Source organism: Ascaphus truei, unplaced genomic scaffold, assembly GCF_040206685.1.
Source record: "Ascaphus truei isolate aAscTru1 unplaced genomic scaffold, aAscTru1.hap1 HAP1_SCAFFOLD_449, whole genome shotgun sequence".
NCBI classification, from domain to species: Eukaryota; Metazoa; Chordata; class Amphibia; order Anura; family Ascaphidae; genus Ascaphus; species Ascaphus truei.
In genome coordinates, this window is record NW_027456780.1 from 189,877 (window position 1) to 331,070 (window position 141,194).

Consider the following 141,194-nt stretch of genomic DNA (forward strand, 5'->3'; position numbering starts at 1 on the left):
GCATTGTGTTTGTGTCGCACACTACGGCCGGCCCGATAGAGCTGCTGCATTGTGTTTGTGTCGCACACTACGGCCGGCCCGATAGAGCTGCTGCATTGTGTTTGTGTCTCACACTACGGCCGGCCCGATAGAGCTGCTGCATTGTGTTTGTGTCGCACACACTACGGCCGGCCCGATAGCGCTGCTGCATTGTGTTTGTGTCGCGCACACTACGGCCGGCCCGATAGCGCTGCTGCATTGTGTTTGTGTCGCGCACACTACGGCCGGCCCGATAGAGCTGCTGCATTGTGTTTGCATCGCACACACTACGGCCGGCCCGATAGAGCTGCTGCATTGTGTTTGTGTCGCACACTACGGCCGGCCCGATAGAGCTGCTGCATTGTGTTTGTGTCGCGCACACTACGGCCGGCCCGATAGAGCTGCTGCATTGTGTTTGTGTCGCGCGCACTACGGCCGGCCCGATAGAGCTGCTGCATTGTGTTTGTGTCGCGCACACTACGGCCGGCCCGATAGAGCTGCTGCATTGTGTTTGTGTCGCACACTACGGCCGGCCCGATAGGGCTGCTGCATTGTGTTTGTGTCGCACACTACGGCCGGCCCGATAGAGCTGCTGCATTGTGTTTGCATCGCGCACACTATGGCCGGCCCGATAGCGCTGCTGCATTGTGTTTGTGTCGCACACTACGGCCGGCCCGATAGAGCTGCTGCATTGTGTTTGTGTCGCACACTACGGCCGGCCCGATAGAGCTGCTGCATTGTGTTTGTGTCGCGCACACTACGGCCGGCCCGATAGAGCTGCTGCATTGTGTTTGTGTCGCACACTACGGCCGGCCCGATAGAGCTGCTGCATTGTGTTTCTGTCGCACACTACGGCCGGCCCGATAGAGCTGCTGCATTGTGTTTGTGTCGCACACACTACGGCCGGCCCGATAGAGCTGCTGCATTGTGTTTGTGTCGCACACTACGGCCGGCCCGATAGAGCTGCTGCATTGTGTTTGTGTCGCGCGCACTACGGCCGGCCCGATAGAGCTGCTGCATTGTGTTTGTGTCGCGCACACTACGGCCGGCCCGATACAGCTGCTGCATTGTGTTTGTGTCGCACACTACGGCCGGCCCGATAGAGCTGCTGCATTGTGTTTGTGTCGCACACTACGGCCGGCGCGATAGAGCTGCTGCATTGTGTTTGTGTCGCGCACACTACGGCCGGCGCGATAGAGCTGCTGCATTGTGTTTGTGTCGCACACTACGGCCGGCCCGATAGAGCTGCTGCATTGTGTTTGTGTCGCGCACACTACGGCCGGCCCGATAGAGCTGCTGCATTGTGTTTGTGTCGCACACTACGGCCGGCCCGATAGAGCTGCTGCATTGTGTTTGCGTCGCGCACACTACGGCCGGCCCGATAGAGCTGCTGCATTGTGTTTGTGTCGCACACTACGGCCGGCCCGATAGAGCTGCTGCATTGTGTTTGTGTCGCGCACACTACGGCCGGCCCGATAGAGCTGCTGCATTGTGTTTGTGTCGCACACTACGGCCGGCCCGATAGAGCTGCTGCATTGTGTTTGTGTCGCACACTACGGCCGGCCCGATAGAGCTGCTGCATTGTGTTTGCGTCGCGCACACTACGGCCGGCCCGATAGAGCTGCTGCATTGTGTTTGTGTCGCACACTACGGCCGGCCCGATAGAGCTGCTGCATTGTGTTTGTGTCGCGCACACTACGGCCGGCCCGATAGAGCTGCTGCATTGTGTTTGTGTCGCACACTACGGCCGGCCCGATAGAGCTGCTGCATTGTGTTTGTGTCGCACACTACGGCCGGCCCGATAGAGCTGCTGCATTGTGTTTGCATCGCGCACACTACGGCCGGCCCGATAGAGCTGCTGCATTGTGTTTGTGTCGCGCACACTACGGCCGGCCCGATAGAGCTGCTGCATTGTGTTTGTGTTGCGCACACTACGGCCGGCCCGATAGAGCTGCTGCATTGTGTTTGTGTCGCACACTACGGCCGGCCCGATAGAGCTGCTGCATTGTGTTTGTGTTGCGCACACTACGGCCGGCCTGATAGAGCTGCTGCATTGTGTTTGTGTCGCGCACACTACGGCCGGCCCGATAGAGCTGCTGCATTGTGTTTGTGTCGCACACTACGGCCGGCCCGATAGAGCTGCTGCATTATGTTTGTGTCGCACACTACGGCCGGCCCGATAGAGCTGCTGCATTGTGTTTGCATCGCGCACACTACGGCCGGCCCGATAGAGCTGCTGCATTATGTTTGTGTCGCACACTACGGCCGGCCCGATAGAGCTGCTGCATTGTGTTTGTGTCGCACACTACGGCCGGCCCGATAGAGCTGCTGCATTGTGTTTGTGTCGCGCGCACTACGGCCGGCCCGATAGAGCTGCTGCATTGTGTTTGTGTCGCGCACACTACGGCCGGCCCGATAGAGCTGCTGCATTGTGTTTGTGTCTCACACTACGGCCGGCCCGATAGAGCTGCTGCATTGTGTTTGTGTCTCACACTACGGCCGGCCCGATAGAGCTGCTGCATTGTGTTTGTGTCGCGCACACTACGGCCGGCCCGATAGAGCTGCTGCATTGTGTTTGTGTCGCGCACACTACGGCCGGCCCGATACAGCTGCTGCATTGTGTTTGTGTCGCGCACACTACGGCCGGCCCGATAGAGCTGCTGCATTGTGTTTGTGTCGCACACTACGGCCGGCCCGATAGAGCTGCTGCATTGTGTTTGTGTCGCGCACACTACGGCCGGCCCGATAGAGCTGCTGCATTGTGTTTGTGTCGCGCACACTACGGCCGGCCCGATAGAGCTGCTGCATTGTGTTTGTGTCGCGCACACTACGGCCGGCCCGATAGAGCTGCTGCATTGTGTTTGTGTCGCGCACACTACGGCCGGCCCGATAGAGCTGCTGCATTGTGTTTGTGTCGCACACTACGGCCGGCCCGATAGAGCTGCTGCATTGTGTTTGTGTCGCACACTACGGCCGGCCCGATAGCGCTGCTGCATTGTGTTTGTGTCGCACACTACGGCCGGCCCGATAGAGCTGCTGCATTGTGTTTGTGTCGCGCACACTACGGCCGGCCCGATAGAGCTGCTGCATTGTGTTTGCATCGCGCACACTACGGCCGGCCCGATAGAGCTGCTGCATTGTGTTTGTGTCGCACACTACGGCCGGCCCGATAGAGCTGCTGCATTGTGTTTGTGTCGCGCACACTACGGCCGGCCCGATAGAGCTGCTGCATTGTGTTTGTGTCGCACACTACGGCCGGCCCGATAGAGCTGCTGCATTGTGTTTGTGTCGCACACTACGGCCGGCCCGATAGAGCTGCTGCATTGTGTTTGTGTCGCACACTACGGCCGGCCCGATAGAGCTGCTGCATTGTGTTTGTGTCGCACACACTACGGCCGGCCCGATAGAGCTGCTGCATTGTGTTTGTGTCGCACACTACGGCCGGCCCGATAGAGCTGCTGCATTGTGTTTGTGTCTCACACTACGGCCGGCCCGATAGAGCTGCTGCATTGTGTTTGCATCGCACACACTACGGCCGGCCCGATAGAGCTGCTGCATTGTGTTTGTGTCTCACACACTACGGCCGGCCCGATAGAGCTGCTGCATTGTGTTTGTGTCTCACACACTACGGCCGGCCCGATAGAGCTGCTGCATTGTGTTTGCATCGCGCACACTACGGCCGGCCCGATAGAGCTGCTGCATTGTGTTTGTGTCGCACACTACGGCCGGCCCGATAGAGCTGCTGCATTGTGTTTGCATCGCGCACACTACGGCCGGCCCGATAGAGCTGCTGCATTGTGTTTGTGTCGCACACTACGGCCGGCCCGATAGGGCTGCTGCATTGTGTTTGTGTCGCACACTACGGCCGGCCCGATAGAGCTGCTGCATTGTGTTTGTGTCGCGCACACTACGGCCGGCCCGATAGAGCTGCTGCATTGTGTTTGTGTCGCACACTACGGCCGGCCCGATAGAGCTGCTGCATTGTGTTTGTGTCGCGCACACTACTGCCGGCCCGATAGAGCTGCTGCATTGTGTTTGCGTTGCGCACACTACGGCCGGCCCGATAGAGCTGCTGCATTGTGTTTGTGTCGCGCACACTACGGCCGGCCCGATAGGGCTGCTGCATTGTGTTTGCGTCGCACACACTACGGCCGGCCCGATAGAGCTGCTGCATTGTGTTTGTGTCGCACGCACTACGGCCGGCCCGATAGAGCTGCTGCATTGTGTTTGTGTCGCACACACTACGGCCGGCCCGATAGCGCTGCTGCATTGTGTTTGTGTCGCACACTACGGCCGGCCCGATAGAGCTGCTGCATTGTGTTTGTGTCGCACACTACGGCCGGCCCGATAGAGCTGCTGCATTGTGTTTGTGTCGCGCACACTACGGCCGGCCCGATAGAGCTGCTGCATTGTGTCTGTGTCGCACACACTACGGCCGGCCCGATAGAGCTGCTGCATTGTGTTTGTGTCGCACACTACGGCCGGCCCGATAGAGCTGCTGCATTGTGTTTGTGTCGCGCACACTACGGCCGGCCCGATAGCGTTGCTGCATTGTGTTTGTGTCGCACACACTACGGCCGGCCCGATAGAGCTGCTGCATTGTGTTTGTGTCGCACACACTACGGCCGGCCCGATAGAGCTGCTGCATTGTGTTTGTGTCGCGCACACTACGGCCGGCCCGATAGAGCTGCTGCATTGTGTTTGTGTCGCACACACTACGGCCGGCCCGATAGAGCTGCTGCATTGTGTTTGTGTCGCACACACTACGGCCGGCCCGATAGCGCTGCTGCATTGTGTTTGTGTCGCACACACTACGGCCGGCCCGATAGAGCTGCTGCATTGTGTTTGCGTCGCACACTACGGCCGGCCCGATAGAGCTGCTGCATTGTGTTTGTGTCGCACACTACGGCCGGCCCGATAGAGCTGCTGCATTGTGTTTGTGTCGCACACACTACGGCCGGCCCGATAGAGCTGCTGCATTGTGTTTGTGTCGCGCACACTACGGCTGGCCCGATAGAGCTGCTGCATTGTGTTTGTGTCGCGCACACTACGGCCGGCCCGATAGAGCTGCTGCATTGTGTTTGTGTCGCGCGCACTACGGCCGGCCCGATAGCGCTGCTGCATTGTGTCTGTGTCGCACACACTACGGCCGGCCCGATAGAGCTGCTGCATTGTGTTTGTGTCGCGCACACTACGGCCGGCCCGATAGAGCTGCTGCATTGTGTTTGCGTCGCACACTACGGCCGGCCCGATAGAGCTGCTGCATTGTGTTTGTGTCGCACACTACGGCCGGCCCGATAGAGCTGCTGCATTGTGTTTGTGTCGCACACTACGGCCGGCCCGATAGAGCTGCTGCATTGTGTTTGCATCGCACACTACGGCCGGCCCGATAGAGCTGCTGCATTGTGTTTGTGTCGCACACTACGGCCGGCCCGATAGAGCTGCTGCATTGTGTTTGTGTCGTGCACACTACGGCCGGCCCGATAGAGCTGCTGCATTGTGTTTGTGTCGCGCACACTACGGCCGGCCCGATAGAGCTGCTGCATTGTGTTTGTGTCGCACACACTACGGCCGGCCCGATAGCGCTGCTGCATTGTGTTTGTGTCTCACACTACGGCCGGCCCGATAGAGCTGCTGCATTGTGTTTGTGTCGCGCGCACTACGGCCGGCCCGATAGCGCTGCTGCATTGTGTTTGTGTCGCGCACACTACGGCCGGCCCGATAGAGCTGCTGCATTGTGTTTGTGTCGCACACTACGGCCGGCCCGATAGAGCTGCTGCATTGTGTTTGTGTCGCACACACTACGGCCGGCCCGATAGAGCTGCTGCATTGTGTTTGTGTCGCACACACTACGGCCGGCCCGATAGAGCTGCTGCATTGTGTTTGTGTCGCGCACACTACGGCCGGCCCGATAGAGCTGCTGCATTGTGTTTGTGTCGCACACTACGGCCGGCCCGATAGAGCTGCTGCATTGTGTTTGTGTCGCACACTACGGCCGGCCCGATAGAGCTGCTGCATTGTGTTTGTGTCGCGCACACTACGGCCGGCCCGATAGCGCTGCTGCATTGTGTTTGCGTCGCGCACACTACGGCCGGCCCGATAGAGCTGCTGCATTGTGTTTGTGTCGCGCACACTACGGCCGGCCCGATAGCGCTGCTGCATTGTGTTTGTGTCGCGCACACTACGGCCGGCCCGATAGAGCTGCTGCATTGTGTTTGTGTCGCACACACTACGGCCGGCCCGATAGAGCTGCTGCATTGTGTTTGTGTCGCACACTACGGCCGGCCCGATAGAGCTGCTGCATTGTGTTTGTGTCGCACACTACGGCCGGCCCGATAGCGCTGCTGCATTGTGTTTGTGTCGCACACTACGGCCGGCCCGATAGAGCTGCTGCATTGTGTTTGTGTCGCACACTACGGCCGGCCCGATAGAGCTGCTGCATTGTGTTTGTGTCGCACACTACGGCCGGCCCGATAGCGCTGCTGCATTGTGTTTGTGTCGCACACTACGGCCGGCCCGATAGAGCTGCTGCATTGTGTTTGTGTCGCACACTACGGCCGGCCCGATAGAGCTGCTGCATTGTGTTTGTGTCACACACTACGGCCGGCCCGATAGAGCTGCTGCATTGTGTTTGTGTCGCACACACTACGGCCGGCCCGATAGAGCTGCTGCATTGTGTTTGCATCGCGCACACTACGGCCGGCCCGATAGCGCTGCTGCATTGTGTTTGTGTCGCACACTACGGCCGGCCCGATAGAGCTGCTGCATTGTGTTTGTGTCGCGCGCACACTACGGCCGGCCCGATAGAGCTGCTGCATTGTGTTTGTGTCGCACACTACGGCCGGCCCGATAGAGCTGCTGCATTGTGTTTGTGTCGCGCACACTACGGCCGGCCCGATAGAGCTGCTGCATTGTGTTTGTGTCGCACACTACGGCCGGCCCGATAGAGCTGCTGCATTGTGTTTGTGTCGCGCACACTACGGCCGGCCCGATAGAGCTGCTGCATTGTGTTTGTGTCGCACACACTACGGCCGGCCCGATAGCGCTGCTGCATTGTGTTTGTGTCGCGCACACTACGGCCGGCCCGATAGAGCTGCTGCATTGTGTTTGTGTCGCGCACACTACGGCCGGCCCGATAGAGCTGCTGCATTGTGTTTGTGTCGCACACACTACGGCCGGCCCGATAGAGCTGCTGCATTGTGTTTGCATCGCGCACACTACGGCCGGCCCGATAGAGCTGCTGCATTGTGTTTGTGTCGCGCACACTACGGCCGGCCCGATAGAGCTGCTGCATTGTGTTTGTGTCACACACTACGGCCGGCCCGATAGAGCTGCTGCATTGTGTTTGTGTCGCACACTACGGCCGGCCCGATAGAGCTGCTGCATTGTGTTTGTGTCGCGCACACTACGGCCGGCCCGATAGCGCTGCTGCATTGTGTTTGTGTCGCACACTACGGCCGGCCCGATAGAGCTGCTGCATTGTGTTTGTGTCGCACACTACGGCCGGCCCGATAGCGCTGCTGCATTGTGTTTGTGTCGCGCACTACGGCCGGCCCGATAGAGCTGCTGCATTGTGTTTGTGTCGCACACTACGGCCGGCCCGATAGAGCTGCTGCATTGTGTTTGTGTCGCACACTACGGCCGGCCCGATAGCGCTGCTGCATTGTGTTTGTGTCGCACACTACGGCCGGCCCGATAGAGCTGCTGCATTGTGTTTGTGTCGCACACTACGGCCGGCCCGATAGAGCTGCTGCATTGTGTTTGTGTCGCACACACTACGGCCGGCCCGATAGAGCTGCTGCATTGTGTTTGTGTCGCGCGCACTACGGCCGGCCCGATAGAGCTGCTGCATTGTGTTTGTGTCGCGCACACTACGGCCGGCCCGGTAGAGCTGCTGCATTGTGTTTGTGTCGCACACTACGGCCGGCCCGATAGAGCTGCTGCATTGTGTTTGTGTCGCACACTACGGCCGGCCCGATAGTGCTGCTGCATTGTGTTTGTGTCGCACACACTACGGCCGGCCCGATAGAGCTGCTGCATTGTGTTTGTGTCGCGCACACTACGGCCGGCCCGATAGAGCTGCTGCATTGTGTTTGTGTTGCGCACACTACGGCCGGCCTGATAGAGCTGCTGCATTGTGTTCGTGTCGCGCACACTACGGCCGGCCCGATAGAGCTGCTGCATTGTGTTTGTGTCGCGCACACTACGGCCGGCCCGATAGAGCTGCTGCATTGTGTTTGCGTCGCGCACACTACAGCCGGCCCGATAGAGCTGCTGCATTGTGTTTGTGTCGCACACTACGGCCGGCCCGATAGAGCTGCTGCATTGTGTTTGTGTCGCACACTACGGCCGGCCCGATAGGGCTGCTGCATTGTGTTTGTGTCGCACACTACGGCCGGCCCGATAGCGCTGCTGCATTGTGTTTGTGTCGCACACTACGGCCGGCCCGATAGAGCTGCTGCATTGTGTTTGCATCGCGCACACTACGGCCGGCCCGATAGAGCTGCTGCATTGTGTTTGTGTCGCACACTACGGCCGGCCCGATACAGCTGCTGCATTGTGTTTGCGTCGCGCACACTACGGCCGGCCCGATAGAGCTGCTGCATTGTGTTTGTGTCGCGCACACTACGGCCGGCCCGATAGAGCTGCTGCATTGTGTTTGTGTCGCGCACACTACGGCCGGCCCGATAGAGCTGCTGCATTGTGTTTGTGTCGCACACTACGGCCGGCCCGATAGAGCTGCTGCATTGTGTTTGTGTCGCGCACACTACGGCCGGCCCGATAGAGCTGCTGCATTGTGTTTGTGTCGCACACTACGGCCGGCCCGATAGAGCTGCTGCATTGTGTTTGTGTCGCGCACACTACGGCCGGCCCGATAGAGCTGCTGCATTGTGTTTGTGTCGCGCACACTACGGCCGGCCCGATAGAGCTGCTGCATTGTGTTTGTGTCGCACACTACGGCCGGCCCGATAGAGCTGCTGCATTGTGTTTGTGTCTCACACTACGGCCGGCCCGATACAGCTGCTGCATTGTGTTTGTGTCGCGCACACTACGGCCGGCCCGATAGAGCTGCTGCATTGTGTTTGCGTCGCGCACACTACGGCCGGCCCGATAGAGCTGCTGCATTGTGTTTGTGTCGCGCACACTACGGCCGGCCCGATAGCGCTGCTGCATTGTGTTTGTGTCGCACACTACGGCCGGCCCGATAGAGCTGCTGCATTGTGTTTGTGTCGCGCACACTACGGCCGGCCCGATAGAGCTGCTGCATTGTGTTTGTGTCGCACACACTACGGCCGGCCCGATAGAGCTGCTGCATTGTGTTTGTGTCGCGCACACTACGGCCGGCCCGATAGAGCTGCTGCATTGTGTTTGTGTCGCGCACACTACGGCCGGCCCGATAGAGCTGCTGCATTGTGTTTGTGTCGCGCACACTACGGCCGGCCCGATAGAGCTGCTGCATTGTGTTTGCATCGCGCACACTACGGCCGGCCCGATAGCGCTGCTGCATTGTGTTTGTGTCGCGCACACTACGGCCGGCCCGATAGAGCTGCTGCATTGTGTTTGTGTCGCACACTACGGCCGGCCCGATAGAGCTGCTGCATTGTGTTTGTGTCGCGCACACTACGGCCGGCCCGATAGCGCTGCTGCATTGTGTTTGTGTCGCACACTACGGCCGGCCCGATAGAGCTGCTGCATTGTGTTTGTGTCGCACACTACGGCCGGCCCGATAGCGCTGCTGCATTGTGTTTGTGTCGCGCACTACGGCCGGCCCGATAGAGCTGCTGCATTGTGTTTGTGTCGCACACTACGGCCGGCCCGATAGAGCTGCTGCATTGTGTTTGTGTCGCACACTACGGCCGGCCCGATAGAGCTGCTGCATTGTGTTTGTGTCGCGCGCACTACGGCCGGCCCGATAGAGCTGCTGCATTGTGTTTGTGTCGCGCACACTACGGCCGGCCCGGTAGAGCTGCTGCATTGTGTTTGTGTCGCACACTACGGCCGGCCCGATAGAGCTGCTGCATTGTGTTTGTGTCGCACACTACGGCCGGCCCGATAGTGCTGCTGCATTGTGTTTGTGTCGCACACACTACGGCCGGCCCGATAGAGCTGCTGCATTGTGTTTGTGTCGCGCACACTACGGCCGGCCCGATAGAGCTGCTGCATTGTGTTTGTGTTGCGCACACTACGGCCGGCCTGATAGAGCTGCTGCATTGTGTTTGTGTCGCGCACACTACGGCCGGCCTGATAGAGCTGCTGCATTGTGTTTGTGTTGCGCACACTACGGCCGGCCTGATAGAGCTGCTGCATTGTGTTTGTGTCGCGCGCACTACGGCCGGCCCGATAGAGCTGCTGCATTGTGTTTGTGTCGCACACTACGGCCGGCCCGATAGAGCTGCTGCATTGTGTTTGTGTCGCGCACACTACGGCCGGCCCGATAGAGCTGCTGCATTGTGTTTGTGTCGCACACTACGGCCGGCCTGATAGAGCTGCTGCATTGTGTTTGTGTCGCGCACACTACGGCCGGCCCGATAGAGCTGCTGCATTGTGTTTGCGTCGCGCACACTACAGCCGGCCCGATAGAGCTGCTGCATTGTGTTTGTGTCGCACACTACGGCCGGCCCGATAGAGCTGCTGCATTGTGTTTGTGTCGCACACTACGGCCGGCCCGATAGGGCTGCTGCATTGTGTTTGTGTCGCACACTACGGCCGGCCCGATAGCGCTGCTGCATTGTGTTTGTGTCGCACACTACGGCCGGCCCGATAGAGCTGCTGCATTGTGTTTGCATCGCGCACACTACGGCCGGCCCGATAGAGCTGCTGCATTGTGTTTGTGTCGCACACTACGGCCGGCCCGATACAGCTGCTGCATTGTGTTTGCGTCGCGCACACTACGGCCGGCCCGATAGAGCTGCTGCATTGTGTTTGTGTCGCGCACACTACGGCCGGCCCGATAGAGCTGCTGCATTGTGTTTGTGTCGCGCACACTACGGCCGGCCCGATAGAGCTGCTGCATTGTGTTTGTGTCGCACACTACGGCCGGCCCGATAGAGCTGCTGCATTGTGTTTGTGTCGCGCACACTACGGCCGGCCCGATAGAGCTGCTGCATTGTGTTTGTGTCGCGCACACTACGGCCGGCCCGATAGAGCTGCTGCATTGTGTTTGTGTCGCACACTACGGCCGGCCCGATAGAGCTGCTGCATTGTGTTTGTGTCTCACACTACGGCCGGCACGATAGAGCTGCTGCATTGTGTTTGTGTCGCGCACACTACGGCCGGCCCGATACAGCTGCTGCATTGTGTTTGTGTCGCGCACACTACGGCCGGCCCGATAGAGCTGCTGCATTGTGTTTGCGTCGCGCACACTACGGCCGGCCCGATAGAGCTGCTGCATTGTGTTTGTGTCGCGCACACTACGGCCGGCCCGATAGCGCTGCTGCATTGTGTTTGTGTCGCACACACTACGGCCGGCCCGATAGCGCTGCTGCATTGTGTTTGTGTCGCGCACACTACGGCCGGCCCGATAGAGCTGCTGCATTGTGTTTGCGTCGCGCACACTACGGCCGGCCCGATAGAGCTGCTGCATTGTGTTTGTGTCGCACACTACGGCCGGCCCGATAGAGCTGCTGCATTGTGTTTGTGTCGCGCACACTACGGCCGGCCCGATAGAGCTGCTGCATTGTGTTTGCATCGCACACACTACGGCCGGCCCGATAGAGCTGCTGCATTGTGTTTGTGTCGCACACACTACGGCCGGCCCGATAGAGCTGCTGCATTGTGTTTGTGTCGCACACACTACGGCCGGCCCGATAGAGCTGCTGCATTGTGTTTGCGTCGCGCACACTACGGCCGGCCCGATAGAGCTGCTGCATTGTGTTTGTGTCGCACACACTACGGCCGGCCCGATAGAGCTGCTGCATTGTGTTTGTGTCGCACACACTACGGCCGGCCCGATAGAGCTGCTGCATTGTGTTTGTGTCGCACACTACGGCCGGCCCGATAGAGCTGCTGCATTGTGTTTGTGTCGCGCACACTACGGCCGGCCCGATAGAGCTGCTGCATTGTGTTTGTGTCGCGCACACTACGGCCGGCCCGATAGAGCTGCTGCATTGTGTTTGTGTCGCACACTACGGCCGGCCCGATAGAGCTGCTGCATTGTGTTTGTGTCGCGCACACTACGGCCGGCCCGATAGAGCTGCTGCATTGTGTTTGTGTCGCACACACTACGGCCGGCCCGATAGAGCTGCTGCATTGTGTTTGTGTCGCGCGCACTACAGCCGGCCCGATAGAGCTGCTGCATTGTGTTTGTGTCGCACACTACGGCCGGCCCGATAGAGCTGCTGCATTGTGTTTGTGTCGCGCACACTACGGCCGGCCCGATAGAGCTGCTGCATTGTGTTTGTGTCGCGCACACTACGGCCGGCCCGATAGAGCTGCTGCATTGTGTTTGTGTCGCGCGCACTACGGCCGGCCCGATAGCGCTGCTGCATTGTGTTTGTGTCGCACACACTACGGCCGGCCCGATAGAGCTGCTGCATTGTGTTTGTGTCGCACACTATGGCCGGCCCGATAGAGCTGCTGCATTGTGTTTGTGTCGCACACACTACGGCCGGCCCGATAGAGCTGCTGCATTGTGTTTGTGTCGCACACTACGGCCGGCCCGATAGAGCTGCTGCATTGTGTTTGTGTCGCACACTACGGCCGGCCCGATACAGCTGCTGCATTGTGTTTGTGTCGCGCACACTACGGCCGGCCCGATAGAGCTGCTGCATTGTGTTTGTGTCGCACACTACGGCCGGCCCGATAGAGCTGCTGCATTGTGTTTGTGTCGCGCACACTACGGCCGGCCCGATAGAGCTGCTGCATTGTGTTTGCGTCTCGCGCACTACGGCCGGCCCGATAGAGCTGCTGCATTGTGTTTGTGTCGCACACTACGGCCGGCCCGATAGAGCTGCTGCATTGTGTTTGTGTGTCACACTACGGCCGGCCCGATAAAGCTGCTGCATTTTGTTTGCGTCGCACACTACGGCCGGCCCGATAGAGCTGCTGCATTGTGTTTGTGTCGCACACTACGGCCGGCCCGATAGAGCTGCTGCATTGTGTGTGTGTCGCGCACACTACGGCCGGCCCGATAGAGCTGCTGCATTGTGTTTGTGTCGCGCGCACTACGGCCGGCCCGATAGAGCTGCTGCATTGTGTTTGTGTCTCACACTACGGCCGGCCCGATAGAGCTGCTGCATTGTGTTTGTGTCGCGCGCACTACGGCCGGCCCGATAGAGCTGCTGCATTGTGTTTGTGTCGCACACACTACAGCCGGCCCGATAGAGCTGCTGCATTGTGTTTGTGTCGCACACTACGGCCGGCCCGATAGAGCTGCTGCATTGTGTTTGTGTCGCGCACACTACGGCCGGCCCGATAGAGCTGCTGCATTGTGTTTGTGTCGCACACTACGGCCGGCCCGATAGAGCTGCTGCATTGTGTTTGTGTCTCACACTACGGCCGGCCCGATAGAGCTGCTGCATTGTGTTTGTGTCGCACACTACGGCCGGCCCAATAGAGCTGCTGCATTGTGTTTGTGTCGCGCACACTACGGCCGGCCCGATAGAGCTGCTGCATTGTGTTTGTGTCGCACACACTACGGCCGGCCCGATAGAGCTGCTGCATTGTGTTTGTGTGTCACACTACGGCCGGCCCGATAGGGCTGCTGCATTGTGTTTGTGTCGCGCACACTACGGCCGGCCCGATAGAGCTGCTGCATTGTGTTTGTGTCGCACACACTACGGCCGGCCCGATAGAGCTGCTGCATTGTGTTTGTGTCGCACACTACGGCCGGCCCGATAGAGCTGCTGCATTGTGTTTGTGTCGCGCACACTACGGCCGGCCCGATAGAGCTGCTGCATTGTGTTTGTGTCGCACACTACGGCCGGCCCGATAGAGCTGCTGCATTGTGTTTGTGTCGCGCACACTACGGCCGGCCCGATAGAGCTGCTGCATTGTGTTTGTGTCGCACACACTACGGCCGGCCCGATAGAGCTGCTGCATTGTGTTTGTGTCGCACACTACGGCCGGCCCGATAGAGCTGCTGCATTGTGTTTGTGTCGCGCACACTACGGCCGGCCCGATAGAGCTGCTGCATTGTGTTTGTGTCGCACACTACGGCCGGCCCGATAGAGCTGCTGCATTGTGTTTGTGTCGCACACTACGGCCGGCCCGATAGCGCTGCTGCATTGTGTTTGTGTTGCGCACACTACGGCCGGCCCGATAGAGCTGCTGCATTGTGTTTGTGTCTCACACTACGGCCGGCCCGATAGAGCTGCTGCATTGTGTTTGTGTCGCACACTACGGCCGGCCCGATAGAGCTGCTGCATTGTGTTTGTGTCGCGCGCACTACGGCCGGCCCGATAGAGCTGCTGCATTGTGTTTGTGTCGCACACTACGGCCGGCCCGATAGAGCTGCTGCATTGTGTTTGTGTCGCGCACACTACGGCCGGCCCGATACAGCTGCTGCATTGTGTTTGTGTCGCGCACACTACGGCCGGCCCGATAGAGCTGCTGCATTGTGTTTGTGTCGCACACTACGGCCGGCCCGATAGAGCTGCTGCATTGTGTTTGTGTCGCACACACTACGGCCGGCCCGATAGCGCTGCTGCATTGTGTTTGTGTCGCACACTACGGCCGGCCCGATAGAGCTGCTGCATTGTGTTTGTGTCGCGCGCACTACGGCCGGCCCGATAGAGCTGCTGCATTGTGTTTGTGTCGCACACTACGGCCGGCCCGATAGCGCTGCTGCATTGTGTTTGTGTCGCGCACACTACGGCCGGCCCGATAGAGCTGCTGCATTATGTTTGTGTCGCACACTACGGCCGGCCCGATAGAGCTGCTGCATTGTGTTTGTGTCGTGCACACTACGGCCGGCCCGATAGAGCTGCTGCATTGTGTTTGTGTCGCACACTACGGCCGGCCCGATAGCGCTGCTGCATTGTGTTTGTGTCGCGCACACTACGGCCGGCCCGATAGAGCTGCTGCATTGTGTTTGTGTCGCACACTACGGCCGGCCCGATAGCGCTGCTGCATTGTGTTTGTGTCGCACACTACGGCCGGCCCGATAGAGCTGCTGCATTGTGTTTGTGTCTCACACTACGGCCGGCCCGATAGAGCTGCTGCATTGTGTTTGCATCGCGCACACTACGGCCGGCCCGATAGAGCTGCTGCATTGTGTTTGTGTCGCGCACACTACGGCCGGCCCGATAGCGCTGCTGCATTGTGTTTGTGTCGCGCACACTACGGCCGGCCCGATAGAGCTGCTGCATTGTGTTTGTGTCGCACACTACGGCCGGCCCGATAGCGCTGCTGCATTGTGTTTGTGTCGCGCACACTACGGCCGGCCCGATAGAGCTGCTGCATTGTGTTTGTGTCGCACACACTACGGCCGGCCCGATAGAGCTGCTGCATTGTGTTTGTGTCGCGCACACTACGGCCGGCCCGATAGAGCTGCTGCATTGTGTTTGTGTCGCGCGCACTACGGCCGGCCCGATAGAGCTGCTGCATTGTGTTTGTGTCGCACACTACGGCCGGCCCGATAGAGCTGCTGCATTGTGTTTGTGTCGCACACTACGGCCGGCCCGATAGAGCTGCTGCATTGTGTTTGTGTCGCACACACTACGGCCGGCCCGATAGAGCTGCTGCATTGTGTTTGTGTCGCGCGCACTACGGCCGGCCCGATAGAGCTGCTGCATTGTGTTTGTGTCGCGCACACTACGGCCGGCCCGATAGAGCTGCTGCATTGTGTTTGCGTCGCACACTACGGCCGGCCCGATAGAGCTGCTGCATTGTGTTTGTGTCGCACACTACGGCCGGCCCGATAGAGCTGCTGCATTGTGTTTGTGTCGCGCACACTACGGCCGGCCCGATAGAGCTGCTGCATTGTGTTTGTGTCGCACACTACGGCCGGCCCGATAGAGCTGCTGCATTGTGTTTGCATCGCGCACACTACGGCCGGCCCGATAGAGCTGCTGCATTGTGTTTGTGTCGCGCACACTACGGCCGGCCCGATAGTGCTGCTGCATTGTGTTTGCGTCGCGCACACTACGGCCGGCCCGATAGAGCTGCTGCATTGTGTTTGTGTCGCACACACTACGGCCGGCCCGATAGAGCTGCTGCATTGTGTTTGTGTCGCGCACTACGGCCGGCCCGATAGAGCTGCTGCATTGTGTTTGTGTCGCACACACTACGGCCGGCCCGATAGAGCTGCTGCAATGTGTTTGTGTCGCGCACACTACGGCCGGCCCGATAGAGCTGCTGCATTGTGTTTGTGTCGCGCACACTACGGCCGGCCCGATAGAGCTGCTGCATTGTGTTTGTGTCGCGCACACTACGGCCGGCCCGATAGAGCTGCTGCATTGTGTGTGCGTCGCACACTACGGCCGGCCCGATAGAGCTACTGCATTGTGTTTGTGTCGCGCACTACGGCCGGCCCGATAGAGCTGCTGCATTGTGTTTGCGTCGCACACTACGGCCGGCCCGATAGAGCTGCTGCATTGTGTTTGTGTCGCACACTACGGCCGGCCCGATAGAGCTGCTGCATTGTGTTTGTGTCGCACACACTACGGCCGGCCCGATAGAGCTGCTGCATTGTGTTTGCGTCGCGCACACTACGGCCGGCCCGATAGAGCTGCTACATTGTGTTTGTGTCGCGCACACTACGGCCGGCCCGATAGAGCTGCTGCATTGTTTTTGTGTCTCACACTACGGCCGGCCCGATAGAGCTGCTGCATTGTGTTTGTGTCTCACACTACGGCCGGCCCGATAGAGCTGCTGCATTGTGTTTGTGTCGCACACTACGGCCGGCCCGATAGAGCTGCTGCATTGTGTTTGTGTCGCGCACACTACGGCCGGCCCGATACAGCTGCTGCATTGTGTTTGTGTCGCACACACTACGGCCGGCCCGATAGAGCTGCTGCATTGTGTTTGTGTCTCACACTACGGCCGGCCCGATAGAGCTGCTGCATTGTGTTTGTGTCTCACACTACGGCCGGCCCGATAGAGCTGCTGCATTGTGTTTGTGTCGCGCACACTACGGCCGGCCCGATAGCGCTGCTGCATTGTGTTTGTGTCGCACACTACGGCCGGCCCGATAGAGCTGCTGCATTGTGTTTGTGTCGCACACACTACGGCCGGCCCGATAGAGCTGCTGCATTGTGTTTGTGTCGCACACTACGGCCGGCCCGATAGAGCTGCTGCATTGTGTTTGTGTCGCGCACACTACGGCCGGCCCGATAGAGCTGCTGCATTGTGTTTGTGTCGCACACACTACGGCCGGCCCGATAGAGCTGCTGCATTGTGTTTGTGTCGCACACTACGGCCGGCCTGATAGAGCTGCTGCATAGTGTTTGTGTCGCGCACTACGGCCGGCCCGATAGCGCTGCTGCATTGTGTTTGTGTCGCACACACTACGGCCGGCCCGATAGAGCTGCTGCATTGTGTTTGTGTCGCGCACACTACGGCCGGCCCGATAGAGCTGCTGCATTGTGTTTGTGTCGCGCACACTACGGCCGGCCTGATAGAGCTGCTGCATTGTGTTTGTGTCGCACACTACGGCCGGCCCGATAGAGCTGCTGCATTGTGTTTGCGTCGCGCACACTACGGCCGGCCCGATAGAGCTGCTGCATTGTGTTTGCGTCGCGCACACTACGGCCGGCCCGATAGAGCTGCTGCATTGTGTTTGTGTCGCACACTACGGCCGGCCCGATAGAGCTGCTGCATTGTGTTTGTGTCGCACACTACGGCCGGCCCGATACAGCTGCTGCATTGTGTTTGTGTCTCACACTACGGCCGGCCCGATAGAGCTGCTGCATTGTGTTTGTGTCGCACACTACGGCCGGCCCGATAGAGCTGCTGCATTGTGTTTGTGTCGCGCACACTACGGCCGGCCCGATAGAGCTGCTGCATTGTGTTTGTGTCGCGCACACTACGGCCGGCCCGATAGAGCTGCTGCATTGTGTTTGTGTCGCACACACTACGGCCGGCCCGATAGCGCTGCTGCATTGTGTTTGTGTCTCACACTACGGCCGGCCCGATAGAGCTGCTGCATTGTGTTTGTGTCGCGCGCACTACGGCCGGCCCGATAGCGCTGCTGCATTGTGTTTGTGTCGCGCACACTACGGCCGGCCCGATAGAGCTGCTGCATTGTGTTTGTGTCGCACACTACGGCCGGCCCGATAGAGCTGCTGCATTGTGTTTGTGTCGCACACACTACGGCCGGCCCGATAGAGCTGCTGCATTGTGTTTGTGTCGCACACACTACGGCCGGCCCGATAGAGCTGCTGCATTGTGTTTGTGTCGCGCACACTACGGCCGGCCCGATAGAGCTGCTGCATTGTGTTTGTGTCGCACACTACGGCCGGCCCGATAGAGCTGCTGCATTGTGTTTGTGTCGCACACTACGGCCGGCCCGATAGAGCTGCTGCATTGTGTTTGTGTCTCACACTACGGCCGGCCCGATAGAGCTGCTGCATTGTGTTTGTGTCGCGCACACTACGGCCGGCCCGATAGCGCTGCTGCATTGTGTTTGTGTCGCGCACACTACGGCCGGCCCGATAGAGCTGCTGCATTGTGTTTGCGTCGCACACACTACGGCCGGCCCGATAGAGCTGCTGCATTGTGTTTGTGTCGCGCACACTACGGCCGGCCCGATAGAGCTGCTGCATTGTGTTTGTGTCGCACACACTACGGCCGGCCCGATAGAGCTGCTGCATTGTGTTTGCGTCGCGCACACTACGGCCGGCCCGATAGAGCTGCTGCATTGTGTTTGTGTCGCGCACACTACGGCCGGCCCGATAGAGCTGCTGCATTGTGTTTGTGTCGCGCACACTACGGCCGGCCCGATAGAGCTGCTGCATTGTGTTTGTGTCGCGCACACTACGGCCGGCCCGATAGAGCTGCTGCATTGTGTTTGCGTCGCGCACACTACGGCCGGCCCGATAGAGCTGCTGCATTGTGTTTGTGTCGCGCACACTACGGCCGGCCCGATAGAGCTGCTGCATTGTGTGTGCGTCGCGCACACTACGGCCGGCCCGATAGCGCTGCTGCATTGTGTTTGTGTCGCACACACTACGGCCGGCCCGATAGAGCTGCTGCATTGTGTTTGCATCGCGCACACTACGGCCGGCCCGATAGAGCTGCTGCATTGTGTTTGTGTCGCGCACACTACGGCCGGCCCGATAGAGCTGCTGCATTGTGTTTGTGTCGCACACTACGGCCGGCCCGATAGGGCTGCTGCATTGTGTTTGTGTCGCGCACACTACGGCCGGCCCGATAGAGCTGCTGCATTGTGTTTGTGTCGCGCACACTACGGCCGGCCCGATAGAGCTGCTGCATTGTGTTTGTGTCGCACACTACGGCCGGCCCGATAGGGCTGCTGCATTGTGTTTGTGTCGCGCACACTACGGCCGGCCCGATAGAGCTGCTGCATTGTGTTTGTGTCGCACACTGCGGCCGGCCCGATAGAGCTGCTGCATTGTGTTTGTGTCGCACACTACGGCCGGCCCGATAGAGCTGCTGCATTGTGTTTGTGTCGCACACTACGGCCGGCCCGATAGAGCTGCTGCATTGTGTTTGCATCGCACACTACGGCCGGCCCGATAGAGCTGCTGCATTGTGTTTGCATCGCACACTACGGCCGGCCCGATAGAGCTGCTGCATTGTGTTTGTGTCGCACACTACGGCCGGCCCGATAGAGCTGCTGCATTGTGTTTGCGTCGCGCACACTACGGCCGGCCCGATAGAGCTGCTGCATTGTGTTTGTGTCGCGCACACTACGGCCGGCCCGATACAGCTGCTGCATTGTGTTTGTGTCGCACACTACGGCCGGCCCGATAGAGCTGCTGCATTGTGTTTGTGTCGCACACTACGGCCGGCCCGATAGAGCTGCTGCATTGTGTTTGTGTCGCGCACACTACGGCCGGCCCGATAGAGCTGCTGCATTGTGTTTGTGTCGCACACTACGGCCGGCCCGATAGAGCTGCTGCATTGTGTTTGTGTCGCGCGCACTACGGCCGGCCCGATAGAGCTGCTGCATTGTGTTTGTGTCGCACACTACGGCCGGCCCGATAGAGCTGCTGCATTGTGTTTGTGTCGCGCACACTACGGCCGGCCCGATAGGGCTGCTGCATTGTGTTTGTGTCGCACACTACGGCCGGCCCGATAGAGCTGCTGCATTGTGTTTGTGTCGCGCACACTACGGCCGGCCCGATAGGGCTGCTGCATTGTGTTTGTGTCGCACACTACGGCCGGCCCGATAGAGCTGCTGCATTGTGTTTGTGTCGCACACACTACGGCCGGCCCGATAGAGCTGCTGCATTGTGTTTGTGTCGCGTGCACTACGGCCGGCCCGATAGAGCTGCTGCATTGTGTTTGTGTCGCACACTACGGCCGGCCCGATAGAGCTGCTGCATTGTGTTTGTGTCGCACACTACGGCCGGCCCGATAGAGCTGCTGCATTGTGTTTGTGTCGCACACACTACGGCCGGCCCGATAGAGCTGCTGCATTGTGTTTGTGTCGCACACACTACGGCCGGCCCGATAGCGCTGCTGCATTGTGTTTGTGTCGCGCACACTACGGCCGGCCCGATAGAGCTGCTGCATTGTGTTTGTGTCGCACACACTACGGCCGGCCCGATAGAGCTGCTGCATTGTGTTTGTGTCGCACACACTACGGCCGGCCCGATAGAGCTGCTGCATTGTGTTTGTGTCGCACACACTACGGCCGGCCTGATAGAGCTGCTGCATTGTGTTTGTGTCGCACACACTACGGCCGGCCCGATAGAGCTGCTGCATTGTGTTTGTGTCGCACACACTACGGCCGGCCCGATAGAGCTGCTGCATTGTGTTTGCATCGCGCACACTACGGCCGGCCCGATAGAGCTGCTGCATTGTGTTTTCATCGCGCACACTACGGCCGGCCCGATAGAGCTGCTGCATTGTGTTTGTGTCGTACACTACGGCCGGCCCGATAGAGCTGCTGCATTGTGTTTGTGTCGCACACTACGGCCGGCCCGATAGAGCTGCTGCATTGTGTTTGTGTCGCACACACTACGGCCGGCCCGATAGAGCTGCTGCATTGTGTTTGTGTCGCGCACACTACGGCCGGCCCGATAGAGCTGCTGCATTGTGTTTGTGTCGCACACACTACGGCCGGCCCGATAGAGCTGCTGCATTGTGTTTGTGTCGCACACACTACGGCCGGCCCGATAGAGCTGCTGCATTGTGTTTGTGTCGCACACACTACGGCCGGCCCGATAGAGCTGCTGCATTGTGTTTGTGTCGCGCGCACTACGGCCGGCCCGATAGAGCTGCTGCATTGTGTTTGTGTCGCACACTACGGCCGGCCCGATAGAGCTGCTGCATTGTGTTTGTGTCGCGCGCACTACGGCCGGCCCGATAGAGCTGCTGCATTGTGTTTGTGTCGCACACTACGGCCGGCCCGATAGAGCTGCTGCATTGTGTTTGTGTCGCACACACTACGGCCGGCCCGATAGCGCTGCTGCATTGTGTTTGTGTCGCGCACACTACGGCCGGCCCGATAGCGCTGCTGCATTGTGTTTGCGTCGCGCACACTACGGCCGGCCCGATAGAGCTGCTGCATTGTGTTTGTGTCGCGCACACTACGGCCGGCCCGATAGAGCTGCTGCATTGTGTTTGTGTCGCACACACTACGGCCGGCCCGATAGAGCTGCTGCATTGTGTTTGTGTCGCACACTACGGCCGGCCCGATAGAGCTGCTGCATTGTGTTTGTGTCGCGCGCACTACGGCCGGCCCGATAGAGCTGCTGCATTGTGTTTGTGTCGCGCACTACGGCCGGCCCGATAGAGATGCTGCATTGTGTTTGTGTCGCGCGCACTACGGCCGGCCCGATAGAGCTGCTGCATTGTGTTTGTGTCGCGCACACTACGGCCGGCCCGATAGAGCTGCTGCATTGTGTTTGCATCGCGCACACTACGGCCGGCCCGATAGCGCTGCTGCATTGTGTTTGTGTCGCGCACACTACGGCCGGCCCGATAGAGCTGCTGCATTGTGTTTGTGTCGCACACTACGGCCGGCCCGATAGAGCTGCTGCATTGTGTTTGTGTCGCACACACTACGGCCGGCCCGATAGAGCTGCTGCAGTGTGTTTGTGTCGCGCACACTACGGCCGGCCCGATAGAGCTGCTGCATTGTGTTTGTGTCGCGCACACTACGGCCGGCCCGATAGAGCTGCTGCATTGTGTTTGTGTCGCGCACACTACGGCCGGCCCGATAGAGCTGCTGCATTGTGTTTGTGTCGCACACTACGGCCGGCCCGATAGAGCTGCTGCATTGTGTTTGTGTCGCACACTACGGCCGGCCCGATAGAGCTGCTGCATTGTGTTTGTGTCGCACACACTACGGCCGGCCCGATAGAGCTGCTGCATTGTGTTTGTGTCGCACACTACGGCCGGCCCGATAGAGCTGCTGCATTGTGTTTGTGTCGCACACACTACGGCCGGCCCGATAGAGCTGCTGCATTGTGTTTGTGTCGCACACACTACGGCCGGCCCGATAGAGCTGCTGCATTGTGTTTGTGTCGCACACTACGGCCGGCCCGATAGAGCTGCTGCATTGTGTTTGTGTCGCACACACTACGGCCGGCCCGATAGAGCTGCTGCATTGTGTTTGTGTCGCACACACTACGGCCGGCCCGATAGAGCTGCTGCATTGTGTTTGTGTCGCACACTACGGCCGGCCCGATAGAGCTGCTGCATTGTGTTTGTGTCGCACACACTACGGCCGGCCCGATAGAGCTGCTGCATTGTGTTTGTGTCGCACACACTACGGCCGGCCCGATAGAGCTGCTGCATTGTGTTTGTGTCGCGCACACTACGGCCGGCCCGATAGAGCTGCTGCATTGTGTTTGTGTCGCACACTACGGCCGGCCCGATAGAGCTGCTGCATTGTGTTTGTGTCGCACACTACGGCCGGCCCGATAGAGCTGCTGCATTGTGTTTGCATCGCGCACACTACGGCCGGCCCGATAGAGCTGCTGCATTGTGTTTGTGTCTCACACTACGGCCGGCCCGATAGAGCTGCTGCATTGTGTTTGTGTCGCACACTACGGCCGGCCCGATAGAGCTGCTGCATTGTGTTTGTGTCGCACACACTACGGCCGGCCCGATAGAGCTGCTGCATTGTGTTTGTGTCGCGCGCACTACGGCCGGCCCGATAGAGCTGCTGCATTGTGTTTGTGTCGCACACTACGGCCGGCCCGATAGAGCTGCTGCATTGTGTTTGTGTCGCACACACTACGGCCGGCCCGATAGAGCTGCTGCATTGTGTTTGTGTCGCGCACACTACGGCCGGCCCGATAGCGCTGCTGCATTGTGTTTGTGTCGCACACTACGGCCGGCCCGATAGAGCTGCTGCATTGTGTTTGTGTCGCACACTACGGCCGGCCCGATAGCGCTGCTGCATTGTGTTTGTGTCGCACACTACGGCCGGCCCGATAGAGCTGCTGCATTGTGTTTGTGTCGCACACTACGGCCGGCCCGATAGAGCTGCTGCATTGTGTTTGTGTCGCACACTACGGCCGGCCCGATAGAGCTGCTGCATTGTGTTTGTGTCTCACACTACGGCCGGCCCGATAGAGCTGCTGCATTGTGTTTGTGTCGCGCACACTACGGCCGGCCCGATAGAGCTGCTGCATTGTGTTTGTGTCGCGCACACTACGGCCGGCCCGATAGAGCTGCTGCATTGTGTTTGTGTCGCACACTACGGCCGGCCCGATAGAGCTGCTGCATTGTGTTTGTGTCGCACACTACGGCCGGCCCGATAGAGCTGCTGCATTGTGTTTGTGTCGCGCACACTACGGCCGCCCCGATAGAGCTGCTGCATTGTGTTTGTGTCGCACACTACGGCCGGCCCGATAGAGCTGCTGCATTGTGTTTGTGTCGCGCACACTACGGCCGGCCCGATAGAGCTGCTGCATTGTGTTTGTGTCGCGCACACTACGGCCGGCCCGATAGCGCTGCTGCATTGTGTTTGTGTCGCGCACACTACGGCCGCCCCGATAGAGCTGCTGCATTGTGTTTGTGTCGCACACTACGGCCGGCCCGATAGAGCTGCTGCATTGTGTTTGTGTCGCGCACACTACGGCCGGCCCGATAGAGCTGCTGCATTGTGTTTGTGTCGCACACTACGGCCGGCCCGATAGAGCTGCTGCATTGTGTTTGTGTCGCACACACTACGGCCGGCCCGATAGAGCTGCTGCATTGTGTTTGTGTCGCGCACACTACGGCCGGCCCGATAGAGCTGCTGCATTGTGTTTGTGTCGCACACTACGGCCGGCCCGATAGAGCTGCTGCATTGTGTTTGTGTCGCGCACACTACGGCCGGCCCGATAGAGCTGCTGCATTGTGTTTGTGTCGCGCACTACGGCCGGCCCGATAGAGCTGCTGCATTGTGTTTGTGTCGCACACTACGGCCGGCCCGATAGAGCTGCTGCATTGTGTTTGTGTCGCGCACACTACGGCCGGCCCGATAGCGCTGCTGCATTGTGTTTGCATCGCGCACACTACGGCCGGCCCGATAGAGCTGCTGCATTGTGTTTGTGTCGCACACTACGGCCGGCCCGATAGAGCTGCTGCATTGTGTTTGTGTCGCACACTACGGCCGGCCCGATAGAGCTGCTGCATTGTGTTTGTGTCGCACACTACGGCCGGCCCGATAGAGCTGCTGCATTGTGTTTGTGTCGCACACTACGGCCGGCCCGATAGAGCTGCTGCATTGTGTTTGTGTCGCACACTACGGCCGGCCCGATAGAGCTGCTGCATTGTGTTTGTGTCGCGCACACTACGGCCGGCCCGATAGAGCTGCTGCATTGTGTTTGTGTCGCGCACACTACGGCCGGCCCGATAGAGCTGCTGCATTGTGTGTGTGTCGCGCACACTACGGCCGGCCCGATAGAGCTGCTGCATTGTGTGTGTGTCGCGCACACTACGGCCGGCCCGATAGAGCTGCTGCATTGTGTGTGTGTCGCGCACACTACGGCCGGCCCGATAGAGCTGCTGCATTGTGTTTGCGTCGCGCACACTACGGCCGGCCCGATAGCGCTGCTGCATTGTGTTTGTGTCGCGCACACTACGGCCGGCCCGATAGAGCTGCTGCATTGTGTTTGTGTCGCGCACACTACAGCCGGCCCGATAGAGCTGCTGCATTGTGTTTGTGTCGCACACTACGGCCGGCCCGATAGAGCTGCTGCATTGTGTTTGTGTCGCGCACACTACGGCCGGCCCGATAGAGCTGCTGCATTGTGTTTGTGTCGCACACACTACGGCCGGCCCGATAGCGCTGCTGCATTGTGTTTGTGTCGCGCACACTACGGCCGGCCCGATAGAGCTGCTGCATTGTGTTTGTGTCGCACACTAAGGCCGGCCCGATAGAGCTGCTGCATTGTGTTTGCATCGCGCACACTACGGCCGGCCCGATAGAGCTGCTGCATTGTGTTTGTGTCGCGCACACTACGGCCGGCCCGATAGAGCTGCTGCATTGTGTTTGTGTCGCACACTACGGCCGGCCCGATAGAGCTGCTGCATTGTGTTTGTGTCGCGCACACTACGGCCGGCCCGATAGAGCTGCTGCATTGTGTTTGTGTCGCACACACTACGGCCGGCCCGATAGAGCTGCTGCATTGTGTTTGTGTCGCGCACACTACGGCCGGCCCGATAGAGCTGCTGCATTGTGTTTGTGTCGCGCACACTACGGCCGGCCCGATAGAGCTGCTGCATTGTGTTTGTGTCGCGCACTACGGCCGGCCCGATAGAGCTGCTGCATTGTGTTTGTGTCGCGCACGCTACGGCCGGCCCGATAGAGCTGCTGCATTGTGTTTGTGTCTCGCACTACGGCCGGCCCGATAGCGCTGCTGCATTGTGTTTGCATCGCACACTACGGCCGGCCCGATAGAGCTGCTGCATTGTGTTTGCATCGCACACTACGGCCGGCCCGATAGAGCTGCTGCATTGTGTTTGTGTCGCGCACACTACGGCCGGCCCGATAGAGCTGCTGCATTGTGTTTGTGTCGCACACTACGGCCGGCCCGATAGAGCTGCTGCATTGTGTTTGTGTCGCACACTACGGCCGGCCCGATAGAGCTGCTGCATTGTGTTTGTGTCGCGCACGCTACGGCCGGCCCGATAGAGCTGCTGCATTGTGTTTGTGTCGCGCACACTACGGCCGGCCCGATAGAGCTGCTGCATTGTGTTTGTGTCGCACACTACGGCCGGCCCGATAGAGCTGCTGCATTGTGTTTGTGTCGCACACACTACGGCCGGCCCGATAGCGCTGCTGCATTGTGTTTGTGTCGCACACTACGGCCGGCCCGATAGCGCTGCTGCATTGTGTTTGTGTCGCGCACACTACGGCCGGCCCGATAGAGCTGCTGCATTGTGTTTGTGTCGCACACACTACGGCCGGCCCGATAGAGCTGCTGCATTGTGTTTGTGTCGCACACTACGGCCGGCCCGATAGCGCTGCTGCATTGTGTTTGTGTCGCACACTACGGCCGGCCCGATAGAGCTGCTGCATTGTGTTTGTGTCGCACACACTACGGCCGGCCCGATAGAGCTGCTGCATTGTGTTTGTGTCGCACACACTACGGCCGGCCCGATAGAGCTGCTGCATTGTGTTTGCATCGCGCACACTACGGCCGGCCCGATAGAGCTGCTGCATTGTGTTTGTGTCGCACACTACGGCCGGCCCGATAGAGCTGCTGCATTGTGTTTGTGTCGCACACACTACGGCCGGCCCGATAGAGCTGCTGCATTGTGTTTGCATCGCGCACACTACGGCCGGCCCGATAGAGCTGCTGCATTGTGTTTGTGTCGCACACTACGGCCGGCCCGATAGCGCTGCTGCATTGTGTTTGTGTCGCACACTACGGCCGGCCCGATAGAGCTGCTGCATTGTGTTTGTGTCGCACACACTACGGCCGGCCCGATAGCGCTGCTGCATTGTGTTTGTGTCGCGCACACTACGGCCGGCCCGATAGAGCTGCTGCATTGTGTTTGTGTCGCACACACTACGGCCGGCCCGATAGAGCTGCTGCATTGTGTTTGTGTCGCGCACGCTACGGCCGGCCCGATAGAGCTGCTGCATTGTGTTTGTGTCGCGCACTACGGCCGGCCCGATAGAGCTGCTGCATTGTGTTTGTGTCGCACACACTACGGCCGGCCCGATAGCGCTGCTGCATTGTGTTTGTGTCGCACACTACGGCCGGCCCGATAGAGCTGCTGCATTGTGTTTGTGTCGCACACTACGGCCGGCCCGATAGAGCTGCTGCATTGTGTTTGTGTCGCACACACTACGGCCGGCCCGATAGAGCTGCTGCATTGTGTTTGTGTCGCGCACTACGGCCGGCCCGATAGAGCTGCTGCATTGTGTTTGTGTCGCGCACTACGGCCGGCCCGATAGAGCTGCTGCATTGTGTTTGTGTCGCACACACTACGGCCGGCCCGATAGAGCTGCTGCATTGTGTTTGTGTCGCGCACTACGGCCGGCCCGATAGCGCTGCTGCATTGTGTTTGTGTCGCACACTACGGCCGGCCCGATAGAGCTGCTGCATTGTGTTTGTGTCGCGCACACTACGGCCGGCCCGATAGCGCTGCTGCATTGTGTTTGTGTCGCGCACACTACGGCCGGCCCGATAGAGCTGCTGCATTGTGTTTGTGTCGCACACACTACGGCCGGCCCGATAGAGCTGCTGCATTGTGTTTGTGTCGCACACACTACGGCCGGCCCGATAGAGCTGCTGCATTGTGTTTGTGTCGCGCACACTACGGCCGGCCCGATAGAGCTGCTGCATTGTGTTTGTGTCGCGCACACTACGGCCGGCCCGATAGAGCTGCTGCATTGTGTTTGTGTCGCACACTACGGCCGGCCCGATAGAGCTGCTGCATTGTGTTTGTGTCGCACACTACGGCCGGCCCGATAGAGCTGCTGCATTGTGTTTGTGTCGCACACTACGGCCGGCCCGATAGAGCTGCTGCATTGTGTTTGTGTCGCACACTACGGCCGGCCCGATAGAGCTGCTGCATTGTGTTTGTGTCGCACACTACGGCCGGCCCGATAGAGCTGTTGCATTGTGTTTGCATCGCGCACACTACGGCCGGCCCGATAGAGCTGCTGCATTGTGTTTGTGTCGCACACTACGGCCGGCCCGATAGCGCTGCTGCATTGTGTTTGTGTCGCACACTACGGCCGGCCCGATAGAGCTGCTGCATTGTGTTTGCATCGCGCACACTACGGCCGGCCCGATAGAGCTGCTGCATTGTGTTTGTGTCGCACACTACGGCCGGCCCGATAGCGCTGCTGCATTGTGTTTGTGTCGCACACTACGGCCGGCCCGATAGAGCTGCTGCATTGTGTTTGTGTCGCGCACACTACGGCCGGCCCGATAGAGCTGCTGCATTGTGTTTGTGTCGCACACACTACGGCCGGCCCGATAGAGCTGCTGCATTGTGTTTGTGTCGCGCACACTACGGCCGGCCCGATAGAGCTGCTGCATTGTGTTTGTGTCGCACACTACGGCCGGCCCGATAGAGCTGCTGCATTGTGTTTGTGTCGCGCACACTACGGCCGGCCCGATAGCGCTGCTGCATTGTGTTTGTGTCGCACACACTACGGCCGGCCCGATAGAGCTGCTGCATTGTGTTTGTGTCGCACACTACGGCCGGCCCGATAGAGCTGCTGCATTGTGTTTGTGTCGCACACACTACGGCCGGCCCGATAGAGCTGCTGCATTGTGTTTGTGTCTCACACTACGGCCGGCCCGATAGAGCTGCTGCATTGTGTTTGTGTCGCACACTACGGCCGGCCCGATAGAGCTGCTGCATTGTGTTTGTGTCGCGCACACTACGGCCGGCCCGGTAGAGCTGCTGCATTGTGTTTGTGTCGCGCGCACTACGGCCGGCCCGATAGAGCTGCTGCATTGTGTTTGTGTCGCGCACACTACGGCCGGCCCGATAGAGCTGCTGCATTGTGTTTGTGTCGCACACTACGGCCGGCCCGATAGAGCTGCTGCATTGTGTTTGTGGCGCGCACACTACGGCCGGCCCGATAGAGCTGCTGCATTGTGTTTGTGTCTCACACTACGGCCGGCCCGATAGAGCTGCTGCATTGTGTTTGTGTCGCACACTACGGCCGGCCCGATAGAGCTGCTGCATTGTGTTTGTGTCGCACACTACGGCCGGCCCGATAGCGCTGCTGCATTGTGTTTGTGTCGCACACTACGGCCGGCCCGATAGAGCTGCTGCATTGTGTTTGTGTCACACACTACGGCCGGCCCGATAGAGCTGCTGCATTGTGTTTGTGTCGCGCACACTACGGCCGGCCCGATAGAGCTGCTGCATTGTGTTTGTGTCGCGCACACTACGGCCGGCCCGATAGAGCTGCTGCATTGTGTTTGTGTCGCGCACACTACGGCCGGCCCGATAGGGCTGCTGCATTGTGTTTGTGTCGCGCACACTACGGCCGGCCCGATAGAGCTGCTGCATTGTGTTTGTGTCGCGCACACTACGGCCGGCCCGATAGAGCTGCTGCATTGTGTTTGTGTCGCACACTACGGCCGGCCCGATAGAGCTGCTGCATTGTGTTTGTGTCGCGCACACTACGGCCGGCCCGATAGAGCTGCTGCATTGTGTTTGTGTCGCGCACACTACGGCCGGCCCGATAGAGCTGCTGCATTGTGTTTGTGTCGCACACTACGGCCGGCCCGATAGAGCTGCTGCATTGTGTGTGCGTCGCGCACACTACGGCCGGCCCGATAGAGCTGCTGCATTGTGTTTGTGTCGCGCACACTACGGCCGGCCCGATAGCGCTGCTGCATTGTGTTTGTGTCGCGCACACTACGGCCGGCCCGATAGAGCTGCTGCATTGTGTTTGTGTCGCGCACACTACGGCCGGCCCGATAGAGCTGCTGCATTGTGTTTGTGTCGCGCACACTACGGCCGGCCCGATAGAGCTGCTGCATTGTGTTTGTGTCGCACACTACGGCCGGCCCGATAGAGCTGCTGCATTGTGTTTGTGTCGCGCACACTACGGCCGGCCCGATAGAGCTGCTGCATTGTGTTTGTGTCGCGCACACTACGGCCGGCCCGATAGAGCTGCTGCATTGTGTTTGTGTCGCACACTACGGCCGGCCCGATAGAGCTGCTGCATTGTGTTTGTGTCACACACTACGGCCGGCCCGATAGCGCTGCTGCATTGTGTTTGTGTCGCACACTACGGCCGGCCGATAGAGCTGCTGCATTGTGTTTGTGTCGCACACTATGGCCGGCCCGATAGAGCTGCTGCATTGTGTTTGTGTCGCGCGCACTACGGCCGGCCCGATAGAGCTGTTGCATTGTGTTTGTGTCGCACACTACGGCCGGCCCGATAGAGCTGCTGCATTGTGTTTGTGTCGCGCACACTACGGCCGGCCCGATAGCGCTGCTGCATTGTGTTTGTGTCGCACACTACGGCCGGCCCGATAGAGCTGCTGCATTGTGTTTGTGTCGCACACTACGGCCGGCCCGATAGAGCTGCTGCATTGTGTTTGTGTCGCACACACTACGGCCGGCCCGATAGAGCTGCTGCATTGTGTTTGCATCGCGCACACTACGGCCGGCCCGATAGAGCTGCTGCATTGTGTTTGTGTCGCACACTACGGCCGGCCCGATAGAGCTGCTGCATTGTGTTTGTGTCGCGCACACTACGGCCGGCCCGATAGAGCTGCTGCATTGTGTTTGTGTCGCGCACACTACGGCCGGCCCGATAGAGCTGCTGCATTGTGTTTGTGTCGCACACTACGGCCGGCCCGATAGAGCTGCTGCATTGTGTTTGTGTCGCGCACACTACGGCCGGCCCGATAGAGCTGCTGCATTGTGTTTGTGTCTCACACACTACGGCCGGCCCGATAGAGCTGCTGCATTGTGTTTGTGTCGTACACACTACGGCCGGCCCGATAGAGCTGCTGCATTGTGTTTGTGTCGCACACTACGGCCGGCCCGATAGAGCTGCTGCATTGTGTTTGTGTCGCACACTACGGCCGGCCCGATAGAGCTGCTGCATTGTGTTTGTGTCGCGCACACTACGGCCGGCCCGATAGAGCTGCTGCATTGTGTTTGTGTCTCACACACTACGGCCGGCCCGATAGAGCTGCTGCATTGTGTTTGTGTCGCACACTACGGCCGGCCCGATAGAGCTGCTGCATTGTGTTTGTGTCGTACACACTACGGCCGGCCCGATAGAGCTGCTGCATTGTGTTTGTGTCGCACACTACGGCCGGCCCGATAGAGCTGCTGCATTGTGTTTGTGTCGCACACTACGGCCGGCCCGATAGAGCTGCTGCATTGTGTTTGTGTCGCGCACACTACGGCCGGCCCGATAGAGCTGCTGCATTGTGTTTGTGTCGCACACTACGGCCGGCCCGATAGAGCTGCTGCATTGTGTTTGTGTCGCACACTACGGCCGGCCCGATAGAGCTGCTGCATTGTGTTTGTGTCGCACACTACGGCCGGCCCGATAGAGCTGCTGCATTGTGTTTGTGTCGCGCACACTACGGCCGGCCCGATAGAGCTGCTGCATTGTGTTTGTGTCGCGCGCACTACGGCCGGCCCGATAGAGCTGCTGCATTGTGTTTGTGTCGCACACTACGGCCGGCCCGATAGAGCTGCTGCATTGTGTTTGTGTCGCGCACTACGGCCGGCCCGATAGCGCTGCTGCATTGTGTTTGTGTCGCGCACACTACGGCCGGCCCGATAGAGCTGCTGCATTGTGTGTGCGTCGCGCACACTACGGCCGGCCCGATAGAGCTGCTGCATTGTGTTTGTGTCGCACACTACGGCCGGCCCGATAGAGCTGCTGCATTGTGTTTGTGTCGCGCACACTACGGCCGGCCCGATAGAGCTGCTGCATTGTGTGTGCGTCGCGCACACTACGGCCGGCCCGATAGAGCTGCTGCATTGTGTTTGTGTCGCACACACTACGGCCGGCCCGATAGAGCTGCTGCATTGTGTTTGTGTCGCGCACACTACGGCCGGCCCGATAGAGCTGCTGCATTGTGTTTGTGTCGCACACACTACAGCCGGCCCGATAGAGCTGCTGCATTGTGTTGGCATCGCGCACACTACGGCCGGCCCGATAGAGCTGCTGCATTGTGTTTGTGTCGCACACACTACGGCCGGCCCGATAGAGCTGCTGCATTGTGTTTGTGTCGCACACTACGGCCGGCCCGATAGCGCTGCTGCATTGTGTTTGTGTCGCGCACACTACGGCCGGCCCGATAGAGCTGCTGCATTGTGTTTGTGTCGCGCACACTACGGCCGGCCCGATAGAGCTGCTGCATTGTGTTTGTGTCGCGCGCACTACGGCCGGCCCGATAGAGCTGCTGCATTGTGTTTGTGTCGCGCACACTACGGCCGGCCCGATAGAGCTGCTGCATTGTGTTTGTGTCGCGCACACTACGGCCGGCCCGATAGAGCTGCTGCATTGTGTTTGTGTCGCGCACACTACGGCCGGCCCGATAGAGCTGCTGCATTGTGTTTGTGTCGCGCGCACTACGGCCGGCCCGATAGAGCTGCTGCATTGTGTTTGTGTCGCACACTACGGCCGGCCCGATAGGGCTGCTGCATTGTGTTTGTGTCGCGCACACTACGGCCGGCCCGATAGAGCTGCTGCATTGTGTTTGTGTCGCACACTAAGGCCGGCCCGATAGAGCTGCTGCATTGTGTTTGTGTCGCACACTACGGCCGGCCCGATAGAGCTGCTGCATTGTGTTTGTGTCGCACACTACGGCCGGCCCGATAGAGCTGCTGCATTGTGTTTGTGTCGCGCGCACTACGGCCGGCCCGATAGAGCTGCTGCATTGTGTTTGTGTCGCACACTACGGCCGGCCCGATAGCGCTGCTGCATTGTGTTTGTGTCGCACACTACGGCCGGCCCGATAGAGCTGCTGCATTGTGTTTGTGTCGCGCGCACTACGGCCGGCCCGATAGAGCTGCTGCATTGTGTTTGTGTCGCACACACTACGGCCGCCCCGATAGCGCTGCTGCATTGTGTTTGTGTCGCACACACTACGGCCGGCCCGATAGAGCTGCTGCATTGTGTTTGCGTCGCGCACACTACGGCCGGCCCGATAGAGCTGCTGCATTGTGTTTGTGTCGCACACTACGGCCGGCCCGATAGAGCTGCTGCATTGTGTTTGTGTGTCACACTACGGCCGGCCCGGTAGCGCTGCTGCATTGTGTTTGTGTCGCACACTACGGCCGGCCCGATAGAGCTGCTGCATTGTGTTTGTGTCGCACACACTACGGCCGGCCCGATAGAGCTGCTGCATTGTGTTTGTGTCGCGCGCACTACGGCCGGCCCGATAGAGCTGCTGCATTGTGTTTGTGTCGCACACTACGGCCGGCCCGATAGAGCTGCTGCATTGTGTTTGTGTCGCACACACTACGGCCGGCCCGATAGAGCTGCTGCATTGTGTTTGTGTCGCACACACTACGGCCGGCCCGATAGAGCTGCTGCATTGTGTTTGTGTCGCACACTACGGCCGGCCCGATAGAGCTGCTGCATTGTGTTTGTGTCACACACTACGGCCGGCCCGATAGAGCTGCTGCATTGTGTTTGTGTCGCACACTACGGCCGGCCCGATAGAGCTGCTGCATTGTGTTTGTGTCGCACACTACGGCCGGCCCGATAGAGCTGCTGCATTGTGTTTGTGTCGCGCACACTACGGCCGGCCCGATAGAGCTGCTGCATTGTGTTTGTGTCGCACACTACGGCCGGCCCGATAGAGCTGCTGCATTGTGTTTGTGTCACACACTACGGCCGGCCCGATAGAGCTGCTGCATTGTGTTTGTGTCGCACACTACGGCCGGCCCGATAGAGCTGCTGCATTGTGTTTGTGTCGCACACACTACGGCCGGCCCGATAGAGCTGCTGCATTGTGTTTGTGTCGCACACTACGGCCGGCCCGATAGAGCTGCTGCATTGTGTTTGCGTCGCACACTACGGCCGGCCCGATAGAGCTGCTGCATTGTGTTTGTGTCGCACACTACGGCCGGCCCGATAGAGCTGCTGCATTGTGTTTGTGTCGCGCACACTACGGCCGGCCCGATAGAGCTGCTGCATTGTGTTTGCATCGCGCACACTACGGCCGGCCCGATAGAGCTGCTGCATTGTGTTTGTGTCGCGCACACTACGGCCGGCCCGATAGAGCTGCTGCATTGTGTTTGTGTCTCACACTACGGCCGGCCCGATAGAGCTGCTGCATTGTGTTTGTGTCGCACACACTACGGCCGGCCCGATAGAGCTGCTGCATTGTGTTTGTGTCGCGCGCACTACGGCCGGCCCGATAGAGCTGCTGCATTGTGTTTGTGTCGCACACTACGGCCGGCCCGATAGAGCTGCTGCATTGTGTTTGTGTCGCGCGCACTACGGCCGGCCCGATAGAGCTGCTGCATTGTGTTTGTGTCGCGCACACTACGGCCGGCCCGATAGAGCTGCTGCATTGTGTTTGTGTCGCGCACACTACGGCCGGCCCGATAGAGCTGCTGCATTGTGTTTGTGTCGCGCACACTACGGCCGGCCCGATAGAGCTGCTGCATTGTGTTTGTGTCGCGCACACTACGGCCGGCCCGATAGAGCTGCTGCATTGTGTTTGTGTCGCACACACTACGGCCGGCCCGATAGAGCTGCTGCATTGTGTTTGTGTCGCGCGCACTACGGCCGGCCCGATAGAGCTGCTGCATTGTGTTTGTGTCGCGCGCACTACGGCCGGCCCGATAGAGCTGCTGCATTGTGTTTGTGTCGCGCGCACTACGGCCGGCCCGATAGAGCTGCTGCATTGTGTTTGTGTCGCACACTACGGCCGGCCCGATAGAGCTGCTGCATTGTGTTTGTGTCGCACACTACGGCCGGCCCGATAGAGCTGCTGCATTGTGTTTGTGTCGCACACTACGGCCGGCCCGATAGAGCTGCTGCATTGTGTTTGTGTCGCACACTACGGCCGGCCCGATAGAGCTGCTGCATTGTGTTTGTGTCGCACACTACGGCCGGCCCGATAGAGCTGCTGCATTGTGTTTGCATCGCGCACACTACGGCCGGCCCGGTAGAGCTGCTGCATTGTGTTTGTGTCGCACACACTACGGCCGGCCCGATAGCGCTGCTGCATTGTGTTTGTGTCGCACACTACGGCCGGCCCGATAGAGCTGCTGCATTGTGTTTGTGTCGCGCACACTACGGCCGGCCCGATAGAGCTGCTGCATTGTGTTTGTGTCGCGCGCACTACGGCCGGCCCGATAGAGCTGCTGCATTGTGTTTGTGTCGCACACTACGGCCGGCCCGATAGCGCTGCTGCATTGTGTTTGTGTCGCACACTACGGCCGGCCCGATAGAGCTGCTGCATTGTGTTTGTGTCGCGCGCACTACGGCCGGCCCGATAGCGCTGCTGCATTGTGTTTGTGTCGCATACTACGGCCGGCCCGATAGAGCTGCTGCATTGTGTTTGTGTCGCACACACTACGGCCGGCCCGATAGGGCTGCTGCATTGTGTTTGTGTCTCACACTACGGCCGGCCCGATAGAGCTGCTGCATTGTGTTTGTGTCGCACACACTACGGCCGGCCCGATAGAGCTGCTGCATTGTGTTTGTGTCGCACACTACGGCCGGCCCGATAGAGCTGCTGCATTGTGTTTGTGTCGCACACACTACGGCCGGCCTGATAGAGCTGCTGCATTGTGTTTGTGTCGCACACTACGGCCGGCCCGATAGAGCTGCTGCATTGTGTTTGTGTCGCACACTACGGCCGGCCCGATAGAGCTGCTGCATTGTGTTTGTGTCGCGCACACTACGGCCGGCCCGATAGGGCTGCTGCATTGTGTTTGTGTCTCACACTACGGCCGGCCCGATAGAGCTGCTGCATTGTGTTTGTGTCGCACACTACGGCCGGCCCGATAGAGCTGCTGCATTGTGTTTGTGTCGCACACACTACGGCCGGCCCGATAGAGCTGCTGCATTGTGTTTGTGTCGCGCGCACTACGGCCGGCCCGATAGCGCTGCTGCATTGTGTTTGTGTCGCACACTACGGCCGGCCCAATAGAGCTGCTGCATTGTGTTTGTGTCGCACACTACGGCCGGCCCGATAGAGCTGCAGCATTGTGTTTGTGTCGCGCACACTACGGCCGGCCCGATAGAGCTGCTGCATTGTGTTTGTGTCGCACACTACGGCCGGCCCGATAGAGCTGCTGCATTGTGTTTGTGTCGCGCACACTACGGCCGGCCCGATAGAGCTGCTGCATTGTGTTTGTGTCGCACACTACGGCCGGCCCGATAGAGCTGCTGCATTGTGTTTGTGTCGCACACTACGGCCGGCCCGATAGAGCTGCTGCATTGTGTTTGTGTCGCACACACTACGGCCGGCCTGATAGAGCTGCTGCATTGTGCTTGTGTCTCACACTACGGCCGGCCCGATAGAGCTGCTGCATTGTGTTTGTGTCGCACACTACGGCCGGCCCGATAGAGCTGCTGCATTGTGTTTGTGTCGCACACACTACGGCCGGCTCGATAGAGCTGCTGCATTGTGTTTGCGTCTCACACTACGGCCGGCCCGATAGAGCTGCTGCATTGTGTTTGTGTCGCACACTACGGCCGGCCCGATAGAGCTGCTGCATTGTGTTTGTGTCGCACACTACGGCCGGCCCGATAGAGCTGCTGCATTGTGTTTGTGTCGCACACACTACGGCCGGCTCGATAGAGCTGCTGCATTGTGTTTGCGTCTCACACTACGGCCGGCCCGATAGAGCTGCTGCATTGTGTGTGTGTCGCGCACACTACGGCCGGCCCGATAGAGCTGCTGCATTGTGTTTGTGTCGCGCACACTACGGCCGGCCCGATAGAGCTGCTGCATTGTGTTTGTGTCGCACACACTACGGCCGGCCCGATAGCGCTGCTGCATTGTGTTTGCATCGCGCACACTACGGCCGGCCCGATAGAGCTGCTGCATTGTGTTTGTGTCGCACGCACTACGGCCGGCCCGATAGAGCTGCTGCATTGTGTTTGTGTCGCGCACACTACGGCCGGCCCGATAGAGCTGCTGCATTGTGTTTGTGTCGCGCACACTACGGCCGGCCCGATCGAGCTGCTGCATTGTGTTTGTGTCGCACACACTACGGCCGGCCTGATAGAGCTGCTGCATTTTGTTTGTGTCGCACACTACGGCCGGCCCGATAGAGCTGCTGCATTGTGTTTGTGTCGCACACTACGGCCGGCCCGATAGAGCTGCTGCATTGTGTTTGTGTCGCGCACACTACGGCCGGCCCGATAGAGCTGCTGCATTGTGTTTGCGTCGCACACTACAGCCGGCCCGATAGAGCTGCTGCATTGTGTTTGTGTCGCGCGCACTACGGCCGGCCCGATAGAGCTGCTGCATTGTGTTTGTGTCGCGCGCACTACAGCCGGCCCGATAGAGCTGCTGCATTGTGTTTGTGTCACACACTACGGCCGGCCCGATAGAGCTGCTGCATTGTGTTTGTGTCGCGCGCACTACAGCCGGCCTGATAGAGCTGCTGCATTGTGTTTGTGTCGCACACTACGGCCGGCCCGATAGAGCTGCTGCATTGTGTTTGTGTCGCACACACTACGGCCGGCCCGATAGAGCTGCTGCATTGTGTTTGTGTCGCACACACTACAGCCGGCCCGATAGAGCTGCAGCATTGTGTTTGTGTCGCACACACTACAGCCGGCCCGATAGAGCTGCTGCATTGTGTTTGTGTCGCGCGCACTACGGCCGGCCCGATAGAGCTGCTGCATTGTGTTTGTGTCGCACACTACGGCCGGCCCGATAGGGCTGCTGCATTGTGTTTGCGTCGCGCGCACTACAGCCGGCCCGATAGAGCTGCTGCATTGTGTTTGTGTCGCACACTACGGCCGGCCCGATAGAGCTGCTGCATTGTGTTTGTGTCGCACACTACGGCCGGCCCGATAGAGCTGCTGCATTGTGTTTGTGTGTCACACTACGGCCGGCCCGATAGAGCTGCTGCATTGTGTTTGTGTCGCACACTACGGCCGGCCGATAGAGCTGCTGCATTGTGTTTGTGTGTCACACTACGGCCGGCCCGATAGAGCTGCTGCATTGTGTTTGTGTCGCGCACACTACGGCCGGCCCGATAGAGCTGCTGCATTGTGTTTGTGTCGCACACACTACAGGCGGCCCGATAGAGCTGCAGCATTGTGTTTGTGTCGCACACTACGGCCGGCCCGATAGAGCTGCTGCATTGTGTTTGTGTCGCACACTACGGCCGGCCCGATAGAGCTGCAGCATTGTGTTTGCATCGCGCACACTACGGCCGGCCCGATAGAGCTGCTGCATTGTGTTTGCGTCGCGCGCACTACAGCTGGCCCGATAGAGCTGCTGCATTGTGTTTGTGTCGCACACTACGGCCGGCCCGATAGAGCTGCTGCATTTTGTTTGCGTCGCACACTACAGCCGGCCCGATAGAGCTGCTGCATTGTGTTTGTGTCGCGCACACTACGGCCGGCCCGATAGAGCTGCTGCATTTTGTTTGCGTCGCACACTACAGCCGGCCCGATAGAGCTGCTGCATTGTGTTTGTGTCGCGCGCACTACGGCCGGCCCGATAGAGCTGCTGCATTGTGTTTGTGTCGCACACTATGGCCGGCCCGATAGAGCTGCTGCATTGTGTTTGTGTCGCGCGCACTACAGCCGGCCTGATAGAGCTGCTGCATTGTGTTTGTGTCGCACACTACGGCCGGCCCGATAGAGCTGCTGCATTGTGTTTGTGTCGCACACACTACGGCCGGCCCGATAGAGCTGCTGCATTGTGTTTGTGTCGCACACACTACAGCCGGCCCGATAGAGCTGCAGCATTGTGTTTGTGTCGCACACACTACAGCCGGCCCGATAGAGCTGCTGCATTGTGTTTGTGTCGCGCGCACTACGGCCGGCCCGATAGAGCTGCTGCATTGTGTTTGTGTCGCACACTACGGCCGGCCCGATAGGGCTGCTGCATTGTGTTTGCGTCGCGCGCACTACAGCCGGCCCGATAGAGCTGCTGCATTGTGTTTGCGTCTCGCGCACTACAGCCGGCCCGATAGAGCTGCTGCATTGTGTTTGTGTCGCACACTACGGCCGGCCCGATAGAGCTGCTGCATTGTGTTTGTGTGTCACACTACGGCCGGCCCGATAGAGCTGCTGCATTGTGTTTGTGTCGCACACTACGGCCGGCCGATAGAGCTGCTGCATTGTGTTTGTGTGTCACACTACGGCCGGCCCGATAGAGCTGCTGCATTGTGTTTGTGTCGCACACACTACAGGCGGCCCGATAGAGCTGCAGCATTGTGTTTGTGTCGCACACACTACGGCCGGCCCGATAGAGCTGCTGCATTGTGTTTGCATCGCGCACACTACGGCCGGCCCGATAGAGCTGCTGCATTGTGTTTGCGTCGCGCGCACTACAGCTGGCCCGATAGAGCTGCTGCATTGTGTTTGTGTCGCACACTACGGCCGGCCCGATAGAGCTGCTGCATTTTGTTTGCGTCGCACACTACAGCCGGCCCGATAGAGCTGCTGCATTGTGTTTGTGTCGCGCACACTACGGCCGGCCCGATAGAGCTGCTGCATTGTGTTTGTGTCGCGCGCACTACGGCCGGCCCGATAGAGCTTCTGCATTGTGTTTGCGTCTCGCATACTATAATCGCGGCTCAAGAACAAAGGTTCCGGGGGTAAAATTGCCGGGAAATAAATGCTAATAGAAGCTGCTACTTTGGGGGTCAGATTTCTGTCCCAGGAAAGTTTCAGACTTCCCTATTGTCACGGTAACTTGTGATACGATATAATATACACAAATAACTCGGTTGAATTGAACACGACTTAGGTATAATAAAGAGAATTTATTCCTTAGATCGGTGAACACACAAGATAGTACAAATAACAGACAAGAAATAACACTTACTTAGGGGTTGGGTAATGAAGTAATCAGGTACAGGATTGGCAATTCATACAGCAATCGGGCATCAATTAGTTGGTCAAATCGAAGACCCTGAACATAGGACTGACACTGGTTTATATGGGATTCCAGTCCTATACACTGTCATTGAGTGCCAGTCATTGGAGGCCAATTAGCTGCACCCAATCTCTAATGTGGGAACATTGATATATCATGCCCCCCATGTCTACCAGACCTGCATTTGGTCAGGAAATCCTTTGTCTGTAGGTGTGAATTATAGCACTTACAGACCACTCAAGCCCTGCGTTTCTCCGCCCTAATGTATACAACCAGAGTGGCGGAGCCTTTGATCAGGGGGTCTGTTGTAGACAATGGGTCACCCCTGAGCATTTACATTAAACAGAGTCAGAAACCTTCGCGGGCTTTTATCCCCGCTTTGAAATACAGTACATTTTTCAATATCAATATATATTAAAATAATCCGTTCGGCTGGGCCGAGGGGGCTGAAACTTGCCAGACCCTCATGCCGGAGAGGACTCTCCATGGTGGCCAAGTTTCAGCTCGCTGTGAACCACCGGACCTGAGATACAAAATTACAGTTTAAAAACCCTTTTGGAACACAAGGCTTTTTTCCACCATGCAAGTGAATGGCAGAAACCCAAACTTTGAAATTATCCGGACTCCGTTCTGTTGCCCCGAGAGGTTCGGTATTTGCCATGCAATCCTGCCGGAACTAGGACTACATGGTGGCCGAATCTCAGCCCTCTAGGTTGGACAGAACCGGAGTTCTGGGTTCTGGGTTTCTGCTCATTCTGACTTGGCCGCTTTGACTCGCAGCTCTTCCCTCCGCCATTAGAGTCAATGGCGCGACCCTCGTGGCGAGCACGACCCTTTATGGGGGTTCTTTATTTTCAGACCCGGTGGTGGTCGAGTGTGGGGGTTCCTAGGGTCTAGGGGCAAAAATAATTTTATTCCTGGGTGCCCTAGAACCTAAGTTTCTCACGCCAATTGTATTTGAACTTGACCTAGTGTGATCAAAAGCTCTTTTTTAGATATTGTATCCGCTTCTGCGGTCTGCGGTTTGGATGGCTGCCAACTCGTTCCTGGAGGTCGGCGTCGAGGAATCCCAATTGAAATTAATGGCTCCATTGACTTACAATGGGGAACCGCCGCTCCTCCTCTCAGGCGCCACCTGCAGGTCTTCTACTGAAATGGGCCCAAATCGCCGGATTCGCCATAGGATTGTATGGAGCTGCAATGGCGACCTATGGGGAGCTGCAAAATGGAGCCTGCAAAGGCGGGAAAATAGAACAAAGGGCTATAGTCACTTCCTAACTATTAACCCTTCTCCGCCCGAACGGATCGCAGTGTGAGTGTTGGTGCAGACACTGGATTGGGGAAAATACATGGTTACAGGGGTTACATTTGGGTGCTGAAGCAGGGTAAAAACACATTACTTGACTGCAGTCCAGTTAACCCCTTGCCTCCCTAGTGAGGTCAGGGGGTGGCCATATGGGGTGCAACCCCTTTAATACCGGGCCAATCCCCCTCTCACTCTACAGTTATATCCCCCCATTTACACTGCACCCCTTATCCCTCATGCTGGGGGGTGGGTTATATCCCCCCATTTACACTGTACCCCCTATCCCTCATGCTGGGGGGGGGGTGTTATATCCCCCCATTTACACTGTACCCCCTATCCCTCATGCTGGGGGGAGGGGAGTGTTATATCCCCCCCATTTACACTGTACCCCCTATCCCTCATGCTGGGGGGGGGGTTGTTATATCCCCCCATTTACATTGTACCCCCTATCCCTCATGCTGGGGGGGTGTTATATCCTCCCATTTACACTGTACCCCCTATCCCTCATGCTGGGGGGGTGTTATATCCCCCCATTTACACTGTACCCCCTATCCCTCATGCTGGGGGGGGGAGTGTTATATTCCCCCATTTACACTGTACCCCCTATCCCTCATGCTGGGGGGGAGGTGTTATATCCCCCCATTTACACTGTACCCCCTATCCCTCATGCTGGGGGGGGGGTTATATCCCCCCATTTACACTGTACCCCCTATCCCTCATACTGGGGGGGTTATATCCCCCCATTTACACTGTACCCCCTATCCCTCATGCTGGGGGGGGGGGGGGTTATATCCCATTTACACTGTACCCCCTATCCCTCATACTGGGGGGGGGGGTGGTTATATCCCCCCATTTACACTGTACCCCATATCCCTCATGCTGGGGGGGTTATATCCCCCATTTACACTGTACCCCCTATCCCTCATGCTGGGGAGGAGGGGAGTGTTATATCCCCCCATTTACACTGTACCCCCTATCCCTCATGCTGGGGGGGGGGTTATATCCCCCCATTTACACTGTACCCCCTATCCCTCATGCTGGGGGTGGAGTGTTATATTCCCCCATTTACACTGTACCCCCTATCCCTCATGCTGGGGGGGGAGTGTTATATCCCCCCATTTACACTGTACCCCCTATCCCTCATGCTGGAGGGGGGGGGGGGTTATATCCCCCCATTTACACTGTACCCCCTATCCCTCATGCTGGAGGGGGGGGTTATATCCCCCCATTTACACTGTACCCCCTATCCCTCATGCTGGGGGGGGGGAGTGTTATATCCCCCCATTTACACTGTACCCCCTATCCCTCATGCTGGGGGGGGGGGGGGGTTATATCCCCACATTTACACTGTACCCCCTATCCCTCATGCTGGGGGTGGGGGGGGGGGAGTGTTATATCCCCCCATTTACACTGTACCCCCTATCACTCATGTTGGGGGTTGGGTGGTGGTGTTATATCCCCACATTTACAATGTACCCCCTATCCCTCATGCTGGGGGGGGGGGGGGTGTTATATCCCCCCATTTGCACTGTACCCCCTATCCCTCATGCTGTGGGGGAAGGGGGGTGTTATATCCCCCCATTTACAATGTACCCCATATCCCTCATGCTGGGGGGGGGGGGGTTATATCCCCCCATTTACACTGTACCCCCTATCCCTCATGCTGGGGGGGGGGGGTGTTATATCCCCCCATTTACACTGTACCCCCTATCCCTCATGCTGGGGGGGGGGGGTTATATCCCCCCATTTACACTGTACCCCCTATTCCTCATGCTGGGGGGGTGTTATATCCCCCCATTTACACTGTACCCCCTATCCCTCATACTGGGGGGGGGGTTATATCCCCCCATTTACACTGTACCCCCTATCCCTCATGCTGGGGGGGGGGGGTTATATCCCCCCATTTACCCTGTACCCCCTATTCCTCATGCTGGGGGGGAGTGTTATATCCCCCCATTTACACTGTACCCCCTATCCCTCATGCTGGGGGGGGGAGTGTTATATCCCCCCATTTACACTGTACCCCCTATCCCTCATACTGGGGGGGGGGGGTGTTATATCCCCCCATTTACACTGTACCCCCTATCCCTCATGCTGGGGGTGTTATATCCCCCCATTTACACTGTACCCCCTATCCCTCATGCTGGGGGGGGGGGTTACACCCCGTGTCCCTATCTGTACAGCCCGTGCCCTGCGTTGTACACGCACAGTTGTGCCTCCCGGCCTCCTCCCCAGGCCCAGCGTTATATTGGGGGCTGTATATAATTACACTGGGATAACATGTTTATCTGTACAAAGACTCCAAATCCCAGCATGCACTGAGGCAGCTCCTATTAATCATACCCATGCACAGAACCCGCGGGGGATTCTGGGAGTTGTAGTCTTTTTTTCAAGTAGCAGGGCCTTGCCTGGAGCAGCAGGACTCCAAATCCCAGCATGCAGCGCGGCTCCTCCTGTTTCCCATGATGTCTCAGTGCTGGGGACTCACACAGCCCTGATCTCCTAATCTGCAGCAGCACAGGGGGAGCACCATGTCTGCAGGGGGGAAGGTGAGGGGGAGCACCATGTCTGCAGGGGGGAAGGTGAGGGGGGAGCACCATGTCTGCAGGGGGGAAGGTGAGGGGGAGCACCATGTCTGCAGGGGGGAAGGTGAGGGGGGAGCACAGTGTCTGCAGGGGGGAAGGTGAGGGGGGAGCACAGTGTCTGCAGGGGGGAAGGTGAGGGGGGAGCACCATGTCTGGAGGGGGGAGCACCATGTCTGCAGGGGGGAAGGTGAGGGGGGAGCACCATGTCTGCAGGGGGGAAGGTGAGGGGGGGAGCACCATGTCTGCAGGGGGGAAGGTGAGGGGGAGAGCACCATGTCTGCAGGGGGGAAGGTGAGGGGGGAGCACCATGTCTGCAGGGGGGAAGGTGAGGGGGGAGCACCATGTCTGCAGGGGGGAAGGTGAGGGGGGAGCACAGTGTCTGCAGGGGGGAAGGTGAGGGGGGGAGCACCATGTCTGCAGGGGGGAAGGTGAGGGGGGAGCACAGTGTCTGCAGGGGGGAAGGTGAGGGGGGAGCACCATGTCTGCAGGGGGGAAGGTGAGGGGGGAGCACCATGTCTGCAGGGGGGAAGGTGAGGGGGAGCACCATGTCTGCAGGGGGGAAGGTGAGGGGGGAGCACCATGTCTGCAGGGGGGAAGGTGAGGGGGGAGCACCATGTCTGCAGGGGGGAAGGTGAGGGGGGGAGCACCATGTCTGCAGGGGGGAAGGTGAGGGGGGGGAGCACCATGTCTGCAGGGGGGAAGGTGAGTGGGGGAGCACCGTGTCTGCAGGGGGGAAGGTGAGGGGGGAGCACCATGTCTGCAGGGGGGAAGGTGAGGGGGGAGCACCATGTCTGCAGAGGGGAAGGTGAGGGGGGAGCACCATGTGTGCAGGGGGGGAGCAGCGTGTCTGCAGGGGGGAAGGTGAGTGGGTGAGCACCATGTCTGCAGGGGGGAAGGTGAGGGGGAGCACCATGTCTGCAGGGGGGAAGGTGAGGGGGGAGCACAGTGTCTGCAGGGGGGAAGGTGAGGGGGGAGCACAGTGTCTGCAGGGGGGAAGGTGAGGGGGGAGCACCATGTCTGGAGGGGGGAGCACCATGTCTGCAGGGGGGAAGGTGAGGGGGGAGCACCATGTCTGCAGGGGGGAAGGTGAGGGGGGAGCACCATGTCTGCAGGGGGGAAGGTGAGGGGGGAGCACCATGTCTGCAGGGGGGAAGGTGAGGGGGGAGCACAGTGTCTGCAGGGGGGAAGGTGAGGGGGGGAGCACCATGTCTGCAGGGGGGAAGGTGAGGGGGGAGCACAGTGTCTGCAGGGGGGAAGGTGAGGGGGGAGCACCATGTCTGCAGGGGGGAAGGTGAGGGGGGAGCACCATGTCTGCAGGGGGGAAGGTGAGAGGGAGCACCATGTCTGCAGGGGGGAAGGTGAGGGGGGAGCACCATGTCTGCAGGGGGGAAGGTGAGGGGGGAGCACCATGTCTGCAGGGGGGAAGGTGAGGGGGGGAGCACCATGTCTGCAGGGGGGAAGGTGAGGGGGGGGAGCACCATGTCTGCAGGGGGGAAGGTGAGTGGGGGAGCACCGTGTCTGCAGGGGGGAAGGTGAGGGGGGAGCACCATGTCTGCAGGGGGGAAGGTGAGGGGGGAGCACCATGTCTGCAGAGGGGAAGGTGAGGGGGGAGCACCATGTGTGCAGGGGGGGAGCAGCGTGTCTGCAGGGGGGAAGGTGAGTGGGTGAGCACCATGTCTGCAGGGGGGAAGGTGAGGGGGAGCACCATGTCTGCAGGGGGGAAGGTGACGGGGGAGCACCGTGTCTGCAGGGGGGAAGGTGAGGGGGGAGCACCATGTGTGCAGGGGGGGAGCAGCGTGTCTGCAGGGGGGAAGGTGAGTGGGTGAGCACCATGTCTGCAGGGGGGAAGGTGAGGGGGAGCACCATGTCTGCAGGGGGGAAGGTGACGGGGGAGCACCGTGTCTGCAGGGGGGAAGGTGAGGGGGGAGCACCATGTCTGCAGGGGGGAAGGTGAGGGGGAGCACCATGTCTGCAGGGGGGACGGTGAGGGGGGGAGCACCATGTCTGCAGGGGGGAAGGTGAGGGGGGGAGCACCATGTCTGCAGGGGGGAAGGTGAGGGGGGGAGCACCATGTCTGCAGGGGGGAAGGTGAGGGGGAGCACCGTGTCTGCAGGGGGAAGGTGAGGGGGGGAGCACCATGTCTGCAGGGGGAAGGTGAGGGGGGGGAGCACCATGTCTGCAGGGGGGAAGGTGAGGAGGGAGCACCATGTCTGCAGGGGGGAAGGTGAGGGGGGAGCACCATGTCTGCAGGGGGGGAGCAGCGTGTCTGCAGGGGGGAAGGTGAGTGGGTGAGCACCATGTCTGCAGGGGGGAAGGTGAGGGGGGGAGCACCATGTCTGCAGGGGGGAAGGTGAGGGGGGGGAGCACCATGTCTGCAGGGGGGAAGGTGAGGGGGGGGAGCACCATGTCTGCAGGGGGGAAGGTGAGGGGGGAGCACCATGTCTGCAGGGGGGAAGGTGAGGGGGGGGAGCAGCATGTCTGCAGGGGGGAAGGTGAGGGGGGGAGCACAATGTCTGCAGGGGGGAAGGTGAGGGGGGGAGCACCATGTCTGCAGGGGGGAAGGTGAGGGGGGCGCACCATGTCTGCAGGGGGGAAGGTGAGGGGGGAGCACCATGTCTGCAGGGGGGAAGGTGAGGGGGGGGAGCAGCGTGTCTGCAGGGGGGAAGGTGAGGGGGGGAGCAGCGTGTCTGCAGGGGGGAAGGTGAGGGGGGGAGCACCATGTCTGCAGGGGGGAAGGTGAGGGGGGGGCACCATGTCTGCAGGGGGGAAGGTGAGGGGGAGCACCGTGTCTGCAGGGGGAAGGTGAGGGGGGGAGCACCATGTCTGCAGGGGGGAAGGTGAGGGGGGCGCACCATGTCTGCAGGGGGGAAGGTGAGGGGGGAGCACCATGTCTGCAGGGGGGAAGGTGAGGGGGGGGAGCAGCGTGTCTGCAGGGGGGAAGGTGAGGGGGGGAGCAGCGTGTCTGCAGGGGGGAAGGTGAGGGGGGGAGCACCGTGTCTGCAGGGGGGAAGGTGAGGGGGGGAGCACCGTGTCTGCAGGGGGGAAGGTGAGGGGGGAGCACCATGTCTGCAGGGGGGAAGGTGAGGGGGGAGCACCATGTCTGCAGGGGGGAGGGAACTCTTCATGGGGGAGTATGTAACAGTTACAGGTAATATATATTATAGGCGCATGTAACAGTTACAGGTAATATATATTATAGGCGTATGTAACAGTTACAGATAATATATATTATAGGCGTATGTAACAGTTACAGATAATATATATTATAGGCGTATGTAACAGTTACAGATAATATATATTATAGGCGTATGTAACAGTTACAGGTAATATATATTATAGGCGCATGTAACAGTTACAGATAATATATATTATAGGCGTATGTAACAGTTACAGGTAATATATATTATAGGCGTATGTAACAGTTACAGATAATATATATTATAGGCGTATGTAACAGTTACAGGTAATATATATTATAGGCGTATGTAACAGTTACAGATAATATATATTATAGGCGCATGTAACAGTTACAGGTAATATATATTATAGGCGTATGTTACAGTTACAGGTAATATATATTATAGGCGTATGTAACAGTTACAGGTAATATATATTATGGGCGTATGTAACAGTTACAGGTAATATATATTATAGGCGTATGTAACAGTTACAGATAATATATATTATAGGCGCATGTAACAGTTACAGGTAATATATATTATAGGCGTATGTAACAGTTACAGGTAATATATATTATAGGCGCATGTAACAGTTACAGGTAATATATATTATAGGCGTATGTAACAGTTACAGGTAATATATATTATAGGCGCATGTAACAGTTACAGGTATTATATATTATAGGCGCATGTAACAGTTACAGGTAATATATATTATAGGCGCATCTAACAGTTACAGGTAATATATATTATAGGCGCATGTAACAGTTACAGGTAATATATATTATAGGCGCATGTAACAGTTACAGGTAATATATATTATAGGCGTATATAACAGTTACAGATAATATATATTATAGGCGTATGTAACAGTTACAGGTAATATATATTATAGGCGCATGTAACAGTTACAGGTAATATATATTATAGGCGTATATAACAGTTACAGATAATATATATTATAGGCGTATATAACAGTTACAGATAATATATATTATAGGCGTATATAACAGTTACAGATAATATATATTATAGGCGTATGTAACAGTTACAGGTAATATATATTATAGGCGCATGTAACAGTTACAGGTAATATATATTATAGGCGCATGTAACAGTTACAGGTAATATATATTATAGGCGCATGTAACAGTTACAGGTAATATATATTATAGGCGCATGTAACAGTTACAGGTAATATATATTATAGGCGCATGTAACAGTTACAGGTAATATATATTATAGGCGTATATAACAGTTACAGATAATATATATTATAGGCGTATGTAACAGTTACAGGTAATATATATTATAGGCGCATGTAACAGTTACAGGTAATATATATTATAGTATGTAACAGTTACAGATAATATATATTATAGTATGTAACAGTTACAGGTAATATATATTATAGGCGCATGTAACAGTTACAGATAATATATATTATGGGCGCATGTAACAGTTACAGATAATATATATTATAGGCGCATGTAACAGTTACAGGTAATATATATTATAGGCGCATGTAACAGTTACAGATAATATATATTATAGGCGTGTGTAACACTTACAGATAATATATATTATAGGCGTATGTAACAGTTACAGATAATATATATTATAGGCGCATGTAACAGTTACAAATAATATATATTATAGGCGCATGTAACAGTTACAGGTAATATATATTATAGGCGCATGTAACAGTTACAGGTAATATATATTATAGGCGCATGTAACAGTTACAGGTAATATATATTATAGGCGCATGTAACAGTTACAGGTAATATATATTATAGGCGCATGTAACAGTTACAGGTAATATATATTATAGGCGTATGTAACAGTTACAGATAATATATATTATAGGCGTATGTAACAGTTACAGGTAATATATATTATAGGCGTATGCACAGTTACAGGTAATATATATTATAGGCGTATGTAACAGTTACAGATAATATATATTATAGGCGTATGTAACAGTTACCGGTAATATATATTATAGGCGTATGTAACAGTTACCGGTAATATATATTATGGGCGTATGTAGCAGTTACAGATAATATATGTTATAGGCGTATGTAACAGTTACAGATAATATATATTATAGGCGTATGTAACAGTTACCGGTAATATATATTATAGGCGTATGTAACAGTTACCGGTAATATATATTATAGGCGTATGTAACAGTTACCGGTAATATATATTATAGGCGTATGTAACAGTTACAGGTAATATATATTATAGGCGTATGTAACAGTTACAGGTAATATATATTATAGGCGTATGTAACAGTTACAGGTAATATATATTATAGGCGTATGTAACAGTTACAGATAATATATATTATAGGCGCATGTAACAGTTACAGGTAATATATATTATAGGCGTATGTAACAGTTACAGATAATATATATTATAGGCGCATGTAACAGTTACAGATAATATATATTATAGGCGTATGTAACAGTTACAGGTAATATATATAATAGGCGTATGTAACAGTTACAGGTAATATATATTATAGGCGTATGTAACAGTTACAGGTAATATATATTATAGGCGTATGTAACAGTTGCAGGTAATATATATTATAGGCGTATGTAACAGTTACAGGTAATATATATTATAGGCGTATGTAACAGTTACAGATAATATATATTATAGGCGCATGTAACAGTTACAGGTAATATATATTATAGGCGTATGTAACAGTTACAGGTAATATATATTATGGGCGTATGTAACAGTTACAGATAATATATATTATAGGCGTATGTAACAGTTACAGATAATATATATTATAGGCGTGTGTAACAGTTACAGATAATATATATTATAGGCGTATGTAACAGTTACAGGTAATATATATTACAGGCGTATGTAACAGTTACAGGTAATATATATTATAGGCGTATGTAACAGTTACAGGTAATATATATTATAGGCGTGTGTAACAGTTACAGGTAATATATATTATAGGCGTATGTAACAGTTACAGATAATATATATTATAGGCGTATGTAACAGTTACAGATAATATATATTATAGGCGTATGTAACAGTTACAGATAATATATATTATAGGCGCATGTAACAGTAACAGATAATATATATTATAGGCGTATGTAACAGTTACAGGTAATATATATTATAGGCGTATGTAACAGTTACAGGTAATATATATTATAGGCGTATGTAACAGTTACAGATAATATATATTATAGGCGCATGTAACAGTAACAGATAATATATATTATAGGCGTATGTAACAGTTACAGGTAATATATATTATAGGCGTATGTAACAGTTACAGGTAATATATATTATAGGCGCATGTAACAGTTACAGATAATATATATTATAGTATGTAACAGTTACAGATAATATATATTATAGTATGTAACAGTTACAGGTAATATATATTATAGGCGTATGTAACAGTTACAGGTAATATATATTACAGGCGTATGTAACAGTTACAGGTAATATATATTATAGGCGTATGTAAGAGTTACAGGTAATATATATTATAGGCGTATGTAACAGTTACAGGTAATATATATTATAGGCGTATGTAACAGTTACAGATAATATATATTATAGGCGTATGTAACAGTTACAGATAATATATATTATAGGCGTATGTAACAGTTACAGGTAATATATATTATAGGCGTATGTAACAGTTACAGATAATATATATTATAGGCGTATGTAACAGTTACAGGTAATATATATTATAGGCGTATGTAACAGTTACAGGTAATATATATTATAGGCGTATGTAACAGTTACAGGTAATATATATTATAGGCGTATGTAACAGTTACAGATAATATATATTATAGGCGTATGTAACAGTTACAGATAATATATTATAGGCGTATGTAACAGTTACAGGTAATATATATTATAGGCGTATGTAACAGTTACAGATAATATATATTATAGGCGTATGTAACAGTTACAGGTAATATATATTATAGGCGTATGTAACAGTTACAGGTAATATATATTATAGGCGCATATAACAGTTACAAATAATATATATTAGAGGCGTATGTAACAGTTACAGGTAATATATATTATAGGCGTATGTAACAGTTACAGATAATATATATTATAGGCGCATGTAACAGTTACAGGTAATATATATTATATGCGTATGTAACAGTTACAGGTAATATATATTATAGGCGCATGTAACAGTTACAGGTAATATATATTATAGGCGTATGTAACAGTTACAGGTAATATATATTATAGGCGCATGTAACAGTTACAGGTAATATATATTATAGGCGCATGTAACAGTTACAGGTAATATATATTATAGGCGCATGTAACAGTTACAGGTAATATATATTATAGGCGCATGTAACAGTTACAGGTAATAAATATTATAGGCGCATGTAACAGTTACAGGTAATATATATTATAGGCGTATATAACAGTTACAGATAATATATATTATAGGCGTATGTAACAGTTACAGGTAATATATATTATAGGCGCATGTAACAGTTACAGGTAATATATATTATAGGCGTATATAACAGTTACAGATAATATATATTATAGGCGTATATAACAGTTACAGATAATATATATTATAGGCGTATATAACAGTTACAGATAATATATATTATAGGCGTATGTAACAGTTACAGGTAATATATATTATAGGCGCATGTAACAGTTACAGGTAATATATATTATAGGCGCATGTAACAGTTACAGGTAATATATATTATAGGCGCATGTAACAGTTACAGGTAATATATATTATAGGCGCATGTAACAGTTACAGGTAATATATATTATAGGCGCATGTAACAGTTACAGGTAATATATATTATAGGCGTATATAACAGTTACAGATAATATATATTATAGGCGTATGTAACAGTTACAGGTAATATATATTATAGGCGCATGTAACAGTTACAGGTAATATATATTATAGTATGTAACAGTTACAGATAATATATATTATAGTATGTAACAGTTACAGGTAATATATATTATAGGCGCATGTAACAGTTACAGATAATATATATTATGGGCGCATGTAACAGTTACAGATAATATATATTATAGGCGCATGTAACAGTTACAGGTAATATATATTATAGGCGCATGTAACAGTTACAGATAATATATATTATAGGCGTGTGTAACACTTACAGATAATATATATTATAGGCGTATGTAACAGTTACAGATAATATATATTATAGGCGCATGTAACAGTTACAAATAATATATATTATAGGCGCATGTAACAGTTACAGGTAATATATATTATAGGCGCATGTAACAGTTACAGGTAATATATATTATAGGCGCATGTAACAGTTACAGGTAATATATATTATAGGCGCATGTAACAGTTACAGGTAATATATATTATAGGCGCATGTAACAGTTACAGGTAATATATATTATAGGCGTATGTAACAGTTACAGATAATATATATTATAGGCGTATGTAACAGTTACAGGTAATATATATTATAGGCGTATGCACAGTTACAGGTAATATATATTATAGGCGTATGTAACAGTTACAGATAATATATATTATAGGCGTATGTAACAGTTACCGGTAATATATATTATAGGCGTATGTAACAGTTACCGGTAATATATATTATGGGCGTATGTAGCAGTTACAGATAATATATGTTATAGGCGTATGTAACAGTTACAGATAATATATATTATAGGCGTATGTAACAGTTACCGGTAATATATATTATAGGCGTATGTAACAGTTACCGGTAATATATATTATAGGCGTATGTAACAGTTACCGGTAATATATATTATAGGCGTATGTAACAGTTACAGGTAATATATATTATAGGCGTATGTAACAGTTACAGGTAATATATATTATAGGCGTATGTAACAGTTACAGGTAATATATATTATAGGCGTATGTAACAGTTACAGATAATATATATTATAGGCGCATGTAACAGTTACAGGTAATATATATTATAGGCGTATGTAACAGTTACAGATAATATATATTATAGGCGTATGTAACAGTTACAGATAATATATATTATAGGCGCATGTAACAGTTACAGATAATATATATTATAGGCGTATGTAACAGTTACAGGTAATATATATAATAGGCGTATGTAACAGTTACAGGTAATATATATTATAGGCGTATGTAACAGTTACAGGTAATATATATTATAGGTGTATGTAACAGTTGCAGGTAATATATATTATAGGCGTATGTAACAGTTACAGGTAATATATATTATAGGCGTATGTAACAGTTACAGATAATATATATTATAGGCGCATGTAACAGTTACAGGTAATATATATTATAGGCGTATGTAACAGTTACAGGTAATATATATTATGGGCGTATGTAACAGTTACAGATAATATATATTATAGGCGTATGTAACAGTTACAGATAATATATATTATAGGCGTGTGTAACAGTTACAGATAATATATATTATAGGCGTATGTAACAGTTACAGGTAATATATATTACAGGCGTATGTAACAGTTACAGGTAATATATATTATAGGCGTATGTAACAGTTACAGGTAATATATATTATAGGCGTGTGTAACAGTTACAGGTAATATATATTATAGGCGTATGTAACAGTTACAGATAATATATATTATAGGCGTATGTAACAGTTACAGATAATATATATTATAGGCGTATGTAACAGTTACAGATAATATATATTATAGGCGCATGTAACAGTAACAGATAATATATATTATAGGCGTATGTAACAGTTACAGGTAATATATATTATAGGCGTATGTAACAGTTACAGGTAATATATATTATAGGCGTATGTAACAGTTACAGATAATATATATTATAGGCGCATGTAACAGTAACAGATAATATATATTATAGGCGTATGTAACAGTTACAGGTAATATATATTATAGGCGTATGTAACAGTTACAGGTAATATATATTATAGGCGCATGTAACAGTTACAGATAATATATATTATAGTATGTAACAGTTACAGATAATATATATTATAGTATGTAACAGTTACAGGTAATATATATTATAGGCGTATGTAACAGTTACAGGTAATATATATTACAGGCGTATGTAACAGTTACAGGTAATATATATTATAGGCGTATGTAAGAGTTACAGGTAATATATATTATAGGCGTATGTAACAGTTACAGGTAATATATATTATAGGCGTATGTAACAGTTACAGATAATATATATTATAGGCGTATGTAACAGTTACAGATAATATATATTATAGGCGTATGTAACAGTTACAGGTAATATATATTATAGGCGTATGTAACAGTTACAGGTAATATATATTATAGGCGTATGTAACAGTTACAGATAATATATATTATAGGCGTATGTAACAGTTACAGGTAATATATATTATAGGCGTATGTAACAGTTACAGGTAATATATATTATAGGCGTATGTAACAGTTACAGGTAATATATATTATAGGCGTATGTAACAGTTACAGATAATATATATTATAGGCGTATGTAACAGTTACAGATAATATATTATAGGCGTATGTAACAGTTACAGGTAATATATATTATAGGCGTATGTAACAGTTACAGATAATATATATTATAGGCGTATGTAACAGTTACAGGTAATATATATTATAGGCGTATGTAACAGTTACAGGTAATATATATTATAGGCGCATATAACAGTTACAAATAATATATATTAGAGGCGTATGTAACAGTTACAGGTAATATATATTATAGGCGTATGTAACAGTTACAGATAATATATATTAGAGGCGTATGTAACAGTTACAGGTAATATATATTATAGGCGTATGTAACAGTTACAGATAATATATATTATAGGCGTATGTAACAGTTACAGGTAATATATATTATAGGCGTATGTAACAGTTACAGATAATATATATTAGAGGCGTATGTAACAGTTACAGGTAATATATATTATAGGCGTATGTAACAGTTACAGGTAATATATATTATAGGCGCATGTAACAGTTACAGGTAATATATATGATAGGCGTATGTAACAGTTACAGGTAATATATAGTATAGGCGTATGTAACAGTTACAGATAATATATATTATAGGCGTATGTAACAGTTACAGGTAATATATATTATAGGCGTATGTAACAGTTACAGGTAATATATATTAGGCGTATGTAACAGTTACAGGTAATATATATTAGGCGTATGTAACAGTTACAGGTAATATATATTATAGGCGTACAGTATGTAACAGTTACAGGTGATATATATTATAGGCGTATGTAACAGTTACAGATAATATATATTATAGGCGCATGTAACAGTTACAAATAATATATATTATAGGCGCATGTAACAGTTACAGGTAATATATATTATAGGCGCATGTAACAGTTACAGGTAATATATATTATAGGCGCATGTAACAGTTACAGGTAATATATATTATAGGCGCATGTAACAGTTACAGGTAATATATATTATAGGCGCATGTAACAGTTACAGGTAATATATATTATAGGCGTATGTAACAGTTACAGATAATATATATTATAGGCGTATGTAACAGTTACAGGTAATATATATTATAGGCGTATGCACAGTTACAGGTAATATATATTATAGGCGTATGTAACAGTTACAGATAATATATATTATAGGCGTATGTAACAGTTACCGGTAATATATATTATAGGCGTATGTAACAGTTACCGGTAATATATATTATGGGCGTATGTAGCAGTTACAGATAATATATGTTATAGGCGTATGTAACAGTTACAGATAATATATATTATAGGCGTATGTAACAGTTACCGGTAATATATATTATAGGCGTATGTAACAGTTACCGGTAATATATATTATAGGCGTATGTAACAGTTACCGGTAATATATATTATAGGCGTATGTAACAGTTACAGGTAATATATATTATAGGCGTATGTAACAGTTACAGGTAATATATATTATAGGCGTATGTAACAGTTACAGGTAATATATATTATAGGCGTATGTAACAGTTACAGATAATATATATTATAGGCGCATGTAACAGTTACAGGTAATATATATTATAGGCGTATGTAACAGTTACAGATAATATATATTATAGGCGCATGTAACAGTTACAGATAATATATATTATAGGCGTATGTAACAGTTACAGGTAATATATATAATAGGCGTATGTAACAGTTACAGGTAATATATATTATAGGCGTATGTAACAGTTACAGGTAATATATATTATAGGCGTATGTAACAGTTGCAGGTAATATATATTATAGGCGTATGTAACAGTTACAGGTAATATATATTATAGGCGTATGTAACAGTTACAGATAATATATATTATAGGCGCATGTAACAGTTACAGGTAATATATATTATAGGCGTATGTAACAGTTACAGGTAATATATATTATGGGCGTATGTAACAGTTACAGATAATATATATTATAGGCGTATGTAACAGTTACAGATAATATATATTATAGGCGTGTGTAACAGTTACAGATAATATATATTATAGGCGTATGTAACAGTTACAGGTAATATATATTACAGGCGTATGTAACAGTTACAGGTAATATATATTATAGGCGTATGTAACAGTTACAGGTAATATATATTATAGGCGTGTGTAACAGTTACAGGTAATATATATTATAGGCGTATGTAACAGTTACAGATAATATATATTATAGGCGTATGTAACAGTTACAGATAATATATATTATAGGCGTATGTAACAGTTACAGATAATATATATTATAGGCGCATGTAACAGTAACAGATAATATATATTATAGGCGTATGTAACAGTTACAGGTAATATATATTATAGGCGTATGTAACAGTTACAGGTAATATATATTATAGGCGTATGTAACAGTTACAGATAATATATATTATAGGCGCATGTAACAGTAACAGATAATATATATTATAGGCGTATGTAACAGTTACAGGTAATATATATTATAGGCGTATGTAACAGTTACAGGTAATATATATTATAGGCGCATGTAACAGTTACAGATAATATATATTATAGTATGTAACAGTTACAGATAATATATATTATAGTATGTAACAGTTACAGGTAATATATATTATAGGCGTATGTAACAGTTACAGGTAATATATATTACAGGCGTATGTAACAGTTACAGGTAATATATATTATAGGCGTATGTAAGAGTTACAGGTAATATATATTATAGGCGTATGTAACAGTTACAGGTAATATATATTATAGGCGTATGTAACAGTTACAGATAATATATATTATAGGCGTATGTAACAGTTACAGATAATATATATTATAGGCGTATGTAACAGTTACAGGTAATATATATTATAGGCGTATGTAACAGTTACAGATAATATATATTATAGGCGTATGTAACAGTTACAGGTAATATATATTATAGGCGTATGTAACAGTTACAGGTAATATATATTATAGGCGTATGTAACAGTTACAGGTAATATATATTATAGGCGTATGTAACAGTTACAGATAATATATATTATAGGCGTATGTAACAGTTACAGATAATATATTATAGGCGTATGTAACAGTTACAGGTAATATATATTATAGGCGTATGTAACAGTTACAGATAATATATATTATAGGCGTATGTAACAGTTACAGGTAATATATATTATAGGCGTATGTAACAGTTACAGGTAATATATATTATAGGCGCATATAACAGTTACAAATAATATATATTAGAGGCGTATGTAACAGTTACAGGTAATATATATTATAGGCGTATGTAACAGTTACAGATAATATATATTAGAGGCGTATGTAACAGTTACAGGTAATATATATTATAGGCGTATGTAACAGTTACAGATAATATATATTATAGGCGTATGTAACAGTTACAGGTAATATATATTATAGGCGTATGTAACAGTTACAGATAATATATATTAGAGGCGTATGTAACAGTTACAGGTAATATATATTATAGGCGTATGTAACAGTTACAGGTAATATATATTATAGGCGCATGTAACAGTTACAGGTAATATATATTATAGGCGTATGTAACAGTTACAGGTAATATATAGTATAGGCGTATGTAACAGTTACAGATAATATATATTATAGGCGTATGTAACAGTTACAGGTAATATATATTATAGGCGTATGTAACAGTTACAGGTAATATATATTAGGCGTATGTAACAGTTACAGGTAATATATATTAGGCGTATGTAACAGTTACAGGTAATATATATTATAGGCGTACAGTATGTAACAGTTACAGGTGATATATATTATAGGCGCATGTAACAGTTACAGGTAATATAAATTATAGGCGCATGTAACAGTTACAGATAATATATATTATAGGCGTATGTAACAGTTACAGGTAATATATATTATAGGCGCATGTAACAGTTACAGGTAATATATATTATAGGCGTATGTAACAGTTACAGATAATATATATTATAGGCATATGTAACAGTTACAGATAATATATATTAAAGGCGTATGTAACAGTTACAGGTAATATATATTATAGGCGTATGTAACAGTTACAGATAATATATGTTATAGGCGTATGTAACAGTTACCGGTAATATATATTATAGGCGTATGTAACAGTTACAGGTAATATATATTATAGGCGTATGTAACAGTTACAGGTAATATATATTATAGGCGTATGTAACAGTTACCGGTAATATATATCATAGGCGTATGTTTATCTTCCAGCTGCTGGTCACGTTTGATGATGTTGCGATTTACTTCACAAAAGAAGAGTGGAAATGTCTAGAAGAATGGCAGAAAGACCTCTACAAGGACGTTATGATGGACAATTACCAGATGCTGGTGTCTCTGGGTGAGGAGGTGTGTGTGTGTGTCTCTGGGTGAGGAGGTGTGTGTGTGTGTCTCTGGGTGAGGAGGTGTGTGTGTCTCTGGGTGAGGAGGTGTGTGTGTCTCTGGGTGAGGAGGTGTGTGTGTGTGTGTCTCTGGGTGAGGAGGTGTGTGTGTCTCTGGGTGAGGAGGTGTGTGTGTGTGTGTCTCTGGGTGAGGAGGTGTGTGTGTGTGTGTGTCTCTGGGTGAGGAGGTGTGTGTGTGTGTGTCTCTGGGTGAGGAGGTGTGTGTGTCTCTGGGTGAGGAGCTGTGTGTGTGTCTCTGGGTGAGGAGGTGTGTGTGTCTCTGGGTGAGGAGGTGTGTGTGTCTGGGTGAGGAGGTGTGTGTGTCTGGGTGAGGAGGTGTGTGTGTCTCTGGGTGAGGAGGTGTGTGTGTGTGTCTCTGGGTGAGGAGGTGTGTGTGTCTCTGGGTGAGGAGGTGTGTGTGTGTGTGTCTCTGGGTGAGGAGGTGTTTGTGTGTGTTTGTCTCTGGGTAAGGAGGTGTGTGTGTGTGTGTCTCTGGGTGAGGAGGTGTGTGTCTCTGGGTGAGGAGGTGTGTGTGTGTGTGTCTCTCTGGGTGAGGAGGTGTGTGTGTGTCTCTGGGTGAGGAGGTGTGTGTGTGTCTCTGGGTGAGGAGGTGTGTGTGTCTCTGGGTGAGGAGGTGTGTGTGTGTGTGTCTCTGGGTGAGGAGGTGTGTGTGTGTGTGTCTCTGGGTGAGGAGGTGTGTGTGTGTGTGTCTCTGGGTGAGGAGGTGTGTGTGTGTGTCTCTGGGTGAGGCGGTGTGTGTGTGTGTCTCTGGGTGAGTAGGTGTGTGTGTCTCTGGGTGAGGAGGTGTGTGTCTCTGGGTGAGGAGGTGTGTGTGTGTCTCTGGGTGAGGAGGTGTGTGTGTGTGTGTGTGTCTGGGTGAGGAGGTGTGTGTGTGTGTCTCTGGGTGAGGAGGTGTGTGTGTGTCTCTGGGTGAGGAGGTGTGTGTGTGTCTCTGGGTGAGGAGGTGTGTGTGTGTGTCTCTGGGTGAGGAGGTGTGTGTGTGTGTCTCTGGGTGAGGAGGTGTGTGTGTGTCTCTGGGTGAGGAGGTGTGTGTCTCTGGGTGAGGAGGTGTGTGTGTGTCTCTGGGTGAGGAGGTGTGTGTGTGTGTGTCTGGGTGAGGAGGTGTGTGTGTGTGTGTCTCTGGGTGAGGAGGTGTGTGTGTGTCTCTGGGTGAGGAGGTGTGTGTGTGTCTCTGGGTGAGGAGGTGTGTGTGTGTGTGTGTCTGGGTGAGGAGGTGTGTGTGTGTGTGTCTCTGGGTGAGGAGGTGTGTGTGTGTGCGTGTCTCTGGGTGAGGAGGTGTGTGTGTCTCTGGGTGAGGAGGTGTGTGTGTGTCTCTGGGTGAGGAGGTGTGTGTGTGTCTCTGGGTGAGGAGGTGTGTGTGTGTGTGTGTGTCTCTGGGTGAGGAGGTGTGTGTGTGTGTCTCTGGGTGAGGCGGTGTGTGTGTTTGTGTCTCTGGGTGAGGAGGTGTGTGTGTGTCTCTCTGGGTGAGGAGGTGTGTGTGTGTGTGTCTCTGGGTGAGGAGGTGTGTGTGTGTCTCTGGGTGAGGAGGTGTGTGTGTGTGTGTCTCTGGGTGAGGAGGTGTGTGTGTGTCTCTCTGGGTGAGGAGGTGTGTGTGTGTGTGTCTCTCTGGGTGAGGAGGTGTGTGTGTGTGTGTCTCTGGGTGAGGAGGTGTGTGTGTGTGTGTCTCTGGGTGAGGAGGTGTGTGTGTGTGTGTCTCTGGGTGAGGAGGTGTGTGTGTGTGTGTCTCTGGGTGAGGAGGTGTGTGTGTGTCTCTGGGTGAGGAGGTGTGTGTGTGTGTCTCTGGGTGAGGAGGTGTGTGTGTCTCTGGGTGAGGAGAGGTGTGTCTGTGTGTCTCTGGGTGAGGTGTGTGTGTCTGGGTGAGGCGGTGTGTGTGTCTCTGGGTGAGGAGGTGTGTGTGTGTCTTTGGGTGAGGAGGTGTGTGTGTGTGTGTGTGTCTCTGGGTGAGGAGGTGTGTGTGTGTCTCTGGGTGAGGAGGTGTGTGTGTGTCTCTCTGGGTGAGGAGGTGTGTGTGTGTGTGTGTCTCTGGCTGAGGAGGTGTGTATGTGTGTGTGTTTCTGGGTGAGGAGGTGTGTGTTTGTGTCTGCGTGAGGAGGTGTGTGTGTGTGTCTCTGGGTGAGGAGGTGTGTGTGTGTGTGTCTCTGGGTGAGGAGGTGTGTGTGTGTGTGTCTCTGGGTGAGGAGGTGTGTGTCTCTGGGTGAGGAGGTGTGTGTGTGTCTCTGGGTGAGGAGGTGTGTGTGTGTCTCTGGGTGAGGAGGTGTGTATGTGTCTCTGGGTGAGGAGGTGTGTGTGTGTCGCTGGGTGAGGAGGTGTGTGTGTCTCTGGGTGAGGAGGTGTGTGTGTGTGTGTCTCTGGGTGAGGAGGTGTGTGTGTGTGTCTCTGGGTGAGGAGATGTGTGTGTGTGTCTCTGGGTGAGGAGGTGTGTGTGTGTCTCTGGGTGAGGAGGTGTGTGTGTCTGGGTGAGGAGGTGTGTGTCTCTGGGTGAGGAAGTGTGTGTGTCTCTGGGTGAGGAAGTGTGTGTGTGTGTGTCTCTGGGTGAGGAGATGTGTGTGTGTCTCTGGGTGAGGAGGTGTGTGTGTGTGTCTCTGGGTGAGGAGGTGTGTGTGTGTGTCTCTGGGTGAGGAGGTGTGTGTGTGTGTCTCTGGGTGAGGAGGTGTGTGTGTGTGTCTCTGGGTTAGGAGGTGTGTGTGTGTGTGTCTCTGGGTGAGGAGGTGTGTGTGTGTCTCTGGGTGAGGAGGTGTGTGTGTGTGTCTCTGGGTGAGGAGGTGGGTGTGTGTGTCTCTGAGTGAGGAGGTGTGTGTGTGTGTCTCTGGGTGAGGAGGTGTGTGTGTGTCTCTGGGTGAGGAGGTGTGTGTGTGTCTCTGGGTGAGGAGGTCTCTGGGTGAGGAGGTGTGTGTGTCTCTGGGTGAGGAGATGTGTGTGTGTGTGTGTCTCTGGGTGAGGAGGTGTGTGTGTGTCTCTGGGTGAGGAGGTCTCTGGGTGAGGAGGTGTGTGTGTCTCTGGGTGAGGAGATGTGTGTGTGTGTGTGTGTGTCTGGGTGAGGAGGTGTGTGTGTGTGTGTCTCTGGGTGAGGAGGTGTGTGTGTGTGTGTGTCTCTGGGTGAGGAGGTGTGTGTGTGTGTCTCTGGGTGAGGAGGTGTGTGTGTGTCTCTGGGTGAGGAGGTGTGTGTGTGTCTCTCTGGGTGAGGAGGTGTGTGTGTGTGTGTCTCTGGCTGAGGAGGTGTGTATGTGTGTGTGTGTGTTTCTGGGTGAGGAGGTGTGTGTTTGTGTCTGCGTGAGGAGGTGTGTGTGTGTGTCTCTGGGTGAGGAGGTGTGTGTGTGTGTGTCTCTGGGTGAGGAGGTGTCTGTGTGTGTGTCTCTGGGTGAGGAGGTGTCTGTGTGTGTGTCTCTGGGTGAGGAGGTGTGTGTGTGTCTCTGGGTGAGGAGGTGTGTGTGTGTCTCTGGGTGAGGAGGTGTGTGTGTGTCGCTGGGTGAGGAGGTGTGTGTGTCTCTGGGTGAGGAGGTGTGTGTGTCTCTGGGTGAGGAAGTGTGTGTGTGTGTCTCTGGGTGAGGAGATGTGTGTGTGTCTCTGGGTGAGGAGGTGTGTGTGTGTGTCTCTGGGTGAGGAGGTGTGTGTGTGTGTGTCTCTGGGTGAGGAGGTGTGTGTGTGTCTCTGGGTGAGGTGTGTGTGTGTCTCTGGGTGAGGAGGTGTGTGTGTGTCTCTGGGTGAGGAGGTGTGTGTGTGTCTCTGGGTGAGGAGGTGTGTGTGTGTGTGTGTGTGTGTGTCTCTGGGTGAGGAGGTGTGTGTGTCTCTGGGTGAGGAGGTGTGTGTGTCTCTGGGTGAGGAGGTGTGTGTGTGTGTCTGGGTGAGGAGGTGTGTGTGTGTGTGTGTCTCTGGGTGAGGAGGTGTGTGTGTGTGTCTCTCTGGGTGAGGAGGTGTGTGTGTGTGTCTCTGGGTGAGGAGGTGTGTGTGTGTGTCTCTGGGTGAGGAGGTGTGTGAGGTGTGTGTGTGTGTGTGTGTGAGGAGGTGTGTATGTGTGTGTCTTGGTGAGGTGTGTGTGTGTATCTTGGTGAGGAGGTGTGTGTGTGTGTCTTGGTGAGGAGGTGTGTGTGTGTCTTGGTGAGGAGGTGTGTGTGTGTGTCTCTGGGTGAGGAGGTGTGTGTGTGTGTCTCTGGGTGAGGAGGTGTGTGTCTGGGTGAGGAGGTGTGTGTGTGTGTGTCTCTGGGTGAGGAGGTGTGTGTGTGTCTCTGGGTGAGACGGTGTGTGTCTCTGGGTGAGGAGGTGTGTGTGTCTATTGGTGAGGAGGTGTGTGTGTGTGTCTCTGGGTGTGGAGAGGGGGGAAGAATGATCCCCCATCCCCCACCTCGTCCGTGATCCCCCATCCCCCACCTCGTCCGTGATCCCCCATCCCCCACCTCGTCCGTGATCCCCCATCCCCCACCGCGTCCGTGATCCCCCACCTCGTCCGTGATCCCCCATCCCCCACCTCGTCGTGTGATCCGTGATCCCCCACCTCGTCCGTGATCCCCCACCTCGTCCGTGATCCATGATCCCCCACCTCGTCCGTGATCCGTGATCCCCCACCTCGTCCGTGATCCGTGATCCCCCACCTCGTCCGTGATCCCCTTTTTGCATTTGGCTTTCCTTCGTGTTTGCAATGTCCAGGTATGTCCGTTTAGTATACAGGGAATCTAATGTCTCTTGTCTAATACGCAGGCAAAACTGAGCCCGCTTCGGAGACGCCACCGGTGCAGGACACACGGCGCTGGAACCAGTGGGACTTCTCCGATTGTACCTACGATGGTAAGTAATGTACTCGTCGCACGGCGGTTTTATTAGAAACCGTAGACTTGAATTCGTCTTCTTCTCCCCACTCCTGTGTGGCGCGTTCCCGTTCCTAAAGGTGTGTCCGTCGCCGGGCTCTCTATCTGCAGGTGTTTTATTAAAGGGAATTAATCTTCTTCTCCCCCCTCCTGTGTGGCGCGTTCCCGTTCCTAAAGGTGTGTCCGTCGCCGGGCTCTCTATCTGCAGGTGTTATATTAAAGGGAATTCATCTTCTTATCCCCACGCCTGTGTGGCGCGTTCCCGTTCCTAAACGTGTGTCCGTCGCTGGGCTCTCTATCTGCGGGTGTTATATTAAAGGGAATTCATCTTCTTCTCCCCACGCCTGTGCGGCGCGTTCCCGTTCCTAAAGGTGTGTCCGCCGCCGGGCTCTCTATCTGCAGGTGTTATATTAAAGGGAATTCATCTTCTTCTCCCCACGCCTGTGTGGCGCGTTCCCGTTCCTAAAGGTGTGTCCGTCGCCGGGCACGCTGTCTGCAGGTGTTATATTACAGGGAATTCATCTTCTTCTCCCCACGCCTGTGCGGCGCGTTCCCGTTCCTAAAGGTGTGTCCGTCGCTGGGCTCTCTATCTGCGGGTGTTATATTAAAGGGAATTCATCTTCTTCTCCCCACACCTGTGTGGCGCGTTCCCGTTCCTAAAGGTGTGTCCGTCGCCGGGCTCTCTATCTGCAGGTGTTATATTAAAGGGAATTCATCTTCTTCTCCCCACGCCTGTGTGGCGCGTTCCCGTTCCTAAAGGTGTGTCCGTCGCCGGGCACGCTGTCTGCAGGTGTTATATTACAGGGAATTCATCTTCTTATCCCCTCGCCTGTGTGGTGCGTTACCGTTCCTAAAGGTGTGTCCGTCGCCGGGCTCTCTATCTGCAGGTGTTATATTACAGGGAATTCATCTTCTTCTCCCCACGCCTGTGTGGCGTGTTCCCGTTCCTAAAGGTGTGTCCGTCGCCGGGCTCGCTGTCTGCAGGTGTTATATTAAAGGGAATTCATCTTCTTCTCCCCACGCCTGTGTGGTGCGTTCCCGTTCCTAAAGGTGTGTCCGTCGCCGGGCTCTCTATCTGCAGGTGTTATATTAAAGGGAATTCATCTTCTTCTCCCCCCTCCTGTGCGGCGCGTTCCCGTTCCTAAAGGTGTGTCCGTCGCCGGGCTCTCTGTCTGCAGGTGTTATATTACAGGGGAATTCATCTTCTTATCCCCACGCCTGTGTGGCGCGTTCCCGTTCCTAAAGTTGTGTCCGCCGCCGGGCTCTCTGTCTGCAGGTGTTATATTACAGGGGAATTCATCTTCTTATCCCCACGCCTGTGTGGCGCGTTCCCGTTCCTAAAGGTGTGTCCGTCGCCGGGCTCTCTGTCTGCAGTGTTATATTAAAGGGAATTTATCTTCTTATCCCCACGCCTGTGCGGCGCGTTCCCGTTCCTAAAGGTGTGTCCGCCGCCGGGCTCTCTGTCTGCAGGTGTTATATTAAAGGGAATTCATCTTCTTATCCCCACGCCTGTGTGGCGCGTTCCCGTTCCTAAAGGTGTGTCCATCGCCGGGCTCGCTGTCTGCAGGTGTTATATTACAGGGAATTCATCTTCTTCTCCCCCCTCCTGTGTGGCGCGTTCCCGTTCCTAAAGGTGTGTCCGTCGCCGGGCTCTCTGTCTGCAGGTGTTATATTAAAGGGAATTCATCTTCTTCTCCCCACGCCTGTGTGGTGCGTTCCCGTTCCTAAAGGTGTGTCCGTCGCCGGGCTCGCTGTCTGCAGGTGTTATATTACAGGGAATTCATCTTCTTCTCCCCACGCCTGTGTGGCGCGTTCCCGTTCCTAAAGGTGTGTCCGTCACCGGGCTCTCTGTCTGCAGGTGTTATATTACAGGGAATTCATCTTCTTATCCCCACGCCTCTATGGTGCGTTCCCGTTCCTAAAGGTGTGTCCGTCGCCGGGCTCGCTGTCTGCAGGTGTTATATTACAGGGAATTCATCTTCTTATCCCCACGCCTGTGTGGTGCGTTCCCGTTCCTAAAGGTGTGTCCGTCGCCGGGCTCTCTATCTGCAGGTGTTATATTAAAGGGAATTCATCTTCTTCTCCCCCCTCCTGTGTGGCGCGTTCCCGTTCCTAAAGGTGTGTCCGTCGCCGGGCTCTCTGTCTGCAGGTGTTATATTACAGGGGAATTCATCTTCTTATCCCCACGCCTGTGTGGCGCGTTCCCGTTCCTAAAGGTGTGTCCGCCGCCGGGCTCTCTGTCTGCAGGTGTTATATTACAGGGGAATTCATCTTCTTATCCCCACGCCTGTGTGGCGCGTTCCCGTCCTAAAGGTGTGTCCGTCGCCGGGCTCTCTGTCTGCAGTGTTATATTAAAGGGAATTTATCTTCTTATCCCCACGCCTGTGCGGCGCGTTCCCGTTCCTAAAGGTGTGTCCGCCGCCGGGCTCTCTGTCTGCAGGTGTTATATTAAAGGGAATTAATCTTCTTATCCCCACGCCTGTGTGGCGCGTTCCCGTTCCTAAAGGTGTGTCCATCGCCGGGCTCGCTGTCTGCAGGTGTTATATTACAGGGAATTCATCTTCTTCTCCCCCCTCCTGTGTGGCGCGTTCCCGTTCCTAAAGGTGTGTCCGTCGCCGGGCTCTCTGTCTGCAGGTGTTATATTAAAGGGAATTCATCTTCTTCTCCCCACGCCTGTGTGGTGCGTTCCCGTTCCTAAAGGTGTGTCCGTCGCCGGGCTCGCTGTCTGCAGGTGTTATATTACAGGGAATTCATCTTCTTCTCCCCACGCCTGTGTGGTGCGTTCCCGTTCCTAAAGGTGTGTCCGTCGCCGGGCTCTCTATCTGCAGGTGTTATATTAAAGGGAATTCATCTTCTTCTCCCCCCTCCTGTGTGGCGCGTTCCCGTTCCTAAAGGTGTGTCCGTCGCCGGGCTCTCTGTCTGCAGGTGTTATATTACAGGGGAATTCATCTTCTTATCCCCACGCCTGTGTGGCGCGTTCCCGTTCCTAAAGGTGTGTCCGCCGCCGGGCTCTCTGTCTGCAGGTGTTATATTACAGGGGAATTCATCTTCTTATCCCCACGCCTGTGTGGCGCGTTCCCGTTCCTAAAGGTGTGTCCGTCGCCGGGCTCTCTGTCTGCAGTGTTATATTAAAGGGAATTCATCTTCTTCTCCCCACGCCTGTGTGGCGCGTTCCCGTTCCTAAAGGTGTGTCCGTCGCCGGGCACGCTGTCTGCAGGTGTTATATTACAGGGAATTCATCTTCTTATCCCCTCGCCTGTGTGGTGCGTTCCCGTTCCTAAAGGTGTGTCCGTCGCTGGGCTCTCTATCTGCGGGTGTTATATTAAAGGGAATTCATCTTCTTCTCCCCACACCTGTGTGGCGCGTTCCCGTTCCTAAAGGTGTGTCCGCCGCCGGGCTCTCTATCTGCAGGTGTTATATTAAAGGGAATTCATCTTCTTCTCCCCACGCCTGTGTGGCGCGTTCCCGTTCCTAAAGGTGTGTCCGTCGCCGGGCACGCTGTCTGCAGGTGTTATATTACAGGGAATTCATCTTCTTATCCCCTCGCCTGTGTGGTGCGTTCCCGTTCCTAAAGGTGTGTCCGTCGCCGGGCTCTCTATCTGCAGGTGTTATATTACAGGGAATTCATCTTCTTCTCCCCACGCCTGTGTGGCGTGTTCCCGTTCCTAAAGGTGTGTCCGTCGCCGGGCTCGCTGTCTGCAGGTGTTATATTAAAGGGAATTCATCTTCTTCTCCCCACGCCTGTGTGGTGCGTTCCCGTTCCTAAAGGTGTGTCCGTCGCCGGGCTCGCTGTCTGCAGGTGTTATATTACAGGGAATTCATCTTCTTATCCCCACGCCTGTGTGGTGCGTTCCCGTTCCTAAAGGTGTGTCCGTCGCCGGGCTCTCTATCTGCAGGTGTTATATTAAAGGGAATTCATCTTCTTCTCCCCCCTCCTGTGTGGCGCGTTCCCGTTCCTAAAGGTGTGTCCGTCGCCGGGCTCTCTGTCTGCAGGTGTTATATTACAGGGGAATTCATCTTCTTATCCCCACGCCTGTGTGGCGCGTTCCCGTTCCTAAAGGTGTGTCCGCCGCCGGGCTCTCTGTCTGCAGGTGTTATATTACAGGGGAATTCATCTTCTTATCCCCACGCCTGTGTGGCGCGTTCCCGTTCCTAAAGGTGTGTCCGTCGCCGGGCTCTCTGTCTGCAGTGTTATATTAAAGGGAATTTATCTTCTTATCCCCACGCCTGTGCGGCGCGTTCCCGTTCCTAAAGGTGTGTCCGCCGCCGGGCTCTCTGTCTGCAGGTGTTATATTAAAGGGAATTCATCTTCTTATCCCCACGCCTGTGTGGCGCGTTCCCGTTCCTAAAGGTGTGTCCATCGCCGGGCTCGCTGTCTGCAGGTGTTATATTACAGGGAATTCATCTTCTTCTCCCCCCTCCTGTGTGGCGCGTTCCCGTTCCTAAAGGTGTGTCCGTCGCCGGGCTCTCTGTCTGCAGGTGTTATATTAAAGGGAATTCATCTTCTCCCCAAGCCTGTGTGGTGCGTTCCCGTTCCTAAAGGTGTGTCCGTCGCCGGGCTCGCTGTCTGCAGGTGTTATATTACAGGGAATTCATCTTCTTCTCCCCACGCCTGTGTGGCGCGTTCCCGTTCCTAAAGGTGTGTCCGTCACCGGGCTCTCTGTCTGCAGGTGTTATATTACAGGGAATTCATCTTCTTATCCCCACGCCTGTGTGGTGCGTTCCCGTTCCTAAAGGTGCGTCCGTCGCCGGGCTCTCTATCTGCAGGTGTTATATTAAAGGGAATTCATCTTCTTCTCCCCCCTCCTGTGTGGCGCGTTCCCGTTCCTAAAGGTGTGTCCGTCGCCGGGCTCTCTGTCTGCAGGTGTTATATTACAGGGGAATTCATCTTCTTATCCCCACGCCTGTGTGGCGCGTTCCCGTTCCTAAAGGTGTGTCCGCCGCCGGGCTCTCTGTCTGCAGGTGTTATATTACAGGGGAATTCATCTTCTTATCCCCACGCCTGTGTGGCGCGTTCCCGTTCCTAAAGGTGTGTCCGTCGCCGGGCTCTCTGTCTGCAGTGTTATATTAAAGGGAATTTATCTTCTTATCCCCACGCCTGTGCGGCGCGTTCCCGTTCCTAAAGGTGTGTCCGCCGCCGGGCTCTCTGTCTGCAGGTGTTATATTAAAGGGAATTAATCTTCTTATCCCCACGCCTGTGTGGCGCGTTCCCGTTCCTAAAGGTGTGTCCATCGCCGGGCTCGCTGTCTGCAGGTGTTATATTACAGGGAATTCATCTTCTTCTCCCCCCTCCTGTGTGGCGCGTTCCCGTTCCTAAAGGTGTGTCCGTCGCCGGGCTCTCTGTCTGCAGGTGTTATATTACAGGGAATTCATCTTCTTATCCCCACGCCTGTGTGGCGCGTTCCCGTTCCTAAAGGTGTGTCCGTCGCTGGGCTCTCTATCTGCGGGTGTTATATTACAGGGAATTCATCTTCTTCTCCCCCCTCCTGTGTGGCGCGTTCCCGTTCCTAAAGGTGTGTCCGTCGCCGGGCTCTCTATCTGCAGGTGTTATATTACAGGGGAATTCATCTTCTTATCCCCACGCCTGTGTGGCGCGTTCCCGTTCCTAAAGGTGTGTCCGTCGCCGGGCTCTCTATCTGCAGGTGTTATATTAAAGGGAATTAATCTTCTTATCCCCACGCCTGTGTGGCGCGTTCCCGTTCCTAGAGGTGTGTCCGTCGCCGGGCTCTCTGTCTGCAGGTGTTATATTAAAGGGAATTCATCTTCTTCTCCCCACGCGTGTGCGGTGCGTTCCCGTTCCTAAAAGTGTGTCCGTCGCCGGGCTCTCTATCTGCAGTTGTTATATTACAGGGAATTCATCTTCTTCTCCCCCCTCCTGTGTGGCGCGTTCCCGTTCCTAAAGGTGTGTCCGTCGCCGGGCTCTCTGTCTGCAGTGTTATATTACAGGGAATTCATCTTCTTATCCCCACGCCTGTGTGGCGCGTTCCCGTTCCTAAAGGTGTGTCCGTCGCCGGGCTCTCTATCTGCAGGTGTTATATTACAGGGAATTCATCTTCTTCTCCCCCCTCCTGTGTGGTGCGTTCCCGTTCCTAAAGGTGTGTCCGTCACCGGGCTCTCTATCTGCAGTTGTTATATTACAGGGAATTCATCTTCTTATCCCCACGCCTGTGTGGCGCGTTCCCGTTCCTAAAGGTGTGTCCGTCGCCGGGCTCTCTATCTGCAGGTGTTATATTAAAGGGAATTCATCTTCTTATCCCCACGCCTGTGTGGCGCGTTCCCGTTCCTAAAGGTGTGTCCGTCGCCGGGCTCGCTGTTTGCAGGTGTTATATTAAAGGGAATTCATCTTCTTCTCCCCACGCCTGTGTGGCGCGTTCCCGTTCCTAAAGGTGTGTCCGTCGCCGGGCTCGCTGTCTGCAGGTGTTATATTACAGGGAATTCATCTTCTTCTCCCCCCTCCTGTGTGGCGCGTTCCCGTTCCTAAAGGTGTGTCCGTCGCCGGGCTCGCTGTTTGCAGGTGTTATATTAAAGGGAATTCATCTTCTTCTCCCCACGCCTGTGTGGCGCGTTCCCGTTCCTAAAGGTGTGTCCGTCGCCGGGCTCGCTGTCTGCAGGTGTTATATTACAGGGAATTCATCTTCTTCTCCCCCCTCCTGTGTGGCGCGTTCCCGTTCCTAAAGGTGTGTCCGTCGCTGGGCTCTCTATCTGCAGGTGTTATATTAAAGGGAATTCATCTTCTTATCCCCACGCCTGTGTGGCGCGTTCCCGTTCCTAAAGGTGTGTCCGCCGCCGGGCTCTCTATCTGCAGGTGTTATATTAATGGGAATTCATCTTCTTATCCCCACGCCTGTGTGGCGCGTTCCCGTTCCTAAAGGTGTGTCCGTCGCCGGGCTCTCTATCTGGCAGGTGTTATATTAAAGGGAATTCATCTTCTTATCCCCACGCCTGTGTGGCGCGTTCCCGTTCCTAAAGGTGTGTCCGTCGCCGGGCTCTCTATCTGCAGGTGTTATATTAAAGGGAATTAATCTTCTTATCCCCACGCCTGTGTGGCGCGTTCCCGTTCCTAAAGGTGTGTCCGTCGCCGGGCTCTCTGTCTGCAGGTGTTATATTAAAGGGAATTCATCTTCTTCTCCCCACGCGTGTGCGGTGCGTTCCCGTTCCTAAAGGTGTGTCCGTCGCCGGGCTCTCTATCTGCAGGTTTTATATTAAAGGGAATTCATCTTCTTATCCCCACGCCTGTGTGGCGCGTTCCCGTTCCTAAAGGTGTGTCCGTCGCCGGGCTCTCTATCTGCAGGTGTTATATTAAAGGGAATTCATCTTCTTATCCCCCCTCCTGTGTATTGTATTGTATGTCTTTATTTATATAGCGCCATTCGTGTATATAGCGCTTCACAGTAGTAATACATGTGGTAATCAAATAAATAACAGATAATATAAATAACAGATCATGGGAATAAGTGCTTTAGACATAAAAGTAACATTTCGGAAGAGGAGTCCCTGCCCCGAGGAGCTTACAGTCTAATTGGTAGGTAGGTAGAACGTACAGAGACAGTAGGAGGGAGTTCTGGTAAGTGCATCTGCAGGGGGCCAAGCTTTATGTGCCATGTGTTCAGAATAGCCACAGTGCTATTCATATGCTTCTTTAAGCAAGTGTGTCTTAAGGTGGGTCTTAAAGGTGGATAGAGAGGGTGCTAGTCGGGTACTGAGGGGAAGGGCATTCCAGAGGTGTGGGGCAGTCAGTGAAAAAGGTTTATGGCGGGAGAGGGCTTTAGATACAAAGGGGGTAGAAAGAAGACATCCTTGAGAAGAACGCAAGAGTCAGGATGGTGCATAGCGAGAAATTAGGGATGAGATGTAAGGAGGGGCAGAAGAATGTAAAGCTTTAAAAGTGAGGAGAAGAATGGAGTGTGAGATGCGGGATTTGATCGAAGCCAGGAGAGGGATTTCAGGAGGGGAGATGCTGAGACAGATCTAGGAAAGAGTAGAGTGATTCTGGCAGCAGCGTTTAGGATAGATTGTAGGGGAGACAGGTGAGAGGCAGGAAGGCCAGACAGCAGGAGGTTACAGTAATCAAGACGGGAGAGAATGAGGACCTGAGTCAGCGTTTTAGCAGTCGAACAACAGAGGAAAGGGCGTATCTTAGTTATATTGCGGAGGAAAAAGCGACAAGTTTTAGAAATGTTTTGAATGTGAGGGGCGAATGTGAGAGAGGAGTAGAGTGTGACCCCTAGGCAGCGTGCTTGGGCTACTGGGTGAATGATTGTAGTTCCAACAGTAATGTGGAAGGAGGTAGTAGGGCCAGGTTTGGGAGGAAGTATGAGGTGCTCTGTTTTAGCCATGTTGAGTTTAAGGCGTCGGAGGGCCATCCAGGATGATATAGCAGAGAGACATTCAGAAACTTTGGTTTGTACAGCAGGTGTAAGGTCAGGTGTTGAAAAGTATATTTGTGTGTCGTCAGCATAGAGGTGATAATTAAACCCAAAAGATGTTATTAGGTCACCTAGAGAGAGTGTGTACAGAGAAAAGAGAAGAGGTCCCAGGACAGAGCCCTGGGGTACCCACACAGAGAGATCAATAGAGGAGGAGGAGGAGGAGGAGGTGTTAGCAGAAGAGACACTGAAAGTACGATGGGAGAGGTAGGATGAGATCCAGGATAGAGCTTTGTTCCGAACACCAAGAGTATGGAGAATGTGGAGGAGAAGAGGGTGGTCCACTGTGTCAAATGCTGCAGAGAGGTCGAGTAATATGAGCAGAGTGTAATGACCTCTGTCTTTGGCAGCATGGAGGTCGTCAGTTATTTTAGTGAGGGCTGTTTCGGTGGAGTGAGCAGTAGATTGTAGAGGGTCTAGGAGAGAATAGGTGTTGAGAAAATGGAGCAAGCGAGAGAATACGAGACGTTCAAGGAGTTTAGAGGCAAAAGGCAGGAGGGAGACAGGTCGATAGTTAGAAAGACAGGTAGGGTCAAGCTTGCTGTTTTTGAGTAATGGTATGACTGTTGCATGTTTGAAGGAGGATGGAAAGGTCCCAGAGCAGAGGGAGGAGTTAAAAATGTGTGTAAGCGTAGGGATTATAGTAGGAGCTAGAGGTTTTAGGAGATGGGAGGGAATGGGGTCAAGAGGGCAAGTGGTAGAGGGAGAAGAGGCGATCAACAGCGACACATCCTCTGAGACAGTGGAAAAAGAGTCAAGGAAGGCAGGAGGAGAGTTAGGAAGAGGTGTTGGATGGGGGGAAGAAACAGAGGGGATGTTCTGCCGTATGGATTCCACCTTTTCCTTAAAATATTCAGCAAAGTCCTGAGCGGAGATGGAGGAAGGAGAGGCAGCTGAGGGTGGTTTGAGTAGAGTATCAAAGACAGAGAACAGTCGGCGTGGGTTAGACTTGTGCATGTTGATTAGTGCAGAAAAGTAGGCTTGTTTAGCTTGCGAGAGGGCAGAGTTGAAACAGGATAGCATAAGTTTGTAGTGAAGGAAGTCTGCGAGAGTGTGAGACTTCCTCCAGAGGCGTTCAGAGGAACGAGTGGAGGAACGCAGCATGCGCGTGTGGGAATTTAGCCAGGGTCTAGGGTTAGAAGGGCGAGGGCGGCAGAGAGAAAGCGGGGCATGTAGATCAAGAGACGAGGACAAGACAGAGTTGTACTTTCTGACCAGGTTGTCAGGGTCTGTAGCAGAGCTGAGAGAGGAGTGGGAGGAGCGTAAAGTGGACTCAAAGTCAGGTAAGTGAATAGAGCGCAGATTTCTGCAGAACCGGGGGGTAGATGGAGGTGGAGAAGGGGAGAAGCGAGATAAAGAGAATGAGATGAGATGATGGTCAGAGAGAGGAAAAGGGGAAATGGAGAAATCAGAGAGAGAGAAGTTTTTAGTGAAAACCAGGTATAAGTAGTGGCCATCCTTGTGGGTGCTGGCTGCAGTCCACTGTTGAAGGCCAAAAGAAGAAGTAAGAGAAAGAAAGCGGGAAGCCCAAGAGAGAGAGGGGTCATCAATGTGGCAATTGAAGTCCCCAAGGAGAAGAACAGGGGAGTCTGAGGAGAGAAAGAAAGAGAGCCAGGATTCAAAGTGAGAGAGAAAGGCAGAAGGGGGATGAGTAGAGGTAGGTGGGCGATAGATGACCGCCACATGAACAGGGAGAGGAGAGAAGATCTGGACAGTGTGAGCCTCAAAGGAGGGAAAAGCAAGAGAGGGGGGAATAGAAAGGGTTCGGTAATGGCAGAGAGAGGAGAGCAGGAGCCCCACGCCTCCACCCCTGCCATCAGGGCGTGGAGTGTGGGAGAAGGAAAGGCCACCGTAGGAGAGGGCAGCTTCCAGAGCAGAGTCAGACTGAGTGAGCCAGGTCTCAGTTATAGCAAAGAGAAGCAGAGAGTGAGAGAAAGAAGTCATGCACAGAGAGGAACTTGTTAGAGAGGGAGCGAGCATTCCAAAGGGCACAGGAGAAAGGGAGAGAGGAGGGAGGGTGGCAGGGGATGGGTATGAGGTTGGAGGGGTTGACACCAGAAGGAGTAGAAGTTGCATGTGGGAGGCGAGGACGAGAGCAAGTAGAAATAAGACAGGGACCAGGATTGGGAGAGATATCCCCAGAAGCAAGGAGGAGAAGCATGGATAGAAAGAGGATGTGTGAGGATGATTTGTAGGGGTGTGTTTTAGTGCAGGGGATATAGCTGTGTGGTGTCAGAGGACGCAGGTAAGAAAGGAGTTCATGTGAACTGAGAAGTGGGGAAGGAAGGAGAGATGGAGATATATGAATAGAGTTTGAGACATACTGAGGCTGGTAGAAAGAAGTGCATAATTTGAGAAGAAGTGAAGTCACAGCAAATATAAATGGTAAAGGCAGCATCACAGCAGTAATGATGCAGTCTGGTATAGGTGATATCCTCCTTTCCAGCGTAGTTCAAATGCAGGAATCAGGGCCAGATGGGGTGTCCACTTCTTCCTCACTTCTTTTGAACTTCCTTTTAAACTTCAGTTGTTCAGTAGACATGCCACTTATAATGGGCCACTGGGTTCTGGGTTTATATAGGCCACTGGGTTCTGACTGGGTTTATATAGGCCTAAAAGTCACATGACTGTGGTTCTGTCTGCTTAATTAGCACATCTGAGGCACATTCAAACAAATGGTTTTCTACACAGGGTGTTCCCTGCCTAGGTGGCAACACTTAATTTGATTAGGGGTAGACAGAAAACAGCATTCAAATATGGATTTTACCTAGCATTGGATCACTTGCATATACTATATAATACACACAGCAGAGGCTTCAATGAGGATTTAGAGATGGATTTTACCTAGCATTGGATCACTTGCATATACTATATAATACACACAGCAGAGGCTTCAATGAGGATTTAGAGATGGATTTTACCTAGCATTGGATCACTTGCATATACTATATAATACACACAGCAGAGGCTTCAATGAGGATTTAGAGATGGATTTTACCTAGCATTGGATCACTTGCATATACTATATAATACACACAGCAGAGGCTTCAATGAGGATTTAGAGATGGATTTTACCTAGCATTGGATCACTTGCATATACTATATAATACACACAGCAGAGGCTTCAATGAGGATTTAGAGATGGATTTTACCTAGCATTGGATCACTTGCATATACTATATAATACACACAGCAGAGGCTTCAATGAGGATTTAGAGATGGATTTTACCTAGCATTGGATCACTTGCATATACTATATAATACACACAGCAGAGGCTTCAATGAGGATTTAGAGATGGATTTTACCTAGCATTGGATCACTTGCATATACTATATAATACACACAGCAGAGGCTTCAATGAGGATTTAGAGATGGATTTTACCTAGCATTGGATCACTTGCATATACTATATAATACACACAGCAGAGGCTTCAATGAGGATTTAGAGATGGATTTTACCTAGCATTGGATCACTTGCATATACTATATAATACACACAGCAGAGGCTTCAATGAGGATTTAGAGATGGATTTTACCTAGCATTGGATCACTTGCATATACTATATAATACACACAGCAGAGGCTTCAATGAGGATTTAGAGATGGATTTTACCTAGCATTGGATCACTTGCATATACTATATAATACACACAGCAGAGGCTTCAATGAGGATTTAGAGATGGATTTTACCTAGCATTGGATCACTTGCATATACTATATAATACACACAGCAGAGGCTTCAATGAGGATTTAGAGATGGATTTTACCTAGCATTGGATCACTTGCATATACTATATACACACAGCAGAGGCTTCAATGAGGATTTAGAGATGGATTTTACCTAGCATTGGATCACTTGCATATACTATATAATACACACAGCAGAGGCTTCAATGAGGATTTAGAGATGGATTTTACCTGAGGAGAGAAGAAGGATAAGATCCATTAGGGTAAGAGTTCCTTCCTTTTAAACTTCAGTTGTTCAGTAGACATGCCACTTATAATGGGCCACTTGGAGATGGGCTGCTGTGTGGCACGTTCCCGTTCCTAAAGGTGTGTCAGTCGCCGGGCTCGCTATCTGCAGGTGTTATATTAAAGGGAATTCATCTTCTTATCCCCCCTCCTGTGTGGCGCGTTCCCGTTCCTAAAGGTGTGTCAGTCGCCGGGCTCGCTATCTGCAGGTGTTATATTACAGGGAATTAATCTTCTTATCCCCACGCCTGTGTGGCGCGTTCCCGTTCCTAAAGGTGTGTCCGTCGCCGGGCTCTCTATCTGCAGGTGTTATATTAAAGGGAATTCATCTTCTCCACCCTCCTGTGTGGCGCGTTCCCGTTCCTAAAGGTGTATCCGTCGCCGGGCTCTCTATCTGCAGATGTTATATTAAAGGGGAATTCATCTTCTTCTCCCCACTCCTGTGTGGCGCGTTCCCGTTCCTAAAGGTGTGTCCGTTGCCGGGCTCTATCTGCAGGTGTTATATTAAAGGGGAATTCATCTTCTTATCCCCACGCCTGTGTGGCGCGTTCCCGTTCCTAAAGGTGTCTCCGTCACCGGGCTCTCTATCTGCAGGTGTTATATTACAGGGAATTCATCTTCTTCTCCCCCCTCCTGTGTGGCGCGTTCCCGTTCCTAAAGGTGTGTCCGTCGCCGGGCTCGCTGTCTGCAGGTGTTATATTTCAGGGGGAATTCATCTTCTTATCCCCACGCCTGTGTGGCGCGTTCCCGTTCCTAAAGGTGTGTCCGTCGCCGGGCTCTCTATCTGCAGGTGTTATATTAAAGGGAATTCATCTTCTTATCCCCACGCCTGTGTGGCGCGTTCCCGTTCCTAAAGGTGTGTCCGTCGCCGGGCTCTCTCTCTGCAGGTGTTATATTAAAGGGAATTCATCTTCTTATCCCCACGCCTGTGTGGCGCGTTCCCGTTCCTAAAGGTGTGTCCGTCGCCGGGCTCTCTATCTGCAGGTGTTATATTAAAGGGAATTCATCTTCTTATCCCCACGCCTGTGTGGCGCGTTCCCGTTCCTAAAGGTGTGTCCGTCGCCGGGCTCTCTATCTGCAGGTGTTATATTAAAGGGAATTCATCTTCTTATCCCCACTCCTGTGTGGCGCGTTCCCGTTCCTAAAGGTGTGTCCGTTGCCGGGCGCTCTGTCTGCAGGTGTTATATTAAAGGGAATTCATCTTCTTATCCCCACGCCTGTGTGGCGCGTTCCCGTTCCTAAAGGTGTGTCCGTTGCTGGGCTCTCTGTCTGCGGGTGTTATATTAAAGGGAATTCATCTTCTTCTCCCCACGCCTGTGTGGCGCGTTCCCGTTCCTAAAGGTGTGTCCGCCGCCGGGCTCTCTATCTGCAGGTGTTATATTAAAGGGAATTCATCTTCTTATCCCCACGCCTGTGTGGCGCGTTCCCGTTCCTAAAGGTGTGTCCGTCGCCGGGCTCGCTGTCTGCAGGTGTTATATTAAAGGGAATTAATTTTCTTATCCCCACGCCTGTGTGGCGCGTTCCCGTTCCTAAAGGTATGTCCGTCGCTGGGCTCTCCGTCTGCGGGTGTTATATTAAAGGGAATTCATCTTCTTATCCCCCCTCCTGTGTGGCGCGTTCCAGTTCCTAAAGGTGTGTCCGTCGCCGGGCTCTCTATCTGCAGGTGTTATATTAAAGGGAATTCATCTTCTCCCCACGCCTGTGTGGCGCGTTCCCGTTCCTAAAGGTGTGTCCGTCGCCGGGCGCTCTGTCTGCAGGTGTTATATTACAGGGAATTCATCTTCTTCTCCCCCCTCCTGTGTGGCGCGTTCCCGTTCCTAAAGGTGTGTCCGCCGCCGGGCTCTCTATCTGCAGGTGTTATATTACAGGGGAATTCATCTTCTTATCCCCACGCCTGTGTGGCGCGTTCCCGTTCCTAAAGGTGTGTCCGTCGCCGGGCTCTCTATCTGCAGGTGTTATATTAAAGGGAATTCATTTTCTTATCCCCACGCCTGTGTGACGCGTTCCCGTTCCTAAAGGTGTGTCCGTCGCCGGGCTCGCTGTCTGCAGGTGTTATATTACAGGGGAATTCATCTTCTTATCCCCCCTCCTGTGTGGCGCGTTCCCGTTCCTAAAGGTGTGTCCGTCGCCGGGCTCTCTATCTGCAGGTGTTATATTAAAGGGAATTCATTTTCTTATCCCCACGCCTGTGTGACGCGTTCCCGTTCCTAAAGGTGTGTCCGTCGCCGGGCTCTCTATCTGCAGGTGTTATATTAAAGGGAATTCATCTTCTTATCCCCACGCCTGTGTGGCGCGTTCCCGTTCCTAAAGGTGTGTCCGTCGCCGGGCTCTCTATCTGCAGGTGTTATATTACAGGGGAATTCATCTTCTTATCCCCCCTCCTGTGTGGCGCGTTCCCGTTCCTAAAGGTGTGTCCGTCGCTGGGCACGCTGTCTGCGGGTGTTATATTAAAGGGAATTCATCTTCTTCTCCCCCTTCCTGTGTGGCGCGTTCCCGTTCCTAAAGGTGTGTCCGTCGCCGGGCTCTCTATCTGCAGGTGTTATATTACAGGGAATTCATCTTCTTATCCCCCCTCCTGTGCGGCGCGTTCCCGTTCCTAAAGGTGTGTCCGTCGCTGGGCACACTATCTGCAGGTGTTATATTAAAGGGAATTCATCTTCTTATCCCCACGCCTGTGTGGCGCGTTCCCGTTCCTAAAGGTGTGTCCGTCGCCGGGCTCTCTATCTGCAGGTGTTATATTAATGGGAATTCATCTTCTTATCCCCACGCCTGTGTGGTGCGTTCCCGTTCCTAAAGGTGTGTCCGTCGCCGGGCTCTCTATCTGCAGGTGTTATATTAAAGGGAATTCATCTTCTTATCCCCACGCCTGTGTGGTGCGTTCCCGTTCCTAAAGGTGTGTCCGTCGCCGGGCTCTCTATCTGCAGGTGTTATATTACAGGGGAATTCATCTTCTTATCCCCCCTCCTGTGTGGCGCGTTCCCGTTCCTAAAGGTGTGTCCGTCGCCGGGTTCTCTGTCTGCAGGTGTTATATTAAAGGGATTTCATCTTCTTCTCCCCACGCCTGTGTGGCGCGTTCCCGTTCCTAAAGGTGTGTCCGTCGCCGGACTCTCTATCTGCAGGTGTTATATTAAAGGGAATTCATCTTCTTATCCCCACGCCTGTGTGGCGTGTTCCCGTTCCTAAAGGTGTGTCCGTCGCCGGGCTCTCTGTCTGCAGGTGTTATATTACAGGGAATTCATCTTCTTATCCCCACGCCTGTGTGGCGCGTTCCCGTTCCTAAAGGTGTGTCCGTCGCTGGGCACACTATCTGCAGGTGTTATATTAAAGGGAATTCATCTTCTTATCCCCACGCCTGTGTGGCGCGTTCCCGTTCCTAAAGGTGTGTTCGTCGCCGGGCTCTCTATCTACAGGTGTTATATTAATGGGAATTCATCTTCTTATCCCCACGCCTGTGTGGTGCGTTCCCGTTCCTAAAGGTGTGTCCGTCGCCGGGCTCTCTATCTGCAGGTGTTATATTAAAGGGAATTCATCTTCTTCTCCCCCCTCCTGTGTGGCGCGTTCCCGTTCCTAAAGGTGTGTCTGTCGCCGGGCTCTCTGTCTGCAGGTGTTATATTAAAGGGATTTCATCTTCTTCTCCCCACGCCTGTGTGGCGCGTTCCCGTTCCTAAAGGTGTGTCCGTCGCCGGGCTCTCTATCTGCAGGTGTTATATTAAAGGGAATTCATCTTCTTATCCCCACGCCTGTGTGGCGCGTTCCCGTTCCTAAAGGTGTGTCCGTCGCCGGGCTCTCTGTCTGCAGGTGTTATATTACAGGGAATTCATCTTCTTATCCCCACGCCTGTGTGGCGCGTTCCCGTTCCTAAAGGTGTGTCCATCGCCGGGCTCTCTGTCTGCAGGTGTTATATTACAGGGGAATTCATCTTCTTATCCCCACGCCTGTGTGGCGCGTTCCCGTTCCTAAAGGTGTGTCCGTCGCCGGGCTCTCTATCTGCAGGTGTTATATTAAAGGGAATTCATCTTCTTCTCCCCCCTCCTGTGTGGCGCGTTCCCGTTCCTAAAGGTGTGTCCGTCGCCGGGCTCTCTATCTGCAGGTGTTATATTAAAGGGAATTCATCTTCTTATCCCCACTCCTGTGTGGCGCGTTCCCATTCCTAAAGGTGTGTCCGTCGCCGGGCTCGCTGTCTGCAGGTGTTATATTAAAGGGGGAATTCATCTTCTTATCCCCAGTCCTGTGTGGCGCGTTCCCATTCCTAAAGGTGTGTCCGTCGCCGGGCTCTCTATCTGCAGGTGTTATATTACAGGGAATTCATCTTCTTCTCCCCCCTCCTGTGTGGCGCGTTCCCGTTTTTAAAGGTGTGTCCGCCGCCGGGCTCTCTATCTGCAGGTGTTATATTAAAGGGGGAATTCATGTTAGTTTGCACAAAAACAACCGCACCAGAAACCTCGAATGTGCACTTGTCCGACTCCACCAAATGTAATGTGTTAAACCAACATCTGGCTGGTTCCGTTTCCTTGGAAAGGAAGAAGAATGATTGGTTTATCGGGCCCTCTGAATGGGGGGGTGGGCGCCTGTTTATGGGGCCCTCTGAATGGGGGGTGGGCGCCTGTTTATCGGCCCCTCTGAATGGGGGGTGGGCGCTTGTTTATCGGGCCCTCTGAATGGGGGTTGGGCGCTTGTTATCGGGCCCTCTGAATGGGGGGTGGGCGCTTGTTATCGGGCCCTCTGAATGGGGGGTGGGCGCTTGTTATCGGGCCCTCTCAATGGGGGATGGGCGCCTGTTTATTAGCTCTCTGAATGGGGGGTGGGCGCCTGTTATCGGGCCCTCTGAATGGGGGGTGGGCGCTTGTTATCGAACCCTCTGAATGGGGGGTGGGCGCCTGTTTATCGGCTCTCTGAATGGGGGTTGGGCGCTTGTTATCGGGCCCTCTGAATGGGGGGTGGGCGCCTGTTTATCGGCCCCTCTGAATGGAGGATGGGCGCTTGTTATCGGGCCCTCTGAATGGGGGGTAGGTGCTTGTTATCGGGCCCTCTGAATGGGGGGTGGGTGCTTGTTAACAAGCGCCCATCCCCCGTTCAGAGGGCTCGATAACAAGCACCCACCCCCCATTCAGAGGGCCCGATAACAAGCACCCACCCCCCATTCAGAGGGGCCGATAACAAGCGCCCATCCCCCGTTCAGAGGGGCCGATAACAAGCGCCCATCCCCCGTTCAGAGGGCTCGATATCGGCCCCTCTGAATGGGGGGTGGGTGCTTGGTTATCGGGCCCTCTGGGGGGTGGGCGCTTGTTATCGGGCCCTCTGAATGGGGGGTGGGCGCTTGTTATCGGGCCCTCTGAATGGGGGGTGAGCGCTTGTTATCGGGCCCTCTGAATGGGGGGTGGGCATTTGTTATCGGGCCCTCTGAATGGGGGGTGGGCGCTTGTTATCGGGCCCTCTGAATGGGGGATGGGCGCCTGTTATCGGGCCCTCTGAATGGGGGGTGGGTGCTTGTTATCGGGCACTCTGAATGGGGGGTGGGCGCTAGATATCGGGCCCTCTGAATGGGGGGTGGGCGCCTGTTTATCGGTCCCTCTGAATGGGGGGGGGGCGCTTGTTATCGGGCCCTCTGAATGGGGGGTGGGCGCTTGTTATCGGGCCCTCTGAATGGGGGGTGGGCGCCTGTTTATCGGGGCCTCTGAATGGGGGGTGGGCGCCTGTTTATCGGTCCCTCTGAATGGGGGGTGGGTGCTGGTTATCGGGCACTCTGAATGGGGGGTGGGCGCTTGTTTATCGGTCCCTCTGAATGGGGGGGGGCGCTTGTTATCGGGCCCTCTGATTGGGGGGTGGGCGCTTGTTATCGGGCCCTCTGAATGGGGGGTGGGCGCTTGTTATCGGGCCCTCTGAATGGGGGATGGGCGCCTGTTTATCAGCTCTCTGAATGGGGGGTGGGCGCCTGTTATCGGGCCCTCTGAATGGGGGGTGGGCGCTTGTTATCGAACCCTCTGAATGGGGGGTGGGCGCCTGTTTATCGGCTCTCTGAATGGGGGTTGGGCGCTTGTTATCGGGCCCTCTGAATGGGGGGTGGGCGCCTGTTTATCGGGCCCTCTGAATGGGGGATGGGCGCTTGTTATCGGGCCCTCTGAATGGGGGATGGGCGCTTGTTATCGGGCCCTCTGAATGGGGGATGGGCGCTTGTTATCGGGCCCTCTGAATGGGGGATGGGCGCTTGTTATCGGGCCCTCTGAATGGGGGATGGGCGCTTGTTATCGGGCCCTCTGAATGGGGGATGGGCGCTTGTTATCGGACCCTCTGAATGGGGGATGGGCGCTTGTTATCGGGCCCTCTGAATGGGGGATGGGCGCTTGTTATCGGACCCTCTGAATGGGGGATGGGCGCTTGTTATCGGGCCCTCTGAATGGAGGATGGGCGCTTGTTATCGGGCCCTCTGAATGGGGGGTGGGCGCTTGTTATCGGGCCCTTTGAATGGGGGATGGGCGCTTGTTATCGGGCCCTCTGAATGGGGGATGGGCGCTTGTTATCGGACCCTCTGAATGGGGGATGGGCGCTTGTTATCGGGCCCTCTGAATGGGGGATGGGCGCTTGTTATCGGGCCCTCTGAATGGGGGATGGGCGCTTGTTATCGGGCCCTCTGAATGGGGGATGGGCGCTTGTTATCGGGCCCTCTGAATGGGGGGTGGGCGCTTGTTATCGGGCCCTCTGAATGGGGGGTGGGCGCTTGTTATCGGGCCCTCTGAATGGGGGATGGGCGCTTGTTATCGGGCCCTCTTAATGGGGGGTGGGCGCTTGTTATCGGTCCCTCTTAATGAGGGGTGGGCGCTTGTTATCGGGCCCTCTGAATGGGGGGTGGGCGCTTGTTATCGGTCCCTCTGAGTGGGGGGTGGGTGCTAGATATCGGGCCCTCTGAATGGGGGATGGGCGCCTGTTTATCGGGCCCTCTGAATGGGGGGTGGGTGCTAGATATCGGACTCTCTGAATGGGGGTGGGCGCCTGTTTATCGGGCCCTCTGAATGGGGGATGGGCGCTTGTTATCGGGCCCTCTGAATGGGGGGTGGGTGCTTGTTATCGGGCCCTCTGAATGGGGGGTGGGCGCTAGATATCGGGCCCTCTGAATGGGGGATGGGCGCCTGTTTATCGGGCCCTCTGAATGGGGGGTGGGCGCCTGTTTATCGGGCCCTCTGAATGGGGGGTGGGCGCTTGTTATCGGGCCCTCTGAATGGGGGGTGGGCGCTTGTTATCGGGCCCTCTGAATGGGGGATGGGCGCTTGTTATCGGGCCCTCTGAATGGGGGGTGGGCGCTTGTTATCGGGCCCTCTCAATGGGGGATGGGCGCCTGTTTATTAGCTCTCTGAATGGGGGGTGGGCGCCTGTTATCGGGCCCTCTGAATGGGGGGTGGGCGCTTGTTATCGAACCCTCTGAATGGGGGGTGGGCGCCTGTTTATCGGCTCTCTGAATGGGGGTTGGGCGCTTGTTATCGGGCCCTCTGAATGGGGGGTGGGCGCCTGTTTATCGGCCCCTCTGAATGGAGGATGGGCGCTTGTTATCGGGCCCTCTGAATGGGGGGTAGGTGCTTGTTATCGGGCCCTCTGAATGGGGTGGTGGGTGCTTGTTATCGGGCCCTCTGAATGGGGGATGGGCGCCTGTTTATCGGGCCCTCTGAATGGGGGGTGGGTGCTAGATATCGGACTCTCTGAATGGGGGTGGGCGCCTGTTTATCGGGCCCTCTGAATGGGGGATGGGCGCTTGTTATCGGGCCCTCTGAATGGGGGGTGGGTGCTTGTTATCGGGCCCTCTGAATGGGGGGTGGGCGCTAGATATCGGGCCCTCTGAATGGGGGATGGGCGCCTGTTTATCGGGCCCTCTGAATGGGGGGTGGGCGCCTGTTTATCGGGCCCTCTGAATGGGGGGTGGGCGCTTGTTATCGGGCCCTCTGAATGGGGGGTGGGCGCTTGTTATCGGGCCCTCTGAATGGGGGATGGGCGCTTGTTATCGGGCCCTCTGAATGGGGGGTGGGCGCTTGTTATCGGGCCCTCTCAATGGGGGATGGGCGCCTGTTTATTAGCTCTCTGAATGGGGGGTGGGCGCCTGTTATCGGGCCCTCTGAATGGGGGGTGGGCGCTTGTTATCGAACCCTCTGAATGGGGGGTGGGCGCCTGTTTATCGGCTCTCTGAATGGGGGTTGGGCGCTTGTTATCGGGCCCTCTGAATGGGGGGTGGGCGCCTGTTTATCGGCCCCTCTGAATGGAGGATGGGCGCTTGTTATCGGGCCCTCTGAATGGGGGGTAGGTGCTTGTTATCGGGCCCTCTGAATGGGGTGGTGGGTGCTTGTTATCGGGCCCTCTGAATGGGGGGTGGGTGCTTGTTAACAAGCGCCCATCCCCCGTTCAGAGGGCTCGATAACAAGCACCCACCCCCCATTCAGAGGGCCCGATAACAAGCACCCACCCCCCATTCAGAGGGGCCGATAACAAGCGCCCATCCCCCGTTCAGAGGGGCCGATAACAAGCGCCCATCCCCCGTTCAGAGGGCTCGATATCGGCCCCTCTGAATGGGGGGTGGGTGCTTGGTTATCGGGCCCTCTGGGGGGTGGGCGCTTGTTATCGGGCCCTCTGAATGGGGGGTGGGCGCTTGTTATCGGGCCCTCTGAATGGGGGGTGAGCGCTTGTTATCGGGCCCTCTGAATGGGGGGTGGGCATTTGTTATCGGGCCCTCTGAATGGGGGGTGGGCGCTTGTTATCGGGCCCTCTGAATGGGGGATGGGCGCCTGTTATCGGGCCCTCTGAATGGGGGGTGGGTGCTTGTTATCGGGCACTCTGAATGGGGGGTGGGCGCTAGATATCGGGCCCTCTGAATGGGGGGTGGGCGCCTGTTTATCGGTCCCTCTGAATGGGGGGGGGGCGCTTGTTATCGGGCCCTCTGAATGGGGGGTGGGCGCTTGTTATCGGGCCCTCTGAATGGGGGGTGGGCGCCTGTTTATCTGGGCCTCTGAATGGGGGGTGGGCGCCTGTTTATCGGTCCCTCTGAATGGGGGGTGGGTGCTGGTTACCGGGCACTCTGAATGGGGGGTGGGCGCTTGTTTATCGGTCCCTCTGAATGGGGGGGGGGCGCTTGTTATCGGGCCCTCTGATTGGGGGGTGGGCGCTTGTTATCGGGCCCTCTGAATGGGGGGTGGGCGCTTGTTATCGGGCCCTCTGAATGGGGGATGGGCGCCTGTTTATCAGCTCTCTGAATGGGGGGTGGGCGCCTGTTATCGGGCCCTCTGAATGGGGGGTGGGCGCTTGTTATCGAACCCTCTGAATGGGGGGTGGGCGCCTGTTTATCGGCTCTCTGAATGGGGGTTGGGCGCTTGTTATCGGGCCCTCTGAATGGGGGGTGGGCGCCTGTTTATCGGGCCCTCTGAATGGGGGATGGGCGCTTGTTATCGGGCCCTCTGAATGGGGGATGGGCGCTTGTTATCGGGCCCTCTGAATGGGGGATGGGCGCTTGTTATCGGGCCCTCTGAATGGGGGATGGGCGCTTGTTATCGGGCCCTCTGAATGGGGGATGGGCGCTTGTTATCGGGCCCTCTGAATGGGGGATGGGCGCTTGTTATCGGACCCTCTGAATGGGGGATGGGCGCTTGTTATCGGGCCCTCTGAATGGGGGATGGGCGCTTGTTATCGGACCCTCTGAATGGGGGATGGGCGCTTGTTATCGGGCCCTCTGAATGGAGGATGGGCGCTTGTTATCGGGCCCTCTGAATGGGGGGTGGGCGCTTGTTATCGGGCCCTTTGAATGGGGGATGGGCGCTTGTTATCGGGCCCTCTGAATGGGGGATGGGCGCTTGTTATCGGACCCTCTGAATGGGGGATGGGCGCTTGTTATCGGGCCCTCTGAATGGGGGATGGGCGCTTGTTATCGGGCCCTCTGAATGGGGGATGGGCGCTTGTTATCGGGCCCTCTGAATGGGGGATGGGCGCTTGTTATCGGGCCCTCTGAATGGGGGGTGGGCGCTTGTTATCGGGCCCTCTGAATGGGGGGTGGGCGCTTGTTATCGGGCCCTCTGAATGGGGGATGGGCGCTTGTTATCGGGCCCTCTTAATGGGGGGTGGGCGCTTGTTATCGGTCCCTCTTAATGAGGGGTGGGCGCTTGTTATCGGGCCCTCTGAATGGGGGGTGGGCGCTTGTTATCGGTCCCTCTGAGTGGGGGGTGGGTGCTAGATATCGGGCCCTCTGAATGGGGGATGGTCGCCTGTTTATCGGGCCCTCTGAATGGGGGGTGGGTGCTAGATATCGGACTCTCTGAATGGGGGTGGGCGCCTGTTTATCGGGCCCTCTGAATGGGGGATGGGCGCTTGTTATCGGGCCCTCTGAATGGGGGGTGGGTGCTTGTTATCGGGCCCTCTGAATGGGGGGTGGGCGCTAGATATCGGGCCCTCTGAATGGGGGATGGGCGCCTGTTTATCGGGCCCTCTGAATGGGGGGTGGGCGCCTGTTTATCGGGCCCTCTGAATGGGGGGTGGGCGCTTGTTATCGGGCCCTCTGAATGGGGGGTGGGCGCTTGTTATCGGGCCCTCTGAATGGGGGATGGGCGCTTGTTATCGGGCCCTCTGAATGGGGGGTGGGCGCTTGTTATCGGGCCCTCTCAATGGGGGATGGGCGCCTGTTTATTAGCTCTCTGAATGGGGGGTGGGCGCCTGTTATCGGGCCCTCTGAATGGGGGGTGGGCGCTTGTTATCGAACCCTCTGAATGGGGGGTGGGCGCCTGTTTATCGGCTCTCTGAATGGGGGTTGGGCGCTTGTTATCGGGCCCTCTGAATGGGGGGTGGGCGCCTGTTTATCGGCCCCTCTGAATGGAGGATGGGCGCTTGTTATCGGGCCCTCTGAATGGGGGGTAGGTGCTTGTTATCGGGCCCTCTGAATGGGGTGGTGGGTGCTTGTTATCGGGCCCTCTGAATGGGGGGTGGGTGCTTGTTAACAAGCGCCCATCCCCCGTTCAGAGGGCTCGATAACAAGCACCCACCCCCCATTCAGAGGGCCCGATAACAAGCACCCACCCCCCATTCAGAGGGGCCGATAACAAGCGCCCATCCCCCGTTCAGAGGGGCCGATAACAAGCGCCCATCCCCCGTTCAGAGGGCTCGATATCGGCCCCTCTGAATGGGGGGTGGGTGCTTGGTTATCGGGCCCTCTGGGGGGTGGGCGCTTGTTATCGGGCCCTCTGAATGGGGGGTGGGCGCTTGTTATCGGGCCCTCTGAATGGGGGGTGAGCGCTTGTTATCGGGCCCTCTGAATGGGGGGTGGGCATTTGTTATCGGGCCCTCTGAATGGGGGGTGGGCGCTTGTTATCGGGCCCTCTGAATGGGGGATGGGCGCCTGTTATCGGGCCCTCTGAATGGGGGGTGGGTGCTTGTTATCGGGCACTCTGAATGGGGGGTGGGCGCTAGATATCGGGCCCTCTGAATGGGGGGTGGGCGCCTGTTTATCGGTCCCTCTGAATGGGGGGGGGCGCTTGTTATCGGGCCCTCTGAATGGGGGGTGGGCGCTTGTTATCGGGCCCTCTGAATGGGGGGTGGGCGCCTGTTTATCGGGGCCTCTGAATGGGGGGTGGGCGCCTGTTTATCGGTCCCTCTGAATGGGGGGTGGGTGCTGGTTATCGGGCACTCTGAATGGGGGGTGGGCGCTTGTTTATCGGTCCCTCTGAATGGGGGGGGGGCGCTTGTTATCGGGCCCTCTGATTGGGGGGTGGGCGCTTGTTATCGGGCCCTCTGAATGGGGGGTGGGCGCTTGTTATCGGGCCCTCTGAATGGGGGATGGGCGCCTGTTTATCAGCTCTCTGAATGGGGGGTGGGCGCCTGTTATCGGGCCCTCTGAATGGGGGGTGGGCGCTTGTTATCGAACCCTCTGAATGGGGGGTGGGCGCCTGTTTATCGGCTCTCTGAATGGGGGTTGGGCGCTTGTTATCGGGCCCTCTGAATGGGGGGTGGGCGCCTGTTTATCGGGCCCTCTGAATGGGGGATGGGCGCTTGTTATCGGGCCCTCTGAATGGGGGATGGGCGCTTGTTATCGGGCCCTCTGAATGGGGGATGGGCGCTTGTTATCGGGCCCTCTGAATGGGGGATGGGCGCTTGTTATCGGGCCCTCTGAATGGGGGATGGGCGCTTGTTATCGGGCCCTCTGAATGGGGGATGGGCGCTTGTTATCGGGCCCTCTGAATGGGGGATGGGCGCTTGTTATCGGACCCTCTGAATGGGGGATGGGCGCTTGTTATCGGGCCCTCTGAATGGGGGATGGGCGCTTGTTATCGGGCCCTCTGAATGGGGGATGGGCGCTTGTTATCGGGCCCTCTGAATGGAGGATGGGCGCTTGTTATCGGGCCCTCTGAATGGAGGATGGGCGCTTGTTATCGGGCCCTCTGAATGGGGGGTGGGCGCTTGTTATCGGGCCCTCTGAATGGGGGATGGGCGCTTGTTATCGGGCCCTCTGAATGGGGGATGGGCGCTTGTTATCGGACCCTCTGAATGGGGGATGGGCGCTTGTTATCGGGCCCTCTGAATGGGGGATGGGCGCTTGTTATCGGGCCCTCTGAATGGGGGATGGGCGCTTGTTATCGGGCCCTCTGAATGGGGGATGGGCGCTTGTTATCGGGCCCTCTGAATGGGGGGTGGGCGCTTGTTATCGGGCCCTCTGAATGGGGGGTGGGCGCTTGTTATCGGGCCCTCTGAATGGGGGATGGGCGCTTGTTATCGGGCCCTCTTAATGGGGGGTGGGCGCTTGTTATCGGTCCCTCTTAATGAGGGGTGGGCGCTTGTTATCGGGCCCTCTGAATGGGGGGTGGGCGCTTGTTATCGGTCCCTCTGAGTGGGGGGTGGGTGCTAGATATCGGGCCCTCTGAATGGGGGATGGGCGCCTGTTTATCGGGCCCTCTGAATGGGGGGTGGGTGCTAGATATCGGGCTCTCTGAATGGGGGTGGGCGCCTGTTTATCGGGCCCTCTGAATGGGGGATGGGCGCTTGTTATCGGGCCCTCTGAATGGGGGGTGGGTGCTTGTTATCGGGCCCTCTGAATGGGGGGTGGGCGCTAGATATCGGGCCCTCTGAATGGGGGATGGGCGCCTGTTTATCGGGCCCTCTGAATGGGGGGTGGGCGCCTGTTTATCGGGCCCTCTGAATGGGGGGTGGGCGCTTGTTATCGGGCCCTCTGAATGGGGGGTGGGCGCTTGTTATCGGGGCCCTCTGAATGGGGGATGGGCGCTTGTTATCGGGCCCTCTGAATGGGGGTGGGCGCTGGTTATCGGGCCCTCTGAATGGGGGATGGGCGCTTGTTATCGGGCCCTCTGAATGGGGGATGGGCGCTTGTTATCGGACCCTCTGAATGGGGGATGGGCGCTTGTTATCGGGCCCTCTGAATGGGGGATGGGCGCTTGTTATCGGGCCCTCTGAATGGGGGATGGGCGCTTGTTATCGGGCCCTCTGAATGGGGGGTGGGCGCTTGTTATCGGGCCCTCTGAATGGGGGGTGGGCGCTTGTTATCGGGCCCTCTGAATGGGGGATGGGCGCTTGTTATCGGGCCCTCTTAATGGGGGGTGGGCGCTTGTTATCGGTCCCTCTTAATGAGGGGTGGGCGCTTGTTATCGGGCCCTCTGAATGGGGGGTGGGCGCTTGTTATCGGGCCCTCTGAATGGGGGGTGGGCGCTTGTTATCAGGCCCTCTGAATGGGGGGTGGGTGCTTGTTATCGGTCCCTCTGAATGGGGGGTGGGTGCTTGTTATCAGGCCCTCTGAATGGGGGGTGGGTGCTAGATATCGGGCCCTCTGAATGGGGGATGGGCGCCTGTTTATCGGGCCCTCTGAATGGGGGGTGGGTGCTAGATATCGGGCTCTCTGAATGGGGGTGGGCGCCTGTTTATCGGGCCCTCTGAATGGGGGATGGGCGCTTGTTATCGGGCCCTCTGAATGGGGGGTGGGTGCTTGTTATCGGGCCCTCTGAATGGGGGGTGGGCGCTAGATATCGGGCCCTCTGAATGGGGGATGGGCGCCTGTTTATCGGGCCCTCTGAATGGGGGGTGGGCGCCTGTTTATCGGGCCCTCTGAATGGGGGGTGGGCGCCTGTTTATCGGGCCCTCTGAATGGGGGGTGGGCGCTTGTTATCGGGCCCTCTGAATGGGCGGTGGGCGCTTGTTATCGGGCCCTCTGAATGGGGGATGGGCGCTTGTTATCGGGCCCTCTGAATGGGGGTGGGCGCTGGTTATCGGGCCCTCTGAATGGGGGATGGGCGCTTGTTATCGGGCCCTCTGAATGGGGGATGGGCGCCTGTTTATCGGCCCCTCTGAATGGGGGGTGGGCGCTTGTTATCGGGCCCTCTGAATGGGGTGTGGGCGCCTGTTATCGGGCCCTCTGAATGGGGGGTTGGCGCCTGTTTATCGGCTCTCTGAATGGGGGATGGGCGCTAGTTATCGGGCCCTCTGAATGGGGGGTGGGCGCCTGTTTATCGGCTCTCTGAATGGGGGGTGGGCGCCTGTTTATCGGCTCTCTGAATGGGGGGTGGGCGCCTGTTTATCGGGCCCTCTGAATGGGGGATGGGCGCTTGTTATCGGGCCCTCTGAATGGGGGATGGGCGCTTGTTATCGGGCCCTCTGAATGGGGCGTGGGCGCTTGTTATCGGGCCCTCTGAATGGGGGTTGGGCGCTTGTTATCGGGCCCTCTGAATGGGGGGATGGGCGCTTGTGTCACAGAAATAAGAGCGATCTACCGTTCCCAGCGGCCCATCCCCGGGTTTCTCTGGCTGTCCGTTCCCAGGGGCCCATCCCCGGGTTTCTCTGGCTGTCCGTTCCCAGGGGCCCATCCCCGGGTTTCTCTGGCTGACCGTTCCCAGGGGCCCATCCCCGGGTTTCTCTGGCTGACCGTTCCCAGTGGCCCATCCCCGGGTTTCTCTGGCTGTCCGTTCCCAGGGGCCCATCCCCGGGTTTCTCTGGCTGTCCGTTCCCAGGGGCCCATCCCCGGGTTTCTCTGGCTGTCCGTTCCCAGGGGCCCATCCCCGGGTTTCTCTGGCTGACCGTTCCCAGGGGTCCATCCCCGGGTTTCTCTGGCTGACCGTTCCCAGGGGCCCATCCCCAGGTTTCTCTGGCTGTCCGTTCCCAGGGGCCCATCCCCGGGTTTCTCTGGCTGTCCGTTCCCAGGGGCCCATCCCCGGGTTTCTCTGGCTGTCCGTTCCCAGGGGCCCATCCCCGGGTTTCTCAGGCTGACCGTTCCCAGGGGCCCATCCCCGGGTTTCTCTGGCTGACCGTTCCCAGGGGCCCATCCCCGGGTTTCTCTGGCTGACCGTTCCATGGGGCCCATCCCCGGGTTTCTCAGGCTGACCGTTCCCAGGGGCCCATCCCCGGGTTTCTCAGGCTGACCGTTCCCTGGGGCCCATCCCCGGGTTTCTCTGGCTGACCGTTCCCAGGGGCCCATCCCCGGGTTTCTCTGGCTGTCCGTTTCCAGCGGCCCATCCCCAGGTTTCTCTGGCTGACCGTTCCCAGGGGCCCATCCCCGGGTTTCTCTGGCTGTCCGTTCCCAGGGGCCCATCCCCGGGTTTCTCTGGCTGTCCGTTCCCAGGGGCCCATCCCCGGGTTTCTCTGGCTGTCCGTTCCCAGGGGCCCATCCCCGGGTTTCTCTGGCTGACCGTTCCCAGCGGCCCATCCCCGGGTTTCTCTGGCTGACCGTTCCCAGGGGCCCATCCCCGGGTTTCTCTGGCTGACCGTTCCCAGGTTCCCATCCCCGGGTTTCTCTTGCTGTCCGTTCCCAGGGGCCCATCCCCGGGTTTCTCTGGCTGTCCGTTTCCAGGGGCCCATCCCCGGGTTTCTCTGGCTGTCCGTTCCCAGGGGCCCATCCCCGGGTTTCTCAGGCTGACCGTTCCGAGGGGCCCATCCCCGGGTTTCTCAGGCTGACCGTTCCGAGGGGCCCATCCCCGGGTTTCTCTGGCTGACCGTTCCCAGCGGCCCATCCCCGGGTTTCTCTGGCTGTCCGTTCCCAGGGGCCCATCCCCGGGTTTCTCTGGCTGACCGTTCCCAGGGGCCCATCCCCAGGTTTCTCTGGCTGACCGTTCCCAGGGGCCCATCCCCGGGTTTCTCTGGCTCTCCGGATGTGTCCTGGGATGTTTCCACGGAAGGAAACCTGAACTCCGAGGCGGCTTCTGATTTTCGTTTTATTTCCCGAACAGGTGTCCCTAAAATGATATCGAGGATTCAGAACGGGGAAGAGCCGTGGATCAGAGGAAGCTGGGAAATCCCCGACACAGGTAAGATGAGAGCGGCGCGAAGCTTCGTCTGTGTGTCGGGGGCAGGGATTCTGGCGCGAAGCTTCGTCTGTGTGTCGGGGGCAGGGATTCCGGCGCGAAGCTTCGTCAGTGTGTCGGGGGCAGGGACTCCGGCGCGAAGCTCCGTCTGTGTGTCGGGAGCAGGGATTCCGGCGCGAAGCTTCGTCTGTGTGTCGGGGGCAGGGACTCCGGCGCGAAGCTCCGTCTGTGTGTCGGGGGCAGGGACTCCGGCGCAAAGCTCCGTCTGTGTGTCGGGGGCAGGGACTCTGGCGCGAAGCTTCGTCTGTGTGTCGGGGGCAGGGACTCCGGCGCGAAGCTTCGTCTGTGTGTCGGGGGCAGGGACTCCGGCGCGAAGCTCCGTCTGTGTGTCGGGGGCAGGGATTCCGGCGCGAAGCTTCGTCTGTGTGTCGGGGGCAGGGATTCCGGCGCGAAGCTTCGTCTGTGTGTCGGGGGCAGGGACTCCGGCGCGAAGCTCCGTCTGTGTGTCGGGGGCAGGGATTCCGGCGCGAAGCTTCGTCTGTGTGTCGGGGGCAGGGATTCCGGCGCGAAGCTTCGTCTGTGTGTCGGGGGCAGGGACTCCGGCGCAAAGCTTCGTCAGTGTGTCGGGGGCAGGGACTCCGGCGCGAAGCTTCGCCTGTGTGTCGGGGGCAGGGACTTCGGCTCGAAGCTTCGCCTGTGTGTCGGGGGCAGGGACTCCGGCGCGAAGCTTCGTCTGTGTGTCGGGGGCAGGGACTCCGGCGCGAAGCTTCGTCTGTGTGTCGGGGGCAGGGATTCCGGCGCGAAGCTTCGTCTGTGTGTCGGGGGCAGGGACTCCGGCGCGAAGCTTCGTCTGTGTGTCGGGGGCAGGGACTCCGGCGCGAAGCTTCGTCAGTGTGTCGGGGGAAGGGACTCCGGCGCGAAGCTTCGCCTGTGTGTCGGGGGCAGGGACTTCGGCTCGAAGCTTCGCCTGTGTGTCGGGGGCAGGGACTCCGGCGCGAAGCTTCGTCTGTGTCGGGGGCAGGGACTCCGGCGCGAAGCTTCGTCTGTGTGTCGGGGGCAGGGATTCCGGCGCGAAGCTTCGTCTGTGTGTCGGGGGCAGGGACTCCGGCGCGAAGCTTCGCCTGTGAGCCGGGGGCAGGGACTCCGGCGCGAAGCTTCGCCTGTGTGTCGGGGGCAGGGACTCCGGTGCAAAGCTTCGCCTGTGTGTCGGGGGCAGGGACTCCGGCGCGAAGCTTCGCCTGTGTGTCGGGGGCAGGGACTCCGGCGCGAAGCTTCGTCTGTGTGTCGGGGGCAGGGACTCCGGCGCGAAGCTTCGTCTGTGTGTCGGGGGCAGGGACTCCGGCGCAAAGCTTCGTCTGTGTGTCGGGGGCAGGGATTCCGGCGCGAAGCTTCGTCTGTGTGTCGGGGGCAGGGATTCCGGCGCGAAGCTTCGTCTGTATGTCGGGGGCAGGGACGCCGGAGCCCGGGACGGCGCAAAGCTTCGTCTGTGTGTTGGGGGCAGGGACTCCGGCGCGAAGCTTCGTCTGTGTGTCGGGGGCAGGGACTCCGGCGCCCGGGACGGCGCAAAGCTTCGTCTTCTCTCACCGTGCCACTGCCGACTGCCGGAGAGAGAACCTCCTCTTGCCGTGCCACTGCCGACTGCCGGAGAGAGAACCTCCTCTTGCCGTGCGACTGCCGACTGCCGGAGAGAGACCCTACTTCTCTTACCGTGCCACTGCCGACTGCCGGAGAGAGAACCTCCTTCTCTTACCGTGCCACTGCCGACTGCTGGAGAGAGAACCTCCTCTTACTGCGCACCTCCTGACTGCCGCAGAGAGAACCTCCTTCTCTTACCGTGCCACTGCCGACTGCCGGAGAGAGAACCTCCTTCTCTTACCGTGCCAATGCCGACTGCCGGAGAGAGAACCTCCTTCTCTTACCGTGCCACTGCCGACTGCCGGAGAGAGAACCTCCTTCTCTTACCGTGCCACTGCCGACTGCCGGAGAGAGAACCTCCTTCTCTTACCGTGCCACTGCCGACTGCCGGAGAGAGAACCTCCTTTTCTTACCGTGCCACTGCCGGAGAGAGAACCTCCTTCTCTTACCGCTCCACTGCCGGAGAGAGAACCTCCTTCTCTTACCGTGCCACTGCCGACTGCCGGAGAGAGAACCTCCTTCTCTTACCGTGCCACTGCCGACTGCCGGAGAGAGAACCTCCTTCTCTTTCCGTGTCACTGCCGACTGCCGGAGAGAGAACCTCCTTCTCTTACCGTGTCACTGCCGACTGCCGGAGAGAGAACCTCCTTCTCTTACCGTGCCACTGCCGACTGCCGGAGAGAGAACCTCCTTCTCTTACCGTGCCACTGCCGACTGCTGGAGAGAGAACCTCCTCTTACTGCGCACCTCCTGACTGCCGCAGAGAGAACCTCCTTCTCTTACCGTGCCACTGCCGGAGAGAGAACCTCCTTCTCTTACCGTGCCACTGCCGACTGCTGGAGAGAGAACCTCCTTCTCTTACCGTGCCACTGCCGACTGCCGGAGAGAGAACAACCTCCTCTTACCGTGCCACTGCCGACTGCCGGAGAGAGAACCTCCTTCTCTTACCGTGCCACTGCCGACTGCCGGAGAGAGAACCTCCTTCTCTTACCGTGCCACTGCCGACTGCTGGAGAGAGAACCTCCTCTTACTGTGCACCTCCTGACTGCCGCAAAGAGAACCTCCTTCTCTTACCGTGCCTCTGCCGGAGAGAGAACCTCCTTCTCTTACCGTGCCACTGCCGGAGAGAGAACCTCCTTCTCTTACCGTGCGACTGCCGGAGAGAGAACCACCTTCTCTTACCGTTACACTGCCGACTGCCGGAGAGAGAACCTCCTCTTACCGTGCCACTGCCGGAGAGAGAACCACCTTCTCTTACCGTGCCACTGCCGGAGAGAGAACCTCCTTCTCTTACCGTGCCACTGCCGACTGCCGGAGAGAGAACCTCCTTCTCTTACCGTGCCACTGCCGACTGCCGGAGAGAGAACCTCCTCTCTTACCGTGCCACTGCCGACTGCCAGAGAGAGAACCTCCTTCTCTTACCGTGCCACTGCCGACTGCCGGAGAGAGAACCTCCTTCTCTTACCGTGCCACTGCCGATTGCCGGAGAGAGAACCTCCTTCTCTTACCGTGCTGACTGCCGGAGAGAGAACCTCATTCTCTTACCGTGCCACTGCCGACTGCCGGAGAGAGAACCTCTTTCTCTTACCGTGCCACTGCCGGAGAGAGAACCTCCTTCTCTTACCGTGCCACTGCCGGAGAGAGAACCTCCTTCTCTTACCGCTCCACTTCCGGAGAGAGAACCTCCTTCTCTTACCGTGCCACTGCCGGAGAGAGAACCTCCTTCTCTTACTGTGCCACTGCCGACTGCCGGAGAGAGAACCTCCTTCTCTTACCGTGCCACTGCTGACTGCCGGAGAGAGAACCTCCTTCTCTTACTGTGCCACTGCCGACTGCCGGAGAGAGAACCTCCTTCTCTTACCGTGCCACTGCTGACTGCTGGAGAGAGAACCCCCTCTTACTGTGCACCTCCCGACTGCCGCAGAGAGAACCTCCTTCTCTTACCGTGCCACTGCCGGAGAGAGAACCTCCTTCTCTTACCGTGCCACTGCCGACTGCCGGAGAGAGAACCTCCTTCTCTTACCGTGCCACTGCCGGAGAGAGAACCTCCTTCTCTTACCGTGCCGACTGCCGGAGAGAGAACCACCTTCTCTTACCGTTCCACTGCCGACTGCCGGAGAGAGAACCTCCTTCTCTTACCGTGCCGACTGCCGGAGAGAGAACCACCTTCTCTTACCGTGCCGACTGCCGGAGAGAGAACCTCCTTCTCTTACCGTGCCACTGCCGGAGAGAGAACCTCCTTCTCTTACCGTGCCGACTGCCGGAGAGAGAACCACCTTCTCTTACCGTGCCGACTGCCGGAGAGAGAACCTCCTTCTCTTACCGTGCCACTGCCGGAGAGAGAACCTCCTTCTCTTACCGTGCCGACTGCCGGAGAGAGAACCACCTTCTCTTACCGTTCCACTGCCGACTGCCGGAGAGAGAACCTCCTTCTCTTACCGTGCCACTGCCGACTGCCGGAGAGAGAACCTCCTTCTCTTACTGTGCCACTGCCGACTGCCGGAGAGAGAACCTCCTTCTCTTACCGTGCCACTGCTGACTGCTGGAGAGAGAACCTCCTCTTACTGTGCACCTCCCGACTGCCGCAGAGAGAACCTCCTTCTCTTACCGTGCCACTGCCAGAGAGAGAACCTCCTTCTCTTACCGTGCCACTGCCGACTGCCGGAGAGAGAACCTCCTTCTCTTACCGTGCCACTGCCGGAGAGAGAACCTCCTTCTCTTACCGTGCGACTGCCGGAGAGAGAATCTCCTTCTCTTACCGTGCCACTGCCGGAGAGAGAACCTCCTTCTCTTACCATGCCGACTGCCGGAGAGAGAACCACCTTCTCTTACCGTTCCACTGCCGACTGCCGGAGAGAGAACCTCCTTCTCTTACCGTGCCACTGCCGACTGCCGGAGAGAGAACCTCCTTCTCTTACCGTGCCACTGCCGACTGCCGGAGAGAGAACCTCCTCTTACCGTGCGACTGCCGGAGAGAGAACCTCCTTCTCTTACCGTGCACCTCCCGACTGCCGGAGAGAGAACCTCCTTCTCTTACCGTGCCACTGCCGACTGCCGGAGACTCGCATTTTAATCTGGTCTGTAACTGTTACCTGTGCCCATAATAATTGTCTCTGCCCTGAAATGTCTGTAAATATAACACACAGCCTATGCTCATTTAATGTAACCGTGTATTTGTCATCATAACTCCGTGGCCAGGACCTGGCGGTGACTCTCAATGTATTACTTCCTGGTAACACATTTTCTGGATAAATAACAAATAAAAGCGAGAAGTCTTTCACATGCTCTCAGTAGGGGGAGAACTTCAGACCGAATCGATGCTGGAGGGAACCCTATACATGGTGTGGGGGTGGGACACCCTATACATGGTGTGGAGGAGGGAAGACTTTGTCATAGAAGTACTCATCAAACATACACAGGGATGGAAACCATGTGGCTACTCGTTCCACTTCTCCCCATAATAAGACCCTACATATTGTGAGTTTCTAAGCAAATTAATCGGTATCTTTGTAATCCTCCAGATCCCGCATATGCCAAGACCAGCACTAATGGGCCCTTCTGGGGTGGTTTTAATATGGAGGAGCCTGCATTGGTGAATAACCTGCCACCACTGTGGAAGACCTTTGACGACAAATGGTGCCCTCCTCTAACTCAACCACTTCCTAACCTCGAGCCCGACGTTTCCTCCTTACTGGAAACCATGAAAGAAGAAATAACGGAGGAGATACAGACCACAAGCCGGGAAATAAGGGAAGGGGTAGGAGCCATCCAGACTGAGATTTCATCCCTGTCATCAGAGATCTGTAGCCTAGGGGATGTCTTTCAGTCTTTGTTGTCCTTAATTTCCTCAACTGGAGCCCCTCAAGAAACCCTCAACGCTCCCATCACACCTCCCCAAACACCCCCTGTCTTTAATCCTCTGCACCACACAACTTCTTCTCATGAACTTCAAACGCCTTACGGACCAGCATGGTCCTCCTCTTGGGAATCTCTCTTGTCTTTATTGCCTGTGGACAGGACAATATCTCCTGATCTGGAGCCTGCTCCACTTCTTGAAAGAACTTCTGGCGCTATGACGCACAACGACACAATATCCCAGGCAAGTAGAACTATCCGTTCCCAAAGCGCCCGCGTTCCCGGCACAGACACATCAAGGAGGAAGAGACCACAACTCCGACCACCGGTAAAAACGAGAACTGGGGAAAACCACAACAAATACTAAATGAACGCCAGCGTTGATAGGAATGAACATTTTTATCTCCTGCCTTTTTGTTGATCAGACTGTTTGCCAGTCCTGAAAGCACAGGGTAAATGGTTAGAGGTGCTCTGCGTTGGCAGAGAATTGCGCCGCTGTCATTCGCCAAACGTTTGTGGTGGAATCCAGCGTTCCAGACGCGATGTGATACACGATAACATTACTCAACAAGACGCTAGTAACGAAGACGTTTACTGACGGGCGAATGGAGTCCCCGGGAAGCCGGTTACACTGAGAAGTTTATAAATCGGTTTATTTTTACCGGTTGTGGTGAATTACCTCTTTAACAGTTGGTGTGTTTTTTTTGTAGTTATTTCCTTACATGGCTCCTGTAACTAATCCCATGTTTTAAATAATAATAATACGTAGTTACCAAAAACAAAGCTACTGTGAAGAAGTCGTCCGTGTCTCCAGTGTGTTTGCGGTGTTCTGCGGCGGGACAAGCAGAGTAATCACGGCCCAGCGGTGTTATGGGACGGGACACGCTGAGTAGTAGCTGCGGTATGGGAAGAGTCACGCTGAGTAATAACGGCCCAGCGGTGTTATGTGACGGGTCACGTGGAGTAATAATGACCCAGCGGTGTTATGGGAGGGTAACACAGAGTAATAACGGCCCAGCGGTGTATGGGACGGGACACACGGAGTAATAACGGCCCAGCGGTGTTATGGGACGGGACACGCGGAGTAATAATGGCCCAGCTGTGTTATAGGATGGCTCACGCTGAGTAATAACGGCCCTGAGGTGTTATGGGACGGGACACGCCAAGTAATAACGGCCCAGCGGTATTATGGTAGGGTAACACATAGTAATAACGGCCCAGCGGTGTTATGGTAGGGTAACACATAGTAATAACGGCCCAGCGGTGTTATGGTAGGGTAACACATAGTAATAACGGCCCAGCGGTGTTATGGGTGGCTCACGCTTAGTAATAATGGCTCAGTGGTGTTATGGTAGGGTAACACAGTAATAATGGCCCAGCGGTATTATGGGACGGCACGCAGAGTAATAGCAGCCCAGCGGTATTATGGTAGGGTAACACATAGTAATAACGGCCCAGCGGTGTTATGGTAGGGTAACAGTAATAACGGCCCAGCGGTGTTATGGGACGGCTCACTCTGAGTAATAACGGCCCAGTGGTGTTATGGGACGGGACACGCTGAGTAATAACGGCCCAGTGGTGTTATGGGACGGAACACGCAGAGTAATAACGTCCCAGCGGTGTTATGGGACGGGACATGCAGAGTAATAACGGCCCAGCGGTGTTATGGGACGGGACACACAGAGTAATAACGTCCCATCGGTGTTATGGGACGGGACATGCAGAGTAATAACGGCCCAGCGGTGTTATGGGACAGGACACGCTGAGTAATAACGGCCCAGCGGTGTTATGGGACGGGACACGCCAAGTAATAACGGCCCAGCGGTATTATGGTAGGGTAACACATAGTAATAACGGCCCAGCAGTGTTATGGGGTGGCACGCAGAGTAATAATGGCCAAGCGGTGTTATGGGACGGCACGCAGAGTAATAGCAGCCCAGCGGTATTATGGTAGGGTAACACATAGTAATAACGGCCCAGCGGTGTTTTGGGTGGCTCACGCTTAGTAATAATGGCCCAGCGGTGTTATGGTAGGGTAACACAGTAATAACGGCCCAGCGGTATTATGGGACGGCACGCAGAGTAATAGCAGCCCAGTGGTATTGGACGGCACGCAGAGTAATAGCAGCTCAGCGGTATTATGGTAGGGTAACACATAGTAATAACGGCCCAGCGGTGTTATGGTAGGGTAACACATAGTAATAACGGCCCAGCGGTGTTATGGGTGGCTCACGCTTAGTAATAATGGCCCAGCGGTGTTATGGTAGGGTAACACAGTAATAACGGCCCAGCGGTATTATGGGACGGCACGCAGAGTAATAGCAGCCCAGCGGTATTATGGTAGGGTAACACATAGTAATAACGGCCCAGCGGTGTTATGGTAGGGTAACAGTAATAACGGCCCAGCGGTGTTATGGGACGGCTCACTCTGAGTAATAACGGCCCAGTGGTGTTATGGGACGGCTCACTCTGAGTAATAACGGCCCAGTGGTGTTATGGGACGGGACACGCAGAGTAATAACGGCCCAGCGGTGTTATGGGACGGGACACGCAGAGTAATAACGTCCCAGCGGTGTTATGGGACGGGACATGCAGAGTAATAACGGCCCAGCGGTGTTATGGGACAGGACACGCGGAGTAATAACGGCCCAGCGGTGTTATGGGACGGGACACGCAGAGTAATAACGGCCCAGCGGGGTTATGGGACGGGACACGCGGAGTAATAACGGCCCAGCGGTGTTATGGGACGGGGCACACAGAGTAATAACGGCCCAGCGGTGTTATGGGACGGGACATGCAGAGTAATAACGGCCCAGCGGTGTTATGGGACGGGACATGCAGAGTAATAACGGCCCAGCGGTGTTATGGGACGGGACATGCAGAGTAATAACGGCCCAGCGGTGTTATGGGACGGCTCACGCTGAGTAATAACGGCCCAGCGGTGTTATGGGACAGGACACAGAGTAATAACGGCCCAGCGGTGTTATGGGACGGGACACACAGAGTAATAACGGCCCAGCGGTGTTATGGGACGGGACACGCTGAGTAATAATGGCCCAGCGGTGTTATGGGACGGGGGACACAGAGTAATAACGGCCCAGCGGTGTTATGGGACGGGACACGCTGAGTAATAACGGCCCAGCGGTGTTATGGGACGGCTCACGCTGAGTAATAACGTCCCAGCGGTGTTATGGGACGGGACACACAGAGTAATAACGGCCCAGCGGTGTTATGGGACGGGACACGCTGAGTAATAACGGCCCAGCGGTGTTATGGGACGGGACACGCAGAGTAATAACGGCCCAGCGGTGTTATGGGACGGCTCACGCTGAGTAATAACGTCCCAGCGGTGTTATGGGACGGGACACACAGAGTAATAACGGCCCAGCGGTGTTATGGGACGGGACACGCTGAGTAATAACGTCCCAGCGGTGTTATGGGACGGGACACACTGAGTAATAACGGCCCAGCGGTGTTATGGGACGGGACACGCTGAGTAATAACGGCCCAGCGGTGTTATGGGATGGGACACACAGAGTAATAACGGCCCAGCGGTGTTATGGGACGGGACACACAGAGTAATAACGGCCCAGCGGTGTTATGGGACGGGACACGCTGAGTAATAACGGCCCAGCGGTGTTATGGGACGGGACACGCAGAGTAATAACGGCCCAGCGGTGTTATGGGACGGGACACGCTGAGTAATAACGGCCCAGCGGTGTTATGGGACGGGACACGCAGAGTAATAACGGCCCAGCGGTGTTATGGGACGGGACACGCGGAGTAATAACGGCCCCGCGGTGTTATGGGACGGGACACGCAGAGTAATAACGTCCCAGCGGTGTTATGGGACGGCTCACGCTGAGTAATAACGTCCCAGCGGTGTTATGGGACGGGACACACAGAGTAATAACGTCCCAGCGGTGTTATGGGACGGGACACACAGAGTAATAACGTCCCAGCGGTGTTATGGGACGGGACACGTGGAGTAATAACGGCCCAGCGGTGTTATGGGACGGGGCACGCTGAGTAATAACGGCCCAGCGGTGTTATGGGACGGGACACACAGAGTAATAACGGCCCAGCGGTGTTATGGGACGGGACACACTGAGTAATAACGGCCCAGCGGTGTTATGGGACGGGACACACAGAGTAATAACGGCCCAGCGGTGTTATGGGACGGGGCACGCGGAGTAATAACGGCCCAGCGGTGTTATGGGACGGGACACGCAGAGTAATAACGGCCCAGCGGTGTTATGGGACGGGACACGCAGAGTAATAACGGCCCAGCGGTGTTATGGGACGGGACACACAGAGTAATAACGGCCCAGCGGTGTTATGGGACGGGACACGCTGAGTAATAACGGCCCAGCGGTGTTATGGGACGGGACAAGCTGAGTAATAACGGCCCCGCGGTGTTATGGGACGGCACACGCTGAGTAATAACGGCCCAGCGGTGTTATGGGACGGGACACGCTGAGTAATAACGGCCCAGCGGTGTTATGGGACGGGACACGCTGAGTAATAACGGCCCAGCGGTGTTATGGGACGGGACACACAGAGTAATAACGGCCCAGCGGTGTTATGGGACGGGACACACAGAGTAATAACGGCCCAGCGGTGTTATGGGACGGGACACACAGAGTAATAACGTCCCAGCGGTGTTATGGGACGGGACACACAGAGTAATAACGGCCCAGCGGTGTTATGGGACGGGACACGCTGAGTAATAACGGCCCAGCGGTGTTATGGGACGGGACACGCTGAGTAATAACGGCCCAGCGGTGTTATGGGACACGCAGAGTAATAACGGCCCAGCGGTGTTATGGGACGGGACACGCTGAGTAATAACGGCCCAGCGGTGTTATGGGACGGGACACACAGAGTAATAACGTCCCAGCGGTGTTATGGGACGGGACACGCTGAGTAATAACGGCCCAGCGGTGTTATGGGACGGGACACGCTGAGTAATAACGGCCCAGTGGTGTTATGGGACGGGACACGCAGAGTAATAACGGCCCAGCGGTGTTATGGGACGGGACACACAGAGTAATAACGGCCCAGCGGTGTTATGGGACGGGACACAGAGTAATAACGTCCCAGCGGTGTTATGGGACGGGACACACGGAGTAATAACGTCCCAGCGGTGTTATGGGACGGGACACGCTGAGTAATAACGGCCCAGTGGTGTTATGGGACGGGACACGCAGAGTAATAACGGCCCAGCGGTGTTATGGGACGGGACACGCCAAGTAATAACGGCCCAGCGGTGTTATGGGACGGCTCACGCTGAGTAATAACGGCCCAGCGGTGTTATGGGACGGCTCACGCTGAGTAATAACGGCCCAGCGGTGTTATGGGACGGGACACACAGAGTAATAACAGGCCCAGCGGTGTTATGGGACGGGACACGCAGAGTAATAACGGCCCAGCGGTGTTATGGGACGGGACACACAGAGTAATAACGGCCCAGCGGTGTTATGGGACGGGACACACAGAGTAATAACAGGCCCAGCGGTGTTATGGGACGGGGGACACAGAGTAATAACAGGCCCAGCGGTGTTATGGGACGGGGGACACAGAGTAATAACGGCCCAGCGGTGTTATGGGACGGCTCGCAGAGTAATAACGGCCCAGCGGTGTTATGGGACGGGACACACAGAGTAATAACGGCCCAGCGGTGTTATGGGACGGGTCACACAGAGTAATAACGGCCCAGCGGTGTTATGGGACGGGACACACAGAGTAATAACGGCCCAGCGGTGTTATGGGGCGGGACACACAGAGTAATAACGGCCCAGCGGTGTTATGGGACGGGACACGCAGAGTAATAACGGCCCAGCGGTGTTATGGGACGGGACACGCTGAGTAATAACGGCCCAGCGGTGTTATGGGACGGGACACTCTGAGTAATAACGGCCCAGCGGTGTTATGGGACGGGACACGCGGAGTAATAACGGCCCAGCGGTGTTATGGGACAGGACACACAGAGTAATAACGTCCCAGCGGTGTTATGGGACGGGACACGCTGAGTAATAACGGCCCAGCGGTGTTATGGGACGGGACACACAGAGTAATAACGGCCCAGCGGTGTTATGGGACGGGACACACAGAGTAATAACGGCCCAGCGGTGTTATGGGACGGGACACGCTGAGTAATAACGTCCCAGCGGTGTTATGGGACGGGACACGCTGAGTAATAACGGCCCCGCGGTGTTATGGGACGGGACACACAGAGTAATAACGGCCCAGCGGTGTTATGGGACGGGACACGCGGAGTAATAACGGCCCAGCGGTGTTATGGGACGGGACACGCAGAGTAATAACGGCCCAGCGGTGTTATGGGACGGGACACGCAGAGTAATAACGGCCCAGCGGTGTTATGGGACGGGACACGCTGAGTAATAACGGCCCAGCGGTGTTATGGGACGGGACACAGAGTAATAACAGCCCAGCGGTGTTATGGGACGGGACACATAGAGTAATAACGGCCCAGCGGTGTTATGGGACGGGACACGCAGAGTAATAACGGCCCAGCGGTGTTATGGGACGGGACACACTGAGTAATAACGGCCCAGCGGTGTTATGGGACGGGACACACTGAGTAATAACGGCCCAGCGGTGGTATGGGACGGGACACGCAGAGTAATAACGGCCCAGCGGTGTTATGGGACGGGACACGCTGAGTAATAACGTCCCAGCGGTGTTATGGGACGGGACACGCTGAGTAATAACGGCCCAGCGGTGTTATGGGACGGGGCACGCAGAGTAATAACGGCCCAGCGGTGTTATGGGACGGGACACGCAGAGTAATAACGTCCCAGCGGTGTTATGGGACGTGACACACAGAGTAATAACGGCCCAGCGGTGTTATGGGACGGGACACGCTGAGTAATAACGGCCCAGCGGTGTTATGGGACGGGACACACAGAGTAATAACGGCCCAGCGGTGTTATGGGACGTGACACACAGAGTAATAACGGCCCAGCGGTGTTATGGGACGGGACACGCTGAGTAATAACGGCCCAGCGGTGTTATGGGACGGGACACGCAGAGTAATAACGGCCCAGCGGTGTTATGGGACGGGACACGCAGAGTAATAACGGCCCAGCGGTGTTATGGGACGGGACACACAGAGTAATAACGTCCCAGCGGTGTTATGGGACGGGACACGCTGAGTAATAACGGCCCAGCGGTGTTATGGGACGGGACACGCGGAGTAATAACGGCCCAGCGGTGTTATGGGACGGGACACACAGAGTAATAACGGCCCAGCGGTGTTATGGGACGGGACACGCAGAGTAATAACGGCCCAGCGGTGTTATGGGACGGGACACACAGAGTAATAACGGCCCAGCGGTGTTATGGGACGGGACACAAAGAGTAATAACGGCCCAGCGGTGTTATGGGACGGGACACACAGAGTAATAACGGCCCAGCGGTGTTATGGGACGGGACACGCGGAGTAATAACGGCCCAGCGGTGTTATGGGACGGGACACGCTGAGTAATAACGGCACAGCGGTGTTATGGGACGGGGCATGCAGAGTAATAACGGCCCAGCGGTGTTATGGGACGGGACACACAGAGTAATAACGGCCCCGCGGTGTTATGGGACAGCACACGCTGAGTAATAACGGCCCAGCGGTGTTATGGGACGGGACACGCTGAGTAATAACGGCCCAGCGGTGTTATGGGACGGGACACACAGAGTAATAACGGCCCAGCGGTGTTATGGGACGGGACACACAGAGTAATAACGGCCCAGCGGTGTTATGGGACGGGACACACAGAGTAATAACGTCCCAGCGGTGTTATGGGACGGGACACACAGAGTAATAACGGCCCAGCGGTGTTATGGGACGGGACACACTGAGTAATAACGGCCCAGCGGTGTTATGGGACGGGACACACAGAGTAATAACGGCCCCGCGGTGTTATGGGACGGCACACGCTGAGTAATAACGGCCCAGCGGTGTTATGGGACGGGACACGCTGAGTAATAACGGCCCAGCGGTGTTATGGGACGGGACACACAGAGTAATAACGGCCCAGCGGTGTTATGGGACGGGACACACAGAGTAATAACGGCCCAGCGGTGTTATGGGACGGGACACACAGAGTAATAACGTCCCAGCGGTGTTATGGGACGGGACACACAGAGTAATAACGGCCCAGCCGTGTTATGGGACGGGACACGCTGAGTAATAACGGCCCAGCGGTGTTATGGGACGGGACACGCTGAGTAATAACGGCCCAGCGGTGTTATGGGACACGCAGAGTAATAACGGCCCAGCGGTGTTATGGGACGGGACACGCTGAGTAATAACGGCCCAGCGGTGTTATGGGACGGGACACACAGAGTAATAACGTCCCAGCGGTGTTATGGGACGGGACACGCTGAGTAATAACGGCCCAGCGGTGTTATGGGACGGGACACGCTGAGTAATAACGGCCCAGTGGTGTTATGGGACGGGACACGCAGAGTAATAACGGCCCAGCGGTGTTATGGGACGGGACACACAGAGTAATAACGGCCCAGCGGTGTTATGGGACGGGACACAGAGTAATAACGTCCCAGCGGTGTTATGGGACGGGACACACGGAGTAATAACGTCCCAGCGGTGTTATGGGACGGGACACGCTGAGTAATAACGGCCCAGTGGTGTTATGGGACGGGACACGCAGAGTAATAACGGCCCAGCGGTGTTATGGGACGGGACACGCCAAGTAATAACGGCCCAGCGGTGTTATGGGACGGCTCACGCTGAGTAATAACGGCCCAGCGGTGTTATGGGACGGCTCACGCTGAGTAATAACGGCCCAGCGGTGTTATGGGACGGGGGACACAGAGTAATAACGGCCCAGCGGTGTTATGGGACGGCTCGCAGAGTAATAACGGCCCAGCGGTGTTATGGGACGGGACACACAGAGTAATAACGGCCCAGCGGTGTTATGGGACGGGTCACACAGAGTAATAACGGCCCAGCGGTGTTATGGGACGGGACACACAGAGTAATAACGGCCCAGCGGTGTTATGGGGCGGGACACACAGAGTAATAACGGCCCAGCGGTGTTATGGGACGGGACACGCAGAGTAATAACGGCCCAGCGGTGTTATGGGACGGGACACGCTGAGTAATAACGGCCCAGCGGTGTTATGGGACGGGACACGCTGAGTAATAGCGGCCCAGCGGTGTTATGGGACGGGACACGCGGAGTAATAACGGCCCAGCGGTGTTATGGGACAGGACACACAGAGTAATAACGTCCCAGCGGTGTTATGGGACGGGACACGCTGAGTAATAACGGCCCAGCGGTGTTATGGGACGGGACACACAGAGTAATAACGGCCCAGCGGTGTTATGGGACGGGACACACAGAGTAATAACGGCCCAGCGGTGTTATGGGACGGGACACGCTGAGTAATAACGTCCCAGCGGTGTTATGGGACGGGACACGCTGAGTAATAACGGCCCCGCGGTGTTATGGGACGGGACACACAGAGTAATAACGGCCCAGCGGTGTTATGGGACGGGACACGCGGAGTAATAACGGCCCAGCGGTGTTATGGGACGGGACACGCAGAGTAATAACGGCCCAGCGCTGTTATGGGACGGGACACGCAGAGTAATAACGGCCCAGCGGTGTTATGGGACGGGACACGCTGAGTAATAACGGCCCAGCGGTGTTATGGGACGGGACACAGAGTAATAACAGCCCAGCGGTGTTATGGGACGGGACACATAGAGTAATAACGGCCCAGCGGTGTTATGGGACGGGACACGCAGAGTAATAACGGCCCAGCGGTGTTATGGGACGGGACACACTGAGTAATAACGGCCCAGCGGTGTTATGGGACGGGACACACTGAGTAATAACGGCCCAGCGGTGGTATGGGACGGGACACGCAGAGTAATAACGGCCCAGCGGTGTTATGGGACGGGACACGCTGAGTAATAACGTCCCAGCGGTGTTATGGGACGGGACACGCTGAGTAATAACGGCCCGGCGGTGTTATGGGACGGGGCACGCAGAGTAATAACGGCCCAGCGGTGTTATGGGACGGGACACGCAGAGTAATAACGTCCCAGCGGTGTTATGGGACGTGACACACAGAGTAATAACGGCCCAGCGGTGTTATGGGACGGGACACGCTGAGTAATAACGGCCCAGCGGTGTTATGGGACGGGACACACAGAGTAATAACGGCCCAGCGGTGTTATGGGACGTGACACACAGAGTAATAACGGCCCAGCGGTGTTATGGGACGGGACACGCTGAGTAATAACGGCCCAGCGGTGTTATGGGACGGGACACGCAGAGTAATAACGGCCCAGCGGTGTTATGGGACGGGACACGCAGAGTAATAACGGCCCAGCGGTGTTATGGGACGGGACACACAGAGTAATAACGTCCCAGCGGTGTTATGGGACGGGACACGCTGAGTAATAAGGCCCAGCGGTGTTATGGGACGGGACACGCGGAGTAATAACGGCCCAGCGGTGTTATGGGACGGGACACACAGAGTAATAACGGCCCAGCGGTGTTATGGGACGGGACACGCAGAGTAATAACGGCCCAGCGGTGTTATGGGACGGGACACACAGAGTAATAACGGCCCAGCGGTGTTATGGGACGGGACACACAGAGTAATAACGGCCCAGCGGTGTTATGGGACGGGACACACAGAGTAATAACGGCCCAGCGGTGTTATGGGACGGGACACACAGAGTAATAACGGCCCAGCGGTGTTATGGGACGGGACACGCGGAGTAATAACGGCCCAGCGGTGTTATGGGACGGGACACGCTGAGTAATAACGGCACAGCGGTGTTATGGGACGGGGCATGCAGAGTAATAACGGCCCAGCGGTGTTATGAGACGGGACACACAGAGTAATAACGGCCCAGCGGTGTTATGGGACGGGACACGCTGAGTAATAACGGCCCAGCGGTGTTATGGGACGGGACACGCAGAATAATAACGTCCCAGCGGTGTTATGGGACGGGACACGCAGAGTAATAACGGCCCAGCGGTGTTATGGGACGGGACACGCAGAGTAATAACGGCCCAGCGGTGTTATGGGACGGGGCACGCAGAGTAATAACGGCCCAGCGGTGTTATGGGACGGGACACGCTGAGTAATAACGGCCCAGCGGTGTTATGGGACGGAACACGCCGAGTAATAATGGCCCAGCGGTGTTATGGGACGGGACACAGAGTAATAACGGCCCAGCGGTGTTATGGGACGGGACACACAGAGTAATAACGGCCCAGCGGTGTTATGGGACGGAACACGCTGAGTAATAACGTCCCAGCGGTGTTATGGGACGGGACACGCTGAGTAATAACGGCCCAGCGGTGTTATGGGACGGGACACGCAGAGTAATAACGGCCCAGCGGTGTTATGGGACGGGACACACAGAGTAATAACGGCCCAGCGGTGTTATGGGACGGAACACGCTGAGTAATAACGTCCCAGCGGTGTTATGGGACGGGACACGCAGAGTAATAACGGCCCAGCGGTGTTATGGGACGGGACACACAGAGTAATAACGGCCCAGCGGTGTTATGGGACGGGACACAGAGTAATAACGTCCCAGCGGTGTTATGGGACGGGACACGCTGAGTAATAACGGCCCAGCGGTGTTATGGGACGGGACACACAGAGTAATAACGGCCCAGCGGTGTTATGGGACGGGACACGCTGAGTAATAACGGCCCGCGGTGTTATGGGACGGCACACGCTGAGTAATAACGGCCCAGCGGTGTTATGGGACGGGACACACGGAGTAATAACGTCCCAGCGGTGTTATGGGACGGGACACACAGAGTAATAACGGCCCAGCGGTGTTATGGGACGGGACACACAGAGTAATAACGGCCCAGCGGTGTTATGGGACGGGACACACAGAGTAATAACGTCCCAGCGGTGTTATGGGACGGGACACACAGAGTAATAACGGCCCAGCGGTGTTATGGGACGGGACACACTGAGTAATAACGGCCCAGCGGTGTTATGGGACGGGACACACAGAGTAATAACGGCCCCGCGGTGTTATGGGACGGCACACGCTGAGTAATAACGGCCCAGCGGTGTTATGGGACGGGACACGCTGAGTAATAACGGCCCAGCGGTGTTATGGGACGGGACACACAGAGTAATAACGGCCCAGCGGTGTTATGGGACGGGACACACAGAGTAATAACGGCCCAGCGGTGTTATGGGACGGGACACACAGAGTAATAACGTCCCAGCGGTGTTATGGGACGGGACACACAGAGTAATAACGGCCCAGCCGTGTTATGGGACGGGACACGCTGAGTAATAACGGCCCAGCGGTGTTATGGGACGGGACACGCTGAGTAATAACGGCCCAGCGGTGTTATGGGACACGCAGAGTAATAACGGCCCAGCGGTGTTATGGGACGGGACACGCTGAGTAATAACGGCCCAGCGGTGTTATGGGACGGGACACACAGAGTAATAACGTCCCAGCGGTGTTATGGGACGGGACACGCTGAGTAATAACGGCCCAGCGGTGTTATGGGACGGGACACGCTGAGTAATAACGGCCCAGTGGTGTTATGGGACGGGACACGCAGAGTAATAACGGCCCAGCGGTGTTATGGGACGGGACACACAGAGTAATAACGGCCCAGCGGTGTTATGGGACGGGACACAGAGTAATAACGTCCCAGCGGTGTTATGGGACGGGACACACGGAGTAATAACGTCCCAGCGGTGTTATGGGACGGGACACGCTGAGTAATAACGGCCCAGTGGTGTTATGGGACGGGACACGCAGAGTAATAACGGCCCAGCGGTGTTATGGGACGGGACACGCCAAGTAATAACGGCCCAGCGGTGTTATGGGACGGCTCACGCTGAGTAATAACGGCCCAGCGGTGTTATGGGACGGCTCACGCTGAGTAATAACGGCCCAGCGGTGTTATGGGACGGGGGACACAGAGTAATAACGGCCCAGCGGTGTTATGGGACGGCTCGCAGAGTAATAACGGCCCAGCGGTGTTATGGGACGGGACACACAGAGTAATAACGGCCCAGCGGTGTTATGGGACGGGTCACACAGAGTAATAACGGCCCAGCGGTGTTATGGGACGGGACACACAGAGTAATAACGGCCCAGCGGTGTTATGGGGCGGGACACACAGAGTAATAACGGCCCAGCGGTGTTATGGGACGGGACACGCAGAGTAATAACGGCCCAGCGGTGTTATGGGACGGGACACGCTGAGTAATAACGGCCCAGCGGTGTTATGGGACGGGACACGCTGAGTAATAACGGCCCAGCGGTGTTATGGGACGGGACACGCGGAGTAATAACGGCCCAGCGGTGTTATGGGACAGGACACACAGAGTAATAACGTCCCAGCGGTGTTATGGGACGGGACACGCTGAGTAATAACGGCCCAGCGGTGTTATGGGACGGGACACACAGAGTAATAACGGCCCAGCGGTGTTATGGGACGGGACACACAGAGTAATAACGGCCCAGCGGTGTTATGGGACGGGACACGCTGAGTAATAACGTCCCAGCGGTGTTATGGGACGGGACACGCTGAGTAATAACGGCCCCGCGGTGTTATGGGACGGGACACACAGAGTAATAACGGCCCAGCGGTGTTATGGGACGGGACACGCGGAGTAATAACGGCCCAGCGGTGTTATGGGACGGGACACGCAGAGTAATAACGGCCCAGCGCTGTTATGGGACGGGACACGCAGAGTAATAACGGCCCAGCGGTGTTATGGGACGGGACACGCTGAGTAATAACGGCCCAGCGGTGTTATGGGACGGGACACAGAGTAATAACAGCCCAGCGGTGTTATGGGACGGGACACATAGAGTAATAACGGCCCAGCGGTGTTATGGGACGGGACACGCAGAGTAATAACGGCCCAGCGGTGTTATGGGACGGGACACACTGAGTAATAACGGCCCAGCGGTGTTATGGGACGGGACACACTGAGTAATAACGGCCCAGCGGTGGTATGGGACGGGACACGCAGAGTAATAACGGCCCAGCGGTGTTATGGGACGGGACACGCTGAGTAATAACGTCCCAGCGGTGTTATGGGACGGGACACGCTGAGTAATAACGGCCCGGCGGTGTTATGGGACGGGGCACGCAGAGTAATAACGGCCCAGCGGTGTTATGGGACGGGACACGCAGAGTAATAACGTCCCAGCGGTGTTATGGGACGTGACACACAGAGTAATAACGGCCCAGCGGTGTTATGGGACGGGACACGCTGAGTAATAACGGCCCAGCGGTGTTATGGGACGGGACACACAGAGTAATAACGGCCCAGCGGTGTTATGGGACGTGACACACAGAGTAATAACGGCCCAGCGGTGTTATGGGACGGGACACGCTGAGTAATAACGGCCCAGCGGTGTTATGGGACGGGACACGCAGAGTAATAACGGCCCAGCGGTGTTATGGGACGGGACACGCAGAGTAATAACGGCCCAGCGGTGTTATGGGACGGGACACACAGAGTAATAACGTCCCAGCGGTGTTATGGGACGGGACACGCTGAGTAATAACGGCCCAGCGGTGTTATGGGACGGGACACGCGGAGTAATAACGGCCCAGCGGTGTTATGGGACGGGACACACAGAGTAATAACGGCCCAGCGGTGTTATGGGACGGGACACGCAGAGTAATAACGGCCCAGCGGTGTTATGGGACGGGACACACAGAGTAATAACGGCCCAGCGGTGTTATGGGACGGGACACACAGAGTAATAACGGCCCAGCGGTGTTATGGGACGGGACACACAGAGTAATAACGGCCCAGCGGTGTTATGGGACGGGACACACAGAGTAATAACGGCCCAGCGGTGTTATGGGACGGGACACGCGGAGTAATAACGGCCCAGCGGTGTTATGGGACGGGACACGCTGAGTAATAACGGCACAGCGGTGTTATGGGACGGGGCATGCAGAGTAATAACGGCCCAGCGGTGTTATGAGACGGGACACACAGAGTAATAACGGCCCAGCGGTGTTATGGGACGGGACACGCTGAGTAATAACGGCCCAGCGGTGTTATGGGACGGGACACGCAGAATAATAACGTCCCAGCGGTGTTATGGGACGGGACACGCAGAGTAATAACGGCCCAGCGGTGTTATGGGACGGGACACGCAGAGTAATAACGGCCCAGCGGTGTTATGGGACGGGGCACGCAGAGTAATAACGGCCCAGCGGTGTTATGGGACGGGACACGCTGAGTAATAACGGCCCAGCGGTGTTATGGGACGGAACACGCCGAGTAATAATGGCCCAGCGGTGTTATGGGACGGGACACAGAGTAATAACGGCCCAGCGGTGTTATGGGACGGGACACACAGAGTAATAACGGCCCAGCGGTGTTATGGGACGGAACACGCTGAGTAATAACGTCCCAGCGGTGTTATGGGACGGGACACGCTGAGTAATAACGGCCGAGCGGTGTTATGGGACGGGACACGCAGAGTAATAACGGCCCAGCGGTGTTATGGGACGGGACACACAGAGTAATAACGGCCCAGCGGTGTTATGGGACGGAACACGCTGAGTAATAACGTCCCAGCGGTGTTATGGGACGGGACACGCAGAGTAATAACGGCCCAGCGGTGTTATGGGACGGGACACACAGAGTAATAACGGCCCAGCGGTGTTATGGGACGGGACACAGAGTAATAACGTCCCAGCGGTGTTATGGGACGGGACACGCTGAGTAATAACGGCCCAGCGGTGTTATGGGACGGGACACACAGAGTAATAACGGCCCAGCGGTGTTATGGGACGGGACACGCTGAGTAATAACGGCCCGCGGTGTTATGGGACGGCACACGCTGAGTAATAACGGCCCAGCGGTGTTATGGGACGGGACACACGGAGTAATAACGTCCCAGCGGTGTTATGGGACGGGACACACAGAGTAATAACGGCCCAGCGGTGTTATGGGACGGGACACACAGAGTAATAACGGCCCAGCGGTGTTATGGGACGGGACACACAGAGTAATAACGTCCCAGCGGTGTTATGGGACGGGACACACAGAGTAATAACGGCCCAGCGGTGTTATGGGACGGGACACACTGAGTAATAACGGCCCAGCGGTGTTATGGGACGGGACACACAGAGTAATAACGGCCCCGCGGTGTTATGGGACGGCACACGCTGAGTAATAACGGCCCAGCGGTGTTATGGGACGGGACACGCTGAGTAATAACGGCCCAGCGGTGTTATGGGACGGGACACACAGAGTAATAACGGCCCAGCGGTGTTATGGGACGGGACACACAGAGTAATAACGGCCCAGCGGTGTTATGGGACGGGACACACAGAGTAATAACGTCCCAGCGGTGTTATGGGACGGGACACACAGAGTAATAACGGCCCAGCCGTGTTATGGGACGGGACACGCTGAGTAATAACGGCCCAGCGGTGTTATGGGACGGGACACGCTGAGTAATAACGGCCCAGCGGTGTTATGGGACACGCAGAGTAATAACGGCCCAGCGGTGTTATGGGACGGGACACGCTGAGTAATAACGGCCCAGCGGTGTTATGGGACGGGACACACAGAGTAATAACGTCCCAGCGGTGTTATGGGACGGGACACGCTGAGTAATAACGGCCCAGCGGTGTTATGGGACGGGACACGCTGAGTAATAACGGCCCAGTGGTGTTATGGGACGGGACACGCAGAGTAATAACGGCCCAGCGGTGTTATGGGACGGGACACACAGAGTAATAACGGCCCAGCGGTGTTATGGGACGGGACACAGAGTAATAACGTCCCAGCGGTGTTATGGGACGGGACACACGGAGTAATAACGTCCCAGCGGTGTTATGGGACGGGACACGCTGAGTAATAACGGCCCAGTGGTGTTATGGGACGGGACACGCAGAGTAATAACGGCCCAGCGGTGTTATGGGACGGGACACGCCAAGTAATAACGGCCCAGCGGTGTTATGGGACGGCTCACGCTGAGTAATAACGGCCCAGCGGTGTTATGGGACGGCTCACGCTGAGTAATAACGGCCCAGCGGTGTTATGGGACGGGGGACACAGAGTAATAACGGCCCAGCGGTGTTATGGGACGGCTCGCAGAGTAATAACGGCCCAGCGGTGTTATGGACGGGACACACAGAGTAATAACGGCCCAGCGGTGTTATGGGACGGGTCACACAGAGTAATAACGGCCCAGCGGTGTTATGGGACGGGACACACAGAGTAATAACGGCCCAGCGGTGTTATGGGGCGGGACACACAGAGTAATAACGGCCCAGCGGTGTTATGGGACGGGACACGCAGAGTAATAACGGCCCAGCGGTGTTATGGGACGGGACACGCTGAGTAATAACGGCCCAGCGGTGTTATGGGACGGGACACGCTGAGTAATAACGGCCCAGCGGTGTTATGGGACGGGACACGCGGAGTAATAACGGCCCAGCGGTGTTATGGGACAGGACACACAGAGTAATAACGTCCAGCGGTGTTATGGGACGGGACACGCTGAGTAATAACGGCCCAGCGGTGTTATGGGACGGGACACACAGAGTAATAACGGCCAGCGGTGTTATGGGACGGGACACACAGAGTAATAACGGCCCAGCGGTGTTATGGGACGGGACACGCTGAGTAATAACGTCCCAGCGGTGTTATGGGACGGGACACGCTGAGTAATAACGGCCCCGCGGTGTTATGGGACGGGACACACAGAGTAATAACGGCCCAGCGGTGTTATGGGACGGGACACGCGGAGTAATAACGGCCAGCGGTGTTATGGGACGGGACACGCAGAGTAATAACGGCCCAGCGCTGTTATGGGACGGGACACGCAGAGTAATAACGGCCCAGCGGTGTTATGGGACGGGACAACGCTGAGTAATAACGGCCAGCGGTGTTATGGGACGGGACACAGAGTAATACAGCCCAGCGGTGTTATGGGACGGGACACATAGAGTAATAACGGCCCAGCGGTGTTATGGGACGGGACACGCAGAGTAATAACGGCCCAGCGGTGTTATGGGACGGGAGACACACTGAGTAATAACGGCCCAGCGGTGTTATGGACGGGACACACTGAGTAAACGGCCCAGCGGTGGTATGGGACGGGACACGCAGAGTAATAACGGCCCAGCGGTGTTATGGGACGGGACACGCTGAGTAATAACGTCCCAGCGGTGTTATGGGACGGGACACGCTGAGTAATAACGGCCCGGCGGTGTTATGGGACGGGCACGCAGAGTAAAAACGGCCCAGCGGTGTTATGGGACGGGACACGCAGAGTAATAACGTCCAGCGGTGTTATGGACGTGACACACAGAGTAATAACGGCCAGCGGTGTTATGGGACGGGACACGCTGAGTAATGCTGAGTAATAACGGCCCAGCGGTGTTATGGGACGGGACACACAGAGTAATAACGGCCCAGCGGTGTTATGGACGTGACACTACAGAGTAATAACGGCCCAGCGGTGTATACGGCCCGTGTATGACGGACACGCAGAGTAATAACGCCCAGCGGTGTTATGGACGGACACCGTGTTATGACGACACGCAGGAGTAATAACGCCCAGCGTAATAACGTCCCAGCGGTGTTATGGGACGGGACACGCTGAGTAATAACGGCCCAGCGGTGTTATGGGACGGGACACGCGGAGTAATAACGGCCCAGCGGTGTTATGGGACGGGACACACAGAGTAATAACGGCCCAGCGGTGTTATGGGACGGGACACGCAGAGTAATAACGGCCCAGCGGTGTTATGGGACGGGACACACAGAGTAATAACGGCCCAGCGGTGTTATGGGACGGGACACACAGAGTAATAACGGCCCAGCGGTGTTATGGGACGGGACACACAGAGTAATAACGGCCCAGCGGTGTTATGGGACGGGACACACAGAGTAATAACGGCCCAGCGGTGTTATGGGACGGGACACGCGGAGTAATAACGGCCCAGCGGTGTTATGGGACGGGACACGCTGAGTAATAACGGCACAGCGGTGTTATGGGACGGGGCATGCAGAGTAATAACGGCCCAGCGGTGTTATGAGACGGGACACACAGAGTAATAACGGCCCAGCGGTGTTATGGGACGGGACACGCTGAGTAATAACGGCCCAGCGGTGTTATGGGACGGGACACGCAGAATAATAACGTCCCAGCGGTGTTATGGGACGGGACACGCAGAGTAATAACGGCCCAGCGGTGTTATGGGACGGGACACGCAGAGTAATAACGGCCCAGCGGTGTTATGGGACGGGGCACGCAGAGTAATAACGGCCCAGCGGTGTTATGGGACGGGACACGCTGAGTAATAACGGCCCAGCGGTGTTATGGGACGGAACACGCCGAGTAATAATGGCCCAGCGGTGTTATGGGACGGGACACAGAGTAATAACGGCCCAGCGGTGTTATGGGACGGGACACACAGAGTAATAACGGCCCAGCGGTGTTATGGGACGGAACACGCTGAGTAATAACGTCCCAGCGGTGTTATGGGACGGGACACGCTGAGTAATAACGGCCCAGCGGTGTTATGGGACGGGACACGCAGAGTAATAACGGCCCAGCGGTGTTATGGGACGGGACACACAGAGTAATAACGGCCCAGCGGTGTTATGGGACGGAACACGCTGAGTAATAACGTCCCAGCGGTGTTATGGGACGGGACACGCAGAGTAATAACGGCCCAGCGGTGTTATGGGACGGGACACACAGAGTAATAACGGCCCAGCGGTGTTATGGGACGGGACACAGAGTAATAACGTCCCAGCGGTGTTATGGGACGGGACACGCTGAGTAATAACGGCCCAGCGGTGTTATGGGACGGGACACACAGAGTAATAACGGCCCAGCGGTGTTATGGGACGGGACACGCTGAGTAATAACGGCCCGCGGTGTTATGGGACGGCACACGCTGAGTAATAACGGCCCAGCGGTGTTATGGGACGGGACACACGGAGTAATAACGTCCCAGCGGTGTTATGGGACGGGACACACAGAGTAATAACGGCCCAGCGGTGTTATGGGACGGGACACACAGAGTAATAACGGCCCAGCGGTGTTATGGGACGGGACACACAGAGTAATAACGTCCCAGCGGTGTTATGGGACGGGACACACAGAGTAATAACGGCCCAGCGGTGTTATGGGACGGGACACACTGAGTAATAACGGCCCAGCGGTGTTATGGGACGGGACACACAGAGTAATAACGGCCCCGCGGTGTTATGGGACGGCACACGCTGAGTAATAACGGCCCAGCGGTGTTATGGGACGGGACACGCTGAGTAATAACGGCCCAGCGGTGTTATGGGACGGGACACACAGAGTAATAACGGCCCAGCGGTGTTATGGGACGGGACACACAGAGTAATAACGGCCCAGCGGTGTTATGGGACGGGACACACAGAGTAATAACGTCCCAGCGGTGTTATGGGACGGGACACACAGAGTAATAACGGCCCAGCCGTGTTATGGGACGGGACACGCTGAGTAATAACGGCCCAGCGGTGTTATGGGACGGGACACGCTGAGTAATAACGGCCCAGCGGTGTTATGGGACACGCAGAGTAATAACGGCCCAGCGGTGTTATGGGACGGGACACGCTGAGTAATAACGGCCCAGCGGTGTTATGGGACGGGACACACAGAGTAATAACGTCCCAGCGGTGTTATGGGACGGGACACGCTGAGTAATAACGGCCCAGCGGTGTTATGGGACGGGACACGCTGAGTAATAACGGCCCAGTGGTGTTATGGGACGGGACACGCAGAGTAATAACGGCCCAGCGGTGTTATGGGACGGGACACACAGAGTAATAACGGCCCAGCGGTGTTATGGGACGGGACACAGAGTAATAACGTCCCAGCGGTGTTATGGGACGGGACACACGGAGTAATAACGTCCCAGCGGTGTTATGGGACGGGACACGCTGAGTAATAACGGCCCAGTGGTGTTATGGGACGGGACACGCAGAGTAATAACGGCCCAGCGGTGTTATGGGACGGGACACGCCAAGTAATAACGGCCCAGCGGTGTTATGGGACGGCTCACGCTGAGTAATAACGGCCCAGCGGTGTTATGGGACGGCTCACGCTGAGTAATAACGGCCCAGCGGTGTTATGGGACGGGGGACACAGAGTAATAACGGCCCAGCGGTGTTATGGGACGGCTCGCAGAGTAATAACGGCCCAGCGGTGTTATGGGACGGGACACACAGAGTAATAACGGCCCAGCGGTGTTATGGGACGGGTCACACAGAGTAATAACGGCCCAGCGGTGTTATGGGACGGGACACACAGAGTAATAACGGCCCAGCGGTGTTATGGGGCGGGACACACAGAGTAATAACGGCCCAGCGGTGTTATGGGACGGGACACGCAGAGTAATAACGGCCCAGCGGTGTTATGGGACGGGACACGCTGAGTAATAACGGCCCAGCGGTGTTATGGGACGGGACACGCTGAGTAATAACGGCCCAGCGGTGTTATGGGACGGGACACGCGGAGTAATAACGGCCCAGCGGTGTTATGGGACAGGACACACAGAGTAATAACGTCCCAGCGGTGTTATGGGACGGGACACGCTGAGTAATAACGGCCCAGCGGTGTTATGGGACGGGACACACAGAGTAATAACGGCCCAGCGGTGTTATGGGACGGGACACACAGAGTAATAACGGCCCAGCGGTGTTATGGGACGGGACACGCTGAGTAATAACGTCCCAGCGGTGTCATGGGACGGGACACGCTGAGTAATAACGGCCCCGCGGTGTTATGGGACGGGACACACAGAGTAATAACGGCCCAGCGGTGTTATGGGACGGGACACGCGGAGTAATAACGGCCCAGCGGTGTTATGGGACGGGACACGCAGAGTAATAACGGCCCAGCGCTGTTATGGGACGGGACACGCAGAGTAATAACGGCCCAGCGGTGTTATGGGACGGGACACGCTGAGTAATAACGGCCCAGCGGTGTTATGGGACGGGACACAGAGTAATAACAGCCCAGCGGTGTTATGGGACGGGACACATAGAGTAATAACGGCCCAGCGGTGTTATGGGACGGGACACGCAGAGTAATAACGGCCCAGCGGTGTTATGGGACGGGACACACTGAGTAATAACGGCCCAGCGGTGTTATGGGACGGGACACACTGAGTAATAACGGCCCAGCGGTGGTATGGGACGGGACACGCAGAGTAATAACGGCCCAGCGGTGTTATGGGACGGGACACGCTGAGTAATAACGTCCCAGCGGTGTTATGGGACGGGACACGCTGAGTAATAACGGCCCGGCGGTGTTATGGGACGGGGCACGCAGAGTAATAACGGCCCAGCGGTGTTATGGGACGGGACACGCAGAGTAATAACGTCCCAGCGGTGTTATGGGACGTGACACACAGAGTAATAACGGCCCAGCGGTGTTATGGGACGGGACACGCTGAGTAATAACGGCCCAGCGGTGTTATGGGACGGGACACACAGAGTAATAACGGCCCAGCGGTGTTATGGGACGTGACACACAGAGTAATAACGGCCCAGCGGTGTTATGGGACGGGACACGCTGAGTAATAACGGCCCAGCGGTGTTATGGGACGGGACACGCAGAGTAATAACGGCCCAGCGGTGTTATGGGACGGGACACGCAGAGTAATAACGGCCCAGCGGTGTTATGGGACGGGACACACAGAGTAATAACGTCCCAGCGGTGTTATGGGACGGGACACGCTGAGTAATAACGGCCCAGCGGTGTTATGGGACGGGACACGCGGAGTAATAACGGCCCAGCGGTGTTATGGGACGGGACACACAGAGTAATAACGGCCCAGCGGTGTTATGGGACGGGACACGCAGAGTAATAACGGCCCAGCGGTGTTATGGGACGGGACACACAGAGTAATAACGGCCCAGCGGTGTTATGGGACGGGACACACAGAGTAATAACGGCCCAGCGGTGTTATGGGACGGGACACACAGAGTAATAACGGCCCAGCGGTGTTATGGGACGGGACACACAGAGTAATAACGGCCCAGCGGTGTTATGGGACGGGACACGCGGAGTAATAACGGCCCAGCGGTGTTATGGGACGGGACACGCTGAGTAATAACGGCACAGCGGTGTTATGGGACGGGGCATGCAGAGTAATAACGGCCCAGCGGTGTTATGAGACGGGACACACAGAGTAATAACGGCCCAGCGGTGTTATGGGACGGGACACGCTGAGTAATAACGGCCCAGCGGTGTTATGGGACGGGACACGCAGAATAATAACGTCCCAGCGGTGTTATGGGACGGGACACGCAGAGTAATAACGGCCCAGCGGTGTTATGGGACGGGACACGCAGAGTAATAACGGCCCAGCGGTGTTATGGGACGGGGCACGCAGAGTAATAACGGCCCAGCGGTGTTATGGGACGGGACACGCTGAGTAATAACGGCCCAGCGGTGTTATGGGACGGAACACGCCGAGTAATAATGGCCCAGCGGTGTTATGGGACGGGACACAGAGTAATAACGGCCCAGCGGTGTTATGGGACGGGACACACAGAGTAATAACGGCCCAGCGGTGTTATGGGACGGAACACGCTGAGTAATAACGTCCCAGCGGTGTTATGGGACGGGACACGCTGAGTAATAACGGCCCAGCGGTGTTATGGGACGGGACACGCAGAGTAATAACGGCCCAGCGGTGTTATGGGACGGGACACACAGAGTAATAACGGCCCAGCGGTGTTATGGGACGGAACACGCTGAGTAATAACGTCCCAGCGGTGTTATGGGACGGGACACGCAGAGTAATAACGGCCCAGCGGTGTTATGGGACGGGACACACAGAGTAATAACGGCCCAGCGGTGTTATGGGACGGGACACAGAGTAATAACGTCCCAGCGGTGTTATGGGACGGGACACGCTGAGTAATAACGGCCCAGCGGTGTTATGGGACGGGACACACAGAGTAATAACGGCCCAGCGGTGTTATGGGACGGGACACGCTGAGTAATAACGGCCCGCGGTGTTATGGGACGGCACACGCTGAGTAATAACGGCCCAGCGGTGTTATGGGACGGGACACACGGAGTAATAACGTCCCAGCGGTGTTATGGGACGGGACACACAGAGTAATAACGTCCCAGCGGTGTTATGGGACGGGACACGCCAAGTAATAACGGCCCAGCGGTGTTATGGGACGGGACACACAGAGTAATAACGGCCCAGCGGTGTTATGGGACGGGACACGCTGAGTAATAACGGCCCGCGGTGTTATGGGACGGCACACGCTGAGTAATAACGGCCCAGCGGTGTTATGGGACGGGACACACGGAGTAATAACGTCCCAGCGGTGTTATGGGACGGGACACACAGAGTAATAACGTCCCAGCGGTGTTATGGGACGGGACACGCCAAGTAATAACGGCCCAGCGGTGTTATGGGACGGGACACACAGAGTAATAACGGCCCAGCGGTGTTATGGGACGGGACACGCAGAGTAATAACGTCCCAGCGGTGTTATGGGACGGGACACGCTGAGTAATAACGGCCCAGCGGTGTTATGGGACGGGACACACAGAGTAATAACGGCCCAGCGGTGTTATGGGACGGGACACACAGAGTAATAACGTCCCAGCGGTGTTATGGGACGGGACACACGGAGTAATAACGTCCCAGAGGTGTTATGGGACGGGACACGCTGAGTAATAACGGCCCAGTGGTGTTATGGGACGGGACACGCAGAGTAATAACGGCCCAGCGGTGTTATGGGACGGGACACGCCAAGTAATAACGGCCCAGCGGTGTTATGGGACGGCTCACGCTGAGTAATAACGGCCCAGCGGTGTTATGGGACGGCTCACGCTGAGTAATAACGGCCCAGCGGTGTTATGGGACGGGACACACAGAGTAATAACAGGCCCAGCGGTGTTATGGGACGGGACACGCAGAGTAATAACGGCCCAGCGGTGTTATGGGACGGGACACACAGAGTAATAACGGCCCAGCGGTGTTATGGGACGGGACACACAGAGTAATAACAGGCCCAGCGGTGTTATGGGACGGGGGACACAGAGTAATAACAGGCCCAGCGGTGTTATGGGACGGGGGACACAGAGTAATAACGGCCCAGCGGTGTTATGGGACGGCTCGCAGAGTAATAACGGCCCAGCGGTGTTATGGGACGGGACACACAGAGTAATAACGGCCCAGCGGTGTTATGGGACGGGTCACACAGAGTAATAACGGCCCAGCGGTTTTATGGGACGGGACACACAGAGTAATAACGGCCCAGCGGTGTTATGGGGCGGGACACACAGAGTAATAACGGCCCAGCGGTGTTATGGGACGGGACACGCAGAGTAATAACGGCCCAGCGGTGTTATGGGACGGGACACGCAGAGTAATAACGGCCCAGCGGTGTTATGGGACGGGACACGCTGAGTAATAACGGCCCAGCGGTGTTATGGGACGGGACACGCGGAGTAATAACGGCCCAGCGGTGTTATGGGACAGGACACACAGAGTAATAACGTCCCAGCGGTGTTATGGGACGGGACACGCTGAGTAATAACGGCCCAGCGGTGTTATGGGATGGGACACACAGAGTAATAACGGCCCAGCGGTGTTATGGGACGGGACACACAGAGTAATAACGGCCCAGCGGTGTTATGGGACGGGACACGTTGAGTAATAACGTCCCAGCGGTGTTATGGGACGGGACACGCTGAGTAATAACGGCCCCGCGGTGTTATGGGACGGGACACACAGAGTAATAACGGCCCAGCGGTGTTATGGGACGGGACACGCGGAGTAATAACGGCCCAGCGGTGTTATGGGACGGGACACGCAGAGTAATAACGGCCCAGCGGTGTTATGGGACGGGACACGCAGAGTAATAACGGCCCAGCGGTGTTATGGGACGGGACACGCTGAGTAATAACGGCCCAGCGGTGTTATGGGACGGGACACAGAGTAATAACAGCCCAGCGGTGTTATGGGACGGGACACACAGAGTAATAACGGCCCAGCGGTGTTATGGGACGGGACACACTGAGTAATAACGGCCCAGCGGTGGTATGGGACGGGACACGCAGAGTAATAACGGCCCAGCGGTGTTATGGGACGGGACACGCTGAGTAATAACGTCCCAGCGGTGTTATGGGACGGGACACGCTGAGTAATAACGGCCCAGCGGTGTTATGGGACGGGGCACGCAGAGTAATAACGGCCCAGCGGTGTTATGGGACGGGACACGCAGAGTAATAACGTCCCAGCGGTGTTATGGGACGTGACACACAGAGTAATAACGGCCCAGCGGTGTTATGGGACGGGACACGCTGAGTAATAACGGCCCAGCGGTGTTATGGGACGGGACACACAGAGTAATAACGGCCCAGCGGTGTTATGGGACGTGACACACAGAGTAATAACGGCCCAGCGGTGTTATGGGACGGGACCCGCTGAGTAATAACGGCCCAGCGGTGTTATGGGACGGGACACGCAGAGTAATAACGGCCCAGCGGTGTTATGGGACGGGACACGCAGAGTAATAACGGCCCAGCGGTGTTATGGGACGGGACACGCAGAGTAATAACGGCCCAGCGGTGTTATGGGACGGGACACACAGAGTAATAACGTCCCAGCGGTGTTATGGGACGGGACACCGAGTAATAACGTCCCAGCGGTGTTATGGGACGGGACACGCTGAGTAATAACGGCCCAGCGGTGTTATGGGACGGGACACACAGAGTAATAACGGCCCAGCGGTGTTATGGGACGGGACACGCAGAGTAATAACGGCCCAGCGGTGTTATGGGACGGGACACACAGAGTAATAACGGCCCAGCGGTGTTATGGGACGGGACACACAGAGTAATAACGGCCCAGCGGTGTTATGGGACGGGACACACAGAGTAATAACGGCCCAGCGGTGTTATGGGACGGGACACACAGAGTAATAACGGCCCAGCGGTGTTATGGGACGGGACACGCGGAGTAATAACGGCCCAGCGGTGTTATGGGACGGGACACGCTGAGTAATAACGGCCCAGCGGTGTTATGGGATGGGGCATGCAGAGTAATAACGGCCCAGCGGTGTTATGGGACGGGACACACAGAGTAATAACGGCCCAGCGGTGTTATGGGACGGGACACGCTGAGTAATAACGGCCCAGCGGTGTTATGGGACGGGACACGCAGAATAATAACGTCCCAGCGGTGTTATGGGACGGGACACGCAGAGTAATAACGGCCCAGCGGTGTTATGGGACGGGACACGCAGAGTAATAACGGCCCAGCGGTGTTATGGGACGGGGCACGCAGAGTAATAACGGCCCAGCGGTGTTATGGGACGGGACACGCTGAGTAATAACGGCCCAGCGGTGTTATGGGACGGAACACGCCGAGTAATAATGGCCCAGCGGTGTTATGGGACGGGACACAGAGTAATAACGGCCCAGCGGTGTTATGGGACGGGACACACAGAGTAATAACGGCCCAGCGGTGTTATGGGACGGAACACGCTGAGTAATAACGTCCCAGCGGTGTTATGGGACGGGACACGCTGAGTAATAACGGCCCAGAGGTGTTATGGGACGGGACACGCAGAGTAATAACGGCCCAGCGGTGTTATGGGACGGGACACACAGAGTAATAACGGCCCAGCGGTGTTATGGGACGGAACACGCTGAGTAATAACGTCCCAGCGGTGTTATGGGACGGGACACGCAGAGTAATAACGGCCCAGCGGTGTTATGGGACGGGACACACAGAGTAATAACGGCCCAGCGGTGTTATGGGACGGGACACCGAGTAATAACGTCCCAGCGGTGTTATGGGACGGGACACGCTGAGTAATAACGGCCCAGCGGTGTTATGGGACGGGACACACAGAGTAATAACGGCCCAGCGGTGTTATGGGACGGGACACGCTGAGTAATAACGGCCCCGCGGTGTTATGGGACGGCACACGCTGAGTAATAACGGCCCAGCGGTGTTATGGGACGGGACACACGGAGTAATAACGTCCCAGCGGTGTTATGGGACGGGACACACAGAGTAATAACGTCCCAGCGGTGTTATGGGACGGGACACGCCAAGTAATAACGGCCCAGCGGTGTTATGGGACGGGACACACAGAGTAATAACGGCCCAGCGGTGTTATGGGACGGGACACGCAGAGTAATAACGTCCCAGCGGTGTTATGGGACGGGACACGCTGAGTAATAACGGCCCAGCGGTGTTATGGGACGGGACACACAGAGTAATAACGGCCCAGCGGTGTTATGGGACGGGACACAGAGTAATAACGGCCCAGCGGTGTTATGGGACGGAACACGCCGAGTAATAATGGCCCAGCGGTGTTATGGGACGGGACACAGGGTAATAACGGCCCAGCGGTGTTATGGGACGGGACACACAGAGTAATAACGGCCCAGCGGTGTTATGGGACGGGGCACGCAGAGTAATAACGGCCCAGCGGTGTTATGGGACGGGACACGCAGAGTAATAACGTCCCAGCGGTGTTATGGGACGTGACACACAGAGTAATAACGGCCCAGCGGTGTTATGGGACGGGACACGCTGAGTAATAACGGCCCAGCGGTGTTATGGGACGGGACACACAGAGTAATAACGGCCCAGCGGTGTTATGGGACGTGACACACAGAGTAATAACGGCCCAGCGGTGTTATGGGACGGGACCCGCTGAGTAATAACGGCCCAGCGGTGTTATGGGACGGGACACGCAGAGTAATAACGGCCCAGCGGTGTTATGGGACGGGACACGCAGAGTAATAACGGCCCAGCGGTGTTATGGGACGGGACACGCAGAGTAATAACGGCCCAGCGGTGTTATGGGACGGGACACACAGAGTAATAACGTCCCAGCGGTGTTATGGGACGGGACACCGAGTAATAACGTCCCAGCGGTGTTATGGGACGGGACACGCTGAGTAATAACGGCCCAGCGGTGTTATGGGACGGGACACACAGAGTAATAACGGCCCAGCGGTGTTATGGGACGGGACACGCAGAGTAATAACGGCCCAGCGGTGTTATGGGACGGGACACACAGAGTAATAACGGCCCAGCGGTGTTATGGGACGGGACACACAGAGTAATAACGGCCCAGCGGTGTTATGGGACGGGACACACAGAGTAATAACGGCCCAGCGGTGTTATGGGACGGGACACACAGAGTAATAACGGCCCAGCGGTGTTATGGGACGGGACACGCGGAGTAATAACGGCCCAGCGGTGTTATGGGACGGGACACGCTGAGTAATAACGGCCCAGCGGTGTTATGGGATGGGGCATGCAGAGTAATAACGGCCCAGCGGTGTTATGGGACGGGACACACAGAGTAATAACGGCCCAGCGGTGTTATGGGACGGGACACGCTGAGTAATAACGGCCCAGCGGTGTTATGGGACGGGACACGCAGAATAATAACGTCCCAGCGGTGTTATGGGACGGGACACGCAGAGTAATAACGGCCCAGCGGTGTTATGGGACGGGACACGCAGAGTAATAACGGCCCAGCGGTGTTATGGGACGGGGCACGCAGAGTAATAACGGCCCAGCGGTGTTATGGGACGGGACACGCTGAGTAATAACGGCCCAGCGGTGTTATGGGACGGAACACGCCGAGTAATAATGGCCCAGCGGTGTTATGGGACGGGACACAGAGTAATAACGGCCCAGCGGTGTTATGGGACGGGACACACAGAGTAATAACGGCCCAGCGGTGTTATGGGACGGAACACGCTGAGTAATAACGTCCCAGCGGTGTTATGGGACGGGACACGCTGAGTAATAACGGCCCAGAGGTGTTATGGGACGGGACACGCAGAGTAATAACGGCCCAGCGGTGTTATGGGACGGGACACACAGAGTAATAACGGCCCAGCGGTGTTATGGGACGGAACACGCTGAGTAATAACGTCCCAGCGGTGTTATGGGACGGGACACGCAGAGTAATAACGGCCCAGCGGTGTTATGGGACGGGACACACAGAGTAATAACGGCCCAGCGGTGTTATGGGACGGGACACCGAGTAATAACGTCCCAGCGGTGTTATGGGACGGGACACGCTGAGTAATAACGGCCCAGCGGTGTTATGGGACGGGACACACAGAGTAATAACGGCCCAGCGGTGTTATGGGACGGGACACGCTGAGTAATAACGGCCCCGCGGTGTTATGGGACGGCACACGCTGAGTAATAACGGCCCAGCGGTGTTATGGGACGGGACACACGGAGTAATAACGTCCCAGCGGTGTTATGGGACGGGACACACAGAGTAATAACGTCCCAGCGGTGTTATGGGACGGGACACGCCAAGTAATAACGGCCCAGCGGTGTTATGGGACGGGACACACAGAGTAATAACGGCCCAGCGGTGTTATGGGACGGGACACGCAGAGTAATAACGTCCCAGCGGTGTTATGGGACGGGACACGCTGAGTAATAACGGCCCAGCGGTGTTATGGGACGGGACACACAGAGTAATAACGGCCCAGCGGTGTTATGGGACGGGACACAGAGTAATAACGGCCCAGCGGTGTTATGGGACGGAACACGCCGAGTAATAATGGCCCAGCGGTGTTATGGGACGGGACACAGGGTAATAACGGCCCAGCGGTGTTATGGGACGGGACACACAGAGTAATAACGGCCCAGCGGTGTTATGGGACGGAACACGCTGAGTAATAACGTCCCAGCGGTGTTATGGGACGGGACACGCTGAGTAATAACGGCCCAGCGGTGTTATGGGACGGGACACGCAGAGTAATAACGGCCCAGCGGTGTTATGGGACGGGACACACAGAGTAATAACGGCCCAGCGGTGTTATGGGACGGAACACGCTGAGTAATAACGTCCCAGCGGTGTTATGGGACGGGACACGCAGAGTAATAACGGCCCAGCGGTGTTATGGGACGGGACACACAGAGTAATAACGGCCCAGCGGTGTTATGGGACGGGACACCGAGTAATAACGTCCCAGCGGTGTTATGGGACGGGACACGCTGAGTAATAACGGCCCAGCGGTGTTATGGGACGGGACACACAGAGTAATAACGGCCCAGCGGTGTTATGGGACGGGACACGCTGAGTAATAACGGCCCCGCGGTGTTATGGGACGGCACACGCTGAGTAATAACTGCCCAGCGGTGTTATGGGACGGGACACACGGAGTAATAACGTCCCAGCGGTGTTATGGGACGGGACACACAGAGTAATAACGTCCCAGCGGTGTTATGGGACGGGACACGCCAAGTAATAACGGCCCAGCGGTGTTATGGGACGGGACACACAGAGTAATAACGGCCCAGCGGTGTTATGGGACGGGACACGCAGAGTAATAACGTCCCAGCGGTGTTATGGGACGGGACACGCTGAGTAATAACGGCCCAGCGGTGTTATGGGACGGGACACACAGAGTAATAACGGCCCAGCGGTGTTATGGGACGGGACACACAGAGTAATAACGTCCCAGCGGTGTTATGGGACGGGACACAGAGTAATAACGGCCCAGCGGTGTTATGGGACGGGACACACGGAGTAATAACGTCCCAGCGGTGTTATGGGACGGGACACACTGAGTAATAACGTCCCAGTGGTGTTATGGGACGGGACACGCTGAGTAATAACGGCCCAGCGGTGTTATGGGACGGGACACGCAGAGTAATAACAGCCCAGCGGTGTTATGGGACGGGACACGCTGAGTAATAACGGCCCAGCGGTGTTATGGGACGGGACACAGAGTAATAACGTCCCAGCGGTGTTATGGGACGGGACACGCCGAGTAATAACAGCCCAGCGGTGTTATGGGACGGGACACGCTGAGTAATAACGGCCCAGCGGTGTTATGGGACGGGACACGCTGAGTAATAACGTCCCAGCGGTGTTATGGGACGGCTCACGCTGAGTAATAACGGCCCAGCGGTGTTATGGGATGGCTCACGCTGAGTAATAACGTCCCAGCGGTGTTATGGGACGGGACACGCTGAGTAATAACGTCCCAGCGGTGTTATGGGACGGGACACGCTGAGTAATAACGGCCCAGCGGTGTTATGGGACAGGACACAGAGTAATAACGTCCCAGCGGTGTTATGGGACGGGACACAGAGTAATAACGTCCCAGCGGTGTTATGGGACGGGACACAGAGTAATAACGGCCCAGCAGTGTTATGGGACGGGACACAGAGTAATAACGGCCCAGCGGTGTTATGGGACGGCTCACGCTGAGTAATAATGTCCCAGCGGTGTTATGGGACGGGACACGCAGAGTAATAACGTCCCAGCGGTGTTATGGGACGGGTCACGCTGAGTAATAACGGCCCAGCGGTGTTATGGGACGGCTCACGCTGAGTAATAACGTCCCAGCGGTGTTATGGGACGGCTCACGCTGAGTAATAACGGCCCAGCGGTGTTATGGGACGGGACACGCTGAGTAATAACGGCCCAGCGGTGTTATGGGACGGGACACGCAGAGTAATAACGGCCCAGCGGTGTTATGGGACGGGACACGCCGAGTAATAACAGCCCAGCGGTGTTATGGGACGGGACACACAGAGTAATAACGGCCCAGCGGTGTTATGGGACGGGACACACAGAGTAATAACGGCCCAGCGGTGTTATGGGACGGGACACGCCGAGTAATAACAGCCCAGCGGTGTTATGTGACGGGACACGCCGAGTAATAACGGCCCAGCGGTGTTATGTGACGGGACACGCCGAGTAATAATGGCCCAGCGGTGTTATGGGACGGGACACACAGAGTAATAATGGCCCAGCGGTGTTATGGGACGGGACACGCTGAGTAATAACGTCCCAGCGGTGTTATGGGACGGGACACACAGAGTAATAACGGCCCAGCGGTGTTATGGGACGGGACACGCCGAGTAATAACGGCCCAGCGGTGTTATGGGACGGGACACGCTGAGTAATAACGGCCCAGCGGTATTGTCACAGAAGAATTAGCCTGCAATGCCATTATCTCTTCGCCTCAAGTATTCACATTAGAGTGTAAGCTCTGCAGGGCAGGAAGCAGTTTTGCTATTGAATTTCTGTGCACACTGAAGCTCTAGTGATACTCTGACCCGCTGTGGTGGCGGTTCACTATTGTCTGCCTCACTAATAGAGCAACTGGATTAATAGGACAGAGATGCTGCCGCTCGTTCACTGAACTAATAGTCGGGGAAATGGTACATGTTGAGAGTAGGATTCTGACATACGACATGTAGAAGTATTTTAACATTATTAGTATAAAGTAAATATTGTAACCCAAATGTTAAGGTGGGTTACATATGTAGCCAAGTCCCCCTGCGCTACTAATTCTCGGCCCCTCTAGCACTGTCAGCGCCAGCACAGAGGGGGCAGTGTTGGGAGCAAACCCTGCAGGGCCTGGTTGTGTTATTATATATGTGTGTTACCTAATACAGTTCAGGGGTAGCCTGGTATTACAGGGGGGGCCTATGACTGACAGGAGGCCGGCTTACAAGCCCCTCCCCTGGGAAGGAGGAGGGGGTTTCCCCCTAGAGGTTAGAGTAAGGGTTCTGGGGGTTAGTTCTGTGCTGCCCTCCCTGCTATGAGGACGCAGCAGTAAGTCTCTCCTGGACAGGAGTGGGCTGAGGCCTTGCCCTGTTAAGGGGTAAGGTATGCTGAGGGGTGCTCAGGGCCTCAATCCCGGGGTACTGCCTTCAGGGTATGGGACCTGTAATATCTATGCTGTACCCAATAAATCCCACTTATACCCTCTGGTGTGATGTCCGGAGTGTGAATGCCAGTGAGGTTCATGCCGGCTGCGCCAGGATCCTCCTGGGCTGGAGGCGCTCCGCTGACCGGCGAACCATCCCTGATAGCCGGTCCTGATGCCTCCCTCCCTATACAGGTAATCCTCGTTATCCAACGTTTCACTTTACAACGAATGGCATATCCAACGCTTTACAATGCAACGCTTGAAGGCCGTTTTTGACGCCTGAATGCGTTATCCGACGCTCACCGCCACTGATTAACATGGGATTCACTTTACAACGGTGTCACTATCCAACGCTACCTCCAGAACGGGTCCCGTTGGATAACCGAGGACCGCCTGTACCACCGCGGAGATCTCAGGCCTTCAACTAGGACTCGTATGATAGCCGCAGGACCTACTCGTCTGTAGACATCCGGTTGGGGTGTTTCTTCGGGGCTGAGCGCAGGGGCGCTCCCCGAGGATGTGGAGGCCTGTTCCCTCATTTTAACTGTGAAGGCCATGGCCCCAGGGGTGGGGGTCTTTGGCTTTGGACAGTCTTCTTTAGCGAAGTGACCTTCTCGGTTGCAGTTATTGCAGCGTTTATCTCTGGTATCTCTATAATGTTACTCTTACATTGTCAGTATAATGTTACTCTTACAGTGTCAGGGTTCTAATGACAGTATAATGTTACTCTTACACTGTCAGGGTTCTAATGACAGTATAATGTTACTCTTACACTGTCAGGGTTCTAATGACAGTATAATGTTACTCTTACACTGTCAGGGTTCCAATGACAGTATAGTGTTACTCTTACAGTGTCAGGGTTCCAATGACAGTATAGTGTTACTCTTACACTGTCAGGGTTCCAATGACAGTATAGTGTTACTCTTACAGTGTCAGGGTTCTAATGACAGTATAATGTTACTCTTACACTGTCAGGGTTCTAATGACAGTATAATGTTACTCTTACACTGTCAGGGTTCTAATGACAGTATAATGTTACTCTTACACTGTCAGGGTTCCAATGACAGTATAGTGTTACTCTTACAGTGTCAGGGTTCTAATGACAGTATAATGTTACTCTTACACTGTCAGGGTTCTAATGACAGTATGATGTTACTCTTACAGTGTCAGGGTTCTAATGACAGTATAATGTTACTCTTACACTGTCAGGGTTCTAATGTCAGTATAATGTTACTCTTACAGTGTCCGGGTTCTAATGACAGTATAATGTTACTCTTACACTGTCAGGGTTCTAATGACAGAATAATGTTACTCTTACATTGTCAGTATGATGTTACTCTTACACTGTCAGGGTTCTAATGGCAGTATAATGTTACTCTTACAATGTCAGGGTTCTAATGACAGTATAATGTTACTCTTACACTGTCAGGGTTCTAATGACAGTATAATGTTACTCTTACACTGTCAGGGTTCTAATGACAGTATAATGTTACTCTTACACTGTCAGGGTTCTAATGGCAGTATAATGTTACTCTTACACTGTCAGGGTTCTAATGACAGTATAATGTTACTCTTACAATGTCAGGGTTCTAATGACAGTATAATGTTACTCTTATAATGTCAGGGTTCTAATGACAGTATAATGTTACTCTTACAATGTCAGGGTTCTAATGACAGTATAATGTTACTCTTACACTGTCAGGGTTCTAATGGCAGTATAATGTTACTCTTACACTGTCAGGGTTCTAATGACAGTATAATGTTACTCTTACAATGTCAGGGTTCTAATGGCAGTATAATGTTACTCTTACACTGTCAGGGTTCTAATGACAGTATAATGTTACTCTTACACTGTCAGGGTTCTAATGACAGTATAATGTTACTCTTACACTGTCAGGGTTCTAATGACAGTATAATGTTACTCTTACACTGTCAGGGTTCCAATGACAGTATAGTGTTACTCTTACAGTGTCAGGGTTCTAATGACAGTATAATGTTACTCTTACACTGTCAGGGTTCTAATGTCAGTATAATGTTACTCTTACAGTGTCCGGGTTCTAATGACAGTATAATGTTACTCTTACACTGTCAGGGTTCTAATGACAGAATAATGTTACTCTTACATTGTCAGTATGATGTTACTCTTACACTGTCAGGGTTCTAATGGCAGTATAATGTTACTCTTACAATGTCAGGGTTCTAATGACAGTATAATGTTACTCTTACACTGTCAGGGTTCTAATGACAGTATAATGTTACTCTTACACTGTCAGGGTTCTAATGACAGTATAATGTTACTCTTACACTGTCAGGGTTCTAATGGCAGTATAATGTTACTCTTACACTGTCAGGGTTCTAATGACAGTATAATGTTACTCTTACAATGTCAGGGTTCTAATGACAGTATAATGTTACTCTTATAATGTCAGGGTTCTAATGACAGTATAATGTTACTCTTACAATGTCAGGGTTCTAATGACAGTATAATGTTACTCTTACACTGTCAGGGTTCTAATGGCAGTATAATGTTACTCTTACACTGTCAGGGTTCTAATGACAGTATAATGTTACTCTTACAATGTCAGGGTTCTAATGGCAGTATAATGTTACTCTTACACTGTCAGGGTTCTAATGACAGTATAATGTTACTCTTACACTGTCAGGGTTCTAATGACAGTATAATGTTACTCTTACAGTGTCAGGGTTCTAATGACAGTATAATGTTACTCTTACACTGTCAGGGTTCTAATGACAGTATAATGTTACTCTTACAATGTCAGGGTTCTAATGGCAGTATAATGTTACTCTTACAATGTCAGGGTTCTAATGACAGTATAATGTTACTCTTACAATATCAGGGTTCTAATGAATGTATAATGTTACTCTTACAATGTCAGGGTTCTAATGACAGTATAATGTTACTCTTACACTGTCAGGGTTCTAATAACAGAATAATGTTACTCTTACAATGTCAGGGTTCTAATGAATATATAATGTTACTCTTACAATGTCAGGGTTCTAATGACAGTATAATGTTACTCTTACAATGTCAGGGTTCTAATGACAGTATAATGTTACTCTTACAGTGTCAGGGTTCTAATGACAGTATAATGTTACTCTTACAGTGTCAGGGTTCTAATGACAGTATAATGTTACTCTTACACTGTCAGGGTTCTAATGACAGTATAATGTTACTCTTACAATGTCAGGGTTCTAATGACAGTATAATGTTACTCTTACAATGTCAGGGTTCTAGTGAATGTATAATGTTACTCTTACAATGTCAGGGTTCTAATGACAGTATTATGTTACTCTTACACTGTCAGGGATCTAATGACAGTATACTGTTACTCTTACAATGTCAGGGATCTAATGACAGTATAATGTTACTCTTACAATATCAGGGTTCTAATGACAGTATAATGTTACTCTTACAATGTCAGGGTTCTAGTGAATGTATAATGTTACTCTTACAATGTCAGGGTTCTAATGACAGTATAATGTTACTCTTACACTGTCAGGGTTCTAATGACAGTATAATGTTACTCTTACAATGTCAGGGTTCTAATGACAGTATAATGTTACTCTTACAATGTCAGGGTTCTAGTGAATGTATAATGTTACTCTTACAATGTCAGGGTTCTAATGACAGTATAATGTTATTCTTACACTGTCAGGGTTCTAATAACAGAATAATGTTACTCTTACAATGTCAGGGTTCTAATGAATGTATAATGTTACTCTTACAATGTCAGGGTTCTAATGACAGTATAATGTTACTCTTACAATGTCAGGGTTCTAATGACAGTATAATGTTACTCTTACAGTGTCAGGGTTCTAATGACAGTATAATGTTACTCTTACAGTGTCAGGGTTCTAATGACAGTATAATGTTACTCTTACACTGTCAGGGTTCTAATGACAGTATAATGTTACTCTTACAATGTCAGGGTTCTAATGACAGTATAATGTTACTCTTACAATGTCAGGGTTCTAGTGAATGTATAATGTTACTCTTACAATATCAGGGTTCTAATGACAGTATAATGTTACTCTTACAATGTCAGGGTTCTAATGGCAGTATAATGTTACTCTTACACTGTCAGGGTTCTAATGACAGTATAATGTTACTCTTACACTGTCAGGGTTCTAATGACAGTATAATGTTACTCTTACAATGTCAGGGTTCTAATGACAGTATAATGTTACTCTTACAATGTCAGGGTTCTAATGACAGTATAATGTTACTCTTACAATGTCAGGGTTCTAATGACAGTATAATGTTACTCTTACAATGTCAGGGTTCTAATGACAGTATAATGTTACTCTTACAATGTCAGGGTTCTAATGACAGTATAATGTTACTCTTACAATGTCAGGGTTCTAATGGCAGTATAATGTTACTCTTACACTGTCAGGGTTCTAATGACAGTATAATGTTACTCTTACACTGTCAGGGTTCTAATGACAGTATAATGTTACTCTTACAATGTCAGGGTTCTAATGACAGTATAATGTTACTCTTACAGTGTCAGGGTTCTAATGACAGTATAATGTTACTCTTACAGTGTCAGGGTTCTAATGAATGTATAATGTTACTCTTACAAAGTCAGGGTTCTAATGAATGTATAATGTTACTCTTACAATGTCGGGGTTCTAATGAATGTATAATGTTACTCTTTCAGTGTCAGGGTTCTAATGACAGTATAATGTCACTCTTACAATGTCAGGGTTCTAATGACAGTGTAATGTTACTCTTACAATGTCAGGGTTCTAATGACAGTATAATGTCACTCTTACAATGTCAGGGATCTAATGACAGTATAATGTTACTCTTACAATGTCAGGGTTCTAATGACAGTATAATGTTACTCTTACAATGTCAGGGTTCTAATGACAGTGTAATGTTACTCTTACAATGTCAGGGTTCTAATGACAGTATAATGTTACTCTTACAGTGTCAGGGTTCTAATGACAGTATAATGTTACTCTTACAATGTCAGGGTTCTAATGACAGTATAATGTTACTCTTACAATGTCAGGGTTCTAATGACAGTATGATGTTACTCTTACAATGTCAGGGTTCTAATGACAGTATAATGTTACTCTTACAATGTAAGGGTTCTAATGACAGTATAATGTTACTCTTACAGTGTCAGGGTTCTAATGACAGTATAATGTTACTCTTACAGTGTCAGGGTTCTAATGACAGTATAATGTTACTCTTACAGTGTCAGGGTTCTAATGACAGTATAATGTTACTCTTACAATGTCAGGGTTCTAATAACAGTATAATGTTACTCTTACACTGTCAGGGTTCTAATGACAGTATAATGTTACTCTTACACTGTCAGGGATCTAATGACAGTATGATGTTACTCTTACAATGTCAGGGTTCTAATGACAGTATAATGTTACTCTTACACTGTCAGGGTTCTAATGACAGTATAATGTTACTCTTACAATGTAAGGGTTCTAATGACAGTATAATGTTACTCTTACAGTGTCAGGGTTCTAATGACAGTATAATGTTACTCTTACAATGTCAGGGTTCTAATGACAGTATAATGTTACTCTTACACTGTCAGGGTTCTAATGACAGTATAATGTTACTCTTACACTGTCAGGGATCTAATGACAGTATGATGTTACTCTTACAATTTCAGGGTTCTAATGACAGTATAATGTTACTCTTACAATGTCAGGGTTCTAATGACAGAATAATGTTACTCTTACAGTGTCAGGGTTCTAATGACAGTATGATGTTACTCTTACAATGTCAGGGTTCTAATGACAGTATAATGTTACTCTTACACTGTCAGGGTTCTAATGACAGTGTGTAAATATCATTGTACAGTTACTCTTACCGAGATCTTTCACTGATGACTATTACATGGCAGTGTTTAGGGCGATACCCTAAAAGCACCTTGTAATAGATATGTGCCGAGGTATGCAAATGAAGACCGTTTCAGGGTGAAATTAACATAAGGCTTTATTGCCTGTTCCTGTAACAATGTAAACACAAAACATAAAAGAAAAACCTGCTCCGCTTTGTAGAATAACAAGACAGTACTGTATATGCCGTATCTAACTGGGTGGGTAGCTAGGCTGATTACCACCCCAAACAAATACACACACACACACACACACACACACACACACAACAGTACAACAAGAAAGTCTCTTATCTGTTTCTGTTGTAGCTGTATGGGAAGATCTCTCTGCTCTCCTGGGTCAGCACCCTTGTGTGCTATGGTAATGTCCATGTCCAGGTATAGAGGTCGTGTCCCCTTGTCTTGCTGTCAGCATACAGTCCTTCTGTGTGCATCCAGACATCATCTTTTCCTCAGGTCAGCGCAGTTGTGGGATAAGGAAATCTCTGGTCGGTCCTCCTCCTCCTTATGTCAGCCCAAATATGAGCTACGGAATCTCTCTCCTGTGTCTCTCATGAGGCTTTTTACAAAGCTCTCATTAGTTCAGGTGGAGACTAGTTAATTGAGTGGCTGCAATTAACTCTCTCTCTCTGCTGGATTCTCAGAGCTCTGAGGCCTCTTTATATAAACATGGATAAGTCCCTGTTACACACCTCGCTCCTTTTCCCACCGTGCACCCGTAAGGCCTGGCTGGGGCACCCGTAAGGCCTGGCTGGGGCACCCGTAAGGCCTGGCAGGGGCACCCGTAAGGCCTGGCAGGCGCACCCGTAAGGCCTGGCAGGCGCACCCGTAAGGCCTGGCTGGGGCACCCGTAAGGCCTGGCTGGGGCACCGTAAGGCCTGGCTGGGGCACCCGTAAGGCCTGGCAGGGGCACCCGTAAGGCCTGGCTGGGGCACCCGTAAGGCCTGGCAGGGGCACCCGTAAGGCCTGGCTGGGGCACCCGTAAGGCCTGGCAGGGGCACCCGTAAGGCCTGGCAGGGGCACCCGTAAGGCCTGGCAGGGGCACCCGTAAGGCCTGGCAGGGGCACCCGTAAGGCCTGGCTGGGGCACCCGTAAGGCCTGGCTGGGGCACCCGTAAGGCCTGGCTGGGGCACCCGTAAGGCCTGGCTGAGGCACCCGTAAGGCCTGGCTGGGGCCCCCGTAAGGCCTGGCTGGGGCCCCCGTGGGCGAGATACCGCGGGTATTACGGCACAGGCAGGCTCTCTGCGGGGGATCGAGCTGACCCCTCCGATGGTGGAACCGCTACCGTTTCTGGCGTCAGGGACCTGGTCGTGTTCTGATTGCTGCTGGAGCGATCACATGACCCTGAGGTCCGGCAGCGGTCTAATGGTTAAAGCAGAATCCACGCTGCTCCGTGGTCCACTTATGTCTGGACACGACATGGCCGCGTGGTCAGGGCTCGCTCCGCCATCGGAAAACCCCATTGCGGCCCTCTGATGGTGGCTCTAGCGGCCATATTGTTTTTACAAACATGACCAAAACGTTGAATCCATTGTTACGTGGCCTTGGGGTCCGAGGAGTGCTGCTGCCTGGTAACAATGGATTCAACGTTTGTTGTTTTTGTAAAATAAGATAACCATGGTTCTCGGAAAGTAACAACGCGAGTTTGGGGGCGAGAAATTAAATGAAGAATCCAAAATGGCGCGGTTACCCCTGTCCCTGCCAAAATGGCGCGGTTACCCCTGTCCCTGCCAAAATGGCACGGTTACCCCTGTCCCTGCTAAAATGGCGCGGTTACCCCTGTCCCTGCCAAAATGGCGCGGTTACCCCTGTCCCTGACAAAATGGCGCGGTTACCCCTGTCCCTGCCAAAAGGCGCGGTTACCCCTGTCCCTGCCAAATGGCGCGGTTACCCCGGTCCCTGCCAAAATGGCGCGGTTACCCCTGTCCCTGCCAAAAGGTGCGGTTACCCCTGTCCCTGCCAAAAGGCGCGGTTACCCCTGTCCCTGCCAAATGGCGCGGTTACCCCTGTCCCTGCCAAAAGGCGCGGTTACCCCTGTCCCTGCCAAAATGGCGCGGTTACCCCTGTCCCTACCAAACGGCGCGGTTACCCCTGTCACTGCCAAAATAGCGCGGTTACCCCTGTCCCTGCCAAAAGGCGCGGTTACCCCTGTCCCTGCCAAAAGGCGCGGTTACCCCTGTCCCTGCCAAAAGGCGCGGTTACCCCTGTCCCTGCCAAATGGCGCGGTTACCCCTGTCCCTGCCAAATGGCGCGGTTACCCCTGTCCCTGCCAAAAGGCGCGGTTACCCCTGTCCCTGCCAAAAGGCGCGGTTACCCCGGTCCCTGCCAAAAGGCGCGGTTACCCCTGTCCCTGCCACTGGCTGGTATGAGAAAGGGTTCTCCAGGAGACACGTCTTTGAAGTGGGTGAATCTGATGTGAATGCAACTGTCAGAAACATTGTTACGAAGTCAAATCGTCGGCCTGCGCTTCGGGCGCTAAGATTGAAGTGTAAGCTCTGCGGGGCAGGGAGCATTCTGCACCTGTCCTGGGAAGGAGAGAGGCGCACTGGGGGATTAATGAGGCGGATGTGGGAGGGGGGGAGGGGAGGAGGTGAGGAGGGAGGGGAGGAGGGAAGGAGGAGAGAGGCGCACTGGGGGATTAATGAGGCGAATGTGGGACATTTATATGGCAGACCCCAATCAGTGACAATGTGCTACAAGGAATCAGGGAGAGGAGGAGGTGAGGAGGGGAGGAGGAGGAGGTGAGGAGGGGAGGAGGAGGAGGAGGAGGAGGAGGAGGAGGAGGAGGAGGAGGAGGTGGTGAGGTGGTGAGGTGGTGAGGTGGTGAGGTGGTGAGGAGGTGAGGAGGTGAGGAGGTGAGGAGGTGAGGAGGGAGGGGAGGAGGGAGGGGAGGAGGGGAGGGGAGGAGGGAGGGGAGGAGGGGAGGGGAGGAGGGAGGGGAGGAGGGAGGGAGGGGAGGGAGGGAGGGAGGGAGGGAGGGAGGGAGGGAGGAGGGAGGGAGGGAGGGGAGGGGAGGAGGGAGGGGGAGGGGGAGGGGAGGGGGGAGGGGAGGGGAGGAGGGAGGGGAGGGGAGAGGCGCACTGGGGGATTAATGAGGCGGGTGTGGGACATTTATATGGCAGACCCCAATCAGTGACAATGTGCTACAAGGAATCAGGGAGAGGAGGAGGTGAGGAGGGGAGGAGGAGGAGGAGGGGGGGAGGAGGAGGAGGGGAGGAGGAGGGGAGGAGGGGAGGAGGAGGAGGAGGGGGGGAGGAGGAGGAGGAGGGGGGGAGGAGGAGGAGGGGGGGAGGAGGAGGAGGGGGGGGGGAGGAGGAGGAGGGGGGGGGGAGGAGGAGGGGGGGGGGAGGAGGAGGGGGGGGAGGAGGAGGAGGGGGGGGGGAGGAGGAGGAGGGGGGGAGGAGGAGGAGGGGGGGAGGAGGGGGAGGAGGAGGGGAGGAGGGGGAGGAGGAGGGGAGGAGGGGAGGAGGGGAGGAGGAGGAGGGG

At 54.4% G+C, this 141,194-nt stretch overlaps 1 protein-coding gene across 2 annotated transcripts; it reads left to right on the top strand.

The window, feature by feature from the left end:
• Positions 1–43,836: 43,836 nt before the first annotated feature.
• On the top strand, positions 43,837–98,872 carry LOC142484873 (uncharacterized). 2 transcript variants are annotated; one of them, XM_075584103.1, is made up of 5 exons: positions 43,837–43,934; positions 58,947–59,073; positions 63,827–63,913; positions 92,508–92,585; positions 97,739–98,872. In XM_075584103.1, the coding sequence occupies exons 1-5, from the start codon at positions 43,917–43,919 to the stop codon at positions 98,437–98,439; spliced, it is 1,011 nt and encodes a 336-aa protein (XP_075440218.1). In that variant the 5' UTR covers positions 43,837–43,916; the 3' UTR covers positions 98,440–98,872. The 2 variants fall into 2 exon arrangements, with proteins under 2 accessions (XP_075440218.1, XP_075440219.1); XM_075584104.1 differs by lacking the exon at positions 43,837–43,934 and adding an exon at positions 45,828–45,852.
• The last annotated feature ends 42,322 nt before the right edge of the window (positions 98,873–141,194 follow it).

Coding starts and splice junctions, on each gene's coding strand:
- LOC142484873 (XM_075584103.1), top strand. Junction 59,074..63,826: donor CCAGATGCTGGTGTCTCTGG/GTGAGGAGGTGT, acceptor TCTAATACGCAG/GCAAAACTGAGCCCGCTTCG. Junction 63,914..92,507: donor CTCCGATTGTACCTACGATG/GTAAGTAATGTA, acceptor TTTCCCGAACAG/GTGTCCCTAAAATGATATCG.